General features: G+C 41.4%; 5 protein-coding genes across 5 annotated transcripts; 3 read left to right on the forward strand and 2 right to left on the reverse strand.

The window, feature by feature from the left end:
- The first annotated feature begins 5521 nt into the window (after positions 1–5521).
- Positions 5522–6306, forward strand: LOC109261307 (interferon alpha). The gene has a single exon (XM_019439868.2). It carries the CDS (start codon positions 5527–5529, stop codon positions 6304–6306), a length of 780 nt encoding a protein of 259 aa, XP_019295413.2. The 5' UTR covers positions 5522–5526.
- An 8396-nt stretch (positions 6307–14702) lies between these two features.
- On the forward strand, positions 14703–15498 carry LOC128778688 (interferon alpha). The gene has a single exon (XM_053908638.1). It carries the CDS (start codon positions 14778–14780, stop codon positions 15345–15347), a length of 570 nt encoding a protein of 189 aa, XP_053764613.1. The 5' UTR covers positions 14703–14777; the 3' UTR covers positions 15348–15498.
- Positions 15499–22454: 6956 nt separating this feature from the next.
- Positions 22455–23101, forward strand: LOC109261308 (interferon omega-1-like). The gene has a single exon (XM_019439869.2). The coding sequence runs from the start codon at positions 22468–22470 to the stop codon at positions 23056–23058; it is 591 nt and encodes a 196-aa protein (XP_019295414.1). The 5' UTR covers positions 22455–22467; the 3' UTR covers positions 23059–23101.
- A 3702-nt stretch (positions 23102–26803) lies between these two features.
- Positions 26804–104385, reverse strand: LOC109261313 (ubiquitin-conjugating enzyme E2 variant 1-like). The gene is made up of 2 exons (XM_053907991.1): positions 104086–104385; positions 26804–28656 (listed from the first exon to the last, which is right to left on the reverse strand). Exon 2 carries the CDS (start codon positions 28624–28626, stop codon positions 28201–28203), a length of 426 nt encoding a protein of 141 aa, XP_053763966.1. The 5' UTR covers positions 28627–28656; positions 104086–104385; the 3' UTR covers positions 26804–28200.
- On the reverse strand, positions 43249–47350 carry IFNE (interferon epsilon). The gene has a single exon (XM_019430665.2). The coding sequence runs from the start codon at positions 44968–44970 to the stop codon at positions 44344–44346; it is 627 nt and encodes a 208-aa protein (XP_019286210.1). The 5' UTR covers positions 44971–47350; the 3' UTR covers positions 43249–44343.
- Positions 104386–144179: the final 39794 nt, after the last annotated feature.

Here is a 144179-nt window from a genome sequence, read left to right on the forward strand (position 1 = left end):
ATCGCCCCATAATCGCATCGCCCCATCGTCCCATCGTCCCACCGTCCCATCACCCCATCGCCCCATCGTCCCATCGCCTCACCGTCCCATCGCCCCATCGCGCATTGCCCCATCGTCGCATCGCCCCATCGTCGCATAGCCCCATCGTCCCATCGCCCCACCGTCCCATCGCCCCACCGTCCCATCGCCCGATCGCCCATTGCCCCATCGTTGCATCGCCCCATCGCCCCATCGTCCCATCATCCCATCGTCCCATCGTCCCATTCCCGCATCGTCCCATCGCCCCATCGCCCATTGTCCCATCGTCGCATCGCCCCATCGTCGAATAGCCCCATCGTCGAATAGCCCCATCGTCGAATAGCCCCATCGTCCCATCGCCCCACCGTCCCAATGCCCCATCGCCCCATCGCCCCATCGCCCCATCGCCCCATCGTCCCATCATCCCATCGTCCCATCGTCCCATTCCCCCATCATCCCATCGCCCCATCGCCCATTGTCCCATCGTCGCATCGCCCCATCGTCGAATAGCCCCATCGTCGAATAGCCCCATCGTCGAATACCCCATCGTCGAATAGCCCCATCGTCGAATAGCCCCATCGTCGAATACCCCATCGTCGAATAGCCCCATCGTCGCATCGCCCCATCGTCGAATAGCCCCATCGTCGAATAGCCCCATCGTCGAATACCCCATCGTCGAATAGCCCCATCGTCGAATAGCCCCATCGTCGAATACCCCATTGTCGAATAGCCCCATCGTCGCATCGCCCCATCGTCGAATAGCCCCATCGTCGAATAGCCCCATCGTCGAATAGCCCCATCGTCCCATCGCCCCACCGTCCCATCGCCCCATCGCCCATTGCCCCATCGTTGCATCGCCCCATCGTCCCATCGTCCCATTCCCCCATCATCCCATCGCCCCATCGCCCATTGTCCCATCGTCGCATCGCCCCATCGTCGAATAGCCCCATCGTCGAATAGCCCCATCGTCGAATAGCCCCATCGTCCCATCGCCCGACCGTCCCATCGCCCCATCGCCCCATCGCCCCATCGCCCCATCGTCCCAATGCCCCATCGCCCCAAGGCCCATCGCCCCATCGTCCCATCGTCCCATCGTCCCATTCCCCCATCGTCCCATCGCCCCATCGCCCATTGTCCCATCGTCGCATCGCCCCATCGTTGAATAGCCCCATCGTCGAATAGCCCCATCCTCGAATAGCCCCATCGCCCCACCGTCCCAATGCCCCATCGCCCCATCGCCCCATCGCCCCATCGCCCCATCATCCCATCGTCCCATCGTCCCATTCCCCCATCGTCCCATCGCCCCATCGCCCATTGTCCCATCGTCGCATCGCCCCATCGTCGAATAGCCCCATCGTCGAATAGCCCCATCGTCGAATAGCCCCATCGTCCCATCGCCCCACCGTCCCAATGCCCCATCGCCCCATCGCCCCATCGCCCCATCGCCCTATCGTCCCATCATCCTATCGTCCCATCGTCCCATTCCCCCATCGTCCCATCGCCCTATAGCCCATTGTCCCATCGTCGCATCGCCCCATCCTCGCATCGCCCCATCGTCGAATAGCCCCATCGTCGAATAGCCCCATCGTCGAATACCCCATCGTCGAATAGCCCCATCGTCGCATCGCCCCATCGTCGAATAGCCCCATCGTCGAATAGCCCCATCGTCGAATAGCCCCATCGTCCCATCGCGCCACCGTCCCATCCCCCCATCGCCCATTGCCCCATCGTTGCATCGCCCCATCGTTCCATCGTCCCATTCCCCCATCGTCCCAACGCCCCATCGCCCATTGTCCCATCGTCGCATCGCCCCATCGTCGAATAGCCCCATCGTCGCATCGCCCCATCGTCGAATAGCCCCAACGTCCCATCGCCCCACCGTCCCATCGCCCCATCGCCCATTGCCCCATCGTTGCATCGCCCCATCGTCCCATCGTCCCACCGCCCCATCGCCCATTGTCGCATCGTCGCATCGCCCCATCGTCGCATAGCCGCATCTTCCCATCGCCCCATCGTCCCATCACCTCACCGTCCCATCGCCCCATCGCCCATTGCCCCATCGTTGCATCGCCCCATCGCCCCATCGTCCCATCGCCTCACCGTCCCATCGCCCCATCGCGCATTGCCCCATCGTCGCATCGCCCCATCGTCGAATAGCCCCATCGTCGAATAGCCCCATCGTCGAATAGCCCCATCGTCCCATCGCCCCACCGTCCCAATGCCCCATCGCCCCATCGCCCCATCGCCCCATCGCCCCATCGTCCCATCATCCCATCGTCCCATCGTCCCATTCCCCCATCGTCCCATCGCCCCATCGCGCATTGTCCCATCGTCGCATCGCCCCATCATCGAATAGCCCCATCGTCGAATAGCCCCATCGTCGAATAGCCCCATCGTCCTATCGCCCCACCGTCCCAATGCCCCACCGCCCCATCGCCCCATCGCCCCATCGCCCCATCGTCCCATCATCCCATCGTCCCATCGTCCCATTCCCCCATCGTCCCATCGCCCCATCGCGCATTGTCCCATCGTCGCATCGCCCCATCATCGAATAGCCCCATCGTCGAATAGCCCCATCGTCGAATACCCCATCGTCGAATAGCCCCATCGTCGAATAGCCCCATCGTCGCATCGCCCCATCGTCGAATAGCCCCATCGTCGAATAGCCCCATCGTCCCATCGCCCCACCGTCCCATCACCCCATCGCCCATTGCCCCATCGTTGCATCGCCCCATCGTCCCATCGCCCCATCGTCCCATCGTCCCATTCCCCCATCGTCCCATCGCCCCATCGCCCATTGTCCCATCGTCGCATCGCCCCATCGTCGAATAGCCCCATCGTCGAATAGCCCCATCGTCGAATAGCCCCATCGTCCCATCGCCCCACCGTCCCATCGCCCCATCGCCCATTGCCCCATCGTTGCATCGCCCCATCGTCCCATCGCCCCATCGTCCCATCGTCCCACCGCCCCATCGCCCATTGTCGCATCGTCGCATCGCCCCATCGTCACATAGCCGCATCTTCCCATCGCCCCATCGTCCCATCGCCTCACCGTCCCATCGCCCCATCGCCCATTGCCCCATCGTTGCATCGCCCCATCGTCCCATCGTCCCATCGCCTCACCGTCCCATCGCCCCATCGCGCATTGCCCCATCGTCGCATCGCCCCATCGTCGAATAGCCCCATCGTCGAATAGCCCCATCGTCGAATAGCCCCATCGTCCCATCGCCCCACCGTCCCAATGCCCCATCGCCCCATCGCCCCATCGCCCCATCGCCCCATCGTCCCATCATCCCATCGTCCCATCGTCCCATTCCCCCATCGTCCCATCGCCCCATCGCCCATTGTCCCATCGTCGCATCGCCCCATCGTCGAATAGCCCCATCGTCGAATAGCCCCATCGTCGAATAGCCCCATCGTCGAATAGCCCCATCGTCCCATCGCCCCACCGTCCCAATGCCCCATCGCCCCATCGCCCCATCGCCCCATCGCCCCATCGCCCCGTCATCCCATCGTCCCATCGTCCCATTCCCCCATCGTCCCATCGCCCCATCGCCCATTGTCCCATCGTCGCATCGCCCCATCGTCGAATAGCCCCATCGTCGAATAGCCCCATCGCCCCACCGTCCCAATGCCCCATCGTCCCATCGCCCCATCGCCCCATCGCCCCATCGCCCCGTCATCCCATCGTTCCATCGTCCCATTCCCCCATCGTCCCATCGCCCCATCGCCCATTGTCCCATCGTCGCATCGCCCCATCGTCGAATAGCCCCATCGTCGAATAGCCCCATCGTCGAATAGCCCCATCGCCCCACCGTCCCAATGCCCCATCGTCCCATCGCCCCATCGCCCCATCGCCCCATCGCCCCGTATCCCATCGTTCCATCGTCCCATTCCCCCATCGTCCCATCGCCCCATCGCCCATTGTCCCATCGTCGCATCGCCCCATCGTCGCATCGCCCCATCGTCGAATAGCCCCATCGTCGAATAGCCCCATCGTCGAATAGCCCCATCGTCGAATAGCCCCATCGCCCCATCGCCCCATCGCTCCATCGCCCCATCGTCCCATCGTCTCATCGTCCCACAGTCCCGTCGTCCCTTGATTCCGACGCCTGATCACCCCGTCGTCCCATCGCGCTAACGTCCCACTGTCCGCTCATCCCGTCGCTCCATCGCCCCCTCCTCCCACCCTCCCATCTTCCTGCCTTCGGGCCCTGTCCTCCGTACCCTCTTACCCCCCAATCCTGTCCGAGCCGGTCTCGGCCGCGGCCTTGGGCGCACACGCTACCCTAGGCTGACAGCGCGATTCAACGCGCTCACGCGGGTTCGGAGCCTCCAGTTCGTTTAGGAAACGATTGTTGGAAAAAATGGCCCGGCTGCACTTTCGGCGCAAAAGGAGCGTTCTGGACACAGGGAGCCCAGAAAACTCAAGGTCCACGCCTCCCTCCCCGTGGAGGATGTTCCTGGAGGAGGAAGCACAGAGGAGGTGCCCGCCAGGCGTGAAGGGCGGGGAGAAGCAGGGCTCTGCGGGGATATAAAGGCAGCACACAGTTGGCGCCGAGAGCGCCTCAGCCCTCGCTTTGCCCTGGCGCTCTTGGAACGGCTCAGCCTGGAGTCCCCCGAAGCTGCCCAGAAGCTGCCCCGACGCTCCGCTTTCGGTTTCAAAGTCACAGCTTCTTTGCCCCAAAGCCACTTCCGAAAAGGACGGCCGCGGGCCACCTGCCGGCCGCCTGGAAAACCACCGAAATCGTCAATGGCCCAGTAGCTGGATCGCCAGAGGACTCTCCCTCCATCATTTGCTACATTTCAAAGCTGTGTTGTGAGAGGTGGGCTTCCCTTACCTAGAAGAGGCCACGGTGCTTACGTTGGAGCCTTAGCGTGAACTGGGCTCTAAAACTAAATGCGAGTAGTTTATATTTGATCATTTAGTTCTACTCAAGTTATTCAACTCATTTATAATTATGTCAATTGCTGAAAAGAAATCGATGTTGAGAATATCTTGATGAATATCTAGCTGCTAGTGAAATGAAAAATTGTTTTTTGATACGAAGCAAAATTAAAAGTTAAGACCTAAAAATACATGTTAAGACAATACTGTAATTTTTCATTTGTTTTTAGAAGTTCTTGAAAACGTTTTAAGTATATCATTACATGTATATTATTATTGTCTTTGTATAATTTTCAATTTGAATATGTAACTTAATACATTACTATTTATATACGTAAATATGTTAAAATTTGCTCTGCAAACTTAGCTATAGAGATACATAAAATGTTAATAACTTTAAATTTACTTTTAGCTTAAAATTTTTATCAATTTTAACCCTGCCTTGGATAAAAAAGGAAGTTTGGCACTCTCTTTTTCTATGTATAAAGGATAGATACAGAGAGAGTACATAAATAGATATAGAGTATAACTGTGTCATTAAAATTTCATTAGGGGTTCAATTAGCAAAAAAAATCTAAAAGGGCTCAGGGGTCAGGGGAAGGGGACAATAATTAAAAAAAATGGTTGAGAAGCACTGCTCTAAACCCATTTGGAGAATGCAAAATGACAAACAGAAAACAAAAATAGGAAGTAAGAGGAGATTCGGAAAATGGAAACTCACGTGTTCCCATTTAGGAGGTGCGCACAAGGGAAGATGTTCAGAGAACCTAGAGCCACGGGTCACAGAGTCGCCCACCCCAGCCAGGCCGACAGCATCTGCAAGATCCCCGATGGCGCTGCCCTCTTCCTTCTTGGTGGCCCTGGTGGCGCTGGGCTGCAACTCCGTCTGCTCTCTGGGCTGTGACCTGCCTCACACCCACGGCCTGCTGAACAGGAGGGCCTTGACGCTCCTGGGACAAATGAGGAGACTCCCTGCCAGCTCCTGCCAGAAGGACAGAAATGACTTCGCCTTCCCCCAGGACGTGTTTGGTGGAGACCAGTCCCACAAGGCCCAAGCCCTCTCTGTGGTGCACGTGACGAACCAGAAGATCTTCCACTTCTTCTGCACAGAGGCGTCCTCGTCTGCTGCTTGGAACACCACCCTCCTGGAGGAATTCTGCACGGGACTTGATCGGCAGCTGACCAGCCTGGAAGCCTGTGTCATGCAGGAGGTGGGGGAGGGAGAGGCTCCCCTCACCAACGAGGACTCCATCCTGAGGAACTACTTCCAAAGACTCTCCCTCTACCTGCAAGAGAAGAAATACAGCCCTTGTGCCTGGGAGATCGTCAGAGCAGAAATCATGAGGTCCTTGTATTATTCATCAATAGCCTTGCAGAAAAGATTAAGGAGCGAGAAATGAGACCCGTTCAACATGGAAATGACTAAAGTGTGACGAATCATATCACACTTTCCACGTGTTCTGCCATGTCAAAGAGTCATTTCTGCTGTGATTGTGACATGAATGGCATCAATCTGTCAGTATTTTCAGGAGTCTTAAGTACATCATGTCAACTCTACAAGCACTAGTCACTTTCCGATGACCTTGCTGATCTATTTAACAATTTATTTATTTACTTAACTATTTATAAGATTTAAATTATATTTGAATAATAATGATGTACTTTCACTTTGTGGTTAAGAGAAAAATATATTCTTTATATTTATTCAACTTATTATTTTCTTTATTAAATATTTTCTATAGAAAAATTCTTGTCTTTGTTTATCATTTAAAAAAGAAATAACTTTGATGAAAGAATGGATTGTGCAATTCACTTATTCATTACATTATTCACGTTATACATTAAAAATAGACTTTCTCTAAGCCAGTCTGTATGCGGCTGTCAGGATAGGGGTGGACATAACAAATCCAGTTCTGCTTTTGCACCAGTGAGTTTTGTGGAGAAAGCAACCTAAAGACAATAATCACACTGAATTTATATCGGTTATATTAAACGGTAGGATGAGGAGAAGGGGAAAAATGGAGTTCTCTCCGCAGAATCTGCAGGAAAGCATGCCAGGAAACAGAAACAAAAGCCGTAGATATCTCCTATAATTGACTGGTAGACTTCCAAGTGCGAATATTCTTTGGAAAATGGATATTTGAGTCTGCAATTTACAAGCAACTCCATTAACTGAAAGCCTTAAAACAGAAGCGGTCACACGGGAGGAGGAGAGCATGAGCAAAGAACTTCAGATTGATTCCTCGAAACTTCAGATGGTAAAGGGAGAAAAGAGCCACAACAGAAACAGAGACGGAATGGCCATGAGGTAGTAGGGTAAGAGAGAATATCGGTAAAAGTCTATTTCAAGGACTGAAATGGCTTCAAAGAATTGCATCATTGTAAAATGTGGATGTCAAGTGCCCACCGCACTGGGATGAAGGGGGCATTGAAGCTTTGGTGAGAGCTGGTTTGGAAGAACTCACAGAAACCATATTGGAGGGTGGGAGGGAATGAGTGAATAAGAGAAGAGAAGTTCAGCTATAAGGAGCAAATAGTTGTGAGAGATGTGCCTGCTGCAATGCAACAGGAGAATAGAATGGGAATTGGGAATTACGTGAATTTTTTTTTTTTTCCTGCAGAGTTCTCCGTTTTGCGCTATGTGTGTCTCTGGATAGATACATGGATTGGATGTATTGGCAAATCATGTTCATATGCTTAACGTTGTGTTTATTTTAAAGCATGGCACCTTTCATTCCTTACCATGATAATCTATTATCATTTTGATGCGTACTATGCGGAAGGTCAGGAAGCTGTTCTGTGGACGGAAACCTTCCAGTATGTGGGGAAGCAGATGGAACTGACCTTAGCGAGGGCTGGGTGGAATTCACAAGCAGGCACCACAGTGAGCAGGTGGAAGGTGGTAGCAGAAGCCAAGGGCTCCTGCTGGCTTCCTCTCACCTGGGAGCCACCCTAGCGTTTCCACGGCCATCACCACGGTCAGATTTGCCTTTGATTTCCTGGTGCCTCGGTGCATCCCAATGCCGTGACAGCTTTCTAGGAAAGCTGAGTGGAGAAAGAAAAAGATGCTGTATCAAAACTGATGGGAAATAATGGTATAGGCCCTTCCCGTTTTCACTCTTGCTTCCCTCTTTTGGTACTGACCTCAAGATGAAGGAGAAAGGAATTCAGAAGAGAAGTCCACCCGTGCCTATAAAATTACTAAATTAAAAAGAACATATACAATGTAGAAAACTCCAAGCTAGTAAAGAAAGGGGTTAGTTTTCTCTAGTATGTGGCCTCCCTGCCCCACATCTTCGCTGTGAGATGGATCACGATGAACCAAATAGCTCAGGAGAAAAGAACTGACTCACTAACCCCGGAACCCTTATTAGTTACTTCAGTGCAAGCCTCCAGCAGCAGGAAAATCAACACTGAGTCCCCTGCGGCCTCAGAAACTGAGAGCATGAGAAGGACTCCACAGGTTAATAAACTGAACTCCACATAGAAATCAACATTTAGCAAAATAAAATTCCTGTTGCTATTTAAGGTTACAAAAAAAAAAAAAAAAGGATAGTTTACCCACACCAGTGCCCCCTACACACATGAAGTGCATAACGTTTGTGTCCTCTGGAAGCTATGGAAAAATCTGACTCTTGAGCACCTGACAGAAAGAGAAGGAATTGGTCACAGAAACAAGCTTGGGTCGCAGACAGTTGATTATTTGGGGGACAAAAGCAGTCACCCTCCAATAAAATTTTGCTCAAAGCTGGAAGTATGATGAGCTGACTCCTGGCGGCCAGTTACAGAGAAAGAGAGAGTGAGCGAGGGGAGCCAGGTGTCACACACAGGGCTATGGGCACGCTGACCCAAAGGGACCAGGCATCTTGAATGATGTGCAAAAAATAAAAATCACAACAACAGAGCTCAGGATCGGAGGTAAAACTATGTCCTGAGCAAGGAGAACAACACCTACCTACTTTTGATCGTAACACAAAAGATTTCCGTCATTTGAAAGCTTTGGATCCCTTTATGCTGAAACATTTGAAGTACTGGGGCAAATTAAACTTCAATGAAATAGTGAAATGAATAATTCATAGGGTTAATATTTTCTAATCTAATCTACTCTAATCTAAGGCTTACATAAAGAAAGGAAAAAAACTTAAGAAGAATAAAACATATACAGGAACATTCAGAAAATGAAAACGTTTTGTATTTAAAAGACACAGGAGAAAGAACTTGAGAGGAACTAGGGCCCAACACGCCCCCTCACTCGTCGCCCAGGCCACCAGACCCCTCAGGTGCCCAGCACGCACCCCCTCTGCGGGCCTCCTGCTGGATCCCTGTGGCCGCATCTCCTTTCTGGGCTCTGACCTGCCTCCCGGCCACGGGCGGCTTCACAGGAAGACCTACTGCTTCTGACACAGATCAGGAGGATGTCCCCGTTCTCCTGACTGAGGGGCATCCCCCCCGGGGAGAGGGTGGGTGGCTGCCGGTTGCAGGAGGCCCAGGCCACCTCTGTCCTCAGGAGCTGCTCCGGCAGACCTTCTAAGTTCCTCACAAAGTGCCATCTGCTGCCTGGAACCCGATTCTGCTGGACAAACTGCCCGGGGCTCCAGGGACAGCCGGAACCTGGGACACCTGCCTCAAATGCACACACCCGGACACTCCTGCAAGAACCTTTCACTAGAGGACAAAAGTTCCATCCGGGACTTCATCTCAGTCTAAAGAGAAGCAATGGAGTGATTGTGCCTCTAGAAAGATGCCTGAGTGCAAATCACGTGATCGTTGTCTGCATATTCAAATTCGTAACAATTAGTAAGGAGGAAGGAAGGAGACCCCAAAATGATTCTCTTTAATACATGAAGTCACATTCCCAGGTATTTAGTCATTTCACTGACTTTATTTCTGCTCTCGTCTTAGAATGTATCGAGTTAAATTGTTCAAAAATGTGCTCCAATGTTCTTCTCCAGTGATTATCTCTCGGGCCTCTTTCCTTGGGAGACACTTACCTCTAACGATGGGACATACGTATTCATGTATTGGCGGACGTTCTGGTTCCCATCCAACATGTAATCAGCTGGGCTCGTCGTCAGCCTTGACCTTCCATCAACTACAACACAAGTGCCAAACAAGCTGAAAAGCAACAACTCTTCTTAGATCCATCAGAGAATTGGGGTTCGAGGTGCCAGCTGCCGCCCTTAGCTCTGCAGAAAGAGGGGGATGCAGACAGAGACCCTGGATGACTGGGAGCAGAAATGCAAGAGTTTAAAGCACAGCTGAAGCTCGTATTGGTAGAAACACTGAAGCTGAAATGGAAGAATTACTGGCAGTTCCATATGGATGTGCTTGAGATCGAAAAACTGCAAGATATCCTGTCTTTGGGGGCCACAGGCTTTTGTGAGTGTTACCTTCGGGAGAAACCTTCACCAGGTTCTCACTGTGAAGATGAGAAAACAAACTCCTGGTGCTTCCAGCAGAGGAAAGGAAAGAGAAATCACTGGCTGGGAATCCTCTCAGTCTTCTGTTCCCCTCAACAAAGGCCTGCTCTCCAGGGAAATGATTTTCCTAGAGCCTCCCCCTACCCCCACCGGGGAAAGGGAAGTCCAGCCCTCTCTCCTCTTCCACTCGGGGGACAGGGAGGACAAAACTGCAAGCTCCTCTAACTTTCCTGTGTCCCCTTAGCAGGGTGGTCACGTTAGAACATTTAGAAGCACTTAGCGGAGTATTTTCCACTGAATGAAGGCTTACCATCATGTTCTTATTTATTCGTAGAGGTCTATAAGAGCATAAGTAACTTCTCCTAGCCCTCTCTCTGTAACTGACTGCAAAATGCTGATAGTCTAAAGAAACAGAATTGGGATCAAGTGGCTCATCAATGCAATTATATACCTACTAATATACTATGTGCACATAGATACTATGTATATACACGTGCACTATGTATTCTGACACTAGCACGTTCCCCTTTCCTCCCGCTTCTCCAGATCTCATTCTTCACCTGCATCTCACAGTGTTTCCTTCTGCCCCAGTGTAGAAACCCCCAGTGAGCTCTGCTCTCCTCAGTCTCTCCTCCTGAACCTGCCCTGCCCATTCACACAGCTGCTTCCTTTTCCGCTGTGGTTTCTGGCCATGTGCAAAAGTCACTAACTGAAATCAAGAGTTGTGTGAAAGTTCTAGGTTTTTGGAAACTCTCATAGGAGAGTTCTTGTTCTCTTCTTTTTCTTCTCGTGACTATTTTTGGCCATGACGGAATGCTCCTCCTGCAATGATGTAACTAGCTTAGGGAAAAAGGAAAGAGAAAGCAGCATCATTTTAGTCAGGGGTCTGTTAAAATATTTACGAAGGAAGAGTGCCACCTACTGGCCAAGATGGACAAAGACAATGACCGGGTCTGGAGACGTGGCTTGTGGTCTACAGAAGTCTGTTCCCAGGCAGGAGTCTTTTCTACAGAGAAAAATGGCTCTTTCCTGGAAAGAACGGACTCCAATAACATAATAAGCCAATTTCCTTACCTTGGATGTAGTTTTTCAAAAACAGAAGTGTTTTTTTTTTTGTTTGTTTAGGGGGAGAGGCAGAGAGAGACTGGGGACAGAGGATCTGAAGCAGGCTCTGTGCTGACAGCAGAAAGTCTGATGTAGGGCTTGAACTCATGAATCGTGAGATCATGACCTGAGCTGAACCAACTGAGCCCCCAAGAGCCGTTAGCTTCACAGCAAAATTGAGTGCAAGATATCGAGACTTCACATACTCCCCGGTTCTGTATATGAATAGTCTCCCCCATTATCAGCATTGCCACACCAGGTGGAATAGTTGTTACAATTGCTTCCAAGGGTATAACAGCAAGTTCCTAGGGTTGTCAACCAGCCTGAAATATTGCAGTGGTCTGTGGCACTGCAAAGCTCAACATTGGGCCAGTCTAACAAAACATTATTCCTTAATATTTATTTTCTCTCATTGGATTTTCTTGGGTATCATACGAGAAGCACGGACATTGGATTTGTGGAATATACACAAAACATCTGCAAGATCAGTGTGACAAACCTGGGGCTAAGCCGTCTCTGTGATTGGAAGAGTTTCTCTCCATTGTTTCTTGGATCTCAAAGTCATTCTGGGAGAGGTGGCCTTTGCTTATTTGTGAGCTGCTATGGGCTGTCTTGTGCATGTTGCTTTTGTCTGAGCCTCGTGTGATATGGGCTTTTGGAATTAAATACAAATATATTATATTTTATGATTTAATTCTACAAAATTCACTCAACACATCAGCAATTATCTAGTGGGAAACAGAAAAATATTGTGACAATATCTTCGAGAGTATCTAGCAGCAGGTTAAGTTAAAAATTATTTTGTCAGGGCGCCTGGGTGGCTCAGTCGGTTAAGCGTCTGACTCTTAATCTCAGCTTAGGTCATGATCTCACGGTTTATGAGTTTGAGTCCCATGTCGGGCTCTGTGCTGATGGCGCGGAGCCTGCTTTGGATTCTGTCTCTCCTTCTCTCTGCCCCTCTTCTGCTTGTGCTCTCTCTCAAATAAATAAATAAACTGAAAAAAATTATTTTGTCATGAGGCAACATTAAAATTCAGTACACTGGAAATAAATCAGGGAATAATTTAAGTGAATAATTAAAATTTTTTCTTGCTTTTAGCAATTTGGAATGATTTTAAATATTTAAGTACATTGAAATAGTTATGTCTTTATAGAAATTTTAATTTACTTATGTACTTTATATAAAATTTATATAAGTAAATAAGTTATAAGTCACAAATTAAATTTAGGTCTGGAATAGAACAGAGACTCCAGAATTGGACCCACAAATGTATGGCCAGCTAATCTTTGACAAAGCAGGAAAGAATATCCAATGGAAAAAAGACAGTCTCTTTAACAAATGGTGCTGGGAGAACTGGACAGCAACATGCAGAAGAATGAAACTAGACCACTTTCTTATACCATTCACAAAAATAAACTCAAAATGGATGAAGGACCTGACTGTGAGACAGGAAACTATCAAAACCCTAGAGGAGAAAGCAAGAAAAAACCTCTCTGACCTCAGCCGCAGCAACTTCTTACTTGACACATCCCCAGAGGATAGGGAATTAAGATAAAAATGAACTATTAGGACCACATGAAGATAAAAAGCTTCTGCACTGTAAAGGAAACAATCAACCAAACTAAAAGGCAACCAACGGAATGGGAAAAGATATTTGCAAATGACATAACAGATAAAGGGCTAGTATCCAAAATCTATAACGAACTCACCAAACTCCACACCCAAACTCCACACCAAACTCCACTCCAAAAACAAATAATCCAGTGAAGAAATGGGCAGAAAACATGAATAGACACTTCTCTAAGGAAGACAACCAGATGGCCAACAGGCACATGAAAAGATGATCAACGTCGCTCCTCATCAGGGAAATACAAATCAAAACCACACTCAGATATCACCTCAGGCCAGTGAGAGTGGCCAAAATGAACAAACCAGGAGCCTATAGATGCTGGAGAGGATGTGGTGAAATGGGAACCTTCTTGCACTGTTGGTGGGAGTGCAAACTGGGGCAGCCACTCTGGAAAACAGTGTGGAGGTTCCTCAAAAAATTAAAAATAGATCTACCCTATGACCCAGCAATAGCACTGCTAGGAATTTACCCAAGGGATACAGGAGTGCTGATGCATAACGGCACTTGTACCCCAATGTTTACAGCAGCACTGTCAATAATAGCCAGATTATGGAAAGAGCTTAACTGCCATCAACTGATGAATGGATAAAGTTTTGGTTTATATACACAATGGAATACTACTTGGTAATGAGAAAGAATGAAATATGGCCTTTTGTGGCAACGTGGATTTAACTGGAAAGTGTTATGCTAAGTGAAATTAGTCATACAGAGAAAGACAGATATCATGTGTTTTCACTCTTATGTGGATCCTGAGAAACTTAACAGGAGACCATGGGGGAGGGGAAGGGGAAAAAACAAGTTAGAGAGGGAGGGAGGCAAACCATATGAGACTCTTAAAAACTGAGAATAAACTGTGGGTTGATGGGGGGTGGGAGGGAGGGAAGGGTGGGTGATGGGTATCGAGGAGGGCGCCAATTGGGATGAGCACTGGGTGTTGTATGGAAACCAATTTGACAATAAATTTCATATTAAAAATATAAATAAATAAATAAGCAAACATTAAAAAAATCAAATTTAGGTCCTTACTTAAGCATCAATGGCTTTAAATTTTAACTTTTTTTTTTTTTAATTTTTTCTCAACGTTTTTTATTTATTTTTGGGACAGAGAGAGACAGAGCATGAACGGGGGAGGGGCAGAGAGAGAGGGAGACACAGAATCGGAAACAGGCTCCAGGCTCCGAGCCATCAGCCCAGAGCCTGACGCGGGGCTCGAACTCACGGACCGCGAGATCGTGACCCGGCTGAAGTCGGACGCTTAACCGACTGCGCCACCCAGGTGCCCCAAATTTTAACTTTTAAAAATTTTTAGTAATTCTTAACCCTGCATTGGATAAATAAACTTTATATTTCCTTTTTTATGATTTTTTATGTATAAAGTACAGTTAAATATACAGTACATAATTACACATAATGTGTATCTGTGTTATTAAATTTTCTTAGAAGATTCAATTAGATAAGTATGTACAAAAACTCTGGAGGCAAGAGGTAATGATGAAAAAAAAAAATGGTTGTGGAACCCATGCTCTAAACCCAAGTAGAAGGTGCATAAAGGAAAGCAAAAACAGAAGTAGAAAGTAAGGGCAACGTTCAGAAAGTGAAAACTGCTATGTTCCCTACTTAAGCCACACGCACAAGGGAAGATGTTCAGAGAACCTAGAGCCACGGGTCACAGAGTCGCCCACCCCAGCCAGGCCGACAGCATCTGCAAGATCCCCGATGGCGCTGCCCTCTTCCTTCTTGGTGGCCCTGGTGGCGCTGGGCTGCAACTCCGTCTGCTCTCTGGGCTGTGACCTGCCTCACACCCACGGCCTGCTGAACAGGAGGGCCTTGACGCTCCTGGGACAAATGAGGAGACTCCCTGCCAGCTCCTGCCAGAAGGACAGAAATGACTTCGCCTTCCCCCAGGACGTGTTTGGTGGAGACCAGTCCCACAAGGCCCAAGCCCTCTCTGTGGTGCACGTGACGAACCAGAAGATCTTCCACTTCTTCTGCACAGAGGCGTCCTCGTCTGCTGCTTGGAACACCACCCTCCTGGAGGAATTCTGCACGGGACTTGATCGGCAGCTGACCAGCCTGGAAGCCTGTGTCATGCAGGAGGTGGGGGAGGGAGAGGCTCCCCTCACCAACGAGGACTCCATCCTGAGGAACTACTTCCAAAGACTCTCCCTCTACCTGCAAGAGAAGAAATACAGCCCTTGTGCCTGGGAGATCGTCAGAGCAGAAATCATGAGGTCCTTGTATTATTCATCAATAGCCTTGCAGAAAAGATTAAGGAGCGAGAAATGAGACCTGTTCAACATGGAAATGATTCTCACTGACTAATCATACCACACTTTCCACCTGTCCTGCCATGTCAAAGACTCTCATTTCTCCATTCTGCTGTGACATGAATGGAATCAATTTGTCCAATGTTTTCAGGAGTATTAAATGACATCATGTCAACTCTACAAGCACTAGCCACTTATCAATGACCATGCTGATGTCTATTTGTCTATTTATATATTTATTTATTTAACTATTTGTAAGATCAAATTTTTTCATATAATATGTGCACATTTACATTGTGGTAATATAATAAAATGTATTGTTTATATTTTGTCAATTTAGTGTTTGTTTTTTGTTTATTCAATTTTACTATAGGAAGTGTGTAAAAAGAAATCCAGGCCTAATTTTGTAACTTGATTTAAAAATGGATGGCAAAGGGTGCCTGGGTGGCTCAGTCGGTTGAGCGTCCAACTTTGGCTCAGGTCACGATCTCGCGGTTTGTGGGTTTGAGTCCCGTGTCGGGCTCTGTGCTGATAGCTGGGAGCCTGGAGCCTGCTTCAGAATCTGTGTCTCTCTCTCCCTCTCTCTCCCCTCCTCCACTCACACTCTGTGTCTCTCTCTCCTTCAAAAAAAAAAAAATAAATAAACATTAAAAAAATGGATAGCAAAATGCATTTACCTATTATATTATGTTAACATCAGAAGTAGCAACTGACTTCCTATAAGACAAGTTGTACTTTGCCCCAAGGATATAGGACCTAACAAATACAGTTTCTTTTTTTTTGTTTTAATTTTTTTTAACATTTGTTTATTTTGGAGAGTCAGAGACAGAGCACAAGTCTGGGAGGGGCAGAGAGAGGAGATACGGAATCCCGTAGCAGGCTCCAGGCTCCGAGCTGTCAGCACAGAGCCCGACGTGGGGCTCAAATTCGCAAACTGTGAGATCATGACCTGAGCCAAAGTCAGACGCTTAACGGACTAAGCCACCAAGGCGTCCCACAGATACAGTTCTAATGTCTTTATCTTTCATTTTTCTAGGGATAGATCTAAAAACAATAACCAGGAGCACCTGGGTCGCTCAGTCAGTTAAACATCTGACTCTTGATTTGGGCTCAGGTCATGATCTCACGGTTTGTGAGATGAAACCCCGTGTCGGGCTCTGGGCTGGAAGCATGGAGCCTGCTTGGGATCCTTTGTCTTCCTCTCTCTGTGCCCCTCCCCTGCTCATGCTTTCTCTCTCTCTCAAAATAAATAAATAAACATTAAAAATAATAAAAACAATAATCATACTTAATGTTATAATGAAGAAGGCAAATAAGTGAATTCTCTCACCTGGTGCTAGAACGAAGTATGTCAAGAAATAAAAATAAAAGCTGTCCATCTCTACAGTTGACTGGGAGACATCGGAGTGCAAATTACCATTGTTAGAGGACAAGTGAGCTTGCATTTTACAAGTAACGCCATGCCTAGCGGTCCATATGTGACAATGGGAAGCCAGAAACAGAGGTGGACGGGGGGTTGGGGGTGGGGGGTGGGGGAGACAGTGTAGTGTGAGAAAAAGACATAAACTGGCTTCTAACGATCCTCAACCATTCAAGGGAGGAGAGAAAAGAGACACAAAGAATACACAAGTATACTGACCATTCAGTAGAAGGATAACAAGAGAGGATGGTGAGGAGCGTATTTGAGGAAATACATTGTGCTTAGAAGAGTGTCAGTGGATTCACGGACGATGTGGATTTAATTGCCTGCTGTGTCAGAAAAATAGATACCATCGGTGACCTTCATGAGAGCTGGTTTGGTGGAATTAATAAGCAGAAACCACCCCGGAGTGGATGGAAGCCTTAATAAGAGAAGTTAGTGCCTCTGAAGCGGAGAAGACAGCGTGGGATCTGGAAAATGTTGTGGGGTAGTTTTTCTGTGCGTCGTTCTGCCTTTTATGCCATATGGTTTCCTGTGGGTGATTTCATGAAATTGATGCACTGGCATGTTAATGTGTTAATTGCATTTATTTTGATTCATGATTTACTTAATTACTTTCAATGGTTTATCCTTAGTTATTACTACCTTGTATATCAGCAAGCTATTCATCTTTAAGAATTCACTAGGCAGGAATAGATAACTAATTCAATCCTTCATCAAAACATCTGTTACCACTGACACAATAATGTTTCCTGGAATTATTGGCTTTATGAATTCAGTTACTTAACTTTGATCACTGTGACATTGGTTTACTACAGCAGTTTTCTGCCATGTTTCATTTTCTAAGAGAGTTTGATATGATAAGAATTCTCTTATGTTACTCACCGGTAATTTTCCCTAATTTTGTAACTACTACAATCATTGGTGGATCCCAAAATAGCAAAATTATTATGGACATAAAGACAGACAGGTTTTCTTAAAATGAAAGTGGGAAGCTGGGTCAGGCATTCTCTTTGTTAATACTTAAGGCAAAGAAAAATTTAGTTAAAATCAGCTGAAAATACAACACCAAGAAGGAAATCCATAGAGCACAAGAGCGTCGTATATAATTCAGGAGTAATTATAGTAGAATATTATGGGGGCGCCTGGGTGGCTCAGTTGGTTAAGAGTCTGACTTCAGCTCAGATCATGATCTCGCGGTGTGTGAGTTCGAGCCCTGCATTGGGCTCTGTGCTGACAGCTCAGAGCCTGGAACCTGCTTCGGATTCTGTGTCTCCCTCTCTCTCTCTTCCCCTCCCCTGCTCACACTCTGTGTCTCTTTCTCTCTCAAAAATAAATAAACATTAAAAAAAAACCTTATGATAGTAGAATATTATGCATGAAGTCATGCACATGAAAGGCACCGAGCATTGCATCTTCCTGAGAGTAATGACTAAAAACATGGCTCGTATTTTCCTAGTTTTTTTCAGACAGCTATATATGACAATAGCGTTTGTCTCTTTCTACACAATTCTTACCAAGCTTTCCTGTCCTACCTTGCACTAACTGACCTTCAAAGGAGGCAGCCTAAAAAACCAGAATTCTATCGTGAATTCTAGAGATGGCTGACTGATTCATTCCTCATTTCGAAAAAGTGTCTTATTTATATTCAGTGATGAAACGGTGGCTTGTGTTAATATCTGAGCGTCGAGAATACACATCTAGGTGGAAGTACAGAAGGGCATGATGTTTCTTTAATATTCTGGCACCTGCCCCTCCCCCAGCATTCCAGGACACTTTTCCCCTGCCCTAAGGGTTTCCTCCCTGTCCCAGACGGAAGTTCCCACACACCGTGGTCGCTCACTCCCTTGACCTGTCAGCCTATTTCTGTTCCGTTGCGGTCTCAGCTTAAAGTTTCCCTTAAGAGCAGCACATCACAAGTAGAAAGCAAAAACCAAATGAAACGTCTAGGTTTTGCAGAAACACCTGCAAGAGAGACTTTCTTTTAATTTCCACTGAATGTGATGTAATAGCAACTGAGGCTAAAAGGAAACAGAAAGCGGGATCCCGTTGAAGGGTGGGCGAATGAAGCTCCTTTCAGGGAAGACCGCCCCCTGGTGGCCATGTGCTACTGGGGCAGCGACCAAAACTGGGGGAAGGGTTTGGGATGCATGCAGAAATTCGACTTCTTCCTGAAATTGTCCCTTTAAGCTACGACTTAAAGGACTTAAAGGACTCAAATATTCAAAATATTAAATATTCAAAAGTTTTGGAGAACTTAGCTGCAGGGCCAGAGGCACTGGCCAGGGGATTGAGCCCCCACCTGCCAACTTTCCATCCCCAGGCACTTCTGGCCAACCTGACAGGGGACACGGAGGAGACAGGGCCTGTTGCCAGATGCCCACTGATGGGCTTGGCAAGATCACTTGCAGCAGCAGCGGAAGCAGCCAACGTTCTCCAGCTTCAGAAGTCAGAGTGTGCATCGGGCCATAGCTCCACCCTCTGCCGGCTGATTGCTGGGCTGCGGTGGTCAAGGCCCCCAGATGTCCAGTCCAGCACAGAAACACAAAACTCGGGGAACCCTGCCCACACATCTACACCCAGGCGCTCATCTGTGCCTGTGTTTGGGCATGACTGTGTTCTGATTACAGGTGCAAGAGGCTCGTTTCTTCAAAAAACCACAGCTGCACATCTGAAAACGTAAAGGTGTCGAAAGTCCGCAGCCACTGGGGAACATGGAAGGAGAAGAGAAATGTAAAAGGGTCCATGGGATCAGTGACATGTCCTCAGGGGGTGGAACAACACCAAAGGGCAGCATTGAGTCCAGGCTCTCCAGAGCCTTCAGTTCCGGACCCTGAGAAGATTCAAGTGGACATTGGGAGCACAGACTTCTCCTATGTGGACATGGCCAATAGTAGTGTCCCCAGCAGGGGTGATGATGACATCACAGCAGCCTGCAGGGTATTGGAAGGGGGGGGGGGGGCTACTCCAGTGCCAGCTGCAAACTTCTGTCTCAATTGGCAGAAAAATCTACTGCCTTATGACTATTTAAAAGGGATTTTGTCAACTTGTCCTTAGAATGTCAAGTCAGTCCATTTAGGTGACTCATACCACAGCCCCTGTTGCCGTCCAAAACATAGACGACAACCCTTTGGCATCTGAAGTGGAATTTGGAATCCTTGATCACCTCACCCTTCCTGCCATACTGATTTCATGCCATAGCCTTTCTGAATTCCAATGTCCATTTCTATCCTTCATTCCCTTAAGAGGTGCTTCCAGAAAAGTCATTATCTCAATTCTCCTTATGGTTTTGACCTTGGATCTTTCCTCCCATCAGGATAATTTATTCCTCTAGATTTATATTCTCTCTAAACCGTTGTATAAATGACTGTGATCCCAATGGGTCCATTGAGAAGACTGAATTCATCATTTCAAAGATCTTAGAATAGTTAGCATCCAATCAACCCCGGTGTTATCATCATAAAACATCATCATCCTTATTATTATGCAGATGAAGAGCAGAATCTTTTAGGACCATCCAATTCCCTTTCTCAGGGCAATACTGCCATTGAGTGAGTGGCTTTCTTAACGAGGTAGCGTGCTCGGGCAAGGCAAATATCTGCGATCCTGATCCTTCCACACGGGGTTAGCAGGTGGGGTCTGCTTGCCAGTCTCTTGTGAGCTGGTTGATGCGACCCCTGTCGTCTCTCCTCAGAGCTGATCATATGGGGATTAAGTGAAAGTAAAATCAGGTGCTGGTCTTGCAGAGCTGAGGGCCGTCCATGGATCCAGGAGTTGGTCTTCTCTGAGCCTCTGGCTGACACAGCTCTTTTGCTGATTTGGGGGAACTCAGGGTGGCCTTCGTTCTTCTCTCTGCCAGAGCTCCCAGTCCCCGGTTCTGCTGCACCGAATCGCGCTCACTTACATTTTGTCAGCAGAAAGGTCACTTCTTTCACTTTCGTGACATTTGGACTTAACCTTTGTGAGGTTTTTGTTTGTTTGTTTGTTTGTTTGTTTGTTTTTGCCCATGCAGAACTGTCATGATTTGCTTTCTAGGAAAGTTGAAATGGGAAACAACACAACTGATGTTTTGAAAATGATAGAGAAAAATGGGGCAGCCCCTTGGCCTTTCTTTAACTTCCCTTTGTATTAACCTCAGGATGATGTAGAACACGACGCAGGAGGAGGAAGACAGACTATGTCACCACTGTGTAAAAACTAAGTTATTGAATTCTTTTTGTTGTTATCTTCATTTAATTTAAAATGACAGATCATGAATAAATAAAGGAAAAAAGACATTTCTCTCTGACATAATAGCCTCGGCTTCATCCCCTTCATTCTGAGCATGAGAGGGAGGAACAGACTAAGAAGCTAAACAGAAATGCCTAGACTGAATGAACACCTGAGAATCGCTAGTTTCTGGGCTGAAAGATTCCACTGAGAGGCATCATCAGTGAGTCCCCTGAGCCCAGCTCAGAAGTTTTGAGTCTAACTAGTGTTCAATGATTGAAGTAAAAGATTGAACAATAAAAGCTATGGTTGCAAAATAAAAATATTTGCTTACTAAAGGTGAAATGATTACAGTTGGGTCACTCCCCTCCTTAGAGGAAACAAACTTATGCCCTTGGCATCTGAGAGCTGTTGACACTTTGAGGAGGAGGAGAGGAGGAGGTCAACACTGAGAGCTAGGGTCCCTCACAAAAACACTCCAGGGGTGGAGGGAAGGAATGAGGGGCATTAACTCTTTTGCTAACAAAGAAACCAGTGCCTCCACAGCAGGGGAATTCTAATGGCCTCAGGACAAGGTGAGCCTGCCTTCGGGGAGTGAGTCCAGGAGAGGTTGGGTTGAGGACACTCAGTCACTCCAGAGGAACATGTTAGTAGAGGTGATAACAACCTTGCGCGTGAGGGTTTGCTGAGAAAATAAAATGATCTGGGATTAGAATCTTCACAGCTACATGTCCCAGACCAGAACCGGGCTTCCTGCTGGGGACACTGGCACCGCCTGAGGAGCACTGTAGATGGGTTACGAAATGGCAGAAGGATAGTGTCTGTATTAGTCTTGACCCTGAGGCCCCAGTGAAGCATAACTGCATGGACCTGCATCAATTATTTCTAGAATGAAGAGAAACATCCAAGAAACTCATTCACTTATCACCACAAGCCTCTAATGTGAATACAACAGTAATTAAAACCCAGTCCTGGTTCTAAAGAGCTTATTTACCATACGTGGTCTGGTCAGAACCTAGCAAGATACAAAAACCCATAGGATTGAAGGATCCTGTCTCTGTATGAAGTAAAGAGGGTAAAAACCTAGTCCACGATCAAGGCCAAAGTTTCTTTCTAACACAAAGAGCAATGTTCATATATGAAAACATATATGTGAGCAGGTGTGTGTATGAGTACCTACATGCCTACATCACTCCAGTCTTTAGGACAAAGACGTTTCTCATTTGGTTGATAAGTGTCCATTGGGGTGGACATATCAGAAGTTTATTGGGAAATAAAGCTTCCATTGCCAACGTAGTATTTTAGATTGATGACATCTTCTTACACAATAAGGAGAATGCATAAATGAAAACAAAAAAAAGGAAGTAGAAGTGGAGAGGATGTTCAGAAAATGAAATTGTCCGCGTTCCCTATTTAAGAGCCATGCTTCGAGGCCGTGCTCAGAGAACCTCGGCCCCGAGGTCCCCCAGCCGCCCAGCTCAGCCCGGCCAGCAGCCCCCTCGGCTTCCCCATGGCTCTCCTGCGCCCTCTGCTGACCGCCCTGGCGCTGCTCACCTGCCGCCCTGGAGGCTCTCTGGGCTGTGCCCTGCCTGGGAGCCACGCGCAGGTTAGCAGGGACAACTTGGTGCTCCTGGGCCAGATGCGGAGACTGTCCCCTTTCTTGTGCCTGCGGGCCAGAAAAGACTTCCGCTTCCCCCGGGAGATGCTGGAGGGCGGCCAGCTCCGGGAGGCCCAGGCCGCCGCCGCCGTCCTGCGGGAGCTGCTCCAGCAGACCTTCAACCTGTTGCACACGGAGCGCTCCTCGGCGGCCTGGAGCCCCGCGCCGCTGCACGGACTCCGCTCTGGCCTCCACCGGCAGCTGGAAGCCCTGGACGCCTGCCTGGTGCAGGCCACGGGCGAGGGAGAGCGCGCCCCGGGGATGCACGGCCCTGCCCTGGCCATCAAGAGGTACTTCCAGGACATCCGCGTCTACCTGGAGGACCAGGGATACAGTGACTGCGCCTGGGAAATTGTCAGACTGGAAATCATGAGAGCCTTGTCCTCCTCGGCGACCTTGCAAGACAGCTTGGCCATCAAGGATGGAGACCTGGGGTCACCTTGAAGTGATTCTCATTGCCTGACGTGCCACATCACCCTGCACTATGCCTGCTCACTTCAAGAGACTCATTCCTGCTTTAGTAGAGAATTCATTGAATTTAACTCAACAAATACTTTGTGAATAGTATGAAGAAGATGTTTTAAAAAATTCAGCTTCAGGATTGTTAGTCTCTAAGAGATGACTTCTCTGATGCTTGGTTTCCTTTTTTTTAAAAAGTTATTTATTTATTTATTTATTTATTTATTTATTTATTTATATGTATTCTTTCTTGCATCTATCGTATTTATAGAATTCAGAAATTATAGACAGTGAAATGTTCATCTTTAAATTGCATTAAAATTTACAAAACATATTTACCCCTCCATGTTATTAAATTTGCATTTCGCTTTATATGTTATATACTTATCAAAGAGAACTTCTCGAATGTTTGTTCTAAAATCAAAACCCACATCATTGTAAATGATATTGAGGAACAGATAGTAAAATTTATTTACTCATTCATTCCATGCAGAGTGTATGTCAAAACGGGAGTATCTAAATGACAAATGTGTAATTGTGGTCAAGAACTAGAGGTCACCTGGGGTGCCTGGATGGCTCAGTCAGTAGAACTACAACTCTTGATCTCAGGGTTGTGAGCTCAAGCTCCACGTTGGGCATGGACCTCACTTTTTAAAAAATGAAAGGGGCGCCTGGCTGGCTTAGTCTGTAGAGCGTGCAACTCTTGATTTCCGGTTTATAAATTGGAGGTGTAGATATTACTTAAAAAGCCAAATTATGGGAAAAGCCTAAATGTCCATCAGCAGATGAATGGATAAAGAAAATGTGGTATATATATATATATATATATATATACATATATATATATATATGATGGAATACTACTTGACAATGAGAAAGAATGAAGTCATGCCATTTGCAGCCACATGGATGGAACTGGAAGGTATTATGCTGAGTGAAATAAGTCAGTCAGAGAAGGACAGATATCATGTTTTCACTCATATGTCGATCTTGAGAAACTTAACAGAAGACCATGGGGGAAGGAAAGGGGGAAAAATAGTTACAAACAGAAAGGGAGGCAGGCAAACCAAAAGGGACCCAAAATGCAGAGAACATTCTGAGGGTTGATGGGGGTGGGGGTGGGGAAGAGGGGGAAGTGGGTGACGGGCATTGAGGAGGGCACTTGTTGGGATGAGCACTGGGTGTTGTATGTAAGTGATGAGCCACGGGAATCTACCCCGGAGACCAAGAGCACACTTTACACACTGTATGTTAGCCAATTTGACAATAAATTATATTTGAAAGAAGTAAAATCTTTTTAAAAAATGAAAAAAAAAATCTAGAGGTAAATAAAGCACATACAGTTTCTGCTGTGTTGAAACTCAGCCTTATAGGGAAGGAGACATAAAAAACAGTACTGATGTTTATTTTATTTCAATTATGTTAAAAATTACAAAGGGAAGCAAAGGAAAGAAAGTGATGTTCTTACACAAGAAGCTTTAGGTACAAAGGATGCTGGCAAGGAAGAATGATATTAGATATCCTTTCTAAGGTGCCTGGGAGACACGTGAGAGCTGAAGTCTTACCTGCAGTTGGGAATGTGGGTCTGGAATTTACAAAAATACCATGAGGGAGGTGTCAGTTTGGGATTCCTTACTGAGTATCTGGGGACGAGGCATGGGAATGAATGTGGTCACGTATAAGTAGAATGGACAATGAGATGTCCATTCAATGTTTAAAGGTCAGGCAGAGGAGAGTCTGGGAAGGGCATTGAGGCAGAGTGGCCAGTGCAGTTGGAAGGACACATGGGGACAAGACTTGACCATGAAGGGAATACGGGTCAGGGTGGTGCTTTGTAGGGCAGGTGTGGATGAACTGTCCCCATGGACCTGCAAACAGATGGGGCTGGTGGCCTTAGCATGGTTTTGGTTTAGTGGAATTAATGGGGCAGAGGCCAGATAGGAGCAGGTGGAAGAGAAAACACAAGAACGAGAATTAGGGATACCATGTATAGAAATTATCTTTTTTTAAAAATTTTTTTTAATGTTTATTTATTTTTGAGACAGAGAGAGACAGAGCATGAACAGGGGAGGGGCAGAGAGAGAGGGAGACACAGAATCGGAAACAGGCTCCAGGCTCTGAGCGGTCGGCACAGAGCCCGACGCGGGGCTCGAACTCACGGACCGCGAGATCATGACCTGAGCCGAAGTCGGACGCTTAACCGACCGAGCCACCCAGGCGCCCCAGAAATTATCTTTATACGCTTGTTTGTGAAGTGGGGGGAGAGAAATAAGGTATTACTTCGAGGGAAACGTGGGTTACCATCTCTGTGTGTAAGAAATTGTCACAGTGGAAATCAGCAGGTGCTTCCTCTTCATTAACAAACTGGTAAAAAAAAAAAACTAAGGGAAAAAGGAAGAGAAGTAAGCTCTCGTAAAACAACAACAAATGATTCGTACAAGTCCAGGTGGTCATGCATTTTAGAAGTTGCTCAAAAAACTGAAAACGGAAGCTTGGAATCAGCAATAGTGGCCTTAATCAGAGAAATATGAATTCTGTTCAGCGATCAGTCTGACAGGTTTAAATTTGTTTTTATGGATTTTATTTTGCGCATGGTATTTATACTTTATAGAACAATATCTTCATTATAATGTATAACAACTTTGTTCTGTAAAAACATGGAACTTCTCAAAAGTGTTCAAAAGTGATGTGCTCAATTTCTATATCTAAGCTGATGCAAACACACACTGAAGAGAGGAGATGTTTTTTTCTAGGAGAGACCTACACTAGAAACAGGAAATACCTGTATTTCCCAGACTGATTCTGGGGTCAAATCTCAGTGAGTCATTTTTGTTCAGGACCCATAGACACATTAAGTTCCTGGGATGAGGGAGAGTCTCCAGGCACCTGACAGAAACTCTATATCAAAATATTCTAGCTCTAAGAGAGCTTTAAGTCTATTATTGTCTCTATTTGAAGATGAGGATTGAACTCACTTAAAGGCAAAAATAGATTGGGGCTCTTGGGTGGCTCAGTCAGTTGAGCATCTGACTCTTGATTTCTGCTCAGGTCATAATCCCAGGGTCTTGGGATCAAGCCCTGTGTCGGGCTCCATGCTGAGTGTGGAGCCAGCTTGAGGTTCTCTTTCTCTCTCTCTCACTCCGTCCCTCCCTCTCTCTCTCTCTCTCTCTCTCTCTCTTCTCCCCGCCCCCTCCCCTTCTCTCTCTCTCTCTCTAAAATAAATAAAATAAATAGATATTTTGACAACTCCAAGAATGTCACCACCACTTGAGAAGCTCCAAAGATGTAGCACACAGACCGGCCTCCCTTCATGCTTTGAAAACTCAGAGCACATGTGCCGACTACTAGAAAAATCTCCCAGAGTATCTTCAGCATCTACAAGTAGTGGCCTTCAAAGGCATGTCAGTTCATCTACAGTGCCTAATCACCGCCACTCTTGCCAAGATCCTGATACTCTTGATTTATTTGTAGTAAGTAATTAATTAGTTATAATAACATGCACAGGGGTGCCTGGGTGGCTCAGTTGGTTAAGCGTCCGACTTCTGCTCAAGTCTCATGGTCTGTGGCTTTGAGCCCCGTGTTGGGCTCGGGGCTGACAGCTCAGAGCCTGGAACCTGCTTCAGATTCTGTGTCTCCCTCTCTCTCTGCCCCTCCCCCACTTGCACTCTGTCTCTGTCTCTGTCTCTCTCTCTCTCTCTATTTTTTTTTTTCGGTATGCATCCACATCTCAGCATTTAGTGGTCCTGAACAGAAAAGTGGAAAAACGCAGCAATTTGCCAGGAAGTCAAGACCGCCAATTTCGGGGATCCGCTGTGCACACCGAGTTCTTTTTCAATCCCTGCTGAGGACCGTGAGAAACAGCAGCACCAAAACCAAAGTATGCACCGAATTCAAGGTTCTTTTTGTTCCAGTTGCCACATTCCAAACTAGACCCAAGTGGATTGCAAGATGACCACATGAGAACCCTGTGTAAAACTTTTTCAATTTTTAAAAGCAAAAGCAATTACAGGAAAAGAAAATTCATTCAGAGGGATCGTGTGTGCTTACAAGTGTCTTCTGTGGCCTTTCTCCAAGTTTGACCACCAAGAACTTTGACAGCTGGCGGGTGTGAGTACCCCTGGTGACTGTTCTTTTCACTTTATCAGAACCTGAGCTAAAAAACCGCACCAGCTGACGATGACAGCAGAGGGTGGCAAGGCTGGGGACCCAATATTCATTCCCAGGCTGGTGGAGAGTGAGTAAATGTGGTTCCAAAACTAAACGAGTGAAGTCAGAGACTCTTTCCAACCTTACCTGATGGCTTCTGGCCAAAGCAAGGAAGTACTGTGGAAAGTGTTGGATGGTGATGGTACAAAAAGGGAGTTGAGGAGGAGGAAGGAAAAAGCAGCAGCCCTCAATTAAGGTGGGGGAGAAGATATGGGGAGAGCCCTGAATTCCTCACCAAAGGCCAATTTCAGAGGGGAGCAGAGGGGGTTACAATCTATGCTTCGGCCAAGGGTGGCGGTGGAAAGTTAAGAAGGGACAATGGCTTGGGGGGGTGTGGTGGGGGGGGCATCATTTAAGACTTAAAAAAAAGCAGGGGTGCAGCTGCAGCACCCCCACACACTCAGCAGTAGTCCCACAGGCTGTGACCCGAAACCTTCACACCTACTGTAGCAAGCCAACCCAAGCTGAAGGGCTGTTGCAGGGAGGGAAGGAGGGAGGGGAGGGAGGCAGGCAGGGAGGCAGGGGGAGGAGAAGGGGAGAAGGCAGAGACCCCAGGCCATGTTATCAGCAGCAAGGTGATTGTGTGATGTGTCTTTTCACAGTTGAGTTAGATGTGTGCCCCACCAGTTATGATGGGAATCAATTTAAATATACTTTCTTGATCCCAGAAGTTCAACCATGTGGACAGTGGTTACACTTGACAGGATGATTTGTTATAGCACAACTTATATATTTTAAATGGACAAAAAAAATTAGTATCGTTTCCAGTATCTTAAGATAAATTGCCTTTGAATGGGAGCTTCCTTTCCAGTACTTTGAGGTCTACAAGACGTATCTAGAAAACTTACTACTGTGAAAATGAAGACTGCTTAAATCGAATGGGAGGGGGGTAGGGGGAGGGCCTGTGGTTTTTCTTTTTGATTAATTGCTGTAACACTGTCCTTCGGGCGGCTGAGGGAGTTTCGTGTTTTCTTTAGACATCATTAGGTGCCGGAGCTCTTGCAGGATGACTTTGATGCTATATGAATTCTGCCATTTTGCTAGCACTGATATGGCTCTTGGGTCCACCGCTCCATTAATATTAATTTTTGTTACAAATCTTACAAAGGGGGGTGCTTCTGGGTATTTAGGTCCACATTCTATTTTAAGGCTGTATATTCGGTTTTCACAAATTGTTCTCGGAGGCCCAATTATCATCCCTGTCCATCTTGTAAGTGTCATGTCTTCGTCATCTTCTAGACCCCAGCTAACTGTGCCATCTCCTACTCCTTTCTGGCCTTCTTCCAGTTCTTCCAACAGTCGAAAATTGCGAGGGACTTTTACTCCCGAGCCCGTGGTGGCTGCCATCTTGCGTCGCTGTCGCTCCTGTCTCTGTCTCTCAAAAAAAAAAAAAAAAAAACATTAAAAATTATAAAATGAAATGTGTCAACATTTGGATGGACGATATAATTCAGTGAACCAATAATTTCCAAATGACCAAAATCATGCAGAGGTAAAAGATTTATTGAAAGAGGGGGCACCTCGTTGGTTCTGTTGGTTAAGCATCTGACTTCGGCTCAGGTCATGATCTCACAGCTCATGAGTTCGAGCCCCGCGTCAGGGTCTATGCTGACAGCTCAGAGCCTGGAGCCTGCTTGGGATTCTGTGTCTTCCTCTCTCTTTGCCCCTTCCCCACTTGTGCACGTGTGCGCGCTCTCTCTCTCTCTCTCAAAAAAAAAAAAAAAAAAAAAAAAAACCACACACACACACACACACACAACACAAAAAACAAAACACATGCACATAAAAAAATACAAAGGGGAAAAAAGCTTATTAGATAGCAACAGAAACACATTACTAACAGGGGAAAATTCATTCACTGTATTTCTTATCTCAGGGACTCTCTCTAAAGCAAATCCTGCATTTGTGTGATTGATTGTTTTTCCTGTGTGCTAAGGATGATATATTGTATAGAAAGGGAATCAGAACCGGAATGGAGCTAAAGCAAACCACTGGGCTTTTATACTGGACAGGAGGGAACATTTTGGGCAAAGAGGTAGGAAGAATGGATCCAGGAGACCAAGGGCATGCTGGGCGTGCTCACCTGTGCCCTGGGCAGGAGATCCAGCACCCAAGGGTGAGGAACCCTATGTTTATCTTTTTCCTTGAACTAAAATAAGGTGACCTTCCAAGGTTGGTGTTGATATATACAGAATGTAAGATATTTCTTGAAGTAAATTTGTAATTATTAGCTCAAAGAAGGTGTATGCATGTAGGCAGAGGGGATGACAGAAAAAAATGGGGTAAACTTTAAGCCTGGTGGAAGAAGTAAAATTTGCAAGGATTGTAAATTATGAGTTAATGCTGACTTTTTAAAATTAAAATTCACACAGAGAAAATTTCTTATTGATGGCTGAATTTTGATTTAAAGAATATTTTGATTTCTGAGTCTTACACTTTCCCCATGTAATAAGATAAAGTAGATGAGTCAATAGTGATTATACTTTCCTTCTCCCCAGCCTCCTTGTCCATACTCCCAAAGCTGTTGACCGGATTTTGGCTGAAATAAGTCAAAGAATGATAAGACCCCATTTTTATTGTAACAGTTTTGGGAACATGGCCCAGTAAACAGTTGGATATGCTTTTATAGACAGGAGCTAGAAAAGGAGACTATGCATAATAAAACAGCACAGCCTGAGTCACAGACCTGGGGAGTTCTCATCTGATGTACATCGATCTTATTCTTATATTGCTTCTTATTTAAACTATTCCTTTGGTCATATCCACAAAAGAAAGATGGGAATATGTTCAGACAAGCTGAGATTTTAGGAAGCACTACGAAATAGCACATGTGTTTATAGCCACATCCATCCTAAGTGAGAAAATGCTTCGTATAGGAGAACAACCTGCAGAAAGAATGTGCTGGAGAATAGGGGATGTAGTCATGGCCATCTGACTGTGCAGATGGTCAACAAATAACCTTGGCTGAAACGTGTCGAGCACTGGGAGAATCTGGGTTCACTGATCCAGAAGCTATTCTGTGTCATTCACACATGTGTGCTTGTGTATGTGTGTGTGTGTGTGTGTGTGTGTGTGTGTGTGAACTAGATGAAAGCTACTGAGCTAAAGTGGCAAAGATCCTAGAGTCTTCAAGGAAATAGTGTATAAAAAGTACTTAGAATACTAAGACTTTGTCAGCTTTATTTGTGTTTGGGTATGTTACATGGTTCCTTTTTCCTGCCTTTGAAAAATGTTACTTTCTTAAGGCTTGAAGATATGGTACTCTTTAGAAAATGGCATGGAAAAGACTCTATTGAACTCCACCGTTGGTTGTGAATGCCTAAAATCGAGTTGAAATGTCGTAGTTCTGAAAACTTTTGAATGACGTAATGGGCAAAACAATGGAAATCTGAATTACAGTGAGATCAAATTATTTCTGCTCTGATTATTTGACGATGTATATACATCAAGTTTTCCAGGCTGTTTTTTTATTTTTGGTTTGTTTTCCTTTTAAGGGGAGAATTTCACAAAGTTTCTACCTTATAGCAATTTTCCCGGAATGTATGTAGGCAGGGATTTTCAATTCGAACCACTAGAGGACAGAATAGTATCAGTCACTAGAGAGGCTGCTCAGTGTGTCCATAAAAAACAAAGTAATTCTAGGTATTCATACGTCTTACTGCATCTGGTTAATTAACGTAGCACCAGGCTATGTTCATCCTTAACGACCACAGCTAATGCTTTGTTGTTGTTGTCATTGTTGTTGTCTTTTGTTTTTACCAGCATTCAGCCATTCAAATATGCTTCTTACTTCTTAGCAAAGTGATACCAGGTGATAAAGTTATTAAAACCAGGATGGGAAAAATTACCCCAATTCCCTTAAAAGCCAATTATATTGGTGTGATGCAGTCAGATTAGACAGTAAATAACAACACAGAACTGGTGTTAGCCTGACATCATCATTTTAAAGCCTGCCTTTTCCCTTTGTTTTGCATTATTTATTTATTCTAGATTCCCATACATATATTTGCTATTTAAATAAAATGACAGTTGGAACATTTTTGTACACATTGTTTATAAGCTAGTTATCACAATCAATAATGTGATCTGTAACATGGGTTTTCAAACCAACTTGTGAAAATTAATAAAAAGAAACCTCAATAAAATGGAGTCAGGAGGTTGGGCAGGGGGAACTCTCCTGCCTTGCCAGCCCTACCAATCAAAGTCAGTTGTGAATCCAACCGGAAGACATGGGCCTTGCGAGCCAATATTACTTTACTATTGGCAATAGTCCAGCCAGTGAGAGACAGTCACAATTCAGCCAATGGGAAGCCACTATACTTTGACCTCCTAGTTTACTCCAATGGACTTTTTGTTTATAACAGCTACCCTCCCCGGCAACCCCACTCTCCCACTTTTCTCTATAAAAAACATTTCCTCTTTTTTTTTTTTTTTCCAAACTTGTCTACTGTTTTGCTATATCTTGCTGTGCCTGATTGCAATTCTGTGCTATTCCCAAACAAACCCATCAATTGCTGGCAAAAATGTATCAGTTTTATTATTTTTTTTAACGTTTATTTATTTTTGAGACAGAGAATGAACGGGGGAGGGTCAGAGAGAGGGAGACACAGAATCTGAAACAGGCTCCAGGCTCTGAGCTGTCAGCAGAGAGCCCGACGTGGGGCTCGAACTCACGGACCGCGAGATCATGACCTGAGCCGAAGTCGGCTGCTTAACCGACTGAGCCACCCAGGTGCCCCCTAGCAGTATTATTTTTTAAGGCTAACAAAGTACTGGCAAAAATTCAAAACAATCTATTCATCACTATTTAACATGAGTCTGGATGCAGGTGAATATTCTTTACCCAAGTGAATTTAATGGCTATTACAGTATTCTGTAAAATGGAGGGCCCATTGTTTACTTATCTAATCCTTTTTAACAGCACATTATTATGGCTGCAATCATCTTTTATATAAATAATGCTGCAATAAAAAATTGGGCACACATTTGGACAGGTGTAGTTCTGTAATATAAATATCTAGAACTGCATTTTCTGGGTTCAGTGGTTCAAAAATTTTGGTAGATTACACCAAATTAATCGCCCATGTTTGAGAATTATACACCTCTACTGTGTATAGGTATGTGCTCTTACCCCAATCATCACCAAACCATCTTGTTTATCAGATTTTTCATTTATATAAATGATCGCCAGGGAGGCTGGTTTTTTGATATATGTATATTATCTACTTGTAGCTCTATCTGTTTTTCTAATTGGCACTGAGTTGTTAAACTTTTCTGAGTCCTTTTTATATTGAAAATGTTAGCATCAATCATATGTTTCAAGATTTGTTTTCGTACATCTTTAAATTTCTTGATAGTTCTTTATCGGGCCGACTTTAAAAAAAATCACATATTAAAATGTGTTGCTCTTTTCTTTTCTGGCCTTGGGTTTTCACATCACTCAGAAGAACTCTCCCATCTGGAGATTAAAAAATGTTTTCAAATTTTATTTTGATTTCATTATTTTTTTAATTTGAGGCAAGGAGGGGCAGAGGGAGAGGGAGAGAGAGAATCTTAAGTGGGGCTTGATCTCACAACTGTGAGATCATGACATGAGCCGAAATCAAGAGTCAGACGCCTAACTGACTGAGCCACCTGGGCACCCCTAAAGCTTTTTACATACATGGTTTTTTCCCTCGTATTTAACAGGGTTTTTTTCTCCTTTCTTATATTTCTATCCATAACCGTTCAGTGATTTAGCAACTTTTATTGTACTCACGTAACAGCTGGGTGGTCTTAGAGAGGCAGTGACATGCTCCTGGCCACAGAGCCCTGTATGTCAAAGCTGCTATCGAAACCCAGATGATCTTCCTTTACAGCCAACCTGCTCATTTCCTTTTATCCCTTAAACATCAAATTTCATTTTGCGTATTATGGGAGATTTGAAATCTCATTTTTTTTGTCCCAAAGAGACTATTTTCCCAACAACGTTAATTGAATCAGTCAACCTTCCCTTATTTATTTCAAAAACAACCATTATTCTATTATCAGTCCTCACTTATACGTATCTGCCAGGGATCGTAAAGCAATTTTATTTGTTTTTGTTCCAGTATCAACTTTAAAAATTCCAATTTCTAAAATTCTTTTTAAGTAGAGGTTACATATGTGTCAACAAAAAAAAATACCCTTTTTTGCCAAGATATATGAAAATTCAATTCAAATTATTATCGGAAAGCATAACTCCTTCCCAGGTTCTTCCATCTGGATTCTGCTCACCCATCCTGCACCCTATTCCCCCAGCCTTTGCACCGTGGAACCCCTTAGGATTCTCCTTTTACCTCTCTTTCTAAATCTAAATTTGAAGAGGGGATCTCTCCTCAAATCGTCTCTAATTACATGGAATGTTTGCCTTTTTTCTGATCCCTGCTCCTGCTCTGCTGGATCCATTCTTCTATCCATCTCACAATTATTTTCTTCTTATATATTATAAAAATTGCTTTCTATTGTTTTCTGGAGATCATTCCACTTCTGCATCACTTTCTACACTTTTATATATGCATATAATGGAGCATGACAAAAGACCCCCAGACCAAGCAGAGAGAGGCACAATCTTCCTTACAGGGTACCTGAGAGGAAGAAGCTGTGAATACACATGCATTTGCTTTTTGTTTTGCTCCTATGAATATTTCAATGCGTGTGACGATAGCTTGTATAATATATTTAAATTCAAAACCAAATCAGGACTTAAGAGTTGTTGAGGGAGGAGGGTGTAGGGGGTCTCCTGATGATTCTGACCCACAGGCACCATGGAATGGCACTGCTCAGGATGCTTAAGGAAAGATAGCAACATCTTGGTTCCCTTGTGTTCAGAGGACGTGGCATGGGCCCCAGTTTCTGTGGCTCGATCTCTGCTCTTGAGAACAGATCCTCTGAGCGTTAGATCCTCTGAGTTAGCATTAATAAGTATCACTTTTCAACCCAGGGGCTACCAAACCATATCGCTTGTGTGGGCACCAGATATGTTCAACATTTCCACATGGAGAGACGCTGCGTCTCCTTCTTCGTTTCCTCAATTTTCCTTATTCTCTTAAATTTTCAACAGGTTTTTTTCATGGAAAGATAGCACCTGCTGATTTCACCCTGACATCCTCCCAGGCCAGGGGCTGTATTCTTTTGCTTTCAACAGAGAGGCTTATTCCTTGGGAAATTCTCTTAATTCCCACTGTTAGTGCCTCACTGCTCAGGAGGGGAACTTCTTTTTTCTCCTCCCCCGCCCCTACTACGTCCACCTGCTGATGAAGCCCGGGGAGGAGTTGCTCCATCCGGGTCTCTTCCCGAATAACAGGAGATCCTCTGTGCCGCGAGGCTGAAAACCTGCTGGCACCTCACATGAAGGATACGATGGCTTAGTCTTTTGTCAGTGCCTGGCTCTCTTCCATCAGCTACTGAGGGACTCTGAAGGTCCCTCCTATTCTCTGGGAGTGACAGAAGCAAAATTCTCATTTGGTACAGAAGTGTTAAGATCCCCTTCCTGTCCAAATTCTACCCTCAAGTCTGAACCCCGCCCAGGAAGCAAGTGGGGCTGGAGCAGAGTTAGGACCCAGGTAGGGGTGTATCTATCTCTCGAAAAACATGTTTTTATTAGATCTGAGTTTCACAGTTTATTGGATGTATATCCAGCATTTGATTCATCATCTGAATTGCTTCAACATATGTACATACTGTATTATATTTTACATTTTTTCTTAAGTAGGGAAGATACCTACTAATTTGAGCCTCAAATAGCACTGCCTTTGGATTCACACCAGCAGGGGTTTATGTCAGGGGTCTTAGAGTGGGCTCACATTTACATTAGATGACAAGGAACATCCTAAGAACCCATTCTGAGGAAGAAGAAAGTTAATTCACAACCTGGTCCAATTCTCACTACCCAGCTTGGGAATAGAAAGTCAATTCTGATAAAGCCATGATGATGACACCAGGATCACCCTTGGCCTGACCCTTAAAATGCTGTATCTAAATGATGTGAAAGAGAAGGACAGTTGGCGTTTTATTGTTCTTGTTGTATTCGTTTATTTTTAATATGTCAGGCATTTGTTGCACACAGCAACCTGAGAGAGATGCTTTAGGGAAAGAAATCTTTCCTCCAGAACTGAGCCCTCTACCCATGTGTGTATAAGGCGCATGTAGTTTTTGATGTCTGAGGCCTCAGATATGGGCCCAAGTGCTCCAAGGAACTTTGTGTCTAGAACTTAGAGATGAATCTGCTGGGGAGATCTCTAACATCCTTTCTGCCCAGGACCCTTGATTGTGTATCTTCTGAGACAATCTCCCTGTAGAAGGCTACGGCTGAAACCCTGAAATATCCGAACACCTCTCTTTGCCCTTCTAATTTCAACTCATGGTACAAATCCGCCCAGCCAGGGGCGCCTGGGTGGTTCGGGCGCCTGGGTGGCTTGGTCGGTGAGCGTCCGACTTCAGCTCAGGTCATGATCTCACGGTCCGTGAGTTCGAGCCCCGTGTCGGGCTCTGTGCTGACAGCTCAGAGCCTGGAGCCTGTTTCGGATTCTGTGTCTCCCTCTCTCTCTGCCCCCTCCCCTGTTCATGCTCTGTCTCTCTCTGTCTCAAAAATAAATAGACGTTAAAAAAAAAAAAAAAGAAATCCACCCAGCCAGAGGGATTTTGAGGACAATTTTGTTGGTTTATTTATTTCAGTTCCTGAAACCCACCCACCCACAGAGAATGCATCCTCTTTCTCCCCCAACCCTCCGTAGGCACAAATGGGTCCTTCAAGGTATTTCTCGTGTAATCCCATAATTTGCTCTGGAAATATGCTTATTTTCTTCCCAGTTCCATTGAGCATCTTTCCTTCCTCCCAAGGAATGAGAATAAATGAGGAGCTGTTACTACAAAAAGTCCATTATACTGAATAATATACCAGCTAAGAATCCAATTTTTAGCACTCTCAAACTAACTCCCTTTTGATCATAAATATTTTTATCCACATTGGTAACCACTTTGTTCATCTGGCATGAGCCCAAATGAATTTGTTATTTGGAATAATTCAAGTTTCTCCCAGGGAAATATTTTATTTATTACAAGGCGAATATGGAAACTTGGAATAAATTTCACTACAACAAGGTACACTTAGATCTCTTATGTAGAAAAAGTCACATGATTTATGGGTCAAGGGTAACCTTGTTCTTTGTTCTCCTCAAACCTTGCTCCACCCTTCCCAACCGGTACACATCTCCACCTTCAGTGGCTAAAACGTGTCTGACCAGGTTTCTATACTTCCAAGAAGATGGATTCTTCTCGCATTGAAGGTAAAACCATGGGACCGTTTTTGTGTTATGATCATTTCCCTGCATCACTGTAATGTGACTCTGGCTACTTGTCTCTAGATACTACATGCTGGCTATCTTCTGCTTACCCATAATATTTCAAGTGTACAAGCCAAAGAAATAAGGACATTTTCCATCAAATCTCTACTAATAGTGGGTGGAAAAACTAATTCAGCGGCCACCCACTTTGGACAGTAACAAGACAAGCGCTTTTTGGATACAACAATGGGAGGAGTGTTACACACCATACAACTATAAAAGTGAGCCATTTACACTATTTTCATGTATTGTTTTATGTCTATCTGCTATATTAAGTGTTTCTTAAACTGCACCAAAAATAGGAAACACTCAAGTTGGTGTCAGTGGTTTCTATATTACTCGGCGGTCGAAAGCGTGACTAATGGTCACCAGCAGACAGCGACTGAAGGGCCATGAAGAGCGGGTTCAGGAAAGGATTTTCTCGGGTGAGCAGAACAATTAGTTGGGAGAGGGGCTCCCACCGGCACTTCTGTCCTACATGTCATGTCTTATTGTGCTCTTACCATACAAGGATAAAAACCACCCTGTCATTAGAGAAAGAAAGATACTTCATTTTTTAGTGCAAGAAGTCGCTTACCCAAGTTGTCCATCCAGGAAGAGTAGAGAAACTGAAAAACAAAAGTAAGAATATGACCTCTTAGCAGACACGTTAACAAGACTTCCTCATCTGTAGGTAGAGTATCTTCTTACGTGTATAACTGGCCATGACGATATGGTACTTATCTCTCTCTCTCTCTCTCTCTCTCTCTCTCTCTCTTTCTCTGTTAATGCTGCATTTAAAAAAAATTTACTTATTTATTTTTATTTGAGAGAGAGAGAGCACACACAAACAGGGGAGAGGGGCAGAGGGAGAGACAGAGATAATCCCAAACAGGCCCTGCACTGAGCGCAGAGCCTGATGAAGGGCTCCATCCCGTGACCCTGGGGTCATGACCTGAGCCAAAATCAAGAGTCAGACACTCAACCAACTGAGCCACCCTGGTGCCCCCCTCTGTTAATGCTGCACTTTAAATTTCCTTACTCATTCAGTATTTAGATTGTCCCTTTATGTGTTCAGGAATGTGCTAGGCAAAGAGTTCAGAAGCCATTTCCCCACCATGAAGTAGGTCATACCTTAGTTGAGAGAGAACTAACCCATCATTTTACAGTGTGGTCTGGGACGTGATAAAAGTTGTACTCTGGAGGGGCAGATAGATTTAGACAGATCGGACTCTGAGGGCTTTCTGTGAAAAATTTTAAGGAGTCCTAAAGAGCCAGAATGAGATATTAGCACATATTAGGAAGCGAATCTGTACCTGGCCAAGGCAACAGCATGTGAGTTTGGGTTTTCTGTGGCCCCAGATGGAAGGTCTGTGTGTTATGCTTTCGGAGGTCAGGTGCTGAGAAAGCGGACTCTGAGACAAAAAGTGCCATGTGAGGAGTTTAGTAGGGAGTGCTACGGGCTCAACGCATGTGAGAAGAGCAGGCAGGATGAGGAACGGAGGACAAGCCGAGGGGCTGTGCAGTCACAGTGTGGCTTCGGTCAAAACCGGGGTGGGGGAAGGGGCTCTGAGACTGCGAAGACCCTTCAGGGGTGGAGTGAGGGGTCTGAGCCTTTATCCCTCCACATCCAGTCCTTGGATAGAGGGGAGAAAACTGGGGCTAAATGACTCATTTCAGCCAAAGGCAATTCCAAGAATGACTCCCAAGTCTCTGTATTTACCAAACATCTACATTTCTCAACAGAAGAGATTACTGAACCGTCTGCCATCTTCCACCTTGGAATCCTCTGTCTTTCACAAGTTTGATTTCCCTGTGTTCACACCATATTCTTCATCCAATCGGATATTGTTATGGTTGCAGTTTTGATGTCACACGATTATAGGCATGAGGAACAGACACGGTTACAGAAACAAAACTTGGGTTGGATCATCTTCCTGAAGAGACAGTTACTGTCACCTGGCGTATTAGAGTCTTTACATCCAGCTTCTTTAAGAAGGAGAAAGACCATTGAATCCGCTGCTGTGAAAAGGCAGTGATAGAAAAAAGAAAAAAAAAAAACTATCCTTACCAACTATCTCCCACCTGAGAGGCTCACTTCTCTCTAGGTATTATGGGAAAATATGAGATCAGTAACCTCAAAGAGACCATGTCTTCAGCTGTTAACAGTCTACCAAGGCTATCAAGAAACAGAGGCATGGGCTGTAATGTGGAGTCCGAGGACCAAAAGCATCAAAATCATCTAGAAATTGTTAGAAATGCAAATACTCAGTCCCCACTATAAGACTTAGTGGATCAGAAACACTGGGGTGAAGCCATGCCCCCTGTATTTTAACAAGCCCTCCAGATGATTCTGATACACACTGGAGATGGGGCTTCATTTAGTGCAGGTGATAAGTATCTTAAGCCAAATCTCTACAAGAAGCCATATTTAGGGGAGCCTGGGTGGTGCAGTCGGCGGGGCGCCCGACATCAGCTCAGGTCATGATCTCACGGTTTGTGAGTTCAAGTCCCGCGTTGGGCTCTGGGCTGACCGTGTGGAGCCTGCTTGGGATTCTCTCTCTCCCCCTCTCCCTCTGCCCCTCTCCTGCTCATGTGTGCTCTCTCTCTCTCAAAATAAGTAAAGTTTAATAAAAGAAAATAATATTCAAAAATACGAGAATGGAAATTCTATTACCCAGATAGTACTGCTGTGAACATTTTAGTGCAATTCTTTTCAGACATTTTACAGGCATTTTTATTTATAGAAATTATGATGGTACTAGTTATTTTGTAACCTGCTTTTTGATTTAATAATCTGTTTAGCTCATACATGTATATGTGACAAGGATAACTCAGATGACCCAGCCTATGAGTACAAATGAGCTTATCTTTACTCTGAGCCCCCAAACTTGTCTCTTCAAAATCAGTGTACAGAAATCAGTTGCATTCTTATACACTAACAATGAAGCAACAGAAAGACAAATAAAGAAACTGATCCCATTCACAATTGCACCAAGAAGCATAAAATACCTAGGAATAAACCTAACCAAAGATGTAAAAGATCTGTATGCTGAAAACTATAGAAAGCTTATGAAGGAAATTGAAGAAGATATAAAGAAATGGAAAAACATTCCATGCTCATGGATTGGAAGAATAAATACTGTTAAAATGTCAATACTACCCAAAGCTATCTACACATTCAATCCCAATCAAAATTGCACCAGCATTCTTCTCGAAGCTAGAACAAGCAATCCTAAAATTTGTATGGAACCACGAAAGGCCCCAAATAGCCAAAGTAATTTTGAAGAAGAAGACCAAAGCAGGAGGCATCACAATCCCAGACTTTAGCCTCTACTACAAAGCTGTCATCATCAAGACAGCATGGTATTGGCACAAAAACAGACACATAGACCAATGGAATAGAATAGAAACCCCAGAACTAGACCCACAAACGTACGGCCAACTCATCTTTGACAAAACAGGAAAGAACATCCAATGGAAAAAAGACAGTCTCTTTAACAAATGGTGCTGGGAGAACTGGACAGCAACATGCAGAAGGTTGAAACTAGACCACTTTCTCACACCATTCACAAAAACAAACTCAAAATGGATAAAGGACCTGAATGTGAGACAGGAAACCATCAAAACCCTAGAGGAGAAAGCAGGAAAAGACCTCTCTGACCTCAGCCGCAGAAATTTCTTACTTGACACGTCCCCAAAGGCAAGGGAATTAAGAGCAAAAATGAACTATTGGGACCTCATGAAGATAAAAAGCTTCTGCACTGCAAAGGAAACAATCAACCAAACTAAAAGGCAACCAACGGAATGGGAAAAGATATTTGCAAATGACATATCGGACAAAGGGCTAGTATCCAAAATCTATAAAGAGCTCACCAAACTCCACACCCGAAAAACAAATAATCCAGTGAAGAAATGGGCAGAGAACATGAATAGACACTTCTCTAAAGACGACATCCAGATGGCCAACAGGCACATGAAAAGATGCTCAACGTCGCTCCTCATCAGGGAAATACAAATCAAAACCACAGTGAGATACCACCTTGTGCCAGAAAGAGTGGCTAAAATGAACAAATCATGAGACTAGATGCTGGCGAGGATGTGGAGAAACGGGAACCCTCTTGCACTGTTGGTGGGAATGCAAACTGGTGCAGCCGCTCTGGAAAACAGTGTGGAGGTTCCTCAAAAAATTAAAAATAGACCTACCCTATGACCCAGCAATAGCACTGCTAAGAATTTACCCAAGGGATACACGAGTGCTGATGCATAGGGGCACTTGTACCCCAATGTTTATAGCAGCACTCTCAACAATAGCCAGATTATGGAAAGAGCCTAAATGTCCATCAACTGATAAATGGATAAAGAAATTGTGGTTTATATACACAATGGAGTACTACGTGACAATGAGAAAGAATGAAATATGGCCCTTTGTAGCAACATGGATGGAACTGGAGAGTGTTGTGCTAAGTGAAATAAGCCATACAGAGAAAGACAGATACTGTTTTCACTCTTATGTGGATCCTGAGAAACTTAACAGAAACCCATGGGGGAGGGGAAGGAAAAAAAAAGAGGTTAGAGTGGGAGAGAGCCAAAGCGTAAGAGACTCTTAAAAACTGAGAACAAACTGAGGGTTGATGGAGGGTGGGAGGGAAGGGAGGGTGGATGATGGGTATTGAGGAGGGCACCTTTTGGTGCACTGGGTGTCGTATGGAAACCAATTTGACGATAAATTTCATATATTGAAAAAAAAGAAAAAAACTGAGAACAAACTGAGGGTTGATGGGGGGGTGGGAGAGAGGGGAGGGTGGGTGATGGGTATTGAGGAGGGCACCTTTTGGGATGAGCACTGGGTGTTGTATGGGAACCAATTTGACAATAAATTTCATATTTAAAAAATAGAAAATAAAAAATAAATAAAAGCTCACACAAAAAAATAAAAAAATAAAGTATGTATCTTCCTCAATATCTCCAAGTTTAGAACTCTGGTTTTAAAGTTTTAAGAGAGCACACATATTTAAAAGCAAGCCATTTTTATTTTGTATGAAGCAGTTAAGACAGTAATACAAGTAGGATGTCAACCTAATAAAGCTAAATGTTTGGGGAAACATTAGCATGTACAGTATTGCTTTTAGCTTCTAGATAGGAGTACATATTAACTACTGTAAATTTCTACTTGGCCTCTTCTCCATTCTGTTCTCTTCAGTTCTTAGGAAAGAAATATCCAGGGGGAGAAAATGTTCTTTCTCTAATTCAAGACTGCGGACAGTATGTGAACTTGAATAAGGAAAGCCAGGAGCAAATTGTCGTCATGCTTGTTATCATTATTATTTCGCAGAGATCTCGCACAATGCCATTCGGGTTTGTGGGGTCTAGAACAGAGTGCACTCTTTTGAGTCAGACAGATCTGGTGGAGAATCTCTGCTCTGGCATTTACTGGCTCCGTGACTTGCTACATTACTTTGAGCAAGTTACTTCACCTTTAAAGTCTTGTTATTCTCATTTCAGAAAAGAAGATAATACAGAAACTATCTTGCTAGGTTAACTTGAGAGTCGAATAATGTGTTAAATGAAGGATTTGCTTCTGAAAACTTCCTGGTTTAAAGAAAACAAAAATTCTACTGATCATGTGAAGCAAATGACCTGTATTTGCAGTCAAGTGTGGTAAATGCCTCTCCTCTCTCCACCTCCCTACCTCTAGGTGAACTTGAAGGTACACAGGGGTTGAAAGGTCACGTGGACCAAGACTGCCTCTGCTTCTCTGCCCTTTTCCTCTCTGGCAGTTGGCCCTGCCTCAGACTCAGGGAGCCTATTCAGCTCATCCTCCTTCCTCTGAAGCCAAATCCGAAAGCACAGGCCAACAACGAATACACTTACTAACACTAATTAAACCGAAATGAAATGTGTTTTGTTCTTCAGCAAGTTTTCACATTAAGTGATAGATTTCATCTCGAATTATACAATGAGTCAAAAACAGAGCATGACGTAAAGTGGCAGAACTAGCCCCAGAATTTTGGACCATGGCTCTGCTTCTTACATTGGGTGAAGGTCACCGTGGCCGTGGGAAAGCCACCAAGTCTCAACTGAACTTCAGTTTCTCTGGCCCCGCATTTGTTCCATCATGGTTTCGGGGAGCTCCTGGCTGGAAGAGCTGGAATCCCTTCATCCCTAGCAGCTCTCATGAGTGGAAACCCCCTCCCTTGGTTGGCACGAGTGCCCTTCTGTGCAGCCTTCCTCCTTCTCCTGGCCACTCCCCTCCCCTCCAGGGGAAGGCTGGAGCAGTCCTGTTTCTTCTACCCTTCATCTAACACTTCCTTTTGCCAGCAAGACTCCTTCATGCGTATTTCTAAGAACTCTGACTTGTTAGGTACAATTTTCATTTATTGTTTTAATTTGTAATGTTCACACGATTAAAAATACAAAAATATGCTGGAAAACCTCCCTCCCCCTGCTTCTTCCCCTAGCCTCGTTTCCCCAAAACACAGGTCATCATTGTAGTTTATTCTTATATATTCTTTATTTGTTCATGCACAAGTTAGGTCAAATAGAAAATTTGTTTTACATTTTATTAAAAAAAATTTTTTAATGTTTATTTATTTCTGAGAGACAGACAGAGACAGAGTGCGAGCAGGGAAGGGGCAGACAGAGAGGGAGACACAGAATCCGAAGCAGGCTCCAGGCTCCGAGCTGTCAGCACAGAGCCCGACGTGGGGCTCGAACTCACGAACCGCAAGATCATGACCTGAGCCGAAGTTGGATGCCTAACCGAGTGAGCCACCCAGGCGCCTCTTGTTTTACATTTTAATGTCAAATACAGCACTTTATACACACTGTTCTTCATCTTGCCTATTTTTTTACTCTTTTCTTTCAGTATAGGAAGAGCATCCTCACTCTGTTGTCCAGCCAGGTGGTGTTCTTTTGCATGACCATACTTCAACTGTCTCAAACTAAAAGAATTTGAGTGGTTTCCTGTCTTTTGATATTATAAATAATGCTTCAGTGAACAGTATTGTATGCACGCCATCAGACACATATGCAAGCATTTTTATAAGATCAATTTCAAATTTATGGATCAAAGATGGTAATTTTAACAGATATCAATATATTGCCTCTACAGTGATCCTACCAATTTCCAGCGCTCTGGCAAATTATAGGAGCATCCCTCTCCAAAATCTCCACGAAAGTGTAGGCCTTCAGCTGTTATGAATGGCATGCTGTTCACTTTTAATTTGTATTTTTTATCATTATAAGTGAGGTTGAACCTGTTTTCATGCATTTGTTTTCCCTCTGCAATCTGCTGTTCGTGACCTTTGGCCATATTTCTATTGTGTCACCTGTAACAGATATTCAGTGTGTATTGACATTTTCAAGTCTGGCAATGCACATTTTTCCTTGTACTTCTTAATGTTTCTACCAATTTCTGGCAAAGAAATCATTGGATGTGCTAAGTTAAGAAATTAGTACAGTGGAAACGTACCTCATTTACTCTGAGGAAAATAAACCCATTTGAAGAACCAAGTATGAAATACTGATGAATCTATTTTATCTCATGAAAATTTAAGATGAATGGAAAATACAAAGTGACATTACACAACAAAGACCATTGTAGTCACTACGCATAATCTTAAAGGACAGGTAAATATACATATATCTACACACACGAAACCAAAGCAATTAATGACAAGAAGAAATAATAGTCTCTAGAACAGTCCTCCCGCCCCTCCACCTACCCTATGCTTCTAAAGTCTGCCCTCGGCTCATGCTCCACATTCTTCGAGGAATGCATTCCTCGTTTGCTTATCTTTCTTATCAGCTGGAGTGCAAAGAAGAGACACCGGTTGATTTCTCCTCGAACAATGGTCCAGGCACAGCTGCTGTACTCTTGGCTTTCCAGGTAATCGTGGATCCTTTGGAAGTACATTTTAATCGGTAACCTAACGTTCTCACTCCCCAAGATGCTGCTGTCCTGCTCTGCTTCCAGGCCTGTGAGTGTTTCTAGGTATTCCAGCTGTTGATGAAGCTCAGTGAGGAACTTCTCCACGTGGCTTTCCTCCCAACCACCCGAAGAAGTATTTGCCCTGAAGAGGTTGAAGATCTGCTGAAGCATCTCGTGAAGAATGGCCAGTGCTTGTCCTTTCTGGTACTGGCGAGGATTCACAGACCGCTGGGGAAGCAGGAAGTTTTTCCTGTGTGGCAGACACTGCTGAATTGATGAGCTTTGCAATGTACTCAAGAGTTTTAAATTCTCTCTGTTTACTCTTTGTTGGAAGAGAGCCAGTTTCAACTCTAGGGAGAAGATAGTAGAAGAGGCCAACAGCACCGACACAATTTCAAAGAAATGCTTGTTAATCATGGTGAAGGTCAAATATGCCACTTATCTCTGGGCAGACTTAGGAAAGCTCCAACTTTAGTGAATGTTTGCCTTTCATGCAGCTCAGATTGTTCTGGAAGGTGTTCTCTTTTGTTGGTTTTGTTTTCTGATGCTGTCATTACTCCAAGATTACATACTGGGTTTTCTGGTTCCCTTTTCATAGTGTTTATGGGACATTTCCTCCACTTTCCCCATTGTGTTGGCTGTTTAACGAAGTAACCAAAAGAACTTGATTCATTGTATGTGTTCCTTGGATAATTACAGACTAGTCACCCAATATGATTTTCTATTACTCTCATTATGTATTAGATACAAAGTTTCACTCAACACAATATGCTTTCTAAATATTTAGTCAAGCTTATTAAAGTTCTTTTACTGAGAGTATTTTTTTAAAGGAGTACTCTTTCATGGAGTAATATTTATCACAGGCTTAGCAGCACCTATAGGGTGCTTGGACAGGGGGTGGGGGGACAGGGAATTAAAATCTATACAGACTACTAAATTTAAAAACTCAAGTAGAACTGTAAATTTGTGCAAACGCTTGAGCAAATTAACCTTAAAATATGTATGAGCAATCTAAAATTGTTTTTTAATGTTTATTCATTATTTATTTTTGAGAGAGAGCGAGAGAGAGAGCAGGTGAGGAGCAGAGAGAGAATCCCAAGCAGGCTCCTAACTGTCAGTACAGAGCCTGACATGGGGCTCCAACTCCCAAACCATGAAATCATGACTTGAGCAGAAACCAAGAGTCGGACGCTCAACAGACTGAGGCACCCAGGCATCCCAAATTGTTTTATATCTTACTAAAGTAGTTCAATATCTAAGTTTCTAACCTATGAAAGTAATGTGAATCAGAAAAAAATTAGCAAAAGAAGGTCATTATAAAGTTATTACAACTGCAGAATATTAGAAATGGCTTATAGGTCCAATAATAGGGAAATGGATAAATAAATGTTGGTATATCCATATAATTAAATGCCATGTAATCATTATAAATGATAAACTTATATGTGAAAAGGTTGGGCAGTTGGCTGATGTACATTCCCTCGGGTACCACTAACTATGGTAAAGCAAAGCTACTATCTTCACATTAATAATGCCTCTTGAATTACAAATACCCAGTTCCACATTTTAAGTCCTCCCAAATATGCCTTCAATCTACCTTTCCAATCTTATCTCCCACTGTTGCTCCAAATATAAGGTAAGGGAAACTGAATTCCAGATAAAGTTAATGACTCACTATTTCCTTAATACACCTAGCAGAGGTGTGTGTGTGTGTGTGTGTGTGTGTGTGTGTGTGTGTGTCTTCTCTCTCAGAAATATCACCCATTGTGTTACCTCCTTCACCTCTAATATGTGTCTGTGCAAGGACTAAGGGTTACTTCTTTAGGATGTAGATTTCTTTTACGAAGCTATAATCTGTCTTCTGGATCCTCACAGCATTGTATACCTTTTTAAAAACACTTTTCTTGTTCTGTCTTATGCATGGCTATATATTTTTGTCACATTTACATTTATGTGAGTATGTAAGTATGATTGTCATATAGCAGGGTTACATCTAACCATGTTGCTATTTGTTTTCTAATTGTTCATATGTTTTTTTCCCTTCTTTTGGATTGATTTCAAAACATGATTCCATTTTATCTCCACTATTGGATTATTAGCTATACCACTTTATTTTTATAGTGCTTTCTCTAGGGTGTAAAATATATGTCTTTGGGGTGCCCGGGTGGCTCAGTCGGTTAAGCATCTGACTCTTGATTTCAGCTCAGGTCATGGTCAGTTTGTGGGATTGAGCACCATGTGGGACTTTGTGCTGACAGTGTGGAGCCTGCTGGGGATTCTCTCTCCCTCTCTCTCTGCCCCTCCCATGCTCGTGTGCTTTCTCTCTTTCTCAAAATAAATTTAAAAACTTAAAAAATATTAAAATATATATCTTTATTTAGCATATTACAATTTACTTTCAAATAATATTACACATGGCTTAAAGGATATCACAATATACTCTTCTCCATCCACTCATCCTTTGTGCTCTAGTTGCTAAACATTTTCATGTGTTTTAAACCCCACAAACAATGATACTATATTTATTTTAAATAGCCAATTATATATTTTAAAGAGATTTTTTAAATGAGGAAGCCTTTCTTCTATATTTACTCATTATCATACATTTACCAACATACCATTTCTGGTGCTGTTCATTTCCTTTCAGTAGATCTAAATTTCTATTTGCTATCATTTTTCTTGAATAACTATTATTATTCTTAAATCCTTTAATAATTCTTGTATCTCAGTTCTGCTGGTGACATATTCTCTTGGCTTTTTGTTTGTCTGAAAAAGCATTTTGCCTTCAGTTTGAACATATGTTTTTGCTGAGTATAGAATTCTAAGTTGAGATAGTTTTTCCCTCAGTACTGTAAAGATGTTGTTCCATTGTCTTTTGGCTTGCACGATTTCTGAAGACTGCTGTCATCTTAATTTTATTTCTTTTGCATAATATGTCTTCTCTTTCCCCAACTGCTTTTAAGGTTTTCTCTGTACCATTATATTTCAGCAATTTGATGATAATGCCCCTTGATGCAATTTTCTTCTTGTGTCTTCTATTACGAGTTTCCTAAGCTTTTTGAATCTGTGAGTTTATAATTTTTTTTAATTTACTTATTTTTGAGAGGGAGACACAGAGCATGAGCGGGGAGGAGGCAGAGACAGAGAGACACAGATCCAAAGCAGGCTCTAGGCTCTGAGCTGTCAGCACAGAGCCCGATGCAGGGCTCAAACTCACGAACTGCGAGATCATGACCTGAGCTGAAGTTGGGCGCTTAACCAACTGAGCCACCCAGGCGCCCCGATAATTTTAATTAAATTGGGAAAAGTTTCAGACCTTATTTTTTTCAACATTTTTTATCTCCTTCTGGGACTTTAAGTACAGATATATCAGACCATCAGTATGATCATACAGGCCACTGATGTTTTGTTCGTTTAGCTTTTTCTCTTTTATTTTTGATCATTTCTATGGCAATGTCTTCAGGTTCAGTGATAATTTCTTCTGCTTTATCTTATCTGAATGTTAATCCCATCTAGTATATTTATCACTTTAGGTAGTATATTTCTCATCTCTAGAAGTTTATTTTGTTCCTTTTTGACATCTTTCATTTCTTTCCTCATCACGTTCATCTTTTCTCCTATCTTCCTGAGCTTATGTGGTTTATATATGATAAGTGTTTAAGCTTCCTTCTCTGCTAATTCTGTCATTTGTGTCATTTCTGGGCCTTGTTTCATGATTGTCTTTTCTACTGCTTATGGGTCCTATTTTCCTATTTCTTTGTATGCCTGATGGCTTTTGGCTGGATTCAGAACATTCTAAGTTCTACATCATGGGTACTGGATTTGTTAAGCCCTACATATATGGCTGGGCTTTGTTGTAGGACATAGTTGAATTACTTGGAATCTGTTTGATTTGTTGGGGGCTTGTTTTTCAACTTTGGTAGCATGGATGGGGCAGACTTTGTAGTCTAGGGTAATGTCATCTCACTACCAAGGGACCATCCTTATAAGGACTCTACTCACTGTTCCCTGTACTAGTAAGTCTTTGCACTCTGGCTGATGGAAGCAGGAGATGTTCCCAGCCCTGTGTCCACCCTGGGGATAGTTGGCCCATTCCTTTTTAAAAAATATTTATTTATTTTGGGGAGAGCACAAGCAGGGGAGGGTCAGTGAGAGGGGGACAGATGATCCAGAGTGGATTTTATGCTGAAAGGTTGACGGCAGTGAGCCTGACGTGGAGCTCGAACTCAGGAACAGTGAGATCATGACCTGAGCCAAAGTCTGACGCTCAGCCCACTGAGACACCCAAGCACCCACGCCGATTCCTTCCTGAGTATTCTTTCCCCAGGCTTGAGATTCTAAGTGACATGGACACTAGGTATTCTTAACAAAAAGTTGTGTGTGCAGGGCACGTGGGTCGCTCAGTTGGTTAAGCGTCTGACTTTGGCTCAGGTCGTGATCTCGCGGTTCGTGAGGTCGAGCCCCGCGTCGGGCTCTGTGCTGACATCTCAGAGCCTGGAGCCTGCTTCAGATTCTGTGTCTCCCTCTTTCTCTGCCCCTCCCCCACTCACATTCTGTCTCTTTCTCTCTCAAAAATAAGTAAAAACAAACAAAAAAAAAAGAGTCGTGTGTGTGCATGTGTATGTGTACATGCACTTGAGTGTGTGCCTGTACACAAGCATGTGCATGTAGAGGGTCACGAACGACATATGAAGCCCATGAAATGGCAAAGCCTAGTGTGTGGGTCCCTTTTGTCTAAATCTAAGGATGGTATTAAGGGAATCTACTGCCAGCTTATAATACTTCAGAGAAAAACAGTGGAAAAGTATGACAATGAAAAAAAAGTGCTAAGTCTTAAGTATCACTGATTCAGACAAAGTCTTTGAAAAAAATAGAATAGGGGCGCCTGGGTGGCTCATTGGGTTAAGCATCCAACTTTGGCTCAGGTCATGATCTCACAGTCCATGAGTTTGAGCCCCACGTCAGGCTCTGTGCTGACAGCTTGGAGCCTGGAGCCTGCTTCAGATTCTGTGTCTTCCGCTCTCTGACCCTCCCCTGTTCATGCTCTGTCTCTCTCTGTCTCAAAAATAAATAAACATAAAGAAAATTTAAAAAAAGAAAGAAAAAATAGAATAAACTACCAGTGGCAATCTATCTTTCACTAGAATGGACTTTGTAAGTGGTTTTTAAATTTGCTCAAATATACATTTTTATCTATTCACCTTTTTCCCCACAAATTTATTTAACACTATTGTCAATCTAAAAAACATTAATGCTGCAAAAAAAACCTCGTGATTACCTCTCTGTGTTCAAAACATACCACAATAGCTCATTAGTAAGAAAGGCATTAAATTTTTTTTTAATGTTTATTTATTTTTGAGAGATAGAGACAGAGCAGAAGCAGGGGAGGGGCAGAGAGAGAAGGAGACACAGAATCTGAAGCAGGCTCCAGGCTCCAAGCTGTCAGCATAGAACCCGATGCAGGGCTCGAGCCCACTAACTGTGAGATCATGACCTGAGCTTAAGTCCAGAACGCTTAACCAACTGAGCCACCCAGGCGCCCCTGTAAGAAAAGCATTTTACATTTAACCAAAAGATGGCAGCATAACATCAATTACTTAGAGCCTGGTATCATCTTGCACTGTTGGCAAGAGAAATCCAAAAGTTCATGGCACCTAGTGGTCTAATAATGTGTGGTCAGCAACACATTATTACTTTGACAAAATGAATAGTTCCCATAATGCATAAGATCATTAATTACTCTAAGTCATATGAAGATACTTGCTGGTTAGTATTGTGAAGTCTTTCCCTTTTCTTGCCTTGATCGCTTTAATGGACACTTGTTGTTTCCTGACTATTCACAGACATCACTTCTCCCTTTCCTAAGGGCTGTTGGTCAGCACAACCTGACTTCTCTGCATGCTCTCGGGTCTTGTGCTTCTGGCCAGAGTCCCCATCTGATACATCTAGCCCTCATCCAGGCTACTCACTACCTCACTTTCCCTGGACTCAGTGATTATTTTGAGCATGGTCATTTGTCACAATGATCTCAACACACCTCTGCCCCCTTTTTCTGAGCATCTATTTACAAAAATTTAACCATATTAATTTATCTGTCATCAGACGCTGTTAGTTAGAAGTGATCTTAAATGACATATAATCTCTGCTTCGTATACCTTTTCTGAAAAATCCAGTCCTAAAACCACTATTTGGGCAGAAAAAAGGTAAGAATTGTGCCAGCAGAGGTGGGGATGCATGGTAGTTCAGAGGGATGCCAGGGCTCAAAGAGGATGAGGCGAGCCTCCATATGGACAGCTGACCTAGCATGGGGTGTGGGAGCCTGAGAAGAGTAGAGTATCTGTGGGGGTACAGTTTCTGGAAAGAGTCATAGCCTAAGGCGAGTGACTTATGGAGGAAGGCAAAGTTCTTATGGAGAAAGTTTCAAAGTACAGCCATAGAAAATACTCAACAACTTTATTCTCTGTTTATTTATAAAAGTTGTATATATTTAAGGTAAACAATGTGATATTTTGGTATACATGTACATTGTGAAATGATCACTGTAATCAAGCTAATCAATGTATCTATTACCTCAACGGGGGCGCCTGGGTGACTCAGTAGGTTAAACAACTAATTTCTGCTCACGTCATGATTTCATGGTTTGTGAGTTCGAGCCTTGCATTGGGCTCTCTGCTGTCATTACAGAGCCCACTTTGGATCCTCTGTCCCTCCCTTTCTCTGCTCCTGCCCATTCACATGTGTGCTCTCCCTCTCTCTCTCACAAAAATAAAGAAACATTAAATATATATACCTCATATAGTTCGTATAGCTTACGTAAGTACTTACTAGTGTTAATGAGCTAAATAGAGGAATAGCCAGGCAGCCACATCAAAATGCCTAGATGCCATACTTACTCAGAGGATCAAAGTGAGCCCCATCAGTAATGGGACAAATTGAAATCATGCACCATCCCATAAGATGCAAATCAAAATAACAACATCCCTTCTGCGCTATTTCCACCAATGTAAATAACTTGGATTTAATCATGAGGAAATATCACTTAAACCAAAATTGAGGAACATTCTACAAAATAATTGCCCTGTAACAGTTCAAGGCTGTGAAAGTCAAAGAAAGACCAAGGAAACGTTCCAGATTAAAGGAGACTAAAGGGACCTCCGGTTTCCAGTTCCGCAAATGAGGAGCTTAGAAGGCATCACTCTGTCCTATTAAGTAAAAAGCTAAACACACTGAAAAATCAATCACTCTTTTTGGATCCATAAGACAGAGGAAGACACAGGGCAAACCAACGCCCCCCCAAATTGGAGAGAGAGAGGCCGGAGAATCCAGGGACTAACAGTTTACTGAAACAGAGACTCATGAGCAGAAACCATTGTGGGAAACAGTGCGGGGGCAGGAAGCCTGAACTGTAATTGGCAGATTGCTAGAGGTTCCGTGAGACTAGAGAATATGCCAACTGAACACAGTGTGATTCTCAACAGTGTCCATTCGCTATTAAGGATATTACTGGTACAACTGGACAAATCTAAACATGAAGGCTGAGTATTACATTCTTCTAATGTAATGATGTTAATTTCTTAATTTTGATGATGACGTTATGGTTATGCAGGAGAAATGTTCCTGCTTATAGGAAATACACATTAAAGTTCGTGAGAATATTGGGGCATCAGACTGGCAGTTACTCTGAAATGTTTCAAAACCAAGATTCTCTCTCTTATATTGGCAACTTTTGTGACTAGTTCAAAAGGGGGAAGAAGTGTGTGTTTGCATGTGCATGTATTTTTTTAGTGAAATTATTCATTTTTGAGATGTGATCACTGAGGCCTCATAGGGCAGAGTACCCTTCTTTCTCCATACTATCATCGCCTATGCTGGTTTTTTGTCCCCTCTTCACAGTTTAATTGAGGCCAAGAATGGCAAAAATACAGGGAAAGAAAAGGCCACCACTCTGCATTATGAGCATAGCATGATGCTTAAGCTCATGGGCTCTAAAGTGTGACAGCCCAGCTTTATTATCTGTTTGCTGTGTGCTCTTAACCAAGCGATGAACATCTCTGCGTCTCCATTACATCAATGTAAAGACAAGGGTAACAACAGTATCTCATGCAGCTGTTGTGACTTCTGGTTGAAACAATGTGCTTATCACAGTGTTTGGCAGATGCTCCACACTCAATAAATGATATTAGTATGTTATTTGTATGAGGTATGACAGTATCAATAGATTGAAACACTCTTTTCCATTGACCCCCGGACAAGTACATTCACCATAGCTCTCCCAAGCTCAGTCCCCCCTCAGTCCCCTATTAATCAGCCACAGCTGAAAATAAGATGAAGCCTATCTTCCATCAGTGTTTTTTTTTTCCCAGTAAATGTCAATTAATCCAAAGAAAGAAGGATCAAGAGGGTGCATGCTCTAAAAGCACTTAGACAACATGTAGTGGTCCTCATGACATTAATTCAGTCAACAAATTTTTATTAATTGCTTATTATCTTCTTATCACTGTTTAGGCCTGTTCAGTGAGCCAGTGATAAAGATCCCAGGAATGAAGCTTAACTGGATTAGGTAGGGTGAGAAGGGAAAAACAGTGAAGTATAATCAAATTGTATAGCATGACATAAAAGTAGATCAGAATAAGATCAGTTGGGAGCATCTTCTCTTTCTACTTATGGACTGCCTGGTTGTAGAACTTCCATATACAGAACAAGAAAATCAGGTAGCCTAAGATCACCCCCTGAGGCACACCAGGATCTAAGGAATGAGTGGACGAGGATACCACAAAGGGAAATAGAGTGTCTGGATCAGTAGAAGGGAAAGCGGCTTTCAAGAAAGAAGGGCAGTCTAACAGTGTCCCATGCTGCCGAGTGGATAAGCAAAGAAAGTACTTGAAAGCACACATTGGTGTTAATGACATGGAAGTCATTAGTGACTTTCGTAAACAGAATTTTCAACAGAGCAGTCTGGGTGGGAGCCAGATTTCACTGCTTTTAAGATGAAATGGGAAAAACAATGGAGGTGATGCCAACAAAAGTCTGATCACTACATGGAGGAGAAAAACCAAAAGAAAGCAATAATGGAATATTCAATCTTGGAGGGCTTTGATATTTTATTTTGGTTTTTGAGGTGGTAATGACAACCTGTTGACTAGATGAGGCCAGTGGAGAGAGGAGAAAGAGATGGAACTCATGGCAGGCTTGGTCTTTAGCAGGAAGGATGGAAGAAAGACTAGGTGTCAATATAAAATGTTATTGACATATATATATATATATATATATATTTCATATTTAATGTATATGCATGTATTACTTGACTAATATACCTGGTTAGTCACCAGGTATATAGTGCATAGTTGCTTAGTCACCCCTAAGGTAATAATGACATCAATTTACCTTGCTTTGAACAAAAGCAGAGAAGGTCCACAGTCCATCCAGGATTGGGACTTTGCCAGGTGGTATTCAACTGAATGATAATGAAACAAGGGACTCTAAGATACGAGAAAGAGAGCAGTGGAAGTGTTGAATTCTGGAACTGATAACAGGCGAGTCTGGATTATACCTAAATGATCAAGTTCAGGGCAATATAGTCCACCTACACCCCTCTGATCATACTTCACAATTGACTTCCTATTTTCTCTAGTCTTCGTATTTATACTTGGTTAGATAACAATGCTACTTGTGTATCCACTCACATGGCAATATCCACTTACTTAATATATACTACATATGAAATACTTCTCGTAAAGCTTTATGTATTTGTAATTTATTACCTCCTCTTTTCTTCCCCTCACCCCCAACCCTCAGCAGGATTCTTCGGTAAAATATTGTAAAGCAACAGAGACTCTTAGCACATCAAACATATCAAAGTCATAAGAAGTGGTCCAGATAACAAGAGAAAGATTTTTGCTACATAGGATCCTTTCTGACAAAATTAAAAGACCTAAGCTTTTCGGAGATCAACAGGAAAAGATACACCAAAGCTCTTCAAAGATGCAGGCAAATATGGGCATCATGATTTTGAGAATATTTCATCACGCAGCCAGGAGTGAACTGGGTAACTGGGCAGGGAGGGGACAAGAAGTTTAAGACAGAGGGAAAATGAAGGGCAGAAGAGAGAGACGGAACCCTGTACAACCATGAAAGATGGTCTCTATAAACTGAAAAGCATCTCAGTGGGAAAAGTTAAGAAATTGTTTGCATGTCCTCTGAACTCCAAGTATGTTTGCTGTTGGTTAGTGGTAGAATTGTTTTCTTTCTAGTAGCAGACAACATCCCTATGATTGTCTAAAATTTTTATTTAACTACCATTATCGCACGACATGCTAACTAACTTGGATGGAAATTAAATAAAATTTTTATTTAACCAACACCTACAACTCTATGTGTAAGGCATTACTTTTGGCAAACTCTAAATATGAATTCATTTCATTGTTCTATGATTTAAGTGCTCTTACAGCTCCCATTGCACAAAAAAGGAAACCAAGACATGGGCATATTAAATCCAAATGTTGTGCAGTACTAAGAGAATATATTGATATTATTTATAATCTTTATAATAGGCTTGAGAGGTAGGTCTTATTATCTCCACTTTAAAATGAAAAGAAAAAAAACCCACCTGTGATTTAGAGAAGTTAAATAACATTTCCAACCACAGGGACTTTCACTTCTGATCATGAGGGACTTACAGGTCAAGAATTAACCTCCCAGAGTAAACAGCTAGAAAACTAGACAAAATATAGGCAACAGCTATTTGTAGTCACTGGATGAAAGGCAGCGGAAGACTGTGGTTCCTGAGAGATGGGAAGCAAATGAGGCTTTCTAATTGGAGGCAATTTCTAGACTGGGCACCAGGAAGGAGGATCCTCCCTAGACAATCTCTCTGAGTTGAAGAAACAGAGATTAGAGTTTGGGGAGGCCAAAGCCAGCCAGAACTTGCAGAGCAGAGCACCCAAAAGGAGGGAGCTAGTTATGGAGAGAGAGTTCCAGAAATTTTCAGGGGGTACTCTTGAGTCCTTGGTGAATACTGACCTGTGCACACATCAGGTGAAGCCCAGTAAGGCTCAACAAGTATAACATTCAGAGGAAGAAAACAAACATCATGGAGCTTGAAGCCAAAGAATACATTCAGGGTTGGAAATCATTCCAAGTCCCACCAGCCACCTAGGAGAGACATTCTTGAATCCATAGGTCATTCAATGAAGAACCCCCCAAAAGTCACTCTTAAATATGAGGCTAAATTAGTCCTAAAGTAAAGCCTAATCAAGACCTGTCTTGAAAGAGCTTAAGAACAAGACCAGAAAAAAACCAACTCATCTACAACCAATGACTGCCTACAGAACAAAACCCAAAATTCTTTAAAGAAATAAACCAAAATCCAGCACATTAAAACATAAAACTACAATGTCTGACATTCCATATAAACTATTAAACCTATAAGGATATAGGAAAATGTGTTTCCCGTATTCAGGAAAAAAAAATGAGTCAACAGAAATGGACTGAGAGATGATGGAATTAGCAGAGATATTAAAGCAGCTACTCTAAATAAAATCCACAGGGAAAATGAACATAAATACAATGAGAAGGGAAATGGAAAACAGAACAAAAAACTGAACCAAAGAGACACTCAAGACTTGAAACACACAGTATCTGAAAATGTCACTAGATGGGATTAACAACCCAAAACAAAGACACAGCAAAGATAGTTAGGTCATAAGTAGAATTCAAACCCAGCTCCACGTGACTCTAAGGTATTATCATGTTCCCTTGGTGCTTCTTATTTTACAGTGCCTTCAAAAAAAAAAAAAACCCACAGCTAACAACAAAAGTAGAAATATCATCCAAGGAGAGGTTTTGTGGGCAAATGTAAACATGTCACAAGGAAGAGAACAATTCGAGCATCAAGACAGACACAGGCTCATATTCTAGCTCTGTCATTTAGCTAGGTGAACTTGTACAAACCTCTACAGCTTTGAATTCATTGCCTCATCTGTAAAATCGGGATAGAAAGATAGCCTGATATATAACAATATATACCAATTATTGAGATAACATGTGAGAAGTTATTTATCATCCACTTGGCACACAGAGACATAACTGTTTTTCAATCGCTAGTAGGGGAGAACCCTGAAATTCTTACCTGGGCTTAAGAAAGTACATAAAAATCAATGATTGAAAGGTCTGAACAAGGCTCAGGAAAAGCTCTGTTCTCTCTCTCTCTCTCTCTCTCTCTGTGTGTGTGTGTGTGTGTGTGTTTAAGGGAGTGGTCCTGGGTGCCAAGAGGTCCTGGATCCTTTTGCACCAAACTTTTGCCGCATCTAAATCTAATGCACCAGATAATGTGAGCAAACATATTTCTTCCAGAATAATATACAATGTCTTAATGGATGCTGCTCTTTTGACCTGAAAAAGTTAACAGGGATTCTACGTGGAAATCATTACAGAAAAAGATCTGCCAAAATATATATTTTAGGAAACGCGCCAGTCAACTTCACATTGTTGTAATGAATGCTGTCTTGTTTCCTTGGAACAAAATGTATTTGAAAGAGTCTGTGTCTTACGCTGAGATAGTCCTGGCTCTGAAATAGCACGCGAGCTGCACAGTACTTGGAGAGCCAGTCAACTGCAGTAAGCCGCCATTTTGGTAAATTAGGTATGTAACAGTAACACCGTAGACTAGTTACAAGGATTAAATAAAGTAACATATATGAATTGCCTAGTATTAGTAATATAAATTAGTTTGCTGTCCTTCTGGAGTCCTTTCCCCCCCCCCCCTCCAATTCCTATTTATTTTATTTGATATGAAATCTTCCTGATACGGGAACTGAACTAAGGTTCCAAACCACTGGTCCCTGGTGTCAACCCTCTCAGGTTAGATTTGTCACTTCTTCCTTTCCTGAAGAAACATTTGATAGACCAAAAGAGACAAACACCAGAGAAGCCACTGTAACCACATGGGGCTCTGTCACATTTGGAATTCGTTACTCTCTGAGTTTTGAGAAGAACTCAACCGGCTTCAGTCCTTGGCAGAGCAAAGAGAAAAATAAATCAAAAGTCTATAAAATAGTAAAGAGCTATAAACTTTGCCCTTTGCCTTCTTACTCTAGCGGCCTTTTTTCAAGGCTGTAAGCAATTATCAAGTGACACGGTTGTCTAAAATCAATACAGCTACCTGTGTAATGACCAGAAAGCAGATATGAACAAGGGTGCCTGAGCTGGTCCAGGGATTAATGAGTTTGCTGAGTAACTTAGTCTGACTACCTGGTCACATATTTCTCTTGGCACAGTGAACAACTAGGACCAGAGGGATCCCTAGCGGGAAGGCTATGGCCTAAAAGCCTTCCCACTAGTGGGAAGTTTCCAGGGAACTCTTAGATTGAAGCATTATCAAAAGATGAGTGAGATGGGAGAATATCATGTGATCTATGGACTGCCATGCCAGGAATCCAAGTTCACCTCCGTTCCAGATAAAGATACTCTTGTGGCCTGAGATAAGAATTATTGCCTCAAATAAATAAGATGTTCTTCTAAATAAATAAATAAACTAAAAACTAAGATAAGGTATCGCTGCTTAAAAAAAAATCTTATTAAAGGTGCAGTAGATTTGTAAGGTTCCTTATAACGAGTAAACACCTATGCCTGGAGCTCAAAAAGGGAGGAGTATTTAACAGACTTAAATTCAATTTCAATTTTTTTGAACATAATTACACTTATTAACAGTGAGTCGATTTATCTGCATGCTCAACTTCCTGAGGGCACCTTAGTTTGACCCCATCTATCAGTGTCAAACTTCACTCCGACTAACCTGGGAAGCCAGGAAACCCAATCTGTGTGTTATATTCCTTGGGTCATGTGTGAATGCAAGATGAAGAGAGTCATTCTAAAGATAGAAAACTGGGAGACAGCTGCCCAGAGTGGCCCCTATTGAAATTCAAGAGAAGACGGCTTCGAAATGGACACACACTCAACAACAGGCAGCAACTGGGGCACGGGTGGAGCACGCTGGAAGGATGGCAGTGTCTCTGATAAGCGTCCTGTGTGGTGACAGTTCTCCTTTTTGGGGGTAGGAATAAAGGTTTTTTAAAAGAAGTCTTTAGACACAGGAACAAATGTTCTCTTTGTCACTATGACTTTGCAGCAGATACAGTCAGGTCACATAATGAAGCCATTCATTAGCGTTGGGAATATAAACTGAGCCTCTTCCTATTCATCTCACCCTTCCTGAAGGTCAGAACAAGATTAAGATCACCCTGAAATGAACGGACTGCCTGGCCGGTGGTGTAATGACACTTTCAAGACCGTTTCATTAAATCAGTTTCTGAGGCCCTCAGAATGGTTTTTCTTTTTGAAACATCAGCAGGCATGATCTTTATGTACAGAGAAGAAAAGAACATTAAAACAATTTTTTAATGTTTATTATTTATTTTTGAGAGAGAGAGAGAGAGAGAACAGGGGAGGGGCAGAGAGCGAGGGAGAGACAGAATCTGAAGCAGGCTCCAGGCTCCAAGCTGTCAGCACAGAGCCTGACATGGGGCACTAACTCACGAGCCGTGAGATCATGATCTGAGCTGAAGTTGGACACTTAACCAACTGAGCCACCCAGGAGCCCCAGAAAAGAACATTTTAAAAGAAAACACCTTATATCGTAGAAGGGGGAAAATGGACACTATGAAACGTTGCCAGTCAGCTGTTGTTTGGGATTGAGTGATGAATACAAAGCATTGTAGTACTGTAAGTCTTTGAGGTTATTTGTTGGCATTTCAGAGACCAAGGAGATCATTTTATATTCATCAGGTGGGCTTTAAAAAAAATGTGCGATTTTGAATAGTAGCTCCTGGCCATATCCTCTGTATGTTCACATTACCATCCCAGAAATTTAAGGACAGTGATTTCTTATTAAAGAAAAGTATGAACTACAATGCTTAATTTTAGATTTTAGCAAAATTGAACTTTTCCCTTTGTAGTTCATGTCTATTTAGCCATAATTAGAAGATCACATACTGGGGGTGCCTGGGTGAGTCAATCAGTTGAGTGTCCGACTTTGGCTCAGGTCATGGTCTCATGGTTCATGGGTTCAAGCCCTGCATAGGGCTCTGTGCTGACAGCTCGAGCCTGGAGCCTGCTTCACATTCTGTGTCTCCCTCTCTCTCTCTCGCCCCTCTCCTGCTTGTGCTTGGTCTCTCTCTCTCTCTCTCTCAAAAATAAATAAACATTAAAAAAAAAAGATCACACACTGATGTGAACAGAAAAAGTGCATAGATATATGGTGGGGAAGGAGAATGGTAGAAAGCAGAGGGCATTAAAAGACAGGCAATAGAAACAAAACATTTTGTAATTTATTGAGATAAGTACAGGCACAACTATGTTTTTTAAATAAGAAAAGCAGTGATAAATTTTCTGACTCTCAAAAATTTACATCAGATTTTATATTAGACTGACATGTTATTTTTCATTTTATTAAGAGTTTAATAGTGAAGACCATTGGTTCTCAGACTCAGTGGAACAAAGGTTTTGCAAGTGGAAGCTAGATGATCTGCTGTTAAAATCAAATACTAGCAAGCATTTCCCAATTCATATACAAATAAGTTAATGGAAGCACTTTCTAAATTGTAAGCATTTTCCTCATAAATTGGTCTTAAACCACTCATGTGGCAATGATTTACCTTGACTTCTCAAAATGGCATCTGATTTGCTCATAGCATACAATTAAAATAGTCATAGCAGTAATTCATGGTGTTCTTTTAATACCACCATGACTCCTAGATGTTTTGTCCTTTAAAGATGTTAGAAAACGATAGACTAAGACCATTGATCTATTGGTAGATAAGCAAATTTAAGCTTAAAGAAATAAAGAGAGGGGCGCCTGGGTGGCGTCCGACTTCAGCTCAGGTCACGATCTCGCGGTCCGTGAGTTCGAGCCCCGTGTCGGGCTCTGGGCTGATGGCTCAGAGCCTGGAGCCTGCTTCCGGTTCTGTGTCTCCTTCTCTCTCTGCCCCTCCCCCCTTCATGCTCTGTCTCTCTCTGTCTCAAAAATAAATAAAAACGTTAAAACATGTAAAAAAAAAAAAAAGAACTAAAGAGAAAGGAATCCAGGTGTGTTTATGGGCCCCAAACAAAAATGGGAACTCTGCATATGGTCTGTGGAAAAGTGGGTCACTGCATGTAAGGCAATGTGGATATCTTTGTCAGTCTTTACAAAGGATAAAGTTTCAGCAAGCGCGACACAGTTAATTTTGAGACTTTTCTGGAAGGCAGTGCCTTCATTAATTACTCTTTATGTTCCTCCAAAAGGAAACTTGATCTTTAAGGACTTGTTACTCCTTTAAAATCTAGATTACGAGGGTTTGAAACGATCATAAACTTCATTTATTTAATAATGGAAATCGTTAGTCATTTTTACAAGTATTTACTGAGTACCTATCAAAACTAGCAGTGAAACCTAGAGATTCCTCATGTGATTCCTAAAGATAGGTTTTGAATGTTACATCTTTTTCCAAATGATCACTCCTCTTGTCCTTTCAGAGAGAAAGAACATGTTGTTAGCTTTTAGATTCTCTTGTAATTTTCCTGTAAGAAGAGGTGGAGAACAAACCTACATACCAAAACACATTAACAGGGAATTACAAAGGTTAGCTAAAACTCAACACCCAAAAAACCAAATAATCCAGTGAAGAAGTGGGCAAAAGGCATGAATAGACACTTCTCCAAAGAAGACATCCAGATGGCCAACCGACACATGAAAAGATGCTCAACATCACTCATCATCAGGGAAATACAAATCAAAACCACACTGAGATACCACCTCACACCCGTCAGAATGGCTAACATTAACAACTCAGGCAACGACAAATGTTGGTGAGGATGTGGAGAAAGAGGATCTCTTTTGTACTGCTGGTGGGAATGCAAACTGGTTCAGCCACTCTGGAAAACAGTATGGAGGTTCCTCAAAAAATTAAAAATAGAACCACCCTACAACCCAGCAATTGCACCAGTAGGTATTTATCCAAGGGATACAGGTGTGCTGTTTCGAAGGGGCACACGCACCCCCATGTTTATAGCAGGGCTATCAACAATAGCCAAAGTATGGAAAGAGCCCAAATGTCCATCGATGGATGAATGGATAAAGAAAATGTGGTATATATATATATACAATGGATTATTACTGGGCAATCAAGAAGCATGAAATCTTACCATTTGCAACTACGTGGATGGAACTAGAGGATATTTTGCTAAGCAAAATTAGTCAGTCAGAGAAAGACAAATATCATGACTTCACTCATATGAAGACTTTGAAATGAAACAGATGAACACAAGGTAAGGGAAGCAAAAATAATACAAAAACAAGGGGACAAAACATAAGAGACTCTTAAATATGGAGAACAAACAGGGTTACTGGAGGGGTGGTGGGAGGGAGGATGGGCTAAAAGGGTAAGGAGCATTAAGGAATATACTCCTGAAATCATTGTTGCACTATATGCTAACTAACTTGGATGTAAATTTAAAAATAAAAAACAACAACAACAACAAAGATTAGCTAAAGGCAAGAGAAATGCCAGGGAAGACTGCAAATCAGCACACTGCCTTATTACTATTTTTAAAAACTCGTCCATTCATGTTTAAAAAAATCAAAGATGGCCAAAATAAAGAAATGCTTTACTCTGATGCTGGCTACCACCAAAAAGGACGTTTTCAAGAGCACCCAAGGAAAACCCTAAGATTAAATTGGAAATGTGGGCTATTTATGCTATGGTCATAATGTCTTTCACGGAGATATTCTGGATTACATAACTTCAGAATTAAAGCAAAGTTGAAAGATCTGGGAAATTAAACAAGATATCAGACTTGATTCCTTGAATCTAGAAAGTCCTTCTTTTGTCTCATGATTTCTCTAACTCAGCAAATCACTGGACATCAAATTTATTTGTGGGGTAAATGTCAAAAGAACCAGGCCTGAAGTAGAACATGAAATGAGGAGACCCAGCCTCACGTATTCTCCAGAGTTTATCCAAAATTCTTGGAAGCAGTAAGATAAGGGATGGAAAAAGAGAGGGCAAACACCAAAAACTGGGAACTTACGTGGGCTCTATTATGAAATGATGAGGAAGAGGAGAGACAAGGAATCTCTAAGGTTTAATCCTTTCTGGGAACATCAGCATACTTTAAATCTTATGTGTGTGTGAGAAAGTCCTATAAAGGAATGCTTTGAAGAACAAAGCACATCATGAAAAAGAGGAGAAACAGAAGCGACAAATAAGAATTGCGGTTATGGTTTTTAACCAATACAATTACTTTAGTGTTTGATCAGGATATATGAGAGTAGGAAAATAATTCTGAATTTGTAAGTGTATGTAGATATTCAGTGATGACATTTGGTGAGCTTAGGTAAAAACTGCTCACACTCTTTACAAAGAGGGACCCTTGTCCTATGACCTAGGCAACGATGTTTTGTAGCAGGCTAGAAGGTGACTGGACCAGAGGTGGCACAAGACCTAAGGACTGCCCGTGGTAGAACCCTAGGACATGGTTTGGCACAGGACAGCTGGGCCATCAGCTTCTCAATGTTGGTAATTTGAGCTGGAATACATGGAGAAGTTAAATGTGAGGGGTGAAGATGAGACAGAGACTGAGTCCACAGAAGTGGGTGGTGGTACTTTTAAGAGCCCCTTCTAAGCCAAGGCTCTGAGAAAGAGAAAAATGAGTGAAAATACAAAGTTGACCCGAAGAAGAAAATGGAGTTGCCTCTCAGAAGGGAGTAGGGAACCAACGAGCAATAGATATACAGGGAGTGACAGGTGGAGAGAAGAGGCTTTCCTCAGAGCTGTTTTAGTTCTTGACATCTTTTAGTTCCAGCCATGAATTCCTACACTGGACCCTTCTTCCAGAGGTAAGTGGGGCAAGACTCTGATCCTTGAAATCAGAGTTTAATCACAGCAGCTTTTATAGTAAGGTGCTTCTGAAGAGTTTATGCTGGGAAAGGAGTCCTCACTAAGGAAAAGGAACCGCAGCATTTCATACGTGCGTGTGTGTGTGTGTGAATTCAAGTTAATAAAAGCCAATCTCTTTGAAGTACTTTGTATATCAAACAACACTTGATAATTATAACAGATATCATCAGATGTATGTGCAAGGTGTTGTCCTGGGTATCATGACGATATACAAAGAAGTAAGACAGGTACTCTCCCTCCGACAAAACACTCTTAGGAGGACCTAAGTAAACTTAAAACACATCTTCCTTGGAATGGTTTTCCTTCACCATTTCCTGCCTCAATTAGATTGCCTTGTTATGTTTCCACACACACAAAAGTACTTCCCAGTCATAATCACACGTACAATGGCTTATCTCTTTTCTTAGACTGCAAGCCACAGGAAGGTACTGTTCCTGGAACATGGCACGCGCCTAATAAATACTGTATGATGAATACATAACTGAAAAAAACTAAGCCATGACAGAGAAAGTTGGGTAAAGGACTTCGGTAATTCTCAAAAAACTGACAAAGCTTTTATGCTGTAACAATGCAAGTAAGAGTCATGTAATTCAAAATAATTGTAAGCACTGTACAATTATTTTGAATGTATTAAATTTAGAAAAAGTATTCATTGAAAGACTCTATAATCATTTGTATTTTACAAGGTGGGGTTTCTCTCCTTTTTCACTTTGTGGCCTTGTCACTAGTTACATTTGTTTCCTTTGTAAAAACAGGAAAGGTAAAAACCTTTTCTTCATTCTCAAGTGCTGGTCTTTCTTTCCGTATTAGATCTTGATCTGCCCAAGGTGATCTTTCTCTTTCTCTTTTCCTCCTTCGCCACTCACTCCCCACCTCCACAATCCAGCAATACACAACCTAATTTTTTTTTTTTTTTTTTTGACGAGTCTTCAAAGTCCAGTACAGTTTTAGAAATCAGGAAAGGTTTGCAAGTGAAAAGGCAGATCAGGAAATACGAGCAGTTATTTTCGGTCACCCAATTTCCATGAGTGCTCTCCTATAAATTACCTTAATGATGAGGTAATGAATTTGGAATCAGCAAGTCAAATCACTCATTTTTTCTGGAAAGTTAAGCATTTAGATATGTATGCAAACTACGAGGGTGGCCTGCTTCCCAGTAACTAACTACATCATCTTCCTGTAATACCCTCCCAGTTTTGTTTCCCCATGCACGCTTGATGACTCCTCTCTGCACAGATCTTTCGGGACTTTCAGATTTTGAATTTCAAATTTAGCAAATTATCTTTGCTGACGTTTTTCTAATTTGCATTTCTCATGGCATTGTAGAGGCGCTATAAGGCAAATCTCCCACTGTTATTCTCTGCTATGAGACTTTGAAGGTTCTTTAGACTATTTAAGAAAAGGTGTCTGCTTTTGTTGCCATATACAGATTACATTCCTGCTCTGTCAATGGAAAATGCCACAGTTCGGCACTGAGAGCCCTCTTACTGCCACAAAAGGCCACACATCTATCCTCAAATACTTGCTCAGATTGGCTAATCAACTTATGAATGAATACACTTTCTCATTTGCCAACGGGGCTTTGCTTTCAAAGACATATGACGGCAAGGTCTTTATATTAGGGAAATACTAGTAATTCTCCATAGCAACTAAATATATGATCATATATGCAATGCACAGGTAAAGCCCACTCATTGTCACTTTATGAAAACAAAAATTTTCTGCATCCAAGAATAATACATGAACTTCTCAATTTGAACTGTACATTGGAAAAACTTTAGGAAACATCTATCCCATTCCACAGAGCTCTCCTTCCTTCTCCCACAGCAAGATCTTGCTCACCCAAACTCCTGTTTCCCAAAGTTTGACTATCTTAAATTCCTTAACATTTTATTTAGGTTGATTAACTTCTAAAATATTACAACAAATTTATTCTTTTAAACGTATATGTATTTTTGAGAGACAGAGACAGAGCACAAGCCAGGGAGGGGCAGAGAGAGCGGGAGACACAGAATCTGAAGCAGGCTCCAGGCTCTGAGCTGTGAGCACAGAGCCTGACCTGGGGCTCAACCCACAAAGCACAAGGTCATGACCTTAGCCGAAGTCTGACACTTAACCGACTGAGCCACCCAGGCGCCCCATAACAAATTTCCTTTCAAAAGTAAACTATAATGTATATTTTTCTAGCACACATTAAATAAGTACACAAAATATTTATATGGGAATAAACACATTATGTTAGTTTCAGCGAAACTACAAATAATAGTCCTCTGGTTTGAATACGGGTTGGAACTGCAGCTGATGGAATAAGTACTCCCCTTCAGTGGAAGCTCCAGGCCCCCACTTTTTTGCTTCTGTGTTCCCAGATGACAGAACTAAAAGACGATGGGCCCCAACATACAAGCTCCTGTCCATTTAGCTGCTATAAATATAAGGGTAAATGACTAGAATCCTATGAATTGAAACTTTATAGCCAGTTTAGAATAAAATACTTTCAATCACTTCAAAAGTAAACTTTTGTAGGGGTGAAGGGAGCGAGGGAGGGTTGGAAGGACTTAATAAACAGTATCCAAGGACTTTGTATAACTTCTAACCATTTCAAAGCAGTGTCATGTACCTTACCTAATTTGAATCTCATAAGCCAAATGAGATAGAAAAAAGGTGTAGGAGTTACAGAATCATTATTTGAAGGCCTAGAAGCTATTTCTGGACTTTAAACAGCCTAAGAGAAGCCAGACCTTTCCTCCACATAACACTAAAATATCACATTCCTTCTCTTTTGACTGGGATTAGCTAGCAAATGAATGGTTCATGCTGGATGAGAACAAAGTTCTGCCTTTTAACCAGAACTCAGTATTTTTTACTCATATTTAAATTAGACAATAACAACACAAAGCAATAAAAGACTATAAACATTTTAAAATAAAATTAATGACTAGTCAAGATCTCCCAACTATTTTCTTCTTGTAGAGTCCCTTCCAGTTTGCCTGCATGATGTTTTCACAGCTATATTTTGCTTTCCCCTTTTTTCTTTCTAATTTATCGTATAGTCTCTCTTGCTATTACTTCCAAATAGGATGACAGATTAAATGCTCTGCCCAAATTCATGTACGGTGTTAGAAAATGACAGGTCTGGGAGTAGAGCCTAGATGTTTTTGTTTTTGCATTTCATTCTGAAGCTGTTTTTACTACACTGTCTCACAAAGGAAGAGACGTCCCCATTTTTAAAAATCCACAAAAATCTAAACTTCAGAAACAGATCAATTAAGATGTGACCCTTTAGTTTGTGGAAAGATTTGCCACCGTAGCAGTCCTGTAAGTGTTGAAAATTCCCCTTCTGCATAATTAGACTTGGTCTCTAGCCTCGAGGAGTTCATAGATCACTTACAATTTGACATAAATTCTAAACAAGTATGTATATTGAGAGGGAAAGGATTTGGGTCAATATCAAGTCAATCAGAAAAGAAAAGACAACATCTTAGAAATTGTAACGTGAGCCAGCGGGGAAAAAATGATTGAATTAAAAACAACTCCACAGAAGCACATGGGCAGCGTATGGTGCTCCAGTGTGCAGTGATATGGGCTGTTTACGTAAGAAACCCCAGAGTAAAAAGAAAACACAATTACAAAATGCTGTTCCAGTTTTCTGTTAAGCACAGCTACAGTAGAAAGCAGGCTGCTTCCAAGACCATGCCCGAATTCCATCTTGGGAACTGTATGCGATGTTAAAAAATTTGCCCTGTGATGTGAGATTGAAGACAGGTGTTCTCAAAGTGTAGTACGTTGTCAAACTATCAAGATGCTTGTTAGTGAAGATCCTTCAGTCTCAGTCAAGACCCATTAAATCAGAATGTCTAAGGGGTTAGTTTGGGATCTGCATTTCTTCACAAGCTCTCTAGGCAGCTGATAATGAACGCTGAAGTTGAAAACCCCAGAAGTTACTGGATATAACAGTAAAACCTTGGATTGCGAGTAACTTGTTCTGCGAGTGTTCTGCAAGTCGAGCAAACATTTCTAATAAATTTTAACTTGATAAATGAGCAATGTCTTGTAATAGGAACAGTACACGATGCTGAACATCACATGATCACAACTGAGCCAATGGTTCTCTCTCTGAGGGATTGTGGGTGACCATCTCCCATGCTTGGTTGCCTGGTCTCAGGTCATGGTGTTTGGCAGAAATCAGTGATTTTTCAGAAGGTTGGAAGGTGCCCACACTGGCACTAGTGTATTTTTTGTCACTTCAAAGCACCTATGGATAGTCCTTTGCTTTTCCATAGAAAAGTTAGCTTGGGAATGCTTTGCTTCATTTTAGGTCAGGCTGCCTGCAGATATAGACCCTTTTCTCTGCTGCCTTATTGCCAGTTACACTAAATATGACAAGAGTTTATTAATACTGTACTGTAGTCAACATCTGTGCGAGCATATACAATTGCCCCCATGCAGCAAAAAGGTTGAAAGTTAAGGCGGTAAGAAGGAGATGATTATGGTGGAAGTTAAGAAAGAAACCATCAAGAAGTATGAACGAGGTATGCGAGTAGCTAAAATCACAAGATTTTAAAACAAGTCTACGTCTGCAACTCGTCTGCAGAGGAGGAGGAGAAAAAGGGTGGAGGAATCCCTCACTTCAAATGAGATTAGGGCGATGTGTAAAATGCGGGAAACACTGCAGAATTTTGTAGAAAGGCACCACAGGAATAAGGCTGTAACGGTATGAGCGATGAATCTGTTTGACGACAATGCAATGTCACGTTTCTGCGAAATCCTCAGAAGGAGGCAAAAGCAAGTGTCATTGGATAGGTTCCTTGTTAAAGTTCCACGAAAAGAAGAAGACTCCATTGAGTCAATAGATAGCAGGAATTCCATTAGTGATAGTGAAAGTCGTCCCAGACAGTAACCTTCCTCTCTCTGGTCCCTCTCACACCAGCCACGAAGATTTTCAAAGGTAAATGCAGGTTAGTTTATTTTTTGTACTTTTTAAAAATTATTTTGTATTATATTACAGTAGTGTAAGCATTTTTACATGAATATTTTAGGGTTGGGAATGAATCATCTGAGTTTCCATTATTTCTTATGGCGAAATTCACTTTGATGTACAAGGGCTTTGGATTACAAGCATGTTTCTGGAACGGTTTATGCTCACAAACCAAGGTTTTACTGTATTCGAATAGTAATTTCTTAGTCTGCTGCTCTGCTCTTCCTATGTCCTAAGTACTCTCCACCCCCAGGACCACTTGAAATCAAAACAGCAGGTTCAGGTATTTAGCAAATGACAGTAAAACATGAGGAGGATTGACTGACGTGAGCTCTGTGTTCATTTCCACACTTGGGTCGAGCTCACCCTGAACTGAGGTCAAGGGGCTGTGGATATCTCTGCTCATTGATGTAGATGAGGGTAAACGGAACTCTGAAAAAAGGGGAAAGAAGTCCAAACAAGCTCATGAAACCAGTTTAGAACAAAATTGTAGGTAAAAACAACAACAAAAAACTATTAAATAACAACAGTTATGTTTTTAATGAAAATTTTAAAAGTTTATTTATTTTGAGAGAGAGAGAGAGTGGGGGTGGGTAACAGGCAGAGAGAGAGGGACAGAGAGAATCCCAAGCAGGCTCCACACTCAGCACAGAGCCCGATGTAGGGCTCGATCCCATGAACAGTGAATCATGATCTGAGCTGAAATCAAGAGTCGTATGCCTAACTGACTGAACCACCCAGGTGCCCCAAAATAACAATAGTTCTTAAAATAAGCAGCATGTCCTAGTCCCTTCATTCTGCACCATTGCTTTTGCTAGCAAGACAGAGAAGGAATAAGGCACTGCGGATATCAAATTTCAGCGACAGCTATTGTGCAGGCAGTGACCCTCCGGGGCTGGTGCTCTGTGTGTTTATTTCTTCAAGAATTGAAAGAACAAAGCAAGGTAGTGAATACACAAACCATCAAGATGGGAACAATAAATCTGTAGATACTTCAGACCAGAAAAGAACTGTAATATTGCTCAAGGTACATAATTATCATATTGAGTTTTAAATGATGTCTTTAAACAGAATGCTTATAAAACTTGTGGACTAAAATTGCCATACTTTCATGCTACATGCTTTTGTTAAATTCATAGCTCAGATTAATATACTCTCAGAGGCTTGACCTAAAGGCATAGTGAACACTTTCTGAGGGTCAGACTTATAATTCCATGAGTAGCAATAAATGATGAGAGCCAAGGGTACTAATAGTTATTTTATTTCTTGAAAAGGCACAAAAATTAAAATAAAAATTCAATTATGAAAAATAAAACATTTTGCTAAAACTTCAATGCTTAAAATAAGAATAAATAGTATTTATTAAATATTCTCACTCTATCAATTGAATCTATAAAAGTTGCTTTTAAAAGAGATCCAAAGGGGGGAGGGAGGGGGAAGGAAAACAATTAAAAAAAAAAATAGATCCAAAGACCAGGAACTCCAGGAATAAAGGAAAGTAGAGGAGTGAGAACTAACCAGGAGAGGAGAAGAATTTGAGATACTTGGACAATTAACTCCTTGGTCTCTCAAGAGCTCTTGTGTCTTAACATAGAATTCCACATATGCTATAGTTCTGGCATAGCACTCCACAGACTTCTGCCAGATTACCTGTGTCTAACTAAAGAAAAATTAACTTTTTTTTCCTTGGTAGTAAACTAATTAAAACTTGTTGGGTGCCTACTCGTAAGCGCGTATCAGGAATTTTACAGGCACTAACTTTTCAGACGTGAAGTAAGAATCATTTGGCTAAAAGATCTTAGCTCTTAGTCTCAAGAAGCCTTTGGGATTAGTGTTATTATCCTCATTTTACAATTGAGAGAAACATGGCTCAAAGGTCAAATGATTTGTCCAAGAACACACAGACAGGCAGCTCCAGTGTGAGAGTCTCACAGAGGTTTTATTTTGAAGCCCAGGCTTTTCTCATTATGATATACCGACTTCCATGAAACTGTGGACCCAATGATACCATATACATATATAGACTACTTAAGGAGTGAGGTTTGCAGGTCCAGAACTAAATAATAGTTTACTTCTTCATATTGGTACTTGTTACTTGTAGTATTGTAACAATACTACATGCTGTTAGTCCCAGTTTCACCTGTCATTTGTAAAGGGGAAAATATTATGATGTGACCTCTCTCTTGCACCGTAAAAATCAGGGTGGAGTTTCAACAGCATGTCCTGAGGGTCTACTGTGTGTCAGGCTCCAGGGGTACAGTGGATGAACAAGACAAAGAAGGTCCCTACCCCTCGAGGAGCTCATGTTCTCATGCAAGGGATAAAGGTACTTAAATCAATGAGTATGTTCCAGGGAGTGAACCAATATTTTGCAAAAATAAAGCAGAGTACAGGGGTGCAGGGCACGTGGGGTATGTGACAGCTATTTTAGACGGTGCGGTCAAGGAAGGTTTCTCTGAGGAGTTCATGCCCTCCGTGAGACCCAAATGATGAGAAAGAGGCAGGCATGCTACGAGGCAGGAACACCCGGAAAGGCCAGTGTGGCTAAAAGGGAGCGACACGGAGCACTGGCAGAAGAGAGGTCAGAGAGGTGAGCAGGGCCAGGTCATGGAAACCCACATCTCCAAGGAAAGGTACACATCCGTAGCAATACGTGAGGAGTGGCACACGGTGGCCATGGCTGCGGTCAGACAAGAGAGATGGCAATATGTTGGCATAGCAGGTTCTCAGGTCAACAGCTATGCCAGCATCTTGCCTCCTCTCCAGTTCTAAGTTACAGGAACAATACCGTGCTTCTTCGGTGGTTTACTTTTCCAAAATCTTCCCTTCCACCTGAGGGAAGGAAAACATACTCATTAATTAAAAATGCAAGTTTATTTCTGAACATCACAACAGTCTTCTTAGAGTGGTCAATTTTGAAGAAGTAGTTAAGCACAGGAAGGTTGTGGCTAGTTTCTTTGTTCGTGGCCTTTGATCTAAAATGAACCCTGAGAATGTTAACTCACCCCTTGTGAAACGACGAGGGAAAATTTCTGACATAAATTTTAAGCCCGTAAAGTCGAAAGTTGATGGGAGATAATTACAGGCTATTACCACCATATTTACAGGGCACTGTACATCCCAGTGACTCTTAGTACAGTTTAATTTTTGCTCTAATCACTCTATTGGTCAGTTTCTGTCACTCAGATGTACTTAAAATAACAAACTGCCATCCTGTAGGGTGTGGTTCACTGCTCCGTGTGCCCTTAAAAATCGTGCTCTTTTGAGCCAACGATTTGCAGCTAGGAACTTATTCCTAGTACATTTGCAAAAGCACCACGAAGTTATATTTGCCAAGGAAGTCACATTTGCCAAGGATGTTCGCTGCAACACTGTTTTTAAATAGCCAACGAACTGGAAATAACCTGAATGCCTATCAGTATGATTGATACTGGCTAAATTATGACTCTAAGTGATGATATGATCTCACACAGGATATTTTATCATCCTTACCAAAGCTTAAGGCATAAGAATAATGACACTGCGTAGGAGCAGTTCTGTGTACAGGTGACTGCTGAACAACATGGGCTTGACTTGCAAGGGTCCACTTATATGCAATTTTTTTTCAGTATATACATTATAGTACTGTGAATGTATGTTCTCTGTCTTATGACTTTCTTTAAACAAATTTTAAGTTGAAGCACAATTAAGATACAATTTTATATTTGTCTCAGGCATACAACATATTGATCTGACGATTCTATACGTTACTCAATGCTTACCACGATAAGCGTAGTCACTGTTTGTCACTATACGACACTATTCCTGTATCGCTGACTATGTATATTCCCTATGCTGTACTTTTCATCTCTGTGCCTTATATATTTTACAGCTGGAAGTTTATACCTCTTAAACCCTTTGATCCATCTATCTATCTTCTTTGGCAACCACAAGTTTGTTCTCTGTATTGAAGAGTCTGGTTTTTGTTTTCTTGTTTGTTCATTTGTTGTTTAGCTTTCAGATATAAGTAAAATCATATGGTATTCATTTTTCTCTGATTTATTTCACTTAGCCTAATACCCTCTAGGTCCATCCATGTTGTCACAAATGTCAAGATCTCATTTTTTTTATGGCTGAGTAATATTCCATCATAAGTATATACAACAACTTCTTTACTCATCTACTGATGTACATTTGGGTTGCTTTCATATCTTGGCTATTGTAAACAATTCTGCAATAAACACAGGGGTGCTTATTTCTTTTTGAATTCGTGTTTTCATTTTCTTTGGGTAAATACCCAGTGGTGGAATTACTGAATCATACGGAATTTCTATTTTTAACTTTTTGAGGAACTTCCATCCAGTCTTCCACAGTGGCTTCACCAATTTACATTCCCAGCAACAGTGCACAAGGGTTCCCTTTTGTCCACATCCTTGCCAACACTCATTATTTCTTATTATTTTGATACTAGTCAATCTGGTTGGTATGAAGTGATATCTCATTGAAGTTTTGATTTGCATTTCCCTGATTAGTGATGTTGAACATCTTTTCACGTGTTGATTGGCCATCTGTATGTCTTCTCTGGAAAAATGGCTATTTAGGTCCTCTGCCCATTTTTTTATCAGATTTGTTGACTGCTTTGTGTTTTTTTGGTGTTGAGTTGTAGAAGTTCTTCATATATTTCGGATATTAACTCCTTGTTGGATAGATCATTTGTAAATATCTGCTCCCATCCTCTAAGTTGCCTTTGTTTTGTTGATTGTTTCCTTTGATGTGCAAAAGCTTTTTATTTTGGTGTAGTTCTAATAGTTTATTTTTTTGCTTTTGTCTCCCTTGCCTGAAGAGACATATCCATAATTATATTACTAGGATCAAAGTCCATTCCTTACAATTTTCTTAATAACATTTCCTCTTCTCTAGCATACTTTATTGTAAGAAGAAAGTACACAACATATGTCTTTTTTTTTAAAGATTTTATTTTTAAGCCATCTCTACACCCAACATGGAGCTCAAACACATAATCTTGAGATCAAGAGTTGCATGTCTATCAGCTGAGCCACCCAGGCACCCCTACATATACAAAGTATGTCTTGACTTTTTATGTTATTGGTAATGCTTCCAGTCAACAGTAGGCTATTAGCAGTTAAGTTCTGGGGGAATCAAAAGTTATATGCACATAGTCGACTACATGGGCAGTGGGGGGGATGGTCGGCACCTTCAAACCCCACATTGTTTAAGGGTCAACTGTGAGTATGAAAGTATGTATACACACACACACGTTCTGAAGTATACATATACATTTTTCTTGAAGGATACAAGAGTGATTTATTATTTTAAATAGTAAAAATAAACAGATGACAGTATTATAAATTCTACTCGTTTTCTTCTTTAAATGTCTCCAATAAGAATACTGATAAGTGGTATTTACCCCAAAAATGAGTCTAAGATCTACCTATGAAGTATAAAACATTTAGTCATGTAGCATTATCAAGGTACAGATTAGAAGGAAGCACAAACATGGCTAAGTATCAATCGTATTTCCCAGAAGCAAAAGTTCAGTGTTTCTCCTAAGTCTGGAACTAGGTTTATACACACACAGTCATTCACTTACACGCATGCCATAGGTGGTGTATATTTCTTGTGGGAGGAGAGGAGGAAATAAGGATTCTATTGCACAAGACCCTGTAAAAACTTGTGCTGGGGCAAGGTGACTGGTAGAAGAGGCACTAACTGACCTCCCAGAATACAGTTCAACTTGATAACATGATTTATCAATGTAAAGGTATTTAGGAATTTTTGGCTCATCAGGTATGGAACACTGGATCAAAATTAAAGGCAAACACAATATAGATTACAAATACAGGTTTAAAAAAATCACTGAATCAAGAAGATTGAATTGAATCAAATTTCTCCCCAAAATTCATGTTCTTGTATTTCTAATATTCATAATTGAGAGGGAGATGTAGGTTATATCATTTTAGAAGGTATATACTACATATTTGAAAACAATAATTTCCTGTGATTTTTTTAAGGCTCATAATGCAAAAGAAAACTATATGCTAGCAATGATCTCATTTACCAGTCAGATCCAGCAGATCCAACAGATCCCTGAGAGGTTATATGGGCTGTTTCATTATGCGGATCACTGAAGGGATCAAAGATAGGATGCACTACATTCCTCTTCCTATTTACTTGCACATTTTTAAAAAGGAAGAAACCTACTTTGTAAGTTATCAAATAATTTCTCAATGTATAATTGAAAAGTCTAGAAGACCATACCATTCCTCTATTAAAGATGTTGTTGAAACTTGGGTTCTTTCCATTGATTTCTTTGATGTATCTAGTGGCTTCTCACAGGTCACTGGTAAAATGCACCTCCTCACTACATACACCTCAGACAAATCTGCAAAAATACAACCCATCTATGAATTATGTTACAGCTGGAAACCAGAAAAATATTATGGGTACCTAATTACAGCCTTTAGCAGTTAAATTTTGAAAAACACTCAGTAAAATGTCCTGGAGATCACAGGGCCTATTTATAATTAAAAAAAATTTTTTTTAATGTTTACTTATTTTTGAAAGAGAGACAGAGTGTGAGCAAGGGAGAGACAGAGAGAGAGTGGGAGGCACAGAATCCGAAGCAGGCTTCAGGCTCTGAGCTATCAGCACAGAGCCCGACACGGGGCTTGAACCCACAAACCATGAGGTCATGACCTGAGCTGAAGTCGGACACTTAACTGGTTGAGCCACTCAGGTGCCCCTATAATTTTTTCCTAAAAGAAAAATTTAAAATTTTTAAAAAGCATCTCAAACCTTTTTAATTTTTTTTTTTAACGTTTATTTATTTTTGAGACAGAGAGAGACAGAGCATGAACGGGGGAGGGGCAGAGAGAGAGGGAGACACAGAATCGGAAGCAGGCTCCAGGCTCTGAGCCATCAGCCCAGAGCCCGACGCGGGGCTCGAACTCACGGACCGTGAGATTGTGACCTGAGCTGAAGTCAGATGCTCAACCAACGGAGCCACCCAGGCTCCCCACATCTCAAACCTTTAAGGGTACAATTAACAAAATAAAGTTCAAGTCCAGAATTTTTCAAAGTATTTTAACTAACTTTAAATTCATTAAAAATCAATAATCTGATTTCATTTTGTGAATAACTGGCTTAAAACCATCCTGACAGAAAATCCAGTATGTCCTAGACATGTGGGGGACAGGAAGTAGTTGACTATATCAGCCCCAATTACTACACAGACACAAAGAATGAGAACAACTCAATCACGGCAACTAAAAAAATAATGTAACTAATACTCAATGTGTTTTTTCCAGAGCTGGAATTCAATTTAGTTAATGCCTTATTAAAAAAAAAGTTTTTTTAAAACACGCTGGAGGTAGGAGGCTGATTACGTATAAAGAGCTAGAATGTCCTATTTTTCAACTACAGTATTATGGAAAAATTTGTGGTCCAATCAAGAACATAACTGTGGGGAAAAAATAACATCCACTGAATGTGTTGGTATTGCTTTTGGGAACAGACAATTTGACAGGATGTGCTTAAAAGCTACTCACTAACTGATAGAAGCCAGATGTGTATTTGCCTTACATCTGGGGGGTTATAAGAGAAAGGAGTCAAGTTATAGATGTTAATTTATTTTCATTTGTATATAACTTACATATGTTAATTTACACATAGCAACATATAATTAAATATATAACTATATGTAAAAACTAAATATAAAAATATAAATAAAATAAATATATATAACTAAATATAAAGTGAAATTATGTATTTTTTAATTTAGGAATTTTAATGAAGCACAATTGAATATCTAGATCAGGCATCAGAAACAACCCCTAAACTACAACCACTAAAGCAAAGAGGAACTGGCAAAAAGGGTTAGTTTTTTATTCCTTGTTCTCTCCAGTGACCCCATCACTCCTGCTGGAAGGCCTCATACTCCCCTTTGTCTGTTCGGTGCACTGCACCCCCCCTTCTGCCCCCTGCCCCTGACATATACTGTGGTACCTACCAGACTTGTTCTCCCTCAAGTAGCCCCACTACCCAAAATTACACTCCTCTCCCCATTCTAAGCTCCTTTTTCCTCTTTGCATATGTTCTCTATGGGAATGAGAAAGAAGACACCTGCCTCTTTATTATAGGAACTTAAGACAAACAGCAAATGGGTTCATAGCTTTAAGCCTTCATGGGGACCTAAATTTTTTAGGGTATGGGCATTATACAAAAGTATTTGTTAGTTAGAAGATATGGAAGATATATATATATATTTTTTTTAATGTTTATTTCTTTTTGAGACAGAGACAGTGCGTGAGTGGGGGAGGGGCAGAGAGAGAAGGAAACAGAGAGTCTGAAACAGGCTCCAGACTCTGAGCTGTCAGCACAGAACTCAATGTGGGGCTCGAACCCATGAACCATGAGATCATGACCTGAGCCAAAGTCAGACGCTTAACCGACTGAGCCCCCCAGGTGCCCCTGAAAGATATTTTCCATAGGTGAATCTCTATCCTATAAACTCTTGGCCTAAAACAGGCTAAGATTAAGTCCTCTACTATTTTCTTAATGAGAAAGGAAGGTGGGAAGAGGGGAGAGTAGCACCTTTCTCTTTTGAGCAAACAGAATGTACTTTTACATTTCCCTCCCTATTTAATCCTCAGAAGAGTGGTTGCAGTTGGTATTATTATCCCTTATTTACAAATGATCAAGCTGAGGCTGAGTACGTTTAATTACCTCAAATAAACAGTCCAAGGTCACCAGCCTGCTAATAATTCTGCTAGTTTGACATCTGTTGGGCATCTATTTGATGCCAAGCATTGTGCTGAAGACTGGATCTCTGTCCATAGTGGGTTTCCCAAGTCGGGCATTGAAGAAATTCTGTATTTCCACTTAATTTGGTAAGTCCTATGATCAAGTTACAAAGTAGAATAAGCGAAAACATGGCATTGTGATGGATTATAATTACGACCTCACTTCTCCCTGAATCCGCTCCTGGCCACGTAGCTTTGAGGTATCCATTCTGGCTCTGGAGTTAGCGGCGTCATTCACTTTAGTCAACTTGTGATGTTAGCAAGATATGATGCGAGCAGAACTTCAAAAGCACTTGTGAGACCAGGCTTATCTGCTCTCTCTTGAACCTTAGCCGTCACTATGAGAACATATCCAGGCTACTCTACTGAAAAATAAGACACATATAGCACAGCAAAGTCTCCCTGGGCATCCCAGCCAAGGCCAGTGTTGGTCAGTTGACAGCCAGCCGACCCTGATGTGTGAGTAAGCCCAACCAAGATTAACAGAGCTGCTTAGCTGACCACTCCAATGTGTAAGCAGATAAACAGTGATGAACTCCTTTGGGTTTTCCGGTTGTTTGCTATGCAGCATTACTGTAGAAAGATGACTGGCATAAGTATAATCATTAAGACTATGTGCCCCGGATTTAGGCTGACTGGGTCAAAAGTATCCTTAGAGCAGCATAGGCTATGTTTGTTCAAGCCATCCATTTCACTAAGAGGCGTAACACAGTCAACTGTTACCTAAGTTCATTCTGCAACTATGCTGGTAAATTACAGGATTTCTGTGAATATTTGTGAACACACAAGTAAACTTTGATCAAGTACTGTTTTGCTCAATTGTGAGCTCCCTGAGGGTTGGAGACAAGGCTGATTTATCGCTCATCCCCAGGACACAGTGTGATGAAAAAGGCTTTTAGCAGAAAGGCCCATCAGTATCCATTGAATGAAAAAAGAATAAGATTTGGTTTATTTTACCAAGAATGGGAAGCCACTAGAGGGCTATAAGGCAGCAACATAAGACGTGTGTGCGTGTGTGTGTGTGTGCGTGTGTGTGAGATGTGAGTGTGTGTGTTTTAAGTTTCAACAATTGTTACCGCTTTGTGTTTAGACGGGACTGTTCTCTAGTGGTGAACAGATAGAAGGGACTGGAGCAGATGCACAGAGACCAACTAGGAGCCACCAAGACTGTCCATTTAGAGAGGGTGTCAGTTTGGTTGAGAAGAAAAAGCACACAGATTCAAGATATATTTGAGGCAAAACAAAAAAATCTTGCTCGAGGACTTGAGGGCCTAAGGAAATGGAGGAACCAAGAAAAAAAAAAGTTTGCTGATCTGTGCTCCTGGATGGGCAGAGACTTTCACTGATACAGGGAAGTTGGGAAGAGACAAATATTTTAAAAATGTAGACTCCTGATTAGAGAGATCTTGAGTTAATCCTCATCTAAAGCCACCACCTGGAACTTCAATTTAAAGAATCTGTGGCATCAATTTACTTGCAGATTGATGTTCCTTGAACACTGAATTGTACCCCGTGACACCGGAAAAGTTCATTTGCCTTATGGGGCTGAAGTGGTTTGAATGAGGGCTGTGCTGAATCTTTGTAAGAGGGCAAAATACAGCCCCACCACGAAAACTTCTTGAGCTGTGTTAAACCTTGAAAGGAAATTAAGCTTAAGACGGAAAAGAGTGTAAAATCAGTTTTAGAGACTAAGGATGAATCCTTTCCTCCTTAAAAAATTATCTATGGATGTGAAGATTAAACTAGACTTTAGAACATTTCACTCACGTGAAATATGAACTCTTATTTTGCTCCCTTATGCTCATCAAACTCCATATTCCTAGATTTTCATGTAATGCCATTACTTTTTAAAAATCCAATTGTTTAAGGTTATGATTCAATTATCTTTTTGAAGACTGCTTACAGCTGCCACATTATGGTCTATGTCAGTGTAAAAGCATTGGCTTGGATGGATGACTGGCATCTTTTCCTAAAGATTTTAGCCCTTAATCAAGCCCTTAAAATATGTGCTTTATTAAACTGAAATGTTTATTCTGCAATAGGGTCATGATTTGATTTATGAGTCATCCTTCTTTCTCTGGACTTCATGGCCATGGACTGTGTCTCCAATCATAGCTAGTCACCTAAAAAATGCGTGCTGTTGGCCTTACAGGGGCCAGGGTTGTGAGAGACTGGGGACAGATGTGTGCAAACCTGTCAACACTTCTGGAAAGAGACCGAAGCACTCTGATGGTGGGTGAGCGATACTTTCATGTGTGAAATGTGGAGAATGTGGTGCTACTGTGACTTATCAGCAATCTATGGTGGCTCCAAAGCCCAGCCAAGCACACGGGTACCCCTTTAACCACTGGAGAGCCACCACCCTTAAAGATCTGGTTCAGTGCATGTCTTAAAAAATGTTGGTAATGACTGAGTTTTCCACCGAATTCGTATTCTAGATCCTCCAAAGCCTAAACCAAAGGGAGGATGAATTTAGAATATATTAAGTGTCAAACACTTTACATCTATTTTGTTATTAAATCCTAACTCCACACTGAAGAGCTGTTGAGGAAAATTATCTCCATTTTATACACGAGGAAACTAAACCTCAGAAAGGTTAAGTGGTGAATTTATAATTACACTGCCAGTAAATGTCAGAGTCAAAATTCAGCATATTGTCCCTGAGCTCTGCACCATCTATGCCCCCATACTAACTTCCAGTCTCACCAGCCTTATTTTCGACTTATCAACATGGCCCTCCCTCTGGGGCTAGATTTACCTCCTCACCATATCCATCCCATGCCAGATGCAGGCCCAGCTGTAGTTTGTTCATACCTTTTCTCCTGTCCCTCAAATATCCCTCTACATGATCATTCTGCTTCATGATTCCAAAAGGATCCATCCCAAAGGAAGCATTTTCCTATTTGTCAATAATCTTTGGAGTACTGTCTAAACATATAATTAAAATATAAAACATTTTGGAGTGTTTGGGTGGATCAGTCAGTTAAGCATCCAACTCTTGGTTTCGGCTTAGGTCATGATCTCACCATTCGTGAGTTCGAGCCTCAGGTCAGGCTTCCATGCTGCCGGTGCAAAGCCTGCTTGGGATTCTCTCTCTCTCTCTCTCTCTCTCTCTCTCTCTCTCTGCCCCTCCCCTGCTCTCTCTCTCTCTCTCTCAAAAGAAATAAACTTAAAAGTTTTTATTTTTTTTTTTTAATTTTTTTTTTAACGTTTATTTATTTTTGAGACAGAGACAGAGCATGAACGGGGGAGGGTCAGAGAAAGGGAGACACAGAATCAGAAGCAGGCTCCAGGCTCTGAGCTGTCAGCACAGAGCCCGACGCGGGGCTCGAACTCACGGACCGCGAGATCATGACCTGAGCCGAAGTCGGCCGCTCAACCGACTGAGCCACCCAGGCGCCCCAACTTAAAAGTTTTTAAACCAAACATTTTTATTATCAGACTAGATGGTTACCTGTGAGTCAAATACCACTTTTCAGACATAAAGCACACACGGTAGGGGAAATCTCCCAAGTACTCCAAAAACCAAGGGCTCCCAAGTATTTCCGTCACCTGAAGTGGCATTCTCTTAGGAGGCAAAGTCCCTAGTCCTTTGCAAGTGTTGTTTCCTGTCTATAACGCCCTCCTAACATGCCCCTTGCTCTACCTGGGAAAGCAGAATTCATCTTCAAAGCCCTGCTCAGGCAGTGCCATGATGACGATGGTGATAATGATGACCAATGACGATGATGACAAATGCCCAATTCCAACCAAGGAACAGACTGAGGCATGCTAAGTTGTATTTACTGGAGGCTGTGTGTTTGGTTTTTGCTTTTCGAATTCTCCGTTGCAGGTAATTTTGGTGCTGCTGATGAAGGCACATTGGCCAATTGGGCTCGATGTCCGTAGGCTTTTGCCAAGGCTTTTGTCCTAATTAAAATCTAATGCCTTGAGCAACTAATGATGACAGGGCAGTTTTCTGATCCAGAGACTATAAGGCTCCGAGAAGATCTAGAATCCAGAAGGAGGCTTTAGGAAGGAATATGGCCTGACCACTTCAAGGAGACTGGAGTCAAGGTCATCGTGTGCAAGCTACCTGGGGTTAAGGGTGGAGAGGTAGACAGTCTGCCGGAGAGGACAATGGCTGTCACTTGCTTCTACTTTAGGCTTAGAGAGGGAGACAGAGAATCCAAAACAGGCTCCAGGCTCTGAGCCATCAGTACAGTGCCCAATACAGGGCTCGAATTCCCGAACCACGAGATCATAACCTGAGCCGAAGTTGGCTCCTAACCAACTGAGCCACCCAGGCGCCCCTCCATTTACATATTTTTAATTATATTTCTACCTGTATTGACAGGAATTATCTTTTACTAAAAGCCCCATGTGTTGATTACTAATGTCAGCCTGAGAACATTCACTCTGAAATGCAAGAAGCACACAATCAAAATAATTTCAATTCTTGATGACAGCCATTAATGGATTTAATTAAGACATGGCATTTTAAGACAAACACAAGCTACACTTTTAAGACAGAGATATAAGAAAAATCCTTTCCTTATTAATTTGCAGTTAGTTTTCTAGAGTCATAACTCCATTCCATAAAAAGGAATGGAGAATATTTTAACTAGGTTCAACTTTGTATCTATCATGTTGATATCCAGAAGAAAGTGCAAACTGTCCCACTTACTATATTGCAAAGTATCTGCTACTCCAAGGATGATGACTTTTTATAGACCTGGAACGAAAAACTGGCCCAGGTTATACTTGGAAAAAGCAAATAGGCGACAAGGTGCTTTCCAAACACAATGGAATGGTTACGATAGAACCGAGGGTGTTCGGATTTTTTAAGATGTTGGCAAAAAGAAAATGCAAACCAAAAAAATACAACTCACTGCTCTTCATTTAAAACAGTAGGTAACAGATAATGTAAATATCTTCAATAATAGATTACTGTCTTACATTTAAACCTTCACAATATTTATTACAAGGGAGGAATGTAGATTTTTAGAAATACTATTGCTTGAAATTATGTCTAGAAATGCTACTAAAAATTTACCTCGAAACATAATTCTCCTGACTCATTTGGAAACATTAAAAATATGACCACCTCTACTTAAAATGTATACTTTCCCCCAAAACCTGAATGTTAAAAACAACATTTATATTTCATATATGCAAAAAATAGCCACTTAAGGTGTATGATGGGATACCAATGAATGAATCTTGGGAAAATAGAACTCTTTCTTATAAGCACAGATATTTGCTTCTCACTAGTTTTATTACTCAGTTTATTTCTGATTTACAAAATTCCTTTTTAAATTTTTTTAACATTTATTTATTTCTGAGAGACAAAGTAAGACAGAGCATAAGTGGGGGAGGGGCAGAGAGCGAGAATCCAAAGCAGGCTCCAGGCTCTGAGCTGTCAGCACAGAGCCCACGCGGGGCTTGAACTCACAGACCACGAGATCATGACCTGAGCCAAAGTCAGACGCTTAACCAACTGAGCCACCCAGGCACCCCTGATTTACAAAATTTCTTAAAAGCAGTATAATTATGAGCACTTTCGTCCCAATTTCCAGGCCAGAGACTCATACTCCAATCTTCCTCCAGATCAGAAGCTGACTTTTCATTTCCTGCCAACTTCGTGATCAGTGACCAGAGGGATGGGTAGAGATGGTGGGCGGGCAAGCTGATGCCAGAGGCGGGAGCAGAGCAAACTCCTGTCCCTCCTGGGAATTTTAACGTCTACTGAGCCTCCAGCAGAGCAGAAGTCTTCAGTCCTTGCCGTTCACTAGAATCCTCTGAACTTTTTAAAACTACTGATGCCTGAACCCTTGCAGCACGGTGAAGAAACCAGAATCTCCAGATAGGGCCTGAGCACTGGTATGTTTATAAAAGCTCCTCACAGGATTATCATGTGCAGCCAGGGTAGAGAATCGCAGGTAAGAGGCTTTGAGACAGGCGGTCACATCATGATACGGTTATTATTGTTAACAAGCTGGTGAGTGTTGAGTGGAGGAAAAACGAAGCTCCATGGTAAACTGGTAGTATCTGGAGAAGGCTCTATCTGTGGACACAAGAGAATGGACGCTGCACACCCTTTGGGTCCATTCAGATTTACTGTAAATACAATCGGCTCACATCCACATTATAGCCTACACCTGACGCCCTAAAACATTTTTTCTGGCAACAGACCTTCATATGGAATGAAGAGGCTATACGTGTGCCAACTCTCTTCTAGGTTTACCACTCCAAATGAACTCCCTACCCTTCTTCACCCAGGGAGCTGACCTATAAAGGGCTGTATAAACAGACTCCCCTGTCCTTTGACTCCTGTTGGGGCCAGTATTGAGAGGTCCTGACAGGAGATGTGAGGGAAGGATGAGAAGGAAATTGGGAGTGTGTACTCCCTGGGTTTGCTCCCTGTGGGAGCTCAGAGTAAAGTCACAGCCCCTCTCAAGGTGTCTCTCTGGCAGGTCCCTGTAACCACGCCTACCCGCTCCTGCATGCCCAGGGTGCAAACTGTCTCTGCGCTTACGAGCTCGGCTCCTTCTCTGTCCTCTCCCTTGTGAACAGTTCTTTTACCGAACCCTATACAAATCATCCTAATTTGAGTGATCTGTTTCCTGATCCCTGACGGGTTCCTGACACGTATTTGTTGGCCAAGAGACGTGGGGCACCTGGTTGGTTCAGTTGGAAGAGGATGTGGCTCTTGATCTCAGGGTTATGAGTTTGAGCCCCATGTCAGGTGTAGGGATTACTTAAATAAAAAAAAATAACGAGAGACGTATGCAAAGATTCAGGGGTGTCATTAACTAGTTTGAAGAGATATACCATAGTCTCTCTCTATGAGAGACTATGTCCTCATAGAGATGCCACCTATGTCCTAGAGGCCTGTTACTCTGCTAAGTTGAAACCCACTAACTGTTGGATCATCAGGAGTCCAGGAAGAGGGGTGGAGGGAGGACACTGAGGGCACCTGGGGTGATGTCTAGTTTCCAATCAGTATAGAAATATTTCAGTATTTTAGTATAGCTGCAAACAAACAAACTGGAAAAATTTTGTATCATCAATAATTTGTAGTCGGTCTGTGTTTTAGAAGAATATTTGCAAATCTGTGAAGATAATTACAAACTACTTGGCAAAAAGCAGTTACAAAATAGCATAGCATCCCCATTTTGTTTCAATACACACCTAGACATGTATTTATATCCTTAAAGTAAAAAAGACTGAAGAAGCATATCAAAGTGTTAATATTGTTCAATTTCTGAGTAGTAAAATAATAAGCGATTTTAATTTTCTAATTATAAAAATGTGTATGTTTTTGGGGGCACTTGGGTGCCTCAGTCAGTTAAGCACCTGACTTCGGCTCAGGTTATGATCTCATGGTTCCTGAGTTCAAGCCCCACATCAGGCTCTAGGCTAACAGCTCGGAGTCTGGAGCCTGCTTCCGATTCTGTGTCTCCCTCTCTCTCTCAAAAATAAATAAACATAAAAAAATTTTTTTAAGTAAATAAAAATGTATGTGTTTTCCAAAATTCCTGCAATAATATTGATTTAATTTTTACAGCAAAAATAAGGTAACATTATTTTTTAAGATGGGGCACAGTAAAAAAAAGTCGTTACATTTAAAATGAATCTTAAAGACCTTTTCGTGTTTGTGGTGAGCATTTTCACCTAATCTCAACAAAGATTTATTGCTTAATCCTTATATACCAGGGAATAAAAAACAGAGACAAGCCCAATGCAGTTCAGCACTGATGGGCTAACAACCAAGTGGAGAGGGTGGAAAGATTAAAGACTAACGCATCATTATGATACAGACAAGAACAGAAATATCTAAAGATTCTAAAACACGGGGAAAAGATAGATGAATTTTGTCCGGAAGGAAGTCATAAAAAGTTTCACGGAGGAACTAAAGACTGAGCAGGATTCTGAAGACTGTGGAAAAACCAGATAAGACAGGATAGAACTTTGCTAAGAGAGAAGAAGTCCATGCAAATGATCTCACGCATGAAGCAGCCAAGACCTAACAGAATTAGCTCTGCTTTCTCCGAAAATAGAAACTTGTAAGAACCTTGACTTTGAGGGCAGGGAGTGCACACTTATGAAAAACACACTGTATGACAAGGACTGTGCTAGTTTTTTTTTCTTAATGTTTATTTTTGAGAGAGACAGAGAAAGAGAGTGAGCGAGCACACGAGCGGGGGAGGGAGAGAGAGAAAGGGAGACAGAATCTGCAGCGGGCTCCAGGCTCTGAGCTGTCAGCACAGAGCCCAATGCAGGGCTCAAACTCACGAACATGAGCCGAAGTCGGACACTTAACCAACTGAGCCACCCAGGCGCCCGTTTTGTGTTTTAAACTGCAACCATATTACAAATAAGAAAAACTGAGGCTCAGGTAGGTAAGGGCTACTTTAGCTATCCCAGGAACTACACCTCCATGGGTAGTTAATATTATTCTTCTGTTTATGTGGAATCTCTTAAAATACATATTATATCCTATCAGTTGCTCTCATTACATGGAAAGGATTATGACGAACTGCTGGTGTCCAGGGTTTTGGATTTACCCACCAGAGTACTTCCTCATGGCCACAAGAGTTAAATATTAACTCTCTGCTGATACCTGTCCGTGGTGTGTGTGTATGTAGGGGGCAGGAAGGAATGGAACATGTCATAAATGTAAATAGTTTGGGGAGCAACTAATCAGGAAATAATGTGTGCCATATTGGAATAATCACCTTAAAAGAGAAACCTTTAATAAAAGCAAATCTTTCAGAAGTTCAATATAGGAATTAAATTATGTTAAAACTACAGGATGTTCTGAACTCTGGATCTGGTAGAGTTTGTCAAAACTATTGATAAATACTTGCATTCGTTGTTTTGAAAGTATTTTTCAATGCTCACAATTTTAGGTCACTCGTTTTGTTTAGAATGGGTTAATTCTGGGCTTATTAATTTTTTGCTACTTCTCAATATGGAAAACAATTCTTTAATAAATGCCTACATGGACGAAAATCTGTGAGTATTTAATGTAGATATCAGACCAAGTGGCAGTCCCCTCCTGAATAGTGCAGAAATCAAATTAAACCCAGTCCATTTCTCACTATTAAGGGATTTTATTTGGGCATGAATTTATTTGGCCAAGACAAATTTAGTTTTTCTTCAGCATAAACCAAATTACTTTCTTAGATGTGTGCTATTTTACTCTACTTAGATCTCCGTTCTTTGAAGCCCAGGCATCCCCATTAAGAATCTTTTAATAATTCTATTATAGCTCAATTATAGTTCAATCCTAGACCACCTGACTTCAATGGGATATTCTCCACGAAAAAGCAAGCTTACTGGAGTTCCTTTAAAGTTTTAAAAAGTTAATTAGTATCTGCCAAGTACTTTGAAGATAAAGTGTGGCGAGAGTAATAATTATTTAAAAAATAAAGTCACAGGGACCTACCCTTCTATAAATCTTTTGTGTATCTTTATTATTTATTTATTTAGAGAGAACATGGATGAGGGGCAGAGAGGGAGAGAGGAAGGGAGGGAGGGAGGGGAAGGGGGGGGAGAGAGAGAGAGAAAGAGAGAAGAGAGAGAGAGAGAGAGAGAGAGAGAGAGAGAGAGAGAGAGAGAATCTTAAGCAGGCTCCATGCCTGGCGTGGAGCCTGAAACAGGGCTGGATCCCATAACCCTGGGGTCATGATATCATATGGGGTCATGAAATCAAGAGTTGGGACATTCAACTAACTGAGCCACCCAGGCGCCCCTCTTTCTTACTGTTTTAATCCACACTTCCACATCCCCCCATATCAGGAGGCACTGCACATAAAAGCATGTAGTCTGTATTCTCTTTTAAGTTAATGCAAAGTCAGGCCAAAAAAAATGTACTTTTCACAGCACAGTTTGCTCTCCACAACTTTCAGACACTAAGCACACTTGAAAGCACTATGGTGCATCAAAGCCGTGCATCAAAATGCCATGAGAAGGAAACTGACCAGCTTTAAGTCCCAACTCTGATTCTGAAGACCCTGTGATCGTGGCCTCGATTCTCGTAACTACCAAACCAGCAGAGGTGGATTATATCCTCTGCACAGACACCCTCCACTCAGCCTCAGCATTGCATCTGCACTATCCCAAATCACCACACAGTGGAAATCAGCCTGTTTATTCTATGTATCAAATTGTCAAACATCATGATTGCAACTACCTGAGGAACTTGATCAATTCCATAATTATTAACATTTTAAAAGGCTTTTAAGAACATCATCTCTCAAAAAGCGCACATCTAGAGAGAGGATCCAATAGTGAGAACCTGTCTAAAAATCTAGAAGAACCCGATGATTTCCTTGTAGGAAATTATAAACTGTGGTGAAACTGAGGTCAGATGTCCACCCGCCTGCCATTACCTCTGCATATTAAGCCTTCACACTTGCATACAGCTGTGTGTGTGTGTGTGTGTGTGTGTGTGTGTGTGTGTGTGTGTGTGTGTACTACATTAATTGAGTCCATGGTGGCTGTCTATGAAGGTCCAGGGCATTTGCAGAAGTGGGAAACACTGTTGAGTCCTAACACACCAGAAAACTCTTGCCTCTAGAAAACTATTGGGGTGGGGGGGGGCTTGGCTATTGGAGAAAATGGTTCATTGAATTCAGCTTGTCAAACCCTTGACAGTCTTCCAACTACTAACTTGATTAGCATAAAATGATACTGGCAAAAGCAGAAAACTTAAATGCTTAAAGTTTCTCTCACTTTGATGATGAGTGTCAAAAATTTTTTTAAAGATTTTAAAGAAGGACCACCTTCTTTAAAGTAAATCGAAACATCTTAAATTCTCAGGTTTATTTAAAAAACGTTGATTTTCACATATTAGCATTTAATTAGCCTTTGTCTGTACCGAGCAGGCATTTCCAAAAATTATAACCAAGTGTTCAAGAATTCAGTGAAAAACACATTGCTTGTAATGATCTGAGATACATAATATTAAGAGTACAAGGGCAGAACAGAGCTGTCTAAATGAGTAAAATTTTAGAGAGCATCTACTCCTTTAGGGCTCATAACTGCAGTATTTTGCCAGTGAATCTCTAATAATTTCAAAACGTCTCTATTAAAGATCATGCTTCTGAACTAGTAAATCTTAAAAGGAAAATTAAGCTAATTAATAAATTTCAATAATTTGGAACAATGCAGATTTGAAATTAATGTATTCCTAAATCCAGGAAAATGATGCAAAAGCTGTCTTGTGTCACCAGGATAACATTTGTTAACTTCCTCAAGCAGTACCTGCTAGAATTTTAACTGTGGTGACGAACTATTCTATAGTTTGCAGGGTGGCAATTTCAAAACCTTCCCATAAAGTCAGTATTCCTACATCTTTTGAACTCCTAACAAAGCAGAACATTTCCATATAAAAAGTCCAATAAAGCCATGAGTGGTCGGACACATTAATGCCAATTACAAAGGAGCCAGTAGAAAAGAAAACACCCACCAAAGTCATTCATGGATAGAGGAGGGCAGAGAACTCTTGGAAGGGTGAGAGAAATCATGGTGGAGCATATTTTGCCTGGGTGAGCACAGCTGGCTCTGGGTTGGTCCTTCTCAGTAAGCCAAGTCAATGCTCACTTTTAAAAGTGCCCGTTCTGGGCACCGGGATGCATTTTTTTTCCAGGAATTTTTATAAAGTGCACGCATATCTGTTTTGACAGATACACCATCCGTTTGTGCTCACGTGCAAATACGGCTTGTCACTTGGCACTTTGTGAATTTCTTCTTGAAAAGGAAGTTCTGCGTTGAGCAAATATTGTGATATACAAACAAGGGCTTTTAGGAGGTAGGGGTTGGAAGACTCACGAAAGAACAGTCACTTTGGCTAATGTTCTAATCATAGGTACAGTTACTGCCCAGGCCAAGAGAAAGCTGAAATGTCTTCAAGACACTAAACTAGAAGAAAAAATAGCAGAGATACTGTGGATCACAATTCAAATGGGTGGAGAATCACAGAATCTTAAGATGGGAAGGCTTAGATGACTAGATTGACTAGTCTAATTGCCTTACCTGACCAATTCGGAGATGTAAAAACAAGTTGTCTGTGAGACCTCTTAACCTACAAGGAATACCAAATCCACATTAAATGTGTATGATGCACCATTTGTTTATTCGGCTTATGGTATGAAATGCAATGGCGAGTAAGCCAGTAGGTGTAAGGGGTGGCCTTGGTGCACTCTTTTCCCTCTGTTCCTGGCACCAACGCAAAGCCAGTAGCCACAGGTACATAGGTAAAGTGTGAAAACTTAATTATTTTTCAATTAAAGATCCTTTGAGAAAGTTTTACTGTATGCGCTCAGACACTGATCTTGTCCATAATGCTTTCACATGTGTTCATGTGGAGATTGCTTACGTTTTAAATAATACACTCCAGATCTTTCTCCAGTAGGGTAGGAGATTGGGGAGAATTTTTGGTGGCCATTCATCACGTGTTAGGGATTTTACACACAAGCTCTCAGTTAATCTTGATCATTGCCCTGTGAGATGCGATTTCACCTGAGACACAAATGAAGTTCCAAGAGGTGAAGTGATTGGCCAAGGATTCCAACCCAGTTCTGTCTTCCTCCAAACTCAAGGTGCTTTCATTTTATCATGTTTTAAACGCATGTTTAGGGGCGCCTGGGTGGCTCAGTTGGTAAGGTGGCTGACTCTTGATTTTGCTTCAGGTCATGATCTCGCAGTTCATGAGATCAAGCCCCGCATCCGGCTCTGTGCTGACACCAAGAAGCCTGCTTGGGATTCTCTCACTCGCTCTCTCTGTGCACCTTCCTCTCAAAATAAATAAATACACATTGAAAGAAAAAGCATGTTTAAAATATCTAATTCTTATCTAAGGAACAGTCAGGCAAGCCATGCCTCAGGGTTTTCTCTAATTATATAGCATCACTGCAGGACTTTTAAATGACCACTTTATGCCTGAAACACAGATTCAGAATAGAGGCAAAGTGTTGTCTTTCCTATTATCCTTTTTTTTTTTTTTAAGAAAGACATTTGGATGTGTTTGTGGAGTCTTAGAAGCTTGCCTATCCTACATTCTCCTACAAAAGGACCTTGAGAGCTTGTTGTTCTAGCAGGGGAGCACAGCTACTCGTATACCCTTGACCGAAGACCGATCCTCTTCTATCGGGGAAGGTCGTCCTCTTCAACTGAGCATGCAACATCGGGAGGGACACACGTGGAGTGGTGAGGGAGGAAGGGGACATCCGCCTAGCCAGCCAGATCAGCCGAATCAACCCTGGCGATCAATGGGGTGACAGATGTCATGGCCAGATTGCCCTCACTTCCTATTATCCTGCTTCTTACCCTCTTGTTCCCTATCCTCTTTCCTCATGGTTCCCAAATAGTCTTCTCCTTCTATGGACACTTCTCTTATTACAGCTTCATTTCTCTTGTGACTTTTGGAATTAACCAGGACCATCAGCTGTTGGATCAAGTACTAAAATGGTGTTGGTCTCTCCTAATCATTCACAGTGGACATGCTCTCAAAACGCGACATGTAGCAAGCAGCATTTTTACTTCCCATGTTTCACTCGGATGCTGTTTCTACAAAATCTTGCCGTGTGATATGACAAGCTGCCCACACAACAGGAGAGCATGTATCTACATTGCTCTAAGGAGTAACCAGAGAATTCTGAATCAAGATCTTCTGTGTGAGTGTGTGTGTAAAAATGAACATGTGTGATGGTCACAAAACGCAAGTTTTCAGTAGCTTCTCTAGGTCACCCAGCTCTAAAGTGGCATGGTCTATATTTTTTTAATTTTTTAACGTTTATTTATTTTTCAGAGAGAGAGACAGAGCATGAGCAGGGGAGAAGCAGATAGAGGGAGACACAGAATCCGAAGCAGGCTCCAGGCTCCGAGCCGTCAGCAAAGAGCCCGACAGGGACTCGAACTCACAAATGACAAGATCGTGACCTGAGCTGAAGTTGGACACTCAACCAACTGAGCTACCCAGGTGCCCCCGGCATGGTCTGTATTATAAAGCAAGCTTCACTCTAGTGCCTGTGCTTCTAACTACGTGGCTCCTTCTACCTCTCCCCTCAGAACTGACTATAAATAAAATTGTCAATGACCGCAGAGAAAATATAAAAACCCTAATGAAAGCAGACTCAAAGGATAAATGTATCATGTGTTGAAGAATGACTCCTAGAATGTATGAATTGCTCTGGTTTTCATTAATCAGGCACAAACGATCAATGTAGTTTCAGAAAACAAAAAGTGTGAATGTAGAGAAAGAGTAGGAGCTCATCGAACCACCAGAATCACATCTGTTACAGGACCCATTATAGGAAATCCATTTTACATCATGACTTATTACCCAATATGTATATAGCTAAAACAAAAGTTTTACAAAGCTATAACTATCATTCCTACATGCAAACACACTCTGCTGTTTTTCTATTTCCTTTCTTAAACAATGCTCATGGTGATCCACATAACTGGTGTCATCACACACTAATGGGTCAGACCCACACTGGCGGACGGCTGTCAAATCCTGGGTAGCGGCTGCCTTTATCTCTTGTCCAAGGCAGACAGTATTGATGGATCGCAGCATTCTTTCTGATGAGTTCGGCCAACCCTAAGGACCCTTGTGAAACTAGCATTGTAGGCAGCGACTGTCAGTTGGAATTGGGACAAAGACCTGACATGGTCGCTATCTTAAGTTCCAAAGGGACAGGTGCAGGGATAGACTGGTTATTTTTGTTACTTGCGCTCTTTGTATCCCTCATGCCTGTTTAGTGTCCAGGACACAAGAGACACTCAAATATCCAATGAAAGGTTGAACCAGCAAATGGTCACCAAGGGTAGAGGATAAACTTTGGCTCCTAAAATTCCTCTGTGAGTCCTTTCGCTCCCTCCCTTTGCTTTGTTGCTGTCTTAAAATGTAAAGCTTTCCAGGATTCAATGGTTTGGGGTAATGCCGTCCGAGCCCATCTTATAACAAGAGTTATCTGCACTCGTCTGCTTCATAATATCTGTTACTTTCAAAGACCATCGTTTACACTTAAAGAATTGCTGAAAAGGATCATGAGGTTCAAACCATGGTACAGTTCCTTGAAAAACAGGTACTGGAAGGACCAGGGCTGGATACTGGGCATATATTCTCTCCTTTCAACCTTTCAAAAATATGTTTCATACTATTAACCCAACCCTTAGAAAAGACGAGGTGAGGTCACTCGATTAGTAAATGTTTGGCAGAGCCAGGATTTAAACCTAGGTATTTCACTGTTGTTTTTATTAATCCTCAGCTGCTCCCAAAAACGGTGCATTAAATTACAAAGAAACAATGACCAGAAGCCTCGAGTCCATTTGTAGTGTGTGAATTTAACAGGTTATCACATTGCAAAAATAAAACCCAATACCTTTGTAGCATACTTCGTCATATAACCTGACTTTTTCTTCACCAAATCTGGGTGTTACTCATTGTTGGTATGTTTTCCTTGGCAGCAGTTAATCTTGGCTCAGACATAAATTCTTACTGTAGAGTAATTCAAATGTGTTAAGTCCTCTACTACGCAGAGAAAAAACAAGACTGTGTGTGTGTGTGTGTGTGTGTGTGTGTGTGTGTGTGTGTGTGTCTGTGGGGGTCAAGTCCAAGGGGAAGTGTAAAATGGAAACAATATATGAATTGGGTGTGTATACAGGGCAATTATAAGAAGTTGCACACAAAACATTGGCCTCTTGGCTCTCTCTTACCAGAAGCAGTGTACAGAAAGGGAGTGGAAGAGAGCAGCATGGGTCCATTTCAACTTGCATCCTCCCCCATGCAAGTATGCACAACCTGACATCATCACAGAACCTGCAAGGTGTAATTTGCCCAATCGTGATGATGAGTCGCTGTAAAAGCAACTAAGAAGGTTGGCTGGGAAAGTACGTTTCTGCTGTAAGTTTACAGCAGTTGTTTTCAACTGGGAGCAATTTAGGGGACGTTTGGCAAATGTCTGTAGACATTTTTGGCTGACACAAGTTGGTACAGGCCAAGGATGTTGCCGCTAAACACTCTGTAACGCATAGGGAAGCCTCCCTGCACGGGACAAATCAAAGGGTCAAAATGTCAGTGGTGACAAGGTTGAGAAACCCAGGTTTATAGCACGAAGCAACCGCCTAAGTGATATAAACACTTCACTTCCAGCCGCCTCTCTGGCTTCAGTCGCCTCATGTGCAAAATGGCAATGAGCAGAGTACCTGCTTCACTCGGTGGTTGGGAGGGTTAAGTGATTAGTTATATAGCACTTAGAACAGTACCTATGACACAGTAGTAAGTGCTCAATAAATGTTGTTATCACCATCACCACCACCACCCCCAAAGCTTACCACTGTGCAGGGTAGTATTTCCCAAAGTATTATCCCTTACTAGGTAGATCTGGGTGGGGGGAGGGGCAGAAAAGGGATTCTGTGGTCAAGTAAACTTAGAAAATAGTAGATTAACATCAGCCAAGTTTCTTCACTGCAGAACTTCTCGGAATCTTTAAAAGGTAAAAATATATGGCATGCGGAATTTTCAAAACTAACCAATTCAAGAGTCTTACCCAGAATCTTACAGGATCGAGCACAGTTTAGGGACAGGCCAGTGTGGTGATAGGGTGGTGGGTTGAGAATCTACAGACAGGATTTATTCCATGAGTCTACCACTTACCCATTCTGAATCCTGGGTAAGTCCCATGACTTTTCTGGGCCTCAGTGATCATCAACACAGAAGAGAATTTGGGCCCTTCTGATTTGCTGATGTGCCTGCACAATGAGCATCACTAGGAGATCTCAAAGTCACGCAGTATCAGATGACAGAGACATCAAAGTCAAAATCAAGAGCTGTGACAAACCCAGGACGATCATGTCTATCAAATTCTTGTTTTTGAAGAAGCTCAAATATCCAATACAAGAAATCAAGATGAATAGGCAAATGCAGCCTAATTTTTTAAGCAGAAAACAGAGCTGGCAGGGAAAATACAGATACAATAAAAAAAGGTCTTAACCATTCAAAGTATACACCAGTATAATTTATTATCTCTTATTAGGTACTAAATAAAATCAACAGAAAATATGACAACACAGGATTGCCATCTAAAGAAACTAAAACTCTATTTGAGGAGGAAGATGCAAATATACTAGGCATTCCATGAGTATTCTGACATTTAAACAAAGACCATGGGAGCAGAGTAATCTTAATTATTGCCATTTTTTTATGTCAAATGGACAATTGCAAAAGCACAAAATAAAATTTAAAAATGAAATGTAAACATTTATCTTGTTTGGGTTTCTAGCTGCACATTCTTATTCCATCCTTATGGAACAAGAATAATAACGTTCTTATTCTATTGTTTAGACATCACCTACAGATGTTAGGAGACATCTAAACTGGAGGGTACGTACGTGGCTTGTCATGCCCTGTGATCTTCACCCCTCTGAGTGCACTGCAGAGTCTGGCCTGAATCCACCATGCATGAGAGAGGTGACACCAGATGAAGAGATCTGTGCCTCGTATTGTCCAGGGCACTGTTTCGTTATATTGTAACGTTAAGCTATTTTAACTTGAATAACTGGATTTTCTCACCATGGAGTACACTATCAGATGTGGCTATGTGAGTAGCTAGTGTACCAGTAATCCTTTTAATATCAGTATCTGGTAAAGCCGGTAGGCCCTCTGTCAGAATAAAAACTTCAAAAAAAGTTTTTGCATCTATGGACCCCTTCTCACGTGAAATGCATAAAACACAGCATACTAGGTTACAAAGGAAACCAATTACATTGAAATATCTAAATATTAAAATGCACATATAGTATAGTCATACACGGGACTCTTAACATATTAAATAACAAGATCTAGCAGATGTCTTGTAACTAACGTTATGGCAAAGCTGGGTCACCCGTAGACAGTATTTCTAGATGTCAGCAACAACTGTAATGTAATATAAATTACTTGTAATTTTTAGCGGTGATAAAATCACAGGTCCTGCTAAAATACTACTGCAACTTGTCACCTCCACTCAAAATTGAAGGAAATGCTAAATTCCAATTAGTGGTTAGCACGAATAGAATGCAAACACATTTTTTTTTTTGCATCCAAGTTCATGATCCCCTGAATTCTCTCTGTGGGTCACTTGTGATCCATGGACAACAGATTAGGAAGCTCTATATTCAGGTGAGGTCATAAAGGCTCAAGAGCTTTGGTGACTGAAGAGAACAAAAAAATGAATTCATCGCATTCTTTAATTTCTTCTTCTCTTTGGAAGTAATTCCAAAACGATCTCTCCCCTGTCACTAAAAACATTCAGGTATGCTTACAAAATACTTCCACATATGTAAAGCTCATTTGATTCTCCCAACAGCCCTGTGAGGAAGGTACTAGATTAACATTAATAATCTCATTTAACAAATGTGGAAAGTGAGGTGGAGAGCTTTTAGAAGATGTGCCCATGTCACATGACCAGAAGTTAAGTGCTCAGCTGGGCCTCAAACACAGAGCTTCCCATATTAAAGTCTACACCTAGTCCATAACTCCTGTGAGGCACCTATAATGTTGTGGTCAGGGAAGACAAAAAAAGTGAAATGTTAAGAGTCTTCTATCCACAGCAACCTACTTAACTTCGTTACCGCTAGACTGAGCAGGCCCTGGTAACTGGTAAGCAATGTTAGCTCATTTCTCCCTGTTAACTCTCAAACACGACTGTGCATAAACTAGTGTCATTTTCTAGAATGCCACAGGTTCCAGCAATTATATCGGGTCCCTCTGACCCAAACAGAATGCAGAATTTGCTATAGTTCTTTTCTAGTTATCATGTTGTTTCTATTTTATTAGCCCTTTGATTCCAATGAGTTTTTTGGAAACATTTCTGATGACAAATTCTTTTGCTTTTTTTTCTTTAAATGCTTTAAATTTCAGGCGACTTTCAATCTGTGTAGTCCTTGCTTTCCACTTCAGGCACAAAAAAGAGCGAAAGGCTTCCTATTTTCAAGTAACTTTAGAATACTCTTTTGTCAAATACCTCCCTTTCAAAATCCTTAGATTTGGATTTGGTGGTGTCCCAGAATGTTGTTCTCTATCACCTTCCTCTTAACCTCTTTCCCCATACACATAAAATTGCTTTCCTGGAATATAACTACTCTGTTCCAATGGGCCTCAAAAGAGGAACTATGATGGAAAAAACCTTAAGCTTTAATTGCTTTTGCTATTTAAAAGTCATTTTTCCATTATGAAATTTGTTTTTTACAGTTTCATTTTCTTCTCATGTAAATTTGTCTAATTTTGTCCTTAACATTTATGCTTTGACCTTTGCACCCATCTTAACTCTGTGTGTGTGTGTGTGTGTGTGTGTGTTTCTTTGCTATTAAAGTTCCTTCTATTTCTCTGCATTTTAATCCTGGTTTTGTCCAGCCTGCAAACTGACTTGGTTGCCTCTTTAGCCTTCTGCTTTTGCTCTTTCACTGTGTACCTACACAGGACTTCAAAAGCTGTAAAATGTTAGCCCTGAAAGGGGTCTTTGCTATTATCCTGCATAGCACTGTAGGGTCTTTAACCTCTACAAAATAAAAACTGCCGGCTGCCTCCTTTGCCATCAGAGAGAGCAGTGAAAGAGTTTGGGGGGAGGGGAGAAGGGAGGATAGTGATAAGGAGAAGGTTCAGGTCCAAGAAGTGCTAACCTGGATCTGGAAGGTGAGGCTGTATGTCTGCAACGCTAACATCTTCCTACAGGGAGTTCCCTTAAGTCCCCTAGAGGAGGTACAGTGACAGCAGACACTTAAAACTTTGTAGGCAGAGCTTTAAGATGGACCATGCTCAAGCGACTCTTAGGTAGCCCTGAAGTGTGCTCTCAGTTTACACATCAACAGCCCAGGCAACTTGTCTAAAGCCACGGTCAACACTAGGGATTCAGCACAGGAATACAGGCCCCTTCCTCTGCTATTCTCTGTCTGGGCTTGTACCCTTACTCCAGAACCAGCAAAGCACCACCTTCATCTTCTTCCTTGGCCTTGACTCTTTCTCTGGTGGGTTTAGTTACACGAACTCCTATCTCAACTCATGGCTTCATTGTGGCTTGCTCTGACAATTTCCCTTCAGTCCTCACTACTCCGACAGGCTTTATACCCACATAAAAGGTCAGGTGTGAGAACAAAGAAAAGGCAATTATTTATTTAATCTTCACAACTTATTGAGGAAGATGTAGTTATTTTCATTTCACAAAAGAGGAAACTGAGGTTCAAGAGGGTGCAGTAACTTGTCCAAGGCTGCATAGTCAGTGGTAAGATACCCGCCCTCGGTACTACCCTTGAACACACAGTGTGTATTAGAACTTTCACAGGCAAAGAAATGCTATCGTTTTATTCATTCCTTGTTTTAAAAAATATCTGAACAGCTACTGCGGGTTGGGTGTAAATCTGGATTCCAATTCCAGTGTCATGGTTCCAAAAACACACAACAAAAAAATTGTCTACATGATTCTTTTGGAAAGATCTCCAGAGAAAATTTCCAATCCGTTCTGAATTATCAGGCTCGGTATCTTAAAGACACTACCTGTTTCTTTGGGGCACAAACATTATTACCTATATCATCTATGTCTTTTGCCAGACTTGGGCACGAAAGACTTTGAGCTAGTTCTAAAAATCAAAGAAAAAGATGTGCAATAACTGAGGACAAAAGACTCCCAAACAGCTTGTTAGACGAGATCCCCAAATATTCTGCTCAATTACTGTGAAGTATAGTAAAGTAAGCAAGTATAGAGAGGTGGGAACAGGCAAAACTTAGGTTTGAGTCTGGGAGCCACACTATTTCCTAGCTGTTTGATCCCTTTAATCTTGCCAGGCCACAGTTTTCTTGTCTGTAAAACAGGACCAATCATGGTGCCAAGACTGTGAGGTTACTGCAAAGATCATCGGAGGTAATACAAACAACGCATGTGGTAAAGCACAGGCACACAGAAAATAATCAATAGAGTGATAATTATCATTATTATTGTTCTGGCGGTTAGGGGAGTTGGACACATTTTATTTTAATATTTGCTTTTGAAAAAAGATCTTGACAAAGTCAAAACTCCAGAAATTTAGGACAATCATTCTGTGCTGGTTCTAGATAATATTTGGACAGGTGCTCTGAAATTACAAGTGGACAATAATAAATTCTGCTATTCCATTTATATTTTAATATTCCTAATATAAATCATGTTTTTAGGTTAGCGAGTACAACTGACACATAGTAATTTATCTATTATTCTGAAATATGCAGTTGTCTTATCATTTCTACTTCAATATATTTTGCAAAAGAAAATTTCGCTGACACTTATGATTAGTACAATGAACTCCACCTTCAGAAGGAAGATTTACTTTTCAAACAAATCTGCTTTTCAAATTATTCTTAATTGATACATAATTGGCTTTATGATTTCATTGGTTTATTTGTGAAAATGTGCTAATTAACTAAAGGAAACACAGAACATTAGCTTTTTCCAACTACTAAATACATTTATTTTGAAGGGAAACTAAATTTTGTTAAATCTTTTGATCATCTTTGTCATTTTGTATGATTTATTGCCATTTCTCCAGAATTTGAAAAACTATAGGCACCAAGAATAAAAATTATAATAAAAATTTAGTTTCTTTAAAAAAAATAAACCCAGTTTGTTAGTCTTTTGTTTTATATTTCTTTTCATATATTCTTTTGTCTATAAAGGTATTTTTAGTACCTTTGGCTGAAAAAACACAAATCACTGAAAGAAAATCTTTTGGTTAATCTATCTTAATATTTAACAAGATTAAGATGTCTTATTATATTTTCCCCTTTTATATGAATCTGGAAAACTTTTCAGATGTTAAAATATGATAAAATTTCAACTGTTTAATTATTAGGAGCACTAAGAATGTAACTTACCAGACAGACATCAGTCCAGGTACTAACTTGTAATTTTTTTACTTAGAACTATAATTCAAACTACTGTTTGTCACAACTAACAGTGAATATGCATATGGATAGTCATCTAAAAGGGATATTAATGTTATTCTTTTCATTAAAAAAAAATCCTAATCCCCATTCCAAAAACAAAAATAAATAATGAAGCAACCTAGAATCTTTTCAGGTGCTAGCAAATATGCAGCAGTGTTCTATATTAAAATCAGACTGTAAGCTGTAAGTTGTTTGTTTTGTTTTTGATTTATTATAGTTCCACTCTTACCCATAAAAAGGAAATCAGTTTTGAGTTATGGCACAGAATATGAAAAGGAAATGTCAAGTGACAATATTACCGGTTAGTTACCTAAAAAGCCACTCTAGTTAAAAGCCAGTTAAATCCTAATTTTAAAAGACTTCATGCACTATAGGTAGATTTTACCACAGAGCTCTCACACTTTATTCCTTGAGCCTACTGTTTCTTATCTGAGACTTTTTTTTAAATTAATGAAGTGGAGATAACAGGTAAAAGGTCAGGTTTAAAGAAAGAAAAGAATTATTCCATGGGGTTATTCAATAATGATTTTATGACTTGAATTTCCACTTGGGTATGCGCTGTAAGTCAAAAATCTCAGGTGATTTTAGTAAGATCTTATCAGTTTGGCTTTTTTGGGGAATGAATCCTTTCCTACATTTGGACTCCAAAACAATTTCACCTCATATGTATAATAATATTGGTCTTACATGTTACATTTAGATTAATTACAAAAGCACACATACCACAAGTTTCTGGAGCAGGCCTCTCTGAGCTGATTTGTTAAAAATCTTCTTTAATACATATCCAATTTACTAACAGGGCCAAAGTTCACCCGAAATTTGACAGAGCTAATTGAAGACATCGGTTGTCGGATGGCACTGGTTTTTAGGCAAAGTTCTTTTCCTTCTCTGCTCCCCTTCTCAAAACTGAGATTACTTCTAAGCAAAAAAAAAAAAAACAAAAAAAACAAAAAAAAAACCCAACCCTAAATTTACAATACATGGAAGTAAATCCAGCGGGGCATTACCTCTGTTACAGACGTGCTGGCGTAGTGGAAGAACTTTTACATGACCAACCCGATGCCATCTTGGTCACTTTAAAGTTTACCATTTTGGTACTTTTTGCCTATTCCAAATTGTAGAAGCTGAAGAAAAGGACACTGACACGCTGACACAGACACAGACACAGACACAGACACACACACACACACACACACAAACCCGAGAATACAATGCAAACTATAACTAATTCAAAATAAGTGAAAAACCTAAAAGCATTCTTGAGCCATAGTCTCCTACGTGCTACCCAACCCGGAGGACTTCTAATCAAGTCATAGTCTCTTTTTTTTTTTTTTTCCCAATTAGGTTGAAAGCAGTTTGAATAAGGCTACTGCCTCTACACAAATGGCACTAATTTTCCCATTTGGGTATAAGTCTTTTAACTTCAGCTGTTATGCCCCTGGCAAGGAAGTGGAACTGAAATGGACAAGACTAAAAGATTTCCTGGGTTTGATTTGCTGTGGATCAAGCAGTCGGCTTTGCAAATGGCAGAGACAACAACTCTTCTCTGCCACTGCTAACTCTCAGAAATCGATGTAAAAGGGCTGGGGAAACAGACTGTCAGAATTTCTCTTCTGGTTCTGAATTCAGGTGGACATAGGTTTCTGAGCAGAACTATGATCAACTCATGTAGCTTCTTTTATTAACTTTCTCCTCACAGTCTTTCCTCCCGCAGTACCCAATCCGTGGTCAGAGGCAGCACAGATACAGAAATGGAAACTGGGCCACAAACTACTTAGCATACATGCCCCCCAGGCCAATAAAAATTGCATTTTCCCTTTGCTAAAAGTATAATTTGTAATTAATTCTTATTTTACTCAAAGGATAGTGCTATTTGTAATGTTAAAAATAACCTCTCAGAAGGAGCAGTTCTCTTAAAATGAAAATTACTTCTTTAATTAACGTTTATAATATATTTAGTTTGTAAATTGTCTCAAATGTTGAATAGCTTGAATGTTGATAGGTAGACAATATAGAGTAGTCTGTATATTTGATAAAGCCAAGATTATAGATTCTCAAATGAGATTTATTTTTTTCTGATGTCTGCTGTATTAAAACACGGAATAACTACATATTAGCTAAAAAGTCAATTACGCAATAAAGTAGAAAATGCTAGGGAATCTGATTAACGTGGATAAATTTTGATCCTAAACTCTTCTTTTTCACTCTTTCACTGTTGCAAAACAACATACATATATACCATAATCATGCGTGGATTTTTTTCACTTCATCTCAATCTTATCCAAAATTATTTTGATAATTTTCTGGACTCCACTGCTTATATAAGATGTGGGGGAAAAAAGTCTCAATAATCATTATCAAAGCATTAGGGCACTTATATTTTGCCAATGAAATATATGATTTACTTTCTATACTACTTATGTGTTTAAAGAGAGGACACAGTTTAAAAGTCCTCAGTGAAAACACATTTCACAATACAAAGATCAAATTTCATTGTTTCTTATTATTTAAGACTGGCCTACTCTAAATTCATAAACTTTTTTTTTTCTAGTCTACAGAAATACATCTGAACAGAAAATAAACTCTTGCTCTTACACAAATTTCTGAAATACTTGGGAGATTACTATTAAGGAAACAGTCTGTTAAATACATCAAGAAACTGTTAAAACATAATTATTGATTCTTTTGTTAATTTACTTTATGATTTCAAAGAATAGGAAAAGAACTATCAAAAACAGTCTCCCAGAATCATACCCTTATATGTATTCTAAAATGTCCTCAAAAAGGCATTTTTATTTGAAAGTAGACTTCCATCCTTGAAATGTTAATAATCAGGGATTTAATCTATTGCTTTTTTACAATTTAAGTTTGTTAAGAGACCCTATGGTGTTTATATGCTAAAACCACCAAATTCATCAAGTGAAGAAAAACTGTGGCAACTCTATGAAAAATTTAAGGATACCTGTCACTAAATGTGCCAAGCAAAAGACATCTTACCAACCTTTGTATTATCCCATATAGGTACCAACAAAATTTAACTATAACTTCAATTTTAAGACAAACCAAAATAAATATGTATTTTTTTAATCTGAGAAAAAATGATATGCAAGAAAATTCTTCTATTTGATCCACTTTAATACTGCTCACTTGAGTATTTGAGACTTACAAGTATGCATTCTCCTTAAAATTCTAACAGTACAATACATAATTTTATGCTACCTTTTTATTTTATTCCCTCAAGCATTTTTATAGCCTCTAGAATAGCTGTCTAGTTATTACATTGTACAAAAATGATATTCTTAACTTTTTTCCACTTGCATTTTCAAAAACTATGCCCAAATATGAAGTATAAAACCTCCCTTCTTAATCCATTTAAAATTTCAAAAAGAGAACAGTCAATGTTATCAGTTAAGAGCTTTGTCTCTGATACGTGCTTTTCAGGACTATAAAATTTCACCCAGAGAATAAGTCTGTATCTTTTAAAGGGCCTTCTGACTTTTCCCCACATCTGCCAATTACCGAAGAAATATCCACATGTAAAGTCCTAATATGACATAAATAAAAAAATAAACATCATCATAAGCTGACAATTCCATAAAGTCTGAGAATTCTATTGGATTAACGCAAATGAACATTTTTCATTTGGAGGCCTAAAATTCAACTTAAGAGGTTTTTTACATCCCAAGCTCGATTTTCATGAGGCTCTGTCACAGGTTAAGAAAAAAAGGAGGGGGGCAGGCTACAGTTCTTATGATTGGGCTTAACCCAGTTATATTTTCATTTATTCCTTAAAATGCCTTCACTGAAGGATTAACATCTGCAAACAATGAAAAGTAATCAATATTAGCCTTGAAAAATGACTTAAAAGTCACTCCCTCCCTCAAACACAAAACTCCACAACAAACAAACCTAAATTTGGCTGTCCATTTTAAATCCTTTTTTTTTTTAACCAATTCAAGTAAAAGGTCTTTAAAACAAAGTATAAAATAGAAGATTGTTTACATTTCTGCCCGTGAGAGACCCATTTTAATGCAGAGGTAATAAACTCCAGGGCAAAAAGGAGGATCATTTTCCTCATTTCACTTCAAAGCTGCCATGATTTCAGTGAAGGAAGCAAAAAGGCCCAATTCGAGAGTCCCGGGGCGGTGAGGGGTGTCGGGCCCCAGCCTCAGCTCCAAACCAAGCGTAGGTCTTGAGCTGTCATTTCCAGTCCTAACACCACTTGCACCAGAACAAAACGGTCCCGCAAGAAGCCTATTCAGGGGTCGCTTATGCTTAAGTTTTCCTTAACTTCTCCCCTGCCAACGCGGCGCTAGGTGAACACTTCTGTTGTGTGTTTCACGACTGCCATTGTCTCGCTGCAGGATGGGAGGCTCTTTTAAGTGAAACGCTGTTGGAAAAACCAGGATTTTACGGAGCATCATTTCCCACCTGTATACGGCGCAAATAAACTCTAATTCTACCAGGTGGGGATTTAAAAGTCGCCTGACTTCTCCCTCGAAGAGGGGAGAGAGCAGAGAAGTTGCAAAGTGAGAGGCATTTTAACTCGGGAACGGGCTCTCATCAAACATCGCTGGTTGAAAGCGCTCGCCCTCAACGCGCTCCCGGACACACACAGTTCCTCCTTCGCCGTTTAGAGGAAGAGAGCGGACCTGCGACTTCCGAGGTCAGGCTAGGGAAACAACCTATTTGGGCAGGAGGTGGAGAAGGTTCTGCGCAGAGCCAGGGCCGCCGTGGCTCGGGATGCGCCAGACCTGGCCGCAGCATCCACGCCCGGGGGCCCGCGGCGAAGTCTGCCGAGCGCCGGGCCCCGAGGCCCCCCTCTTAACTCGGCGAGGGACGCGCCCCCGCCCTGCTGCCTGCGCTTTCCTCGCTTACCGGCCGGTCTACGCGGAGGGCGGAGGCGCCGCCCACCCTCCAGCCCCGGCCGCCCCCCGGCCGCCCCCCGGCCGCCGCCTCACCGTTGGGGTCCGCGCGGGCGCCGCGGCCGGGGACGCGCGCCTTTCTCCTCCCGGCGCCGGACGTGGAACCTGCGCGCCCGGGCCGCGCCCCAAGTTGTGCGCAGGTCGAAGCAGCTCTCGGAGCTCCTCCGGGGAGGCGCTCCCCGCCCCCAAGCCCGGGCCCCGGGCGAGCGCGGGCGGGAGTGGACAACCCCGCACCTCAGTCTCCTCCGCACCTCCGCCGCGCCCATCCACACCTGCCGCCGCGGGGCCGCGGCGGTCGCGGCTCCTCCCTGTCTCCGCCCCTCGCCCGCTCCCCCCTCCCCTCTCCGCTGCCTCCGCCGCAGCCGCCGCCGCCGCCGCGGGGAAAAAGGGGGAGGAAAGAGGCTCCCCGACCCGGGAGCGCGAGCGGAGGCGCTGCGCCTTCTCCTCCGGGCTGGGGCGGGACTCAGGTCTCTCCACTGCAGCGCGCCTCCTGAGCGCCAGAATTTGGTGGGGGAAGCGGCAGTCACGGCAGCCTCTGTGGCCACCGCAGCCTTTGGCGGGCGGGAGCGTCTCGCATAGAGTCTAAGCTAAGGCGGAGAGAGGGTCCCACCTGCGTGAGCCGTAGACTCCCCCATGCACTCTCGGAATCCAAACTTAGCAAACTGCACAACGGAAGTGCCTCCTAGGTCGGACCCTTGCATTTGGAGGGGGGCTTCTAAAATCGTGCCCGGTAGCGTGGGCCCCGCGGTTTAACTGGCTTTAGAGCGAGGTAGGGGGTCCTTCCATCTGGGGTGACCGCGCCGGCATTCGCAACACTGTGGGTGCTTCGAGGCCTTTCTCAGATGCCATCTCCACCACGAATTTTTTCCAGGTGCTCACCCGCGGCCCAGATTTGATTTCGCCCTGTTTTGGAGAGCCAGGGCTCTCTGAACCTTTCTACCGGCCCCTCCTTTGGATGGGAGCGCTTTGTGAAATGCGGTGGGCCATCTCTAAACACGTTAGTTTTTGTTTTTTGGTTTGTTTTTTTTTTTACTGTGTGGACTCCTGTTCAGTACGAGCAGAGAGATGTATGCATTCCTAATCCTTTCCACTTGGGTTTAAATTCTTTGAAGGCAGAGGCTACAGTAAGTTGCTCGTCTCTGAAGTTTTCAAGTAAATACTGAAAGGTACTTGGCAGGGTGGTCGCACCACGTGACCTAGCCAGAAATTCTGGCGGTCCTCCTTATCTGTATCCTCCGAGAGCCCAGCGTGGCGCCTTGCACCTGGGTGGCGGGGTGTGGGTGCGGGTAGAGGGTAGTTGTGTTTCGGTGTGGGAATGTATTTGGTTTTGGCCAAGGTCGGTCTAACTACCGCAAGGAAAAATTCCACGGGGGGTGAGGGGGGCGTGGCGTAGCAAAATTCATAGTGGTATTTATTGATGGTGGAATATGTCTCTATGTAAAAAATCATTCATTCAAGCACAATGAAAAATATTCATCAGATGCTTCCCAATGAGTTGGTATTTCCTAAAGGCTCCTTTTCTTAGGCTCCTTTTCTTCTACCTATATAAATCCAATGCAGTTGGTGTATTACGTAAATTATATTTGCATGAGTATTTGAGAGAAGGACTGTATGAAAGATTCAAGTTTTACATTTCCTGTATAAAATACAGTTGAATGAAATGTTTATGTACGACTTATCATTTCCTACACTTAAGTGTATGTTTTGAGTTATGAAGTCAGTCGTATTTAATGATTACTACTGTTATGTAAACAGAGTCATAGAAAGTCACGTACGCTTCAGCTTAAAACAGGTTGAATTAAAGAACTCTCTTTTAAAGAACTGAGAAATCTCAAGCCAGCTTGACTATCTTGACCAGGAAATAAGCAACAAAAATTAACAAGGTTATTGCTATTAAAATATTCCTGATACTTTTGAAAAATGAGTTTTCAAAATGTTTAGTCCCAGTGTAAAGGAAAAAGAAAGTATTTTACAAATCATGAAAAATGTGCCATATGATGTAAAGACTATGAAACTTAGAGCTAAGTGTTCTTAAATATACATATAAAATATGTAGATATATTTATAAATATATGTATGGTTAGCGAAACCCGTTTCAAGAAAACTCAAAAAAGCTTTTGGCATTCTTTGAAGTGAAAAAATACTACTCTAACTTTATCATGGAAAATATAGTATTATTAAACTCAAATAGCTGTTTTAAACAAAATATGTAAGAAGAAAAAAAAAGATTTCATAACAAATGAGTTCCATTACACAAGACTGTGTCCAAAGTCCAATAGGAAAGATATTGAATATGCAAGCATAAGCATTTTGTTTGTGGAAAACATTTTTCAACTTTTATACAGAAGTCCAGAATAATGGTATAGAAAAGATTATACAATTGCTTAACCAAAATTATATATTATAATGAATAGAAAAGAGCCAACAGAGGGATAATTCACCGCAAACAGTAAATATCAATCCAAACAAAAACTATTTTAAGCCCATAGAAAGAGAAAGAATTATCTTTTAGACTTTGATTTGAGACAAACAAGCTGTTTGCCCCAAGACAAATACACATAATATCACACAGTAAACCCAGAGTTAATAGAACATAGCCATAAATGGCCCACACGGCAAAACACGTAAACATCTTCAATTTTATACCAAAAGGGCTGGCCCAGGGTACATCACATAAAACATTTTGTTCACAGTTTACTCCATAATAATTACAGCATTGTCTGAAATTTGGGAATTGCCACTTTAATGTTTACCTGCAAGGGAAACATGAACTGTGATTTAGTTTCTAGCTGTATCTAAAGATGAGCACCAAGGCCGTATTTTCACCCACCATGTAAATAATCTCTAAATATATTACTTACAAAAGTTAATTTATTGTTTCAGTTATTAATAATTTTTGTATTTAAAACTGTTCTGTGTTACTTATCACATCTTTCCAAATCTGCTGACTATCAGGGACTTTCAGAAGAGGGTGGAATAGAATCTTTACCTCATTTAAGGTTTTTTAAAAGTTAACACAAAGTTATCCATGCCCATAAGTATATTTCACACACACCTACCCCTCACCTCCTCACACAAATCAAGTATAGGACATATGGGAGTAGAAGAATTAAGATATCTTTTAAAAATATTTTTTTACAATAATTATGAAACACATCATTAACAGAAAGTCTACAAAATGTACTTTCTATTCCATTTTTAATTAATTTATTTAGGAAAAAATCTCCCCTATAAGCAAACCCAAATTCTAGTGATTACTATTGGTATTATTTTTGAACATTGACACGGTACAAGAATCATGGGGAAAGAATTTTCTTTTAGAGGCCTCTCTGTCAACCTTTAAAAGTTTTAAAAGGAAGTTAGCAGATAATTTCAGTTGAAGTGGTTCACCCCTCTGACAACAATGACAAAGCTTTTAATGTTTTCTTTTTACTGAAGAAAAATCTTTCTCAAAAGACAACAGAGGCGCCTAGATGGGTCAGTGGGTTAAGCCTCCAACTCTTGATTTCGGCTCATGTCATGATTTCGCAGTTCGTGGATATAGCCTAGCGCAGGGCTTCAGGCTGAGAGCGAGAGCGCAGAGCCTGCTTGGGATTCTCTCTGTCCCTCTCTCTCCCTTCCCCCTCTCAAAATAAATAAACTTTTTTTTTTTTTTAAGACAACAGAACAGAGGCTCCTCGGTGGCTCAGTTGGTTAAGTGTCCGACTTCAGCTCAGGTCATGATCTCACGGTTCGTGGGTTCGAGCCCCGTGTCAGGCTGTGTGCTGACAGCTTGGAGCCTGGAGCCTGCCTGGGATTCTATGTCTCCCTCTCTCTCTGCCCCTCCCCTGCTCGCTCTCTCTCAAAAATAAATAAAAACATTAAAAAATATTTTTTAAAAAAGACAACAGAGTAGATATCTATACAAAATATTCATGTTGGTTGAAACTAAATGGTGAGAGGGACACCTGGGTGGCTCAGTCAGTTAAGCATCTGACTTCAGCTCAGGTCATGATCTCACATTCATGGGTTTGAGCCCCACCTCAAGCTCTCTGCTATCAGCTCAGAGTCTGGAGCCAGCTTCAGATTCTGTGTCTCCCTCTCTCTCTGCCCCTCGCTGACTCCTGCTCTGTCTCTCAAAAATAAATAAACATAAAAAAATTTTTAAAAACCTAAATGGTGGGTATACAGATCTCTGACGTTTTGAAATGTTTCATAATTAAGAATAAAAATGGAAATAAATAAGAAAATATAATATTGAAGTAATTTAAAAATTACTTGTGATTTTCCATTTGTCCTTACACAATTTTTAACCCTTTAGTTATCTTTCATTGGTAGACATTTTTTGCTGGCTGTAATCTCATGCCTGCTGTTTTCTGAATAAGAGTTCTAACTGTGGAGAGAGGTGGGAAAGAATCGTTTTCGTGCATGTAGAAAGTAGAAAGTGAATATTTTTAAAAGAAACAATGCCACGCTTTTTAAAGTAAATTTTGTAGTTAAAATAGGAGCAAGCTGAAAATGTTTTGTGACATTATATCTTTTGTTCCATGTTGAGTATGGAATGTTATTTTGCATGGTGGCATTAGTCTCTCTAAACAAGTAATCAAAAGACATACTTCATTTTACCTAATTTCTATAAAGTAGAAACAGTGAAAGAAATATTTATATTATTGAAAGAAGCTGAATATGAAAAAAGCCTGTCCAATTTCATTCTTTATATGGTGTTTTATGAGAATATTTATAGAAAGACATGGTTTTCATTCCCTTAAACACCAAATGACATATTCTTGGCTTGTATAATTGTCATTAGGTATACATGCAATTTTTAAATGCTAAATCAGTGTTCATAAATTTTCAGCATTGCCTGTTCGACCTCCATTTTAGGAACTGTCATGAAACTTCTTTTCATTGAAAATGCAATCAATGACACCAGCAGCTAAAAAAAAAATTTCATGAGTTGCTAACACATAGAAAGTTAATCTTTGGCTCGGAAATAAATCTTTCCGATCAGTGGCCTTATTCATCTTCGACTCGGCCATATTTTGAAGAATCAAAAGATGGCAGTGGTCTGTATAAGGAAGAACAGTGGTTCTCCAAACCACACGTGGATGATACGGGTATATCTGTGGGCTTGGCATCAATTATCAGGTTTTGACAGCCTAATTCTCAGTACTTGCTAACTCCGATTCCGTCTCTTGCTCCTCTCTTGAAAGCAAGCGAAAACAACGTTTTTAAAGGGATAATCTTAAATTTGCTCTAACTTAAAAAGATAAGCCATTCACAGACATGAATTGTAATCCACCTGAGATCTTACAGAGACACGCCAACATGGTAAGTGCCACCAAAGTAGATAGAGAACTATATGTAATGCAAAACTCAGATCACGGAATCTTCTTCTAAGGAAAAAAGTCAGTTGACTCTCTTACCGAACGCCCCGGTGATATCTTCCTCTTCCAGTAGGTTTAGGCTCTGAGTGGTGAGATGAAGTAGCTCTAGGATATATGAGCAAACAGTGGGAGGAGCTGTTCTGAAGTGCTCTGCGGTAGCGGTGTATATGGACCCACTTCTAGAGTCTTACTACTCAGTTCATTCCCCAGACTGACAGTATCAGCGTCATCTGGAAATTTGTTAGAAATGCAGGATCCTGGATCCTACCCCAGGTCTTCTGAATCAGAATCTGCGTTTTAAGAAGATACCAGTTGATGTGGGTGTGTACTAACATTTGGGAAACACTTTAGCATGAGCATTAGAGAAATGCATGGTTGACATAAACATTTCCTGTTCTGTGGTTTGGGTCTCCTGGCTTTTCTTGCTGGAGAAAAGGCAGAAATCTTCAGGTCACTAACACTCCTGAAATTTTTGTTAAGGTCTCAAATAGGAAGCATGACTCTCAGGGTGAGGATTTTAGAAGAACATTTAAAAAGTGGGCCACTGGAATCGTAGATTAATAGAGACACGGGGTACCTTGAGAAATCATGTTTTTTGCCCTTCTTCATTCTGGGCAATTTTCTTTTCTTTTCTTTTTTTTTTCAATATCTTTAACACCACATCAAAGCCTCCTAGTGGGGTCAGTAGGTGAGTGTCAGAGGCTGAGAAACCTACTGAATATAAAATGTGACTGTAGATTTCAATTTTTCCAAAAAGAGAGTTCTTAGTGTTCATCAAATTCACAGAGGGTCTGCCCTTAACCGTTTAAGAACGACTGATATATCATACCCTCCTCTAAATCCTATTTCATTGGGTTTTTCCTCTGATGTCGTTTTTTTTTTAATATCACTTGAAAACATTGCCTATTTGAATTTACCTTTCATTCTTTCTGTTTAATTATCTGTAGCATATCGTCAGTACCCTTAAAAAACCTTAGGACTAGTGCTTTGCCTTTCCATCAGCCATTATTCTAGACAAGGTATTTTCAGTTGTGAAACTATTTCTAAAGTGGAAGAAATACTTAAGAATCATCTTAAACTAGCTAACACTTCTGGAAATCCTGTCTCTGAATTTGTGTGTCTCTCCCAAGAGTGACAGGGCAATCATCAAAGAGTTCTGAGTATACCCTAAATTCTAGCCATCCTTTCCTTATTTAATAAAGAGAATTGGGGGCATCTGGGTGGCTCAGTCGGTTAAGCATCTGACTCTTGATTTCAGCTCAGGTCATGATCTCACTGTTCATGGGATCAAGCCCCGTATCAAGCTCTGCGCTGGCAGCTGGGAGCCTGCTTGGGAGTCTCTTTTTTCCTCTCTGCCCCTCCCCAGCTCACACAAAGGCTCTCTCTCTTTCTCTCAGAATACATAAATAAACATTAAAAAAAAAACAAACTGGACTAATTCCTACAAGGAATGTATTTATTAGAAAAGAAGAAAGAAGTGAAGGAATAATGGACTCTGTTTCGAACCATTTTGAAAAACTTAAGTAACTTTTCTCTCCATTGGGAAAAGAAGGCACAGTACATTCTATCTGAAGTAAGGACTACTGTCATCAGCTTAGCATTATTGGAATTATTTTAGGGTAGTAAATATTATATTTTAGTCTTCCCCTTATTCAGGCGCTCTAAGTGGGTGCAGTAGAAGTGTATTTAGGCTTCAGAATGAAAAGAATCTCCCGTTTTACTCCTCACTCTGCCTCTTACTGTGGATAAATGCCCAACAGCTTTGTTCCTCAGTTTGCACCCCAGTGAAAATGATGAAACTACTGTAATATCTACCTCATATAGTATTTATAAAAATTAAACAAATAATACATGTGAATTAATTAGCAGAGTGGAGGGTATACCACCTTTCTTTATTAGAGAGAGAGAACAATAAGTAAAATAGAACGTTCTATTTCCCTTACATTGGTCTATAATGGTGGGGCTGCACACCTACTGTGTTAGGTGCTATGTAGAATGCATCAAAGACATTCAGATGTCTTTGGGCTGTTGGTTTTAAGGCTGAGAAAGCCAGCAATGTTTGGAACCACATCAAGGATTCCAACCCATTCCCATTCCCCATCCACTAAATAACTAGTTAATAAAGGCCATGCCAGTATGCATGTTGGATGCAAGAAAAAACAAGTCCACAGCCAGGGAAACCTGGCACATTCCTTAAATCCCTGTCCAGCCATGGCAAGAGAGCTAGGATCTAAGCAGATACCAATTAAGACCGAAATCATTAGTGTATACGTGTGTTAAAGAAAACAAAATGCAATTACCTTTATGGCCACTACTCACCCTCCATGAAACTATCTGAAATGAGAGCTAGCTGTCTTCAGGGAGACATGTTGGCATACCCAATGTCCTGAGGTAGGAGGAATTTATGTTGTTAGGATATATCTTAAATTTTTTTTTAATGTTTATTTATTTATTTGAGAAAGAGAGAGAGCACACACACATAAGAGAGAGAGAATGAGAATCCCAAGCAGGCTCTGCAGTGTTAGCACAGAGCCTGATGCGGGGCTCGAAGCTACAAACTGTGAGATCGTGACCTGAGCCGAAATCAAGAGTCAGATGTTAACCAACTGAGCCACCCAGGTGCCCCTTAAATGGTTTTAATTGAGGATGTTTGAGAGGGTCTTCCCCCCTACCCCGTTGGCTATTTTATAAATCTCTAGTACCTGACATTCGCATGAACATATTCTTACAGTGAGACCTTCTCACCAGGGAAGCTTTCCCAGATATGGTCTTAACCTCTGTTCTTTTCTGTTCAGTTGCTTGGTCTTCTGTTTTCCCACAGTTAAAAAATAAAACAAAACAACTCGGTAATATGATTTGCACCACATCTCCTCGGCTAGCCTTTCAGGAACAAGCAGTGTGCATTATTTGTCTTTGTTTTGCCAGCCTGGCCCATTTCCAAACACATGGCAGGTGCCCTATAAATGCAAGAATGAATACCCTGACCCAGCATTTCCCATTTCCAAAACTTGGTATCCCGCATTAGGAGTTTCATGAAAAAATTGAGAGAAAGAGAGAGAGGCCAAAAGAGAGAGAGACAGGCAGAGAGAGAGAGAGAGAGAGGAAGACAGTCAATTAAATTTGAGAAACCTTGAGTTTTAAAAAGTTAAGCTTTTTTTTTTTTTTTTTAATACATGACTTCTCAGAGCCTTTAATATTCTAACATGCATTGTATTTTCCAAACATTTTTGGCCACCAAACCCACTTTCACTCTTCCGGAATTTAGCAGGGCACAGTTTGCAAAACTGAGCTCTAATCCAAACAAAAGCAATTCACCCATTCAGCAATGGTTCTTGAATGCTTTCTAAATTACAGTACGTAATACCCTTTCGTCAAAACACCAAAAGATTCCCAAGTACCAGATTTTCAACGACATCTAATACAATGGAATCCCAACACAATGAAGCGATGCAGACACCAGCCGTGGAATACGTTGTAACAGGATTTCACCTGGGTTGGATATGAATCTGACTGGTGCGATTTTACCCAAAATAAGCCAGCCCAAAGGGCAAAAGAAAGAAAACGTCCAGCACGATATTTTTGTCAGACAATGGTGTCAGCACAGCAAACACCGTAATCATGGTCCTGGTTCTAGACGTGTACCACGTACTCGTCAAAGAGCTTTCACTCACCATCCTGGGAAGACAGAATTGGTGGAACGCACATGAGAAACGTGGTCGCGTGGAACAAGTCCCTGCAGGTGGTGATCCGCCGATGCCATCTTTTCCTCCTCTTGCTCCTCCATCTTTCCTACCCCTCCTACCTTCCCTCGGTTGGTTTTCATGTCTCCCCCACTCTACTCTCTTCCGCTCCTCAGAATACGGCATGTTCCCTGCCTTCTGTTGCATCAGGGCTGCCGGATTTTGTGAAATCAACACATAGACGATCGCTTTCATCGAAGGTATTATTAAAAATATATCCCGACTAGTCTAACATGAGCGCCAGCCAACCAGGGCTGAAGGTGGCCAGAGCTCTGGAGGCTAGAAAGCTCCCCCATCTGTCGGGACTTACCCCACTAATTGCTGAATGAAGGGACGGGAAGATGTCCCCAGGAAAGAGGCCAGGGATGCAGAAGGGGCATGGGATGGGCCACGGGGTACTGGCTGTTTACGTCTAGTACAGAACTACATCAGGGTTTAACAAACCTAGTCATCCCAGTGCATGCTACATGTGCGTCAGTCCCACATTCAATAACCTTTTTTTCTGAGTGCTTACCATATACTGGGCATTATGCTGGGCCCTGCGGATAGGGCCAGGAGCAAGATTTTTATTCTAATTTTTTTTTTAGTGTTTATTTATTTTGAATATGGAAAGAGAGAGACAGACAGACAGAGCATGCTTGGGGGAGGGACAGAGAGGAGACAGAATCCGAAGCAGGCTCCAGGCTCTGAGCTGTCAGCACAGAGCCCTAAGAGGGGCTTGAACGCACAAACTGTGAGATGGTGAACTGAGCCAAAGTTGGACGCTTAACCGACTGAACCACCCAGGCGCCCCGAAAAAATTGGTTTTTAAGTCAAAAAAAGAAAACTAACAGTACATGAGACATGAGAGTGTCTTTCATTCCTGATGAAAAAGAAAATGAATTTGTATCCTTTTTACTCCAAAGTTATGAAGACATGGTTATTGCTTATATAAAATATAATGATGATCCCTTAAAAAGTCTGTTTTTATCATCTGACGTACACATTGAAATTTATTCCACTGTGTCTCTGGCTGGTTTGAAGAAGAAAAACAAATCACTGAATGGTTTCCCCCAGGCAAAGTTCAATATCCACTCACATCTGACCCTCGCTATAATGCTTTAAGGTGGAATCACAGTCCCTATTACCATGGAGAAGCTAGGCTTAACTAGCTTAACTAGCTTGGTTAAGATGACACAGAGGAAGTGGCAAAGTCAGCGTTGGAGCTCAGAAGGCTCCAGGTTCCAGGAACTACTGACCAGTTCATCTTTGTTAACAAAAATTAATCACATTTCCTTAAAGTCTCTGAAATCAACACTCAGGACCATCTTACATCACCACTAATTGAACACATCAACATAAGAAAAAAATTGAAATGGAATATACACATAAACAATTTACCATATAACTGATTATGTCACTGGACCCTGTTCACCTGAATTGACCTTGAAGTTGAAATGGGTTCTAACATGTATAAAACACATGCCAAAGCTGGTATAATTCATTGTATGCCTGTTGAATTTCTAACATCAGAATGAACTTTATTGTCTAATGTGAGTTGGAAGCAATCTAGGCATTTTCATCCAAAACAATACACCCCCAGACAGATGTGTGTACCACCCCATTTTGACTTGACTCCATTTTGTTTGTCTGCTGCTACTTTTCCTTAAGAACTGAAACTCGATCTATGGACATGCATATAAGTATTTGCTCTTGTTAAAAATTGGACTGTCCTCACAGAGCACATTTATTTTCTGTTTTCTCCGGTGGATAGTTTGTTCACCTTTTTCCTTCTACAGATCACTCTTAACACAGAATAAGAATGCAACATGAAACAGAACAGGAAATGAAAGCAGGATATAGAGGAAAAACAGAAAATGAAAACTTTTATGAGAATGAGAGAGTATTTTTAAAATGTGTGTGTGTGTGAGTGAGAAAGAGAGAGAGAGAGAGAGAGAGAGAGAGAGACAGAGAGACGACAGGGGGTATACAGGCATACAGTTTATATAATAGGCATACAGTTTTCACTCTGGTGTAAAAAGATCTAAGACAATGAGAGGAGAGGATAGTAGAATCAGCAAGACGACTGATAGTTCTAAAACAACAAAGGGTATGGACTCGTTCTCTGAATTCCAGAATTCATGAAACTTGAGAAAGGACCAAAAAAATGCTATTGTGGGTAAAGTCAGGAATAAGTATACAGGATGGTAATAATTATTATAATATGTAGAAGTCACCAGTTTTCAAAAAAAAAAAAGAATGATGTGTTTATTTTAACCATTGTTTGTTATCTCTTTTCAAATGCTAAATGCTATGGAGGTGTCATTATGACGGCTGAATGTTTCGATACCCTGCTCTGTTGTTAATGAGTTCTGGTTAACAGAACGCTAAATAAATGCAAATTGCCAGGTACCAGGTAAACCAGCTTTTATTGTAGTTTTTAAGATGGAAAGATATTTTTCTTTATATTGTAAACTTTTGGAAGTTTAAAAACTTCAGTAAGTGCAGCCTGAAAAATAAGGTAGATTCAAAAGTGATTTACTTGGATTTATAAATGTAAAGTGGTCTATATAATGGAATCTAGAGATATTTGGGGGAGATTTCTAGTTTTAAGAACAACAGCAGATAACCACCAAGAGAGGCAAAGCAAAGGGGCTGAAAGTATCCACTAGTTTGTCATAGCATTTCCTTTTTTCTTATATTTAAGCTCTTGAAATTGATGTATACTAATTCGATTATGTATAAATACCCATCATGCTTCCAAAAGAATCAAGGAGAAAGGTGGGTATATACTGATTAAATTACATGCATTTTCTATAGGAACAATTTTTTGCCTTGGCCCATAGTTAAATATGCAAAGAAAAAGTGAGTTTCTGAAATCAAATTCTCCTAACCAAAGTAGTTTTAATTTTCTCATTTTATTTAAGTGCATCTGAGCAATAAAAAATGAGGTAATTATTGATATAGAATGGATTTAGTGATTTTTTGGTAACTTTTTATCCAGTATCTTGGAATTAGTATGTCAAAGCTTTGCTCAAATTATATTAAATCACTGACAATATCAGTTAACCAACTCGATACATTCCTTACTTGTTAAGATATTGCTGTCTTTGGCATTCAGGAAAGTACAGCTTGCTAAATGATATGACATCATTCTTTTCCTGTACTGGCACATGACTGCTGGTTTGCTAGCTGAGTGCCTTCTCAGAAATCTGTTCTTCCCATAATTTTTGCCTTGTCAGTTTATTTTAAATAAAATCTTTTAAGCCACATTTACAGTACAAGTTCAGTGTGAAAGAGCTCGAATCCTCTAATCATGGACAATTGGAGATGGAAAGGGTCCAATCAGGCTATCCAAAAGCTAAACCCTTACCAAAATGGGATTGCTCTATAGATAATGCCATTTGTCTCTATTTCTTCATGTTTAAATCTTTTGGAAATTATCCAAGATTCCAACAGCTCTCATCATCGGGGATGTTTTTCCATTTTCTTTTCTACTATTCTGGCATAACTTTTATCATATGTAGTCAAAACATGTCTTCCTATTTGTACGCATGTGTACTTTCGTCTGCTTTGTTTGTAGATATGAGAGGATTGCCTAGCTTTTCAATGACAAAGTAAGAGAACAGAAGAAAGCCTGAGGGGCACCTGGAAATGGGACTTCGAAGCAAATCTGCTTAACTAGTGTTGCGTTTCACGTTATGGTGCTCAGCATTTATATCTTTGCCACCAACAACACTCAAGCCACCTCTCCTCCCGAAATCTGGAAAATAAAATTTTTGTCCTTCAGCAAATCAGAATTAGAAAGTCAGGAGCTAGCACGACACTGCCATCAACAGAAGTGGACTACTCCCGAGGAACATAAAAGAGGATGGTCAAGACAAGAGTAAGGAACTTTCCTTAGCCAACTTTACATAAGGTAAAAGGTGAAGGAGAAGGAAACAGAACAAAAGTTCAGGGGGAAGTAGATAGAATGGGTGCTCAATTGGTAGACCAAATGGAATCCCACAGATGAGAACAATCCATTGGTAATTAATTATTCATTGGGCATCTGACATCACTACTCTGTACTCAGCACTGGTTAAGAACACAGAAATATAAGCTAGGACCCCTCAATAACTTCAATAACTTACTTCATTTCTAGGTGGGGGACACACTTAACCTAGGTAAACAATGGTTGACAGTTTTCTTTTTTGTTAAAGATCTCGAGGGTGAGAGGAGTTTAGTGAAGTGAGCAATCAAAGAAGACTAGTGGCCTTTGGGAGCCAAAGTGGGTTAGATTTCCACTTGGCTTTGTTCCCAGACACTTCTTTCTGTCACCAGTGATAACACTTATTTACTATTGGGCCCTTGTCATCACAGCCAAATATGCAAAGAGTGATTTCTCTGGAATAGCTTAGATTTTAAAGGATGATTTCAAGGAGAAAAAAATCAATGTAGGTCACAGCACAATTAGATTGCTAGCTGCTACAAAATTCTCTTTGTAATTTCTTTTCTAACTTTTCTCTTTATTCACTGTAGAAGGAAAAAGTACAGAGAGAAATGCTTTGAATCCAAAATTATACCATTGTATAAAACTATTTGCCAATGAACTTGGCTTACTTAATTATTTGGAATAGAATCAGAGAAAGTTGGACTGAGGAAATCATAGAAATAATTTGATTTAATCTCCTCATTTTACAAATGAGAAAATAAAGACTGATGAAATGCAATGATTTACCACGGTCACAGAGCTAGAAACTGATAAGACCCCATGTCTCCCAGCTCAGGGTCCACCATACTGTCTCTAGTTGCAGTATTTTTGTGCTTAAAATGATACACCTCACATGTTAATAACCTACAAATTTGGAAATTTCAGTTTATGTTATGGTAGACAGTGCTTAACTTGTAGCCAAACAGCCCTGAACTGGAATCCTGTTCAGCTCAACTCTAATTAGCTATCAGACCTTGACAAGTTCATTTACTCACTTGCCAGATGGCTATTGGGTACTTTCTCTATCTCTCAGCCACTTTTTTACATCCTGGGGATAAGTAGCAAACAGAAACTTCTATTCTGGTTAAGGGAGAGTAACTACAAATGGATAGACATTTATGATATCAAGGGGGATATGAATCAGAGAGGAAAAATAAAGCTGGCTAAGGGGTCAGAGAATGACAGAAAGTTTTATAAACGGTATTAGGAAAGGCTTCTCTGATAATAATAGTTAATACAGAGTTCTCAGTATGTGCTGAGTGCTTTATGTAGAATGGTCATTAAATGCTCACATTTATGCTATGAAGTTGGGCCTATTAATATCTCCTCTTTATAGATGAGGAAATGAAGTCCCATAGGGGTTAAGTAAGTAGTTCAAGGCTGTCCAGCTAGTAAGAAATAAAGCCAGAATTTTAGTCCAGTTCCTCTGTCCCCAGAATGTCCTCTGACCACTACCCTTTGCTGCCTTTCTAATAGGTTAACAATAGAGCACAGTTCTGAGTTGTACTTTCCCAGCCTATATTAGACTTGTTTGAGAACCATAAGATGTAGTATTTAGTTAAAGCTTAGCCCTGTGTCTGTCACAAAGTAAGTTTATCAGTCAGAATTCTTCGGCTTTTGGCCAGCCTCCTGTTCCTTGGGCCTCCTCTCTGCCCCACGACAAGACTCTTAAGGCTTTGCACCTGTGTTCAGAAACCCAACAAAAGGTATCCTAAGAAAAACGAAGAATGTATTGTTTCGTGTCAGCAAATTGCACGGGCAGGGGTAGAAGGAACCTCAGTGATAACGAGGGTCAAGGACTCAAATGCTCAAATGGAGACTTTCTCTTTCCCTCTCCTTCTATCTCTGTCCAGAGGTTCGCTTTATTCTTTCCTACTCGAGAATGACTTTCTCCTTGATGGAAAAATACGGCCACAGATAGCAAACTTATATCCCGTTAGATTTTAAGAGCAAATTAATGGGCCCTTGCCATAGCTAAGAGCTTTACCTGTGCTGATTCACAACAAGTAAGCCTCACAACAACTCTGTGCGGTAGGCACAACTGTTAGGCCCAGTCTCAGATGAGGAAATGGAGGCATGCATACTTAAGTAGCTGATTTGCAGCCACTGGCTAGAAAGGGACACAAACTTAGGCCATCTGTTCCAAGGCCAGGCCCTTAAGTCAACATATTCTGCCTGACCTGAGTTTTAAATTTAAATTAAGAAAAAAAAAAAAGGTATGTATATACTGGGGACAGAATTCATACCACTGGCTCCAACCAGACCATTCTTGGGATCTAAGACCTTTGATTGATGCCATGTGAGCTATTGCCATTTACTTGGCCAGCCCCCTGTTGCCTGCCCCCCCCCCCCTGCCCCCCCCCCCCCCCCCCCCCCCCCCGCCCCATAGGACTCTTCAGGCTCTGCACTTGTGTTCTTGCTGACAGCTCAGAACTCAGGGACTGGAAGATCATGACCTGAGCCGAAGTCGGACACTTTATGTACTGAGCCACTCAGGCGCCCCGAATCATTCTTTTGAGGTTGGTGCCTCAAGATATCAGGAATTGACCAAGGCTTCTTATGTGTAATCTCAATCAGTGCGTTTCACATTTTACTCTTGAATATTAAAAAAAAAAAAAGTGCACAGGAGAGGTAAATGAAGCCATCTTCTTGAGCTGGAGGAAGGAGAAATTGGACTGTGATGGCTCTAAAACCTTCGGGGAAGGCACCTGGGGATGGTGGAGACCAGTTACATCCAAAGAGCTGGTGGTTGATTCCCTAGGAATCTTCTCTGAGACTTGCACAGTAAGTAGGTTTAGTTCTCTGTTCTTCTTTTTATGGAGCTTCATCTTGAATTGCCTTCAATTTTGCATTTGCTAAAAATGTGGACTATGGTCCAATTTGGCAAAGTACTTTTATGACAGCACAACCAAGAAGGGCTCAGAAATAGGTGTTGGGAGGAAAGAGGAGTAATTGATTTTTACAGGAATTCTGCAGAACTGGAGTCCATATCTGTAATTGGAAACCTTCCTTTACTTCATGCCTGGTAGGTCTAGAACAGTTCTAATTTAAAATTCTTTGTTACTCTTCCAGTCCTGCCTAAGAGCCTACAACACTGAGTTTGCTTTTCCTTATAACATGAACTGTCAACAATTACTTTTGTGACAATCATGACTATTAGTAGACTAAGTGGAAAATTTTTAAAAATAGCTGACCAGATATCCAATTCAGGAGAATGTAACTCATCCAGGGTTGATCAATAGTATAAACTGTTATGGTTTTTTGTCTGTAACATGCCTATGAAGCAAGAACAGACCAGGCAAGTAGCTCTCTAGCAAGTCACATACAGGCAATACACAGGAAGCTGGAAGATCATGGAGAGCTTCTCTGAGATCCATTAGATCCTGAGCTCCATGAGATCTGTATTCTCAGTGCTCACCATAGTGCCTACCACTGAGTAGGTTATTCTCTGTGTGGCTTGTTGAATGACTTGTCTTTGCTGAGACACAGTAAAGACAAATAAAAAGAGGGTGGTCCAAGTTCAAATGAGAGAACGTGAATTGGTGGGTGGGTGAAAAGAAAAGGCCAGAAAGTGATAGGAAATGAGACTTGGGGTTGGTGGTCTAGACAAGTTAGGAGAGCTAAGGGAGCAAGGTGGGCGTTATGAGGTACATGAGGACCGGGGCTGGACACTAGCTCAGGACAGTAGGTTACTTGGGGGTTTATTTTCACCAGCGCTAAGCAGGTGGCTTTAAAATAACTTCTCATGGAAAGGACCATAAAAAAAGGAATTTGGAGAAAGAATTGTATAAGGTCACTGAAATCCAGCCATTATCCTAATTCTTGATTTCTATCGTTCCTGTATCTTGAACAATGACAGGATCAATTTTTACCCTGAAGCCAGTCACTATCAGGGTAACCATAATGATGATGATGACAACAATGACAATGGCTGACATTTATTGAGGACTTAAATACCTGACACTCTTCCGTGTCATTTAACGCGTGTTATTTCATTTAATAACTCTACAAGGAAGATACTATTCATATTCCTCTTTTACCCATAATGAAACTAAGGTGCAGAGAGATGAGCTTGTCCAAGGTTGCCCAGCTAATAAGTAATAAAAGATTCCAGAGTCCATGCACTTAACCTTCAAGTTTTAATTTAAGCTCAGATCCAGGTGGGGCCTGGGAGTAGCATTGATGACTTAGGGTAAGCTCCCAGAATGCCTGGGGTAAACCCAGGTCAAGTAGGTACTGATCCCACTTCACTCTGCTTCCAAATCCCTCCCACATCTGCTTTGTTTGTAGAAGCAAGTTTTCTTACAACCTATTATCATCATCACGAGTAATTTAATGTTACAATTATGAAAAAAACAATGGCAAAATTGGAGACAATCTGGGAAATCTGAATATAGACTGGGTATGAGATGTTTAAAAAATTGTTCTTTATTTTAAGAGTGATAATAGTATGTAAGGAAATGTCTTTAATTTTTAGAGATGCATACTGAAACATTTAGAGGCTAAAGTTCGTGGTATCTGAGGCTTCCTTTAAAATAATGGGCAAAGAGAAAATAGTGAAGGAAATATGGTAAAATGTGGGGTGACTGATATGTAGGACTTTATTATAAAGGACTTTGTAGTATGTTAAAGCTGTTAATAATAAAGTTAAAATAAATGTAATAGTATGTTTCCTGATTTGGATACTATCACACGTTTTCAATTCTTATTGTAATAGAGAGCACATAGTTTCCACATACAGGGACTATAATTGCATCTGCTTCTAGACTGTTCTTAGAACTCTGGAGATAACATATACAAATCACTCAGCACATTGCCTGAAACACAGCACACAGTACGTATTAAATATTTTTAGCAGCAGTCATGTCAAAATTAAAAAAAAAAATTGTGCTCATCTTCATGAGGAGTCTCCACACTGTAGTAGGGAAAAGTTACCACCTAACGCAAGGTTACACAGTATAGCTTCATTTTCATCTTTCACACCTCAGGCAGAGGCATCTTGTGGGTCTTTCTCTCAAACCAAATGGAAGTTGGTTTTTCTTTCCACAACAACCTTCATTCTTTTGATTCGAGAGTCAGAAGGCCATTGGACAATTTCTCAATTGTGACTAAGCAAATACAAAGGAGATAATAAAAGCTGGGTTTGTTGAGCAGGCCTTGCTCATTCCAGAATGATGCCTCACGTTTGGGTTAAGGATAGTGAAGACCCGAAAGAAGTTGCACTGACATTTTCATCACATTTCTTTAGCCATGGTCTTTCATGCCCAGACTTCTGGATTTGGGGAAGTGCCTTCTCTCTACGGAGAATGTTCGTTTCCGAGGTGTGCCTTTAAGGGAATTGAAAAGGACCCTGAAGAGAAAGCCTGCCTTTGACACCCCCTCTCTCCCTCCTCCGTGAGTCTAAAGGCTGGGCTTTCTCATCTCCCAGCTTAGGTCCCCTTTCACTTGTGATGCCCTGTTAGGTTGCTTTGTTTTGGTTTCTCTGGGAGGCCTGCCAACCCCATTCTCAGAGAAGGTTTGAAGTGATTGAGATCAAACGTTTTAAGACAGTGTTACATTTCCTTTTCTTCCCCAAGCTTTTCTTTGTTTAGCTTCATGCCCCGTTTTTGTCTTAAATCTTCTCTTCTGTAGTGCTCTGCATCCAAAGAGATTGCTAGGTTACAGAATCACATACTTTCAAAACTTTTTTATTTTAGAGAGAGAGAGGGAGAGAGCATGGAAGTTGGGCAGTGGGGCAGAAGGAGAGAGAGAGAGAGAGAGAGAGAGAGAGAGAGAGAGAATTTCAATCTGCTCCATGCTTAGTGCAGAGCCTGATGCAGGGCTCAATCCCAAAACCCTGCGATTATAACCTGAGCTGAAATCAAGAGTCTGACACTCAACTGAATGAGCCACCCAGGCACCCCCAGTATTATATACTTTTAAGTGATCCTAAAAGTCATCAAATCAAACCAGCTAATATAGGAATCTCTTTTACAACAACTCCAGCCCACGCTTATATTCAAATGAGACTAGCACGCACTTCATAAAATGGAATTCATTACCACACAGGGTGCTAATTTAATTTTTAAGAAGTTCTTCCTTTTGATTTTGGAACTGTAACTAGTCTTAGTTCTCTATAGAGATGCACAGAATGTCTATGTGATGGGAAGCTATCGTATCCCCTTCTCTCCTACTTGTTTTCTCTTTTTTCAAATTAATAATTCCCTTTTCTAAGCATGAAGGAGACATTGAGATGTGAAAGTAGAGGGTAGCCATAAAGACATATAGACAGATGGGCTTCACTGAATGAATGAATGAATGAATGTATTTATTCACTCATTCACTCATTCAATGAATAGCCCAAGGCACTGTACTAAATCCTGGGAATATATTATGCTATATATTGAATGTTTGTGTTCCCCTTGAAGTTCATATGTTGAAGTCCTAACCGCCAATGTTGATAGTCTTAGGAGATGGGGACTCTGTGAGGTGATTAGATCATGAGGGTGGAGCCCTCATGAATGGAATTAGTGCCCAAAAAAGAGAGACTCCAGAGAGCTCTCTCAGCCTTTCAGCCACGTGGAGACACAGCAAGGAGATTAGCCATGTTCCAACCAGGAAAGGGGTTCTCACCAGACACCGAATCTTTAAGCACCTTGATCTTGGACTTCCCAGCCTCCATAGCTTAAGAAATGAGTTGTTTATTTATTTCTGAGATTTTATTCTGTTGTTTCTAAGCCACCCAGTCTATGGTATTTTGGTTAGAGCAGCCCAGATGAACTAAGACACACAGCACTGCCCTCACAGAGTTTGCTACCTTGCAAGAAATAGAGACGGAAGAAAGATAATTAACCAAAAGCAACTGTAGGGTAAAATAAAAGTATGTAATGGGCATTTTTCCTAGGTGGGTGGTCAGAAAGTATTCCTGAGAAAAGAACTGTTTGATGGGAGATCTGAAAAAAGGGCAAGAATTGGCCAGGCAAGAAAGTTTGTTTGTGGAGGAGACAGGGCTGGGGTGGAGGGGGAGGAAGGCAGAGTCAGCCTGGGCTGGGGAAGTAGAACTCACCATAGATCTGACGTGGGGAGAGCTGGATGCACCAGAGGGATGGGAGTGTGTGACTAGAACTTTGTGAGGAGAGGAGAAAAATCTTAGAAGATGAGGCAGGGTTTTGGACTTTATTCTGAGAGTAATAAGAAACCAGGAGATAATTTTAAGCTGAGAAGTCATAGGATTTCCAGACATTTTACCATTGTGGCCTCCCTCTTCTGGCCAGACTCCAGTTATTTACCATTCTGCTTTAGATGTGGTGCACAGCGTTAACCACACGCTCCAGACAGGGTCTGGTGAGTTCAGAGTGGACTGAGCCACCCGCCTCCTTTGTTCTGGACATTGGACTCATGCATCCTGAGAGTGCATTTGTTTGGACCGTCACCGTGTCATGGTGTTATGTTACATAGACCCTGTGATTGACAAAACCGATACCTGGTTTGGGTTGGATTTTTGACCCTAGACGGCCTGCGAAGGAATCTCAGGTCAAGGGAGATGTCCAGGATTAAATTCCTCCACTCATTCTGCATCTTATTCAGCCTATATATGTTAAAAATTTTTTTTTTACATTTATTTATTTTTTGAGAGACAGAGAGAGACAGAGCACAAGTGGGGGAGGGGCAGAGAGAGAAGGAGACACAGAATCCGAAGCAGGCTCCAGGCTCTGAGCTGTCAGCACAGAGCCCGACACGGGGCTCGAACCCACAGACCACGAGATCATGACCTGAGCCGAAGTCGGACGCTCAACCGACTGAGCCACCCAGGCGCTCCTGTTTTTCCCTCTTTTCTTCTATCATTTTTTCAAATTATAGAAATAAACTTATAAATACAGAAAACTATAGCAAAACCAATAGAATAATAATACAGAGATAACCACTGTTGTCACTGCTATTTATATATCTCAATATAATTCTCTGTACTTTCTATGCTTGAGCTCAAACTGTAATGTAATATTATAACCTGGTTTTTTTCTCATTATTATTAAGTCACAAGAATTTAGTTTCCAATGTCATTAAATGGTCTTCATATGTTCTTCTGGCTCAAGGACACTTAAGGTTTCTGTTTGTTTTTTTTTTTTTACATATAAAAGTATATCTTTATATTTAAATATTTGCTTGCATTTCAGAGTTAGAACACTAGAAGCATATTTAAAGCTCCTTTGATAAATATTTACAAATTGTTTCCCAACATTTTTGGCTAATTTAAATTTGTACTTCTATTTACATTATGAATTCTTAAGAAAAAAACCATGCTTATTAATAGGAGAAAATAGAATTGAACTATTCTTTTAATTTTCATTTTTAATTACCAGCAATGTTAAAGACTTAAGAATGTTCAACTCACTGATGTTTCCTTTCGTGTAAAATGTAATTATCCTTTTTCTATGTATGTGTGCATGGCGGTCTTACTGCTTTTCTTAGAAATTTGTGTAATCCTTTTTCACATAAGAATTTAAATCCCCAATTTGCCATAACACTTATAAGTATTCATCTCAATCTATTTGGAACTTTAAATTGTTTTTGCGATGGGGTGCCTGGGTGGTTCAGTTGGTTCAATGTCCGACTTCAGCTCAGGTCATGATCTCGCGGTTGGTGAGTTCAAGCCCCACAACAGGCTCTGTGCTGACAACTCAGAGCCTGGAGCCTGCTTCAGATTCTGTCTCCCGCTTTCTCTGCCTTTCCCCCACTTGTGTTCTGTCTCTCCCTCTCAAAAATAAATAAACATTATTAAAAAAATAGGTTTTTTGTAATTAAAAAATACAGATTAATCTTTAAAAAATGCATCCCAATCTTTATGCATAGCATTTAAGTGCTACTATAGTAAAAAAAAAAAAAAAAAAAAATACAGAGGTTTTCTTACCTGATTTACTTTCCCTTTCAGTTTGACATGACTTAAAAAAAAAGTCAAGTGAAAAAGAAGCTTTCATGGGCTTCACTCTAAATAAATCTTATATAAATCCTTTCAAATGCAGTTAGAAGTAAGTCAGGAAGAGTCTTATTTCTCTAATAAAACTAAGGATTTAAAAATATAATTGAGGGTATGAGTTGGGACCTGCAAAGACTGAATTCCAAGACTTGCTTTAATACTTTAGTGTGTGTGTGTTTCATCAAACAGAGAAGAAATTAATAAGATTCATATGATTCTTTCGTCTCTGGTACATGGTGGTAACTTCTCAACCACCATCAAAGGATGTTAACTTATTATTTGTTTCAACTTTTATTCAAATTCTATTTTTAGCCCAGTTTTCCTTAGGAAGGATTTTGGAATCCCATCATTCTAAACCTATTTTCCCATCTGTAAAACGGGGATACAAATGCTCTTATTGCAATGCTTCTGTCAAACTAAACACCAAAGTGTATGTAACGTACTGAGCCTCGAGCCAGCACCTGGGAGCTGTTGGGTTAATGCTGTTCTCTGCCTCTCTTCCTGTCTCAAGCTAAGAAGGACTCTGTAGTTCCCAAGAAAGAACGTATGTGCTTCTTTGTCCAGGCATCTTACATTGACATTAACCCCAATAGCATGCCAGCATATCTGAATGCAAAAATAAGTAATGGTTGAATTTTGCATACTATTCATTGATTCAACAAACATTCTTGAGAATCAAATGTGTGGCTAGTCTTGTCTAAGGTACTGGTCTTACAGAGAGTAATAAAACTCTCTTTCTGCATTGATAAGGCACTATTGGAACATCACGAGTAAACACGGAGAAATAATCATCTACTTAATTTTACCTCTAGCTCTACTACCTATTCAGCTGCTCTAACCCCAGATTTCCCTGGAAACAAGAAATAATCACACTGACCACTTGGCACTGACGTACGGGTGAGATCATCTCTGCAAGTGTACCATGTGATAATCCAGAAGAATCAGGGAAAATAATGTATGTGTTAAGTCAACTAAGTATAGAGACGGCTTATGATAGCACACCGTGGTACTGTTTATTGCCAGAAGAAATGGTTTACTTGTGTATGATGCTGACAAGATATTCCAAAAAAGAAAATACAAATAACAAGAGTAAACCATTTGGTCCCAGAAGAATTGCTGACTCATCTTTCTTGCACAGGGAGGGCAAATTATTGACCACGTAACCCTGTGAAATATTCATAACATCAAGTTTCTTGGAACAACACTGCTTTTAATAGTAAGTAAAATAAACTCTTATGAATTTGTTAATGGTCTCGAGATTCACATGTTTTCTTGTATAACTACTTTCTATTTTCAAGATGTCTATTCTTAAAGCTTCGCAAAACTGAGAAATTACATTTTAGAGAAGAATGGCAAGAGAGGAGATTATCTGTCACCAACCTGATTTATTTTACTTAATAGAATAAGAACCTATGTTTTATGATCTACAAAATGCTAATTGCCAACATACAGGCCACTGAATCTTTTTTAAAAAGGGGGAATTAATTTCTCAAACTAGGATAAAATTTTAATTTGAAGAGTACTTATAAAATAAATAGAGACCTGATTTTTGTTTCTCTTAATTTGTGCATTCCTAATCTTTCTCCAGAACCTTGGGTCAAATAGATTTCAGAACATTTTTGTTCATTATTTCCCAAAGTAGACCTGACTCTGACACATGAAATAATTTCAGTGGAGTTTCTTTCTTCCTGAAGAAACTAACCACTTACACATCAGGTGAGTGTTTGATACTTCCAAAAGATATTATCACTATTCAATTAAAAGCTACATCTTAAGTGAACTGTAGCTGTGCTTTCGTTACCATTATGCTTTAGACCCTCTGGCTCTCCTCCCCCAGTGTACATGACCATTCTGGAAGCTGTTTGTGCTATCTGATGCATAGACTATCATTAGTAAAAAGCTCGTTTATAAATCTTGATATTTAGGAGGTCAGGCAGAATAGGAAAATGAAGAAGAAAAAAAAGTAAAGAACAAAACAGAAAAGAAAAGGAAAAAGAAAGGAGGAGACAAAAAGAAAGGAAAAACAAGGAAAAGAAAAAGGAAAAAAATCTTAGAGTGATCTAGATGTGTTTTGATTAATTTGTATGTTTTCTGAATCTTCTGCAAAGTACTCCATCACTGCCCCCAGCAAATGTGTTTTTTTCTCAAGGCCAGGTTGAAGGACATTTGAAAAAGCAACCCATAAAATGATAGAAATCTTTTGTCCTGGCATTTTCTAAGCGTGGGCAGTCCATGCCCTTTGTTAGGTATTTGCTGGATCATTGTCCTGTTATAACTAAAAACCAAAGTAAACATTTGCACAAATAGTATTACCAACCACCCTGGTCACATCTTTAAGGTAATAACCTCTTTGTGCATCAAGGCAGTAACCATTATCATTTCCTACCCCCACTGATCTTGCTCCCTCGTATAACTTGCAACATACACACATGTAATGTGTAATACAGGTGTAAATAGAATTGCGTGGTACAATCAGAATTTGGCACAGTGACTACGTCTGAGGGAAAAATGATTCCAAATGATCTAGAAAGAATGCTATGTAATTTGAAACTGATTTTAACATGTTCTAAAGAGTAGCTGTAATTTGATTCACACATATATTTTTGCTTTCTGTAGTTTATTAAATATTTATTTTGACCTTTCTCCCTTTGTTCTCTTAGTTGCAACTTCTTTCTGAAAAATCGAAAAGTAGTGCTGATTATTCTTCCCTTTAATTCACATCTTTCCCTCACAATTCGTAATTTGTGATATTGACAGGTGTTTTTAACAGTTAAGAGTAAAAATAAAGTGAAGGCTAGGAAAGGTTGAAAAAATGTTGGAGGAACTAAGTTTTATTTTATGTTTTTAGTATTTTTTAATGTTCATTTATTTATTTTGAGACAGAGAGAGAGAGAGATAGGATGAGATGAGAGAGAGAGAGAGCACGCGCATGAGCAAACAGGGGAAGGCAGAGAGAGAGAGAGAGGAGAGAGAGAATCCAAGGAGTCTCTGAGCTGTCAGTGCAGAGCCCCATGTGGGCCTCCATCTCACGAACTGTGAGATCAGGACCTGAGCAGAAATCGTGAGGCAGATGCTTAACCGACTAAGCCCCCAGGCACCCCGGAGGAACTAAATTTTTAAAAACTAAGCCAGTCTACATTGTTTATCTGCTAACATTATGAGAAGACTTCCCATCATGTTCAGAGCATTGGTTTTTGTTTTCTTTCGTTTTGCAGAAGGTCATAGGAAGAGATCTCTAAGACTATCTTTGATCCGATTAAGTATATCTTGGTTCCTTCTTACTACATTAGTATACTTACCATAATGTACCAAATAAGCCAAAAGTATATTTTATTTCGTTATTTGGACCGTGTGTGTATGTGGTTTCAGTTGCTGCTGTTTTATAAGGGGTTTCAACTATGCATGAGGGATAAGAGAATAGCTTTTAGTTACAGGTCATGATGGACCAGCCACCAGAAATTGTCAGTGCATTTTGAAAGGTTAGACTTTACCAGGGACCTTCTTGAATGCTGGACAATATGAGGAAAGAATGATCTATAAATGCAAATAAAACTCTGGATGTCATAAAGGCATGATAAAAACCTTTAGGAAATGTTCTTCTGTTTCATTTGTTTTTCATTCAGTTTGAAGGTAGCTTCATTTTGTTTTATACTCATGAGACTTTCTTAAATCAACCTGGGCTTGCTTTCTTTGTTTCTCCCTTTCCCAGTGACCACGGTGTGTCTCAAATAGAAAGACAAACTCTAGAGACGTGAGATAAAAGGAATAGCTTCTTCTGTGCACGTGCACAAGTACATTTGAAAAAAAAATGTTTGAACAAGTCCACATAACCCGAGCCAAAAATGAATGAAGGAAAGAAGAACGCAGGCAGAACAAAAAAGTTCAAGGTCAATTACACACACACATACACACACACACAGTTGGGTCTCTGGAAGTTCTTTGGTTACCTTCTTACTGAGAAAATTATGTTGGCATTGCTTTTTGTGAAAACCACATCATACCACAGCTCTGATGCTTGTGATGTCAAATGTCGACATTTGTACACGGGACACTGCATGCATTTTAAGGATTCATGGTCTGCGGTGCTGTACTGAGAACTTTTAAATTCCCTTCCTGGGGCGCCTGGGTGGCTCAGTCGGTCGGGCGTCCGACTTCAGCCCAGGTCACGATCTCACGGTCCGTGAGTTCGAGCCCCGCGTCGGGCTCTGGGCTGATGGCTCAGAGCCTGGAGCCTGCTTCCGATTCTGTGTCTCCCTCTCTCTCTGCCCCTCCCCCGTTCATGCTCTGTCTCTGTCTTAAAAGTAAAATAAACGTTAAAAAAAAAATTCCCTTCCTGATTGTATACGCATCGTAACAGCAACTGTAATGGCCACGTCAATAGTCCATTGCAACTGAGAGTTGTTTCTTTTTGTGTGTAAAATCCATACACGTATCTACTCTCCAGCGGACAGCGTGAAATAGTCGTGAAGAATTCAGATTCTGGATGTACGCTGCTTGGGTTTAAATCCTGACTTTGCCCTTGGAGGCTCAATGGCCTTAAGCAAGTGGCTTACCTCTCTTTACAGCAGATCTCCCATCTGTAGAACAGACATTTGAAATAGTAACAATTTCATAGGGTGGTTGTGAGGATTACATGAATTAATACCTGTAAGATGTGTAAAACTGTGCCTGGTCCATAGACATGTCCAATAAAAGTTTATTATTACTGGCCAAGCAATCACGCAGCACTTGGGCACTCAAACTCGATATCGTTGTTGTTCTTGTCTTCTAATACCTTTTTTTCCCCCTGAATATAGTTGGCACACGGGATGTTGTTTCTTGTTAGGGAAATAACGGCTGTGTATTACCATGTATTCTAATTTTCTACTTCACCTACGTCTTCGTTGTTTATGAGTCTCAGTCTGGCCCGATGGCTGAGGAAAATGTTAGCCTTGTGCAGTTGGATCCTCTGTGTTGTTGCTGTCCCAGATCTGGTCTTCTGCTTCCCTGACTCGCCTGGCCCTCTTTAATTCTTGCAGGCTGATTCCTCGTGTTTGACTTGGATTTTTAACCACATACATTGGTAAGCCATTTGGCACCTGCAGCCTCATCTTTTTAACTATTCGTCTGCCAGAACTATGATCTCCAGCGTGTTCTGAGCCTCGTGTTTGACCTGTTAAATGACTCCAGCACCCCTGTGTGCACGAACTTTGATGCCAATTTCGTCCTTCAGCCTTGCCTCCACTTCCTCAAGCTCCTTGCTCCAGGCTGAGAGCAGAAGGAGGCCTTAGAAAATATGAGTTTAGTAGCTTAAACTTCAAACACGAAGAGAGGCCCTCCATGATTCATAAAGGCGGGCAGTGAGTCATACATTTTAGTGGACACCTGAGTCATTTGTGGGTGTGTTGAAAATGCAGATTCCCAGACCCTTTTCCAAAGATCCTGATTAAGTCTGAGCTGGGGATGATGAATCTGCACTTTACTCCACTTGCGAGGTGATGCTGATGCAGGCAGTCCAAGAATCTTAATTTGAGAGGCACTTAACTTGGATAAATCTCTGCCCTTGAATATACAGTGTGTTGCATTGATCTCTTTTATGAACTTTTTTTTTTTTTTTTTTGTATCCTAGACAGTATTGTGCATTGGGTCCACTAATTGTGTTTAAAAATAAATTTACAGTGAAAAGGAAAAGATAACATTGTCCCCAGGGCTAGAAATTTTTTAGACTCTGAATTCTTACAGCACCCAGCTAGGTGGCCAGTGATGTTTTTGTCAATATCTTACCTGTCAGGAGACAGAAATGAGCCCAGACTTTCCCCCAAATTAACTCTTCTATATTATTTTTATAATATTATTATTATTTTAAGCTTATTTATTTATTTTGAGAGAGACAAAGACAGCGCAAAAGGGGGAGGAGCAGAGAGAGAGGAGAGAGAGAATCCCAAGCAGACTCTACTCTGCCAGCACGGAGCCCGACTGGAGCGCAAACCCACGAAGCCAGGAGATTACGACCTCGGCCAAAATCAAGAGTTGGACTCTTCACCGACTGAGCCACCCAGGCACCCTCCTTCTACATTGTTTTCAGGGAATTATCTGCTTGCCTCTTTAGAATTTCAGATAATTTCAGAATTAGCCCTTACCTGCACGCCTGACTTCAAGCCTCATGCTCCTACCACTAACCTCAAGCCAGGGCTGGGAGAGAAGAATGGGGTTTCTTTCTTCACTGCACAAGGCTGAGTCCTACCTTTCCCGGGGCTTAGTGTGCCACCATGGCCCAGCCAACCCTGGCCTGTTCCGGAAGTGGTCCAGCCCCAGCCTCCTGCCTGTGGGACCTAAGTGCCCAATCCTTGCCAAAGCCCCACACTCTGGCTGTGAAGAATTTAAACTGCCGAGGCAACGTTCAAATCCATTCTTCGTTCCTGGCTTCTCCAGAAGAGAAAGGCAAGGTCTCTGCTCTCTAGGAGTTCATCAGCTAGCCAGGAAGTCAGAAAAGTAAATGACAAGAAGGCAGCACGACTTACTTGTGCCATGGCTGAGGATGGTCGTGCATGGAGGTGCTCGTCTGCACCAACTGTGAACAGACAGCATCCTTAGAACCTGTGAGACTTTCTTAAAGTTCTCTGTCTTCATGGGGCGCCTGGCTGGCTCAGTGGGTTGAGCGTCCCACTTCGGCTCAGGTCATGATCTCACAGTTTGTGAGTTCGAGCCCTGAACTGGGCTCCGCGCTGACAGTGTGGAGCCTGCCGGGGATTCTCTCTCTGTCTGTCTCTCTCTGCCTCTTCCTGTTCATGTTCTCTCTGTCTTTCTCAAAATAAATAGATAAATTTTTTAAACAGTTAGAAATAAAGGTTCTCTGTCTTCATGATTGAGACTCTAGGTCACCAGTGCATTTCCAGAGTCTGACCTAATAGCAACATCCCCTGAGCAGTTTCTTTACAATTTACCAAATATTAAAAAAAAACAAAAAACCTTTAACGTTTATTCATTTTTTTGATAGAGACAGAGCGTGAGTGGGGGAGGGGCAGAGAGAGAGGGAGACGCAGAATCGAAGCAGGCTCCACGCTCTGAACTGACAGCATAGAGCCTGACGTGGGGCTTGAACTCACAAACCGTGAGATCATGACCTGAGCCAAAGTCGGATGCTTAACCGACTGAGTCACCCAGGCGCCCTGTCAATTTACCAAATATTTAAAGGCTCTTCCGTCTCTCCTCAATGGAAAACAATTACTCCTTCGTTTATATCTCAGAATACTCTACCTCTACATCCCGTGGTGCTTAGTAAAGTTAAGTTTGCATTATGGCTACTTAAATACATGTTTTCTCTCCCTTCCAGATTAGGGATGCCCTGATAATATGAACTGCTCATCTCAGTGCCTTGCACAGAGCACCATACATAATTGATGCTTAATATATATTTGAAGAAACGACTCAACAAAGAAACACCTTCTGATGAGAAGTCCTGAACCTGAGGCATCAGAGATTGCCTTGATCTGAATCATTTCCTGTTGTTTTACATAATGTAATCCTCCACCTCTGGCCTTAAAATAAAAAAGAAAAACAACCTAGGGCGCCTGGGTGGGGTGGCTCGGTTGGTTGAGCGTCCCACTTTGGCTCAGGTCATGATCTCATGGTTTGTGAGTTCGAGCCCCACATCAGGCTTTGTGCTGACAGCTCAGAGCCTGGAGTCTGCTTTGCATTCTGTGTGTGTCTCTTTCTCTCTCTGCTTCTTCCCTGCTCACATGCTGTCTCTGTCTCTCTCTCTCAAAAACAACAACAACAACAAATCCTCTAAATTCTGGAAAGATTTTAGCAGATTTGAGAAGTTTTTATTTACACATAGTATGTTGAAAGACAAATACCAAAGATTTTAATCATTTCATGCATATATTTTAGTGAATGTTCTGTTCACAAAAATCCGCTGGGTAAATCTGAAGGCTGAGTTTTATCATTTGTTGAAGAAAAGACACAATAAAAACTGGCAGCGGTCCTTTCTCCAAAACTGCTTCATTAAAGTACTTTACCTTGACCTCGAAGACGAAATAAAAATGCACATGAAAAATATCAAATATATAATATTTACTTAATTGTTAAGATCACAGGTTAAAAAAAAAATGAAAGCGAAGACAATTGGACGTTTCCACGAACTGCTCACAAATTGCTTTATGTGGATGATCTGTTTAATACTTAACAGCTACTGGGTGACAATGGCGTTATGAACTCTATTTTCCAGATCAGAATCTAGGGCTCAGGGGACCTAAGACCCATGGTCAAGATCACTTGTTAAATATGTGGAGGAGCCAGGCTATGGGTCCAGTTTTATCTAACTCCATGTTCCATCCTCTTTAATTATGCTGGTTATGTAGCAAGATGTAGCTGGGCCACCAAAATGAGGTATCAGGAGTGTCTCATTTTAATACATTTTTAATGCAGTATAAGTAAAGTTAATAATTTATGCATCCTGCAGACGTACTCTTTTAGTGGCTACATTATTGTTCAAAGCTCTTACATGTTATGCAGGTTTGGAATGAAGATGCATAATTGCACTAAATGGCCTTGAAAATGCAATATAGAACAGATTAGATTTAGGACCTCTGAAAATCCTCAGAGAAGTTCTAATCCAATTGAAAAGCACTAAGGTCACGGTTTGGAATCTTCTGAAAAGGGTGTGCTAAGCTACTGGGACCTGTCCTACACAATAGGGGTTGGAGTTGATGAGATGGGGCAGGGAGGCATTTAGATTATTTAGTAACTTATGTTTTTCTTTCTAACATTCATCTTTTTTATTCATAAAATGGGAAAAGATAGTATGTGCTTTGGGCAGATGTAAAATAAGGTGATGTACATAAAGTGCTCATCAGAATATCTGCATACATCGTATCTATTTTAATTATGGTTCTTAAAGCACAAATGTAACATTCATTCAGCAAACATCTTTCAAACATCTGAAATGTCAGGCACTATTATAGGCAGATAAATACAACTGCGACAAGACAGACAAGACTGTTGGCTGATGAAAATGTAAACAACTGTATCTATCTATCTATCTGTCCATCCATCTATCTATCTATTGAGTGGGAGAGGGGCAGAGAGAGTGAGAGAGAGAGAATCTCCATGTTCAGCGTGGAGCCTAATGCAGGGCTCGATCTTACAACCTTCAGATCATGATCTGGGTGGAAATCAAGAGTCAGTCAGATGCTTAACTGACTGAACCACCCAGGCGCCCTATAAGCAACCATATTTTTTTGAAGAGTAATTGTATTGCCATTAATGCCAAGTATGTTGCCTATCAATCAGACAAGTTAGAATTATTATCTCCATGTATGGATGAAGAAACTGAGGCTCCGAAATAATAAATGACTTGGCCAAGGTCAAATAGCTACTGACTAAGGGACTTGCAATTTACACCAGGGCTTTCGGTTCCAAAGTCTATGTTCATTTTACTGTTCTTTAGACATTCTTCTAACTAGGTCCTTAGCTCAGGCATTTCCAGCTATTACTCCCTGTATTTGCAGAATGAGTTTTTGGAACATAGTGATTTGGAAACTAATGGCTTATATAGCCTGTTACAATTAGCTGGGGTAAAGGTAAAAACATAGCATGCATGCCACCAGTCTCTCTCTCTCATTCATCAACCCATTCATTCATTCATCCATTCACTTATTTAACGAATATTTACTAGTTATATTTCATCTTCTAGGCTCTACTCTAGACTCTAGGGATATAATGTTGAACAAGTCAGACATAGTCTCTATCCTCAAGAAACTTACATTCTGTTGGGAACAATTGACGAAAAGAATAAATGAGCACATAAAATAATTACAAGTTGTTATAAACTTATGTATAAACCTTGTAAAGGACACAAGCAATGAGCTGATATCTAGAACAATGAGGAGGGACTACCTAATAAGATAGCATGGTCTGAATAGCCTCACTGAGTAGGTGATAATCAAAGCCCAGACCTGAGGTTGAAAAGGAGATAGCGATGAGAAGGAATAAGAGAGTGAGCTTTGTTATAGGATATGGAAGTGTCATGTTCCAAGGATTCAGTGAGACTTTGGATTCCGGGAACCAAAAGATGGCCCATAAATCCAGAACTGCCAGTGTAATACCCTGAGAGATATTTCTTAGTCTAGTCGATTTATATGCTCAAGCTTATCACTTTCTTTTTTCCAGCACTTTTCCCTGTCCCAGGGATCGACTATCCCATTTTTCCCAGATGCTGCCTCTCATTCTTCCCTCTGGAGGTCTCTTCTCTCAAATCTCATGTAGGATGGGGTATAGTATTTTGACTTCTGGTCATGTCTTTCATTCCTAGATGTGTCACTCAGGATCCCAGTAGGAAGAGACTTCCTCTCAGCTGTTTTAATTGAAATGATTTAATAAAAGGATTATTTACAGAGAGGTAGACATAAGAGTAGGAGGAGACATTAAGAAATTAAACAAGCAACATTGAGAAGGCATTCCAATGGAGAGGAAGTAGTGTTATAGGAGCCTAAGAGGACTGGAGCCGTAGAAGAGGGACTGTCTGACTAGAGCTGTTATCATGGAGGAAGGATGCTATCACCATAACACGAAAGGGAGGGAACAAGGAAGAAACAGCACTGCCTGGGTCTCCTCCTGGTATCCCCTCATTGACTGAACCTAACTGGAAGACAAGAGGCAATGGCATTCAAGTGACACAGTCTACAGAGGTCAGTTTTCCAAGACCCACAACAGGGCAGAGAGGAGTAGAAAAATTTCTAAAGAGATACAGTCAAAATTCAAAGATCCCAAATAGTTTAAAGTGAACAACACCCAGCCAACACACCCATGGCAGTCACACCAAAACTGCAGCATCAAACGGTGGGAGCCTGGGGAAGAAATACCCTGATCTCTCTCCCTCCTCCTTCCAGTCTGCAGCCGGCACCTCCCATCAGCTAAACACAATTGTTTTGACTGCTATCAGCTATCTCATCTATTAGGTCTGCAGAGTTAAAAGAGGGGAAATTCCAAACTTTTAAGAACATTCAGCCATCTTAAATAATAACCACCATGAATGTTCACGAGAATGAAAGAGAAATGAAGTCTGATCTTTCTTAGCTTGTCTTTATCTTAATTTATTTTTAGAGCTACCCATGCCTAATAGCTCTCGTTCCCTGTTCCAAAAAGAGATGAGGCATTTGGGCTTCTCCGTAGCCCAGTGCCCAGAGATCCTAAAGATTGGAATTTAGCTTAAGCCCAGGACTAACTGTGAAAACCTGTCATCTCAGCGGAAACTGGAGACTCCATCGGTTGCTCTAGTTACAAATATCTTCTTTTGGGAAAAAAAAAAAAGTGGAAGAGACTTATGGAGGTGGCTCTATGGCAAAGATGTAGTTTTCTTATTTCCCAGTTTGCTTTATTTTTTTAGTGGTGCCAAATACCTTACGTGCAATAAAGATGGTCTCTGATGTTCCCTCTTTAGCCTTTAAGGGATTTCCTGATGCCAGATTAAACGAATCACAGGGTAGTGATCAATGTTTCATGAAGAGCTGCTCAAATCAAGCCACATGGATTGCTCTGCCATGCAGGTAAGGGTGACTTGAGATGGGGGCATAGCTTGGCATATTTTGAGTGTTGATTAAATCCAACACTTTAAACAATGTGGAAGAGACGTGGGATCTCGGTCATGCTGGCGTTTGTAACAAGTTGAAGATTGGACTAATCTAGAAAGCTAGTATTTGTAAAGTATCTGTTATGTCTGACACGTTTTTAAGCTTCATTAATTCTGATACCAGTTCTATACCTTTAGGTTCTGTTTCTCTTTACTTCCCAGATAAGAAAGCAGAGGCCACAAGAATTTTGCTATTGTTTTTTGTTCTTTAATTGCTAACCTTTCTTGAAACACTCACCATGTACTCAGTCTGTACTTGCAGTCTCCCTTCTGCTGTCACCAAGGTACAAAATTTTGTTCAATCTTCTTGGGATTTGATGGACCTGAACATGTGCTCTCTCTTGAAACCCTCTTCTGCCAGATTTCTCTGATGCCTGACTTTCCTGATTTAATTTCTATGGCATGGGTATAAATTTTATATACCATGTACCTTAAACAAAGTTGACATTTTATTTCATTCTAACCACACCTAGTCACTTTCATGCTCATTAATGGTGAAAAACTTGAATTTATCAGATCATGATCTTTGAGGGTTTTCTGTCTTTTTAGTTTTTTGGGGTTTTTTTTTTTTTGAGGGTTTTCTGTTTTTAAAGCACAAATCTCTTTGATTCCTGCCTTCTGCATTCTCTTTTCCTTCTCCCCAGACTTATCTAAGCTCAGAGGGGCTTATCTTTGCTTCTCATCTGGGAGAGAGAGTTTTTGCTGGAATTTTCCTTTGATGGCATTCCTGTTCTCTTGCTCTGCAAGTGCATGGTGACTGCTTCTGGAAACTTGGTGGTCTGCTTCTGCTGACTCACCCCTACCTCATAATACTTGGCACTGTGACCCTTTCAGAGTTACCCCTGTCTTCCTTTCATTCATGCTGTGGCTGGCCACACTTCAGCTTCTGCTAACAGCTCTCCTGGCCTTTGACCTGTTATCTTTTGTGGTAACCCCTTTCAGAAAGCCTACTTCTCAGCTGCCAGCTCTTTTTTTTTTTTTTTTTTTTTTAGCTGCCAGCTCTTTTGATGCTTCACAAGACACACACAATGTTTTGGGATCTCTTCTATATCTCAAAGAAATCTGAAGAGATTGAGAGGTGGTTGGAGAGAGTGGGGAGGGGCTATCGCAATCCACACTCTGCCTAGACTTGTCCAGAAGAAAAATTTCCACCTTTTTCTGGCTATTCCATATTGACAGAAGACCCTTGGGAAATCTGTCTCCTTCCAGGGTTTGAAAGACGAGCTTACATTCCCTTGTTTTTCAATCTCCAAACTCATCTGGGCATCTCTATCTCTCCCTGAGATTTTGACCCTGAGATAAGAGCTCACACTAGTATCCAAACTCTCTTGCTCTCCTTCCCTATTCCTCTCCAGACCTCCTCTTTCTTCATCTCCGAAAGGATTCCTACTTTTCTTTCTACGGTGCAAACCTGCTCTTCAGTGAATCATAAGTTCTCACAGATTCTGTAGTTTATTATTTTTTTTAATTTTTTTAACGTTTATTTATTTTTGAGACAGAGAGAGACACAGCATGAACGGGGGAGGAGCAGAGAGAGAAGGAAACACAGAATCGGAAGCAGGCTCCAGGCTCTGAGCCATCAGCCCAGAGCCCAACACGGGGCTCGAACTCATGGACCGCGAGATCATGACCTGAGCCGAAGTCGGACGCTTAACCGACTGAGCCACCCAGGCGCCCCACAGATTCTGTAGTTTAATGAAGAAAGTATTCTGAGTCCACCAGACTCTTAGCTATGTGTTAGGGGGTGGAGAGTGAAAAAAAACAACAACAACAGTCTTTCTCTTTCAAAGACAGTGTCTCTATCATTGGCTTTCAAGAACTTCTTTTGGAACTCAAAAAAGAATAATCTCTCTTTCTTGCTGAGATCCACCTCCCCCACCCCTTTATTCTTTGTTTTCTTAACACATTAAGCCTCAGCCTCGGGGTTTATAGTCAACTGTGCATAAAAGGAATTGGCAAGAAGGAAAAATTCAATAACGTAAGGTAATGTTTCAAAATCTTATTCTGTTAGGTTGTCTGCTTCTTTTCTGGCTTCTCTGCCTTCTCTCGTACCATCTACATTGATGTCAATCAAGGCGTTGAACTAGTTCTTTCCATATATTTTCTTTTAATGCCTAAATACAGCTTTGTACTTGTAATTTTTCACTTCTTTTGGGTCATGTGCCCTTTTGAGATTCTGTTAAAAGCCAGGGACTCCCCCCCCCCCAAAAAAATACACTTAAGCATATGCATATTGTCCTAGTCCATTTGGGCTGTTATAATGAAAAAAACCCAAAAAACAAAAAACGGACTGGGTGGCTTAAACAGCATACTTATTTCCCACAGTTTAGGAGGCTCACAGTTCAACATCAAGGTATTGGTACATTCTGTGTCTGATGGGGACCTGCTTCCTGGTTCATAGACCACTGTCTTCACGGAGTCATCACTTGGTGGAAGGGGCAGAAATGTTCTCTTTTATAAGGGCACTAATTCCATTTATGAGAGCTCCACACTCATGAATTAATCCCCTCATAAAGATCCCACTTCCTAATAAAATTACATTAAGGATTAGTATTTCAACATATGAAGGGGGGGGGGCACAAACATTCATTCCATAGCCCATATGAATTTTTTCATTATTTGAAGAGATTTGTAGTTTCTTAAGCCTATTCATAAAACCATGGAGGACACAATTACCTGGGTTAGGACCACTTGTCTCTTCATTGCTATAACCCCAACGTCTAAAAGAGCACTTGCCACAGAGAACGTACTCAGGATCAATTTTTCAATTAAATAAATGAAAAAATTTACTATCTCCAACTCTTAGCTCTCTCCTGAATTCTAGCCCACGTTACTAACTTCCATTCAGATGTCACATCAGAATCTCAATTTCCCAAACAGAACCATTACCCTTCATTTTTGTCCCCTATTTGAATCAATGGCCCTGCTCTCCTCTGATTATTGTGACTCTACCTTTAATATGTTTGACTCTTTTCCTCTCCCTTTACATTCAATTGACTTCCAAGGCCTTTTGATTCTCTCTCCACAATATCTTTCAATTTCCCGCAATGTACTGCCACTCTATGAAGAAGGTATTTGGGGAGCCAGCTCAGCACGACCCATGACCTTCAATCCTTCACTCACAGGATGAGTTTCAGGAAGTTGTGGTCATTGCCTGTCCCCATGTCCAAAGTTTATTGGACGCTGATCAAAACTGTGCCAATCACATTCTGTCTTTTAGGAATTTGGAGTTAGTACTGAGAAGTTTGAATTCCTTTTAGATGAATTCCTTGCACATAGAATATGTAAAAACTAGAGTTCTGAGACATTCCATTTCAATTAGGTGGAGTAATTAGCAGAAAAACAGGATACACTGAAAGAAAAGGATAAAGGTCAGAGAGAAGCAGGAACCAGTAACTCAGATTCCAGGGCAAGTATCACTGCTTCCTGACTTCCTAGCACCAAGTTCCTTTCTATTCCTGAAGTCTGGCTGTATCTCTCTCCTGTAGGGTACACTTTTTTATACAAATAAAAACCTTTAAGAAAATCTCGTGATTTTTTGTGTGCTTTCTCTGTGGGGTTGTGTGTTAAAATGGAGTTTGTCTTGTCTCTGTTTTAGTCAAGGCAAGATAATAGATGCTATATTTCATTGTGAGTTGAGAGAGGAACCTATCATATCTGTAAACTTTTGACACAACTTTTGAGCTTCCTCGCTCACATGAGGCTATAAAAAAGCTGAAAGAGTAGAGAGCAAGAGAGGATTTGTGAAAGGCTTTCCTTCTAAGCATTCCGACCTCCCAACATTGGGGCTCATAATTTCTAACGAGCCTCAATAAAAACTGGCTATGTGTTCATTTGAAGAAAGATCCCGTCCATGAGAGAATGCCTGCAGGGCGTTGTAAGAGACCCAGGGAAGGTCAAGAGCAGCCAGGCAGAGAAAAGGCACAACCATGTTAGGACCTTGCAGCTTAGTTGCAGCTCAGGCACACATTTTGTGCTTGAGAGCTCACAATTACTGGCCTCTGTGTTCTACCTGTTCTGCTCTGTCTTTCTCAACATAATATCTGATGGTCACTGAAACAACAGACGTAGATGTGAAGGCAGCTCACCCTGCCAATGGGTTGACTCCCACCGTCTGGCCAAGATATCCTAGTGGGAGGTACTTAAGAAAGAGAGGAGAGACAGTCCAGTCTTCTCTTCTGTAAAAGCAACTCCTGGCCAGAACTTAGTTGCCTGGTGACATCTATCTCAAGAGGGGCTAGGATATATTGATGTTAGCTGGGATGCTATTTGATCAGCTAATACTCTGTAGTTCTTTCGCTGATAAAAGGAGGTGAGAACAAATACCAAGACCAATTGGTCATCTCATCCATGATTCTCTTACTAATTCAATTGACCCTACATACTGATTACTCTCCTTGAAGTACAGTTTGATCATTTCACATCCCCAAAAAGTTTCAACAATCTCCAAGTCTCTACTGAATAAAGTTCAAACTCAGTTCCCCTTAAACATAATTCTTAGTGTTTTGTTAGACAAATACACCATAGATGTAATTATTCATTGTTCTAGTCTTAAACATTTATATATTTTCCTTTCTTTTGGTATTATGAACAACGTTGCCTTAATATCCTTATAGTTACGTGACTGTGTTACATCTAAAAGGACATTTAAAAAAATTTTACTCATAGTCCATACAGCACTTAACATGTAGCACAAGATACATGTTTATTAAATGCTTGCTCAATGAGTAACAAATGAACTAATTCTGCATGGAAAAGTGAGCTAAGAGCCGCAACATCTCAGATTTATGAATTGACTTCAAATAACTCAGCAAATCCTAACTGAGAGCATCAAAAGTGAAACAAGAAAGAAAGAAGCCAGACCACTAAAGAGACTGAATACCTTAATTCAATTGTGTTAGTTCAGGGAATTCCAGCTGCTGTAAGGAATAAACCCCAAAATATCAATGGCTTAACACAAAATAAAACATTCTTACTCAGGTAATAGTTTAATACTGATCTTCATGTTTGGAGAGAGGCAGAAGGTGAGAGAGTGGTAGTTTATTCAGAAGCCAAGCTGAGAGAGGGTCTGCTGTCTTCGACAAGTGACTTTCAAGGTCATTCTGGGTGATACTATCGAGCTAGAAGAGAGGGAAGGACGGATGGTGAAAAAAGGCACACCTGTCTCCTAATGGCCTTAGCCTGAAATTAACTAATTACATGGCTCTGTTTAGATGAAAGGGGGGCTGGAATGAGTAGTCCCCAGAGGGGCAACTTTGTCCCAACAGCAACACTACACCAAGAAAGGGAGCACAATATAAATCTTTGGAGGGTAGCCATCTGTCTCTCCCATATGAGCATTAGATGAGTAATCAAAAAATGTCTTGAAATCAGAAAAGATCACATATATGTGGGGGGAAGGGGAATTGCAGGGAGTGGACTTGCCCGTCTTTCCCATTCTACTTCCCTCTCACCGAGAAGCGCTCATATTTTCTCTATTTCCTTTAAAATTTACTAAGAATCTCAAAGACAGCCTCTTTCTTCTACTTAATGCTTAGATTGGAAACAAATGCAAGAGCAGATAACCTCTGCCTTTAAATTTTCTGAATTCGAGAGCTATCGTAAAGTGAAAAGAGCCTGGGCTTTTGGATCACACGGATTTGGGCTTAAATCGCAGCTAGCTCACTGCTAAAGAGGTATTTTTGGTAAAAATAGTTCAACATCTCTCAACCTCAAGTTGCCCATCTGTAAAATAGGGATGAGGCTTTGACTGGCATAAGACAATAAATTTAAAATGCTTGCTTTCAGAGTGGTTTGCTTTTTTTAAGGACTTGATCCCACCCAGAATGGATGGGCCAGGCAATCTTTTCAACGTTGAAGAATTTATTTTCCTATTTCACCCTCTCGTATGTATTCCATAACTGGTTCCTTGTTCTAGTCTTTCTCCTCCCCTGGCAACTGATGCAGTCATTCATTCTACTGTTTTCACCATATCCCTTTAGTTCAATGCCAAATCTAACTTCTCTCTGCTAACAAAAGCTTCATCATCTGAGTTTGTTTTTACCTCTCTTTTAGCCAGATTCACTCATGGTCTCTGCTGAGTAATGCATCTCTCAACTTAATCTGGGCCCTGGAAATCCCTTTCTTATAAATCCCTTTCTTGAATTTCCCTATTGGATTTATAAAACAAATCAATATATACTTACTCCCTTCCCCTGATTCAATCCCAAACCCCCTAACACTATTGTCCTGAGCTCTGCCCCCATCCCATTCCGAGCCTTCTCTTACAGTCTACAAAGAATTACTTGCTAGACTGCACACATCAGACTCATACTCTGCTAAGGATGTCTTGCGGGGAATTCATTGAAAGTCCTTCTCGCATGTTGTTCTAAGAAATACGGTTCTTACTCAGATCATCCTGTCGTCAGCTCGGCCTCAAAAAGGGC

Source organism: Panthera pardus, unplaced genomic scaffold, assembly GCF_024362965.1.
Source record: "Panthera pardus isolate Hobbes unplaced genomic scaffold, ASM2436296v1 HiC_scaffold_20, whole genome shotgun sequence".
Classification (NCBI taxonomy): Eukaryota; Metazoa; Chordata; class Mammalia; order Carnivora; family Felidae; genus Panthera; species Panthera pardus.

What these genes read in the sequence shown, in the direction of transcription:
- LOC109261313 (XM_053907991.1), bottom strand. Translation starts at nt 28,626, where the DNA reads ATGGCAGCCACCACGGGCTCGGGAGTAAAAGTCCCTCGCAATTTTCGA.
- IFNE (XM_019430665.2), bottom strand. Translation starts at nt 44,970, where the DNA reads ATGATTAACAAGCATTTCTTTGAAATTGTGTCGGTGCTGTTGGCCTCT.
- LOC109261308 (XM_019439869.2), top strand. Translation starts at nt 22,468, where the DNA reads ATGGCTCTCCTGCGCCCTCTGCTGACCGCCCTGGCGCTGCTCACCTGC.
- LOC128778688 (XM_053908638.1), top strand. Translation starts at nt 14,778, where the DNA reads ATGGCGCTGCCCTCTTCCTTCTTGGTGGCCCTGGTGGCGCTGGGCTGC.
- LOC109261307 (XM_019439868.2), top strand. Translation starts at nt 5,527, where the DNA reads ATGGTTGAGAAGCACTGCTCTAAACCCATTTGGAGAATGCAAAATGAC.